Here is a 108,562-nt window from a genome sequence, read left to right as displayed (position 1 = left end):
TGACTATGGACTATGGAATAGCCGTTTGCTCTGTGTGTGTTGTGTTCTTTAGTGTTGTTTCTGACTTATGACCCTAAGGTGAACCTATCATGGGTTTTTCTTAGCAAGATTTGTTCAAAGGTTTGTCATTGCTGTCCTCTGAGGCTGAGAGTGTGTGACTTGCCAAAGGTCACCCAGTGGGTTTCATGGCCAAGCAGGGAATCAAACCCTAGTCTCCATAACACTCAAACCGCTATGCCATGCTGGCTCCTTTTAGCTAATTAGCAAAATATTACAATTTCAAGGATTCCAAATCTTGTTTTCACTTATTACCACACAAGGTGGTGTGGGCTGAAGAATGCCCTCAAGAATTGCAATGGGAAGTGATGGTAGCACTCCTACAGAGTGCTTCATTGGCAGCTGATGGATTTCATGAGGGGTTGGTAAATCTAGTCCAGGTTTTAATCTGAACATTCACCCTGGATTGCACCTTCAAAGTTAAGGTTAAGATCAAGAGGGCATACATTGCCCCACTGACACAGAAGCCACCAGCTGCCTCTTAAGTGTTTATTTATCCAGTCCCACAAGACAGAATTTCATTACCTGGTTTTGTGTTAGGGTTGTATACAAGTACTCCCAATCCAAAACCAGATGTCTTTTATTACTTATTTTACGTCATCTCAGCTAATAAGATTCCCAAACACATATTTTGTGAGATAATATGAAAGTGTTACTGGAGTGCCCATAGAAGAAAACAATGGAATGGGTGCTTAATTTCTCCAGCACTCATGATATAAAGCTGGTCTGAGGCCTCAAACTTCTATTCCTCATAATTTTATAAGTGAAACATATGCTTGGTAGGTCCATGTTTCCATTGTGATAGCTGGTTTGGCTCTAGGATGGCACTTAAAAAGTTTACTGTGAGTATGATCATTCTGCTCTTTTGCTTTGTCTCGCCCTCCTGAGTTCTTCGTGACAGAAAGAGAGAGATTAGAAAAAGTATATGTCATGTAAAATGTTGTGTAACCAACCTTAAGCAAGAGAGGCTTGGTGAAATCAGTCAGTCAGTATTTCTGCAGTGCATTAAATGGAGACTTCAATTTTTATGTGATTATGCAGTTAGTAATGAAAACTGCTAACAAAGATTAAACATTCCAGCTTCAAGTCCTTTTGTGCTTTAAGCTCAGTTTTTCCTAGCTTGCACTAGTTCTGTACATAAGTATGACATAGCTAAAAGTATGGATTATATTTCTATTTAAACCAGATAGGAAAAACTGGCTGCTTAAGTATATTATTTTTAACGTGCTCCATCATTTGATTGTCCAATTCTGAGTACACCATGTCCCCAGCAGGCTATTCAGATAGGTCAAGATGGACTGCATGTACATTTGATGAACAAAGAACAAATAATTGACTAATTAGAAAGGATACGTAAGCAGATATTTTCCTAAACCAAGAAAGAGCACTACCCACCAAAATTTGGTCTGTCTTTTTAAGTATATAAACCACACTGGTTCATCGGGTTTCTACAGGATTTTATTTCTTTTCCCATTTAAAATATAGCACTAAAGTTCTGAACACATATAAATATCCCTTTATTTTCTTAACACACTTTCAAGGCATTGTTATTTTAAAGTGCCTAATGGTAAAAACAATTTCCTCCTTTAAGAGTGTCTTTTAAAAAAAATACTATCCTGATGTGGGTAGGTAATACATTTTACATTAGTCACTATATTCGCCAATATTAACCCAATTATTTCCCCCCCACTGAGCTGGCTTCCATTTTTTTACAAGATATTCTTTGAACACATTCTCTGAGCAATATACACAATATAGGCTAAATGTATTTTTCTTATGCCTCCACACTTCCCTCACCTGAGTGTTTAGTGTTCCAAGCTGCTATGTTGATTAAAAACCAATTGGTGCAAAGCTCCTGAATTCATGCAAGTTAAAATTCACTTAACACACACTTTAACTTAAAGAGTCCAAGGACTTTTAATTTTTGCCTGTGGCTATGGTTGAGTTACACTTTCAGATGTGTTTGTTTCTTTAGAAAGACTGGTGACTAATCCTTCCTTAGATCCAGGTTGTTCCATTTCCACTTTGATTTGTTCCTTGTCATTTTTATTACTTGTATCCTTAGTAAGGTTTTCCACCTTAGAATCCACATCAATTTTTTCCTGTGATGATGAAGTATTCTTAGGCAAGGGTGACTGGGGACCATCCCCTTGACAAGGCTCTGGGACATCTTCTGCTTTCTGTTCAAGTCTTTCCAATATATTCTGGACTTTTCTTACACCATCTCTCCTGGCCTGTCGAACATCAGGACGACCCTCAGGGTCCACAGAGTCCAAGGCTAGGAGCTCTTTGGTCAAATACTCTTCTATCATTAGATATTTTTTGTCATTCTTCTTCCCTTGAAAAGAATCAACTGCCTGTTCCAGTGATTGTACTCTATTTAGAACAGCTTCAACTTTCAAAAGTCCTGGATGTTTTTGAGGCTCTTCTGCCTCTGAAGTTTTCTGTGGTTCATTTTCTTGGGGGAAAGATCTCTCTTCTACAGGAGCTGCTTTAGCAGGGCAAGGAATCTTTTTATCAACATTTTCTGTTGTGGGAGGTGGTTTTTGTGGGGATGGCTTAGTATCTGCATCTGTACGGATTACTTGAATGGGGATGGAAGAAGCAGGAATCTCTTTTCCCTGCAGGCCTGTCTTGTTTTCAAACTTGGCATCAGGTGGTAAAGTTGGTACTGATGCTTGGGTTGGCACTTGTTGCTGAGAAACCTGGAAAAAAGAAGAACAAAATTGTGATTAATGGTAAGGGTGGACCAAGAAAACAAGTGCAGGGATTGCACCTTTAAACAGTTATAAAACTAGGTTCAACCGACCAGATGCAGGACAAGAGGTTATGTGAATGTATATAATGGTCTAGAGCCCTCTTTGCATACATACATTGTTTCAATAATGGCTCATACAACCCAAGCAGGTCACAGCTTTACACAGTTGTTTCTAAGGATGTGAACAGAATAAAACAGTAGCAAAAGCCAACAAGAGACCATCAGCCATTTCCAACCCCCTTTTCACTGTGAAAATCAAATATATTCACTAGGTATCTTATAGTCAAGAAGGACTGCAAGAGTGAAGTGTTCAGAAAAGAACATAATTATTCTTGTTATGGCTGTGTCAGAATCCAGATGACCAGCAGTTTCAATTAAAAAACACACACAAAATACATTTTAATCTGTCATGAAGTTACTCCTAGTTATTTAGGTCAATTAACGGACTATGATTTTCAGGTCTTCTCTCTAAAATAATACATCAGTAATACAATCCAATGAATTAGCAGAATAATTCCTAATGAAAATCAAAGAGGATCACCACACTCACTTGAGGTTTGACTGATTGTACTCTGATAGGAGTTGGAGACTGGACTCTGCCTGGTGAACTTTCACGACTTCCTGAGCCTTTCTGTGATACCCTAAATGGGGACTGTGCCCTTTGGGGCTTCTGATCCACATTATCAACCTGGATTTGATGGTACACTGGTTGGTGGGCTTGGTAATCACTCTGCTGAGCTGGATAATATGTCTTCTGTGCTTGATGATATGCCTGTGATGGTTGTCTTGGAACATTTCCCTCATGGATGACAGGGATAGGAATATATCCACGAGGGAGTTGGTGGCTTCCTGAGCTAGGCCTCCCTGATGGCTGAGGGGACATGGTTGGTGATTCAGAAGGTGCAGTTGATGGAGGCTGCTGGAGGGGGGAGAAAGTGCTATTAACATGATATCATGTTGACATAAATTCAATTTCAAAAAAGAAGTCAAAGTATTCAGGCAGAGATTCCTGATGGTTCACAATCCTACCAAGTTGCAACACTGATACTGGAATGACAATAGCCACATGCTATGGTGACTGACTGAGCAGATCTGCATAACGTGACCTAGATGCTAGAAATAACCTGTCTCAATGCATTTTTTTTTACTAACAGATCCTACTTGAGGATTGAAGAGCTATCAAGGATCACAACAGGTTGAAGCAAGTATACTTAGCAACATGTTTTAATCCGAGCAAATCTCCCTTCAAAATTTCTCCCACCTTTTCCAAAACTTGGTAAAATTCTAAAACACATGGAGACTATCATTTTAACTTTGTTCTATGGGTGTCTTTCATTACTTTAAATTGTTTTTAAATAATTAATTATAAAAGAAAATTAACAAAAGTGATTCCAAACCCTTCAGGGAGTCATGCAGTTTCTGAGCTATAGTTAACACAAGAAACTTTGAAGTAGTTTAACAATAAACATTGTCAGGATTCTGATTTCACAGACTGCATTGCTTTTAGCAAATGCAAGGCATGACACAATTATAGTACTGCCGAAGCCTGCTACATACAGTCACTGAAAGCCTGACAAGAGCCAACATTTATACAAAGTCAAAGGATTTTTATGTGCTACACAAGATCCAGTGTTGCCTAATGTATGTTACATTCTTATGGCTAAGTTAATACAAATTCAGATAAAATGGTGTGTAGGACAGTAGTACACAATTTTCCTCCCTCAGACCCCCCCTTTACATATTCATACAGACATCATGTCCGCATGGCAATGCAGTAAATGAATAAAAATATTTAGTTTATTTAGCATGTGTATTTCCACTCGCAAATTCATGTATATTCATATTTTAACATTTTATAAGGGAATAATATTGTTCAAAGTAGAGCAATATTATTTAAGTAAATTTAGTATTTAACTCAACATGTGTAAATTTTACACATAAAAAAGTTTGGGAGGAGGAGGAAGATCAGAGTCTCATGCCCCCCACCATGAGTCCCACCCCACCATTTGAGAACCACTGGTGTAGAAACATGTACTAGTTAACTATTTAGGTTCCTACTTATGGAAAAAATGAATGCAGCATTCACTCCCCCCCATTTATTGTCAGCTGAACACACTTCCCATGCACTTTGAACTTGTTGTGCATACACTGCTCGGTACACCACTGCAGTCAATCAAATGCAATGTTGGCCTAACATCATACTATATCTTGTTACTCCAGTTTAAGCAGGCAGGATGTTGCACTACCAATTGTTTTTGTGTTTAGCATTGGGAAAATGACAGTTTAACAAGTGCCTTTTGATTTTAAAACTAATCAAATGTAACAAAAAAGAAGGGTACTGAGGAACTGTAGTCATAGCAGCTGTGCTGATGAATTTCAAAGATTATGTTACATTGTCAATGAGATAGTTATGACAACCTGGGAAAACTGAGATTTCTCTTTTCAAAGAAATTTCTGTGTTAGTCTGTTTCAGTGCAAAAAGAAAAGGAATCTGGGCTATCCTTTAAGAATTATTAACTTATTTTAGCATGAGCTTTTGTGAATTTCAGTCAGATGCACTGATGGATGCCCTGATGACATGCAATCTTCAAACCAAAAGTATTAAAATATGAGAAATAAACCTTTCTGTCGTTTTAACAAAATACTATGAAAACATCCATAGTTCAATAACCTTTGCAGCTGTATTTCAGGGTAAAATATTCTTCTTCTGAAAAGTAAGTGTTACACCTGATGCAGCATGCACAGTCTTCCTTTACTGGTATGGGTGTGTACTGCTTGATCTACTTCAGTAAAAAAAAAGTCTATAGCTTCATTTTATAGGTTTTAGGGTGGTTTGGGAGAACAGATGCAGAAGCAATTCAGTTGTACATGAAATTTAACTTGAAATTATCATGTTTTTCAGTATTAGCTAGCTGTCCCTAAAAACAGTAAATGTAAGGCACAAATACTACAATGCAAGTGCAGACTTGCTTTAGATACACAATAAGCTGGAATACTCTTTTTCAGATCTAATCAACACGCAGGAAAAAAACAATGTGCTGCGTGCTTATATATTTACTAAAAAACAATTTGTGTGCAATTGACTTTCCCCACAGAATGCTAGAGGGGGAGAACAGTCTGTTTACTGTCTTTGCAGAATATATGGAAATGCCTATACATAATTAATCATAATTTAGATAGGCAATTACATGGTCACTATAACTCAGTCCCACACTATCATCTAGATCTTAAGCCTTGTAAAGATTCCAATGCAAAACATACCATCGCAGTTCTGTCAACTTACCTCAGATCCATGTGAGGAGGGAACTTGTGTTGGTGCAGCTGTTGTTGTCTGTCCATATTGTTTATCTGCCTGGGCACCTTCTGCAGTTCCCCTAACTGGGGACTGTGAACGGACAAAATTTCCTCTTAGAGGTGATGGGGCTCGCATTGTGGAAGGAATGGTTTCTGCCTTTACTCGCTGCATTCCAGGCTGATAGCCAGAATAATATGAATGCTGCTGCCTGTTGTCTGAACCTTCATGTATTACTGGAATGGGGATGTAACCAGCACGAAGCTTTGGGTATCCCATGTTTCCGTCTCTTGCTTGGGACTGACTTGGACTATTTTGAGATGGACCATTTGCTGATTGGCCTTCCTAGACAAACAGACAACAGAGTGCACATTGAGAAGTTAGGACCATTAGAGTTCGGAAAAAGCAGTCAGCAACAATGCCACTCTATACATCAGGACATGTTCCTTGTTGTCTTATTGGGACTCCCTTTGTCAAAAGAACAAATCATATTCTAACCTGAAAAGGGTTATCTATAGATGCTGATAAAATACAGTCACATCATCTGAGGCAGAAGCTTTTATTAGGATATAATTATTTCACAGTGTCTATTAAATATTTCCTGATATTTCAGGGCAAGTATTTCCAAATATATTTTGAAGTATACACAAGTTACAGTGGGCCTGTCTATGATATTCTTTTAGTGCATGGTCTTGTTCAAATGATTATCAGATTATACAAACGGTAACAGCATTATTAGCATGGTTAAGGGTAAGGCAGGAAAATCTCATTCAGCTATTAATGGGAAGAGCCAAGAGAAGACAAAAGGTGCCATACTCTTATTTTGCAAATGGATCAAATTATTCTTTTGAAACTTGACAGTGCTGGAGAGACTGATTAAAGTTAAATGAGAGATTCCAAGAGAGATTCCAACAGTATGGTAAGTTTTGTTAAGAATTTTCCCATAGACTTTGCTGGGCTTGGACTTTGAGCTTATTTTGTGCATTTCTACTCTATACTTTGTAGACATCTTTTTTAGCATGTAGTTGGTAACAGCATTTGTCATGGCAACTCCTGGTCCAAATTCCTCATTGAGGGAAAGTGTCTCCTAGACTTAAAAGAACCCAGAGGTCTCCCAAAACAAGACAAAATTTCCCCATGATTTCAAGGGGAAGGCACAAACATGGACTTAGAAAGCTGCAGGTAACCCACACATCATGTTTTCCCCAGCCCTGATATAGAGAGAACATAAATTATTTTGTTACAAAAAATCACTGCTACATTTATCTTTTATTTAACATAACTCAAATGTTGGTTTATGGCAGGATGTGGTCTAAAATAATTCATTCATCCCATCCACTTGAGGAGGAGAGAAGCAGGCCAGCAACAAGAGGCCTCGGCCTGCTAAGAAGACAAGCCCTCCTCCCGACCACCATCTTGAGGGGGAGAGGGGCAGGCCAGCAACAACAGGCCTCGGCCTGCTAAGAAGACAAGCCCTCCTCCCGACCACCATCTTGAGGGGGAGAGGGGCAGGCCAGCAACAACAGGCCTCGGCCTGCTAAGAAGACAAGCCCTCCTCCCGACCACCATCTTGCTTGTCTTATTGCATGTTGTTTTTATGATGTGTTAATTTTTATTGATTCTGTGAACCGCTTTGATCACCTCGGAAAAGCGGTATAAAAATAAAACATTTTATTATTATTATCCAACAAAAGCATTAAGGGGCTCAACAGACTGGCGGCTCAACTCCACCCCTTTGAATCCCGGAAGCAGGCCATGCCAACCACATGCCATGGCCTGCGCACAGAGCAAAAAGAAGCCCCGAAAAGGGCTTCTTTTTGTGCCGTGGAAGGCGCTGCACTTGAGGGAGATCATCATGGCACACCCCGTGTAAATGGGTGCGCACCAATATGGCTCCCCGGTGGAGGAAGAAGGGCTTGGAGCATGTAAACGCTCAGCCCTTCTTCACCTCTAGTACACAGTCAGGCCAGCACAAAGGTCTGTACTGCCTCTTAGTCACATAAAAAAGTAAGCCTGTGGCCTGGGATTTGCTGACTGAGATTTGTCCCTATTTTTACACACCCAAGCTGCACTGCCAGCAAGAGCATCCCTGAGGATACAATTCATCCTCAAGGAGAAGAGAACCTATACTGCGCTTACGATTTTTATAGCATTTTTGTTTATCTGCTGGGTTCCTTTCCCCAGCATGTTTTCTGTGCATTCGCAGTACCCCCTTCTGAAGGGGCACCTAAAGAGTTCAGAAATATATTTATATTATCTCCAGCTGCCATTTTTGCATGTTTTTGAGATGGTGGTGTGGAGATGAACTTATGTCTGAGCTGTATTATTAAATTCTGTTAAAAGTTATAATTGCTTGCTTTCCCTTAAACATTACTGCTGCCCATTTCCTTCCTAATAGCTCTCTCCAACAACTGGGGAGAGAATTGTGAGTGCTGTCTGAATAGGTCTTGTTCTGTTGGCAAGTGAACAATTGAATAAGGTCTACACACAATCTTCTAGTTCCTTTGTACTTCCCAGGTAAACAGACAGAAGGGAAACAGTACATTAGATACCATGCGTGGGAGAGAGGAGGATGAAAAAATGTGTTTATACTGTAACTGTTGATAGTTCATATATTACCATCTGAATAGAAGGGAAAGGAGAAAGAAAATATGACTTGTGTGTGTGTGTGTCTATATTCGCAGGCTTGTCTGTGAATAGTTAATAGTTCAAACATTCTCATTTGCACTGACTACAATTTTGCCCAGATACTGTGAAATTCTTTTGACATCTTCATCAGATTTCTTGACTCATTATTATATGCTTAATAAATGAGTCACTTAATGGGGATATGTCCCTTTTTTATTTTTCCAAATAGTTCATGACTTCTAATCATATTTATTCCCTGCTTTTTCCACTTGCAGTTTCGAGTTTCCCTAATCAGAAAGTTCTACACATAACTTTCTCAAAACTGTAATCAAACTCTATTAGCAAAAATCTTTCAGTTTAATATGTTGTGTTAGATTTTCATGTTCCTTCCAGCTTAAGAAAACATACACAAATGACTCTGAACAACTGCATAATGTAAGTAAGCACTATTTTTTCCTTGATCCTGAAATCACTGCAATCATGAGCTTCATTACTGAATTACATATGAGGACAACGACATGGTGGAAGAAGATCTGGGGAAGAGGTTATAGACCTTAAAAAGGAACAAATCCCATGATACTACAGAAAACAAAGTATCAGAAGTAGAATTTGTACACTATTATATTCTGTTTTTTAATCAGCTCTTAAAACAAAATAACTACTGGATGGCTCATAACTCTACAAGGAAGGTACAGTGGGACCTCCATATCCATAGACTTGCCACCTGTGGATTTAAGCATCCGTGGAAGGCAAGCTGCTTGTTGTCCCCAATGGTGGCGCATACACATGACTTCAGTAGAGACAGCCCCATTGTCCCTAATGGCGGGGCAGCCATGTGCCATCATTGGGGGCAACAGGACTTGAGATCCCGCGGTGTGGTATCAGTGGGGGGCAGGGTTCTGGAACGGATCCCCCATGGATACTGTGGTCCCACAGTACATTCTCTGATGTGAAAACCAAATCCACAAAATGGCTTGATGCCTCATCTACAAAGAAATTTTACTCAGCACATTTTCAAAGGTGATGGCTTATACAGTGGGCCCTTGGTATCCACTGGGGTTTAGTTCCAGGACTTCCTGTGGATACCAAAATCCGTGGATGCTCCAACCCCATTAAATATAATGGGATAGTAAAATGGTGCCCTTTATATAAAAGGGCAAAATCAAGGTTTGCCTATGGGAATTTGTATATTTTAAAGTATTTTCAAGCCATGGATGCTTGAATCTGTGGATAAGGAGGGCTGACTGTACATCACAAAGTGAGAGCCTACCACAGCCAATTGGACCCCTTCCAATTCAATCATTGTACAACACAGATCAGAATCTATGTGAATGGTACTGGTTGCCAGCCAGACAACTGCCTTATGAAATGGTAGTTTCAGTTGCATGATAGTTTAAATTGCACAGATTCCATGTGTCTATCCCAACGAAAGATAAATATGGAACATAATACCCAGCATTCTGCTTACAGCGATGCAGCTCCAAGGGAGCAGTGAAGCTGAAACTAACCAGAGCACAGGATACCCTACTATACAGTTGGCCCTTGAACTTTGCGGCTTTGACTTTTGTGGATCTGATTATTTGCGGATTTGATTAATATGTTCTCTTTAGGAATCTCTAGGTCCTCCAACACAACTCTGCCATAGGCTGAGCATAGAGTTGTGCTGGAGAACCTAGAAGTTCCTAAAGAAAATACTTCTCTAGGCATTTGTAGGTCATCCAGCATGGTTCTGTGATCAACGTATGGCAGATGTTCACCACAGAGTTGCACTGGAGGACCTGGAGATTCCTAGAGATATTCTCCTAAGAAAAAAGAATATGGTTTTTCCCCTGGTTTTTCCACTTTCACAGAGGTCCTTCACCCCTAACCCTAGCATATGTGGAGGAACCACTGTATTCATAAAGCTTAAATAAAACACCTGTTAAGGGCAAGGCCTTAACAGCTGCAATTTCCTCATGTTTTGGAATCAACATGAAAAGCTCTTCACATAGCGTGTAAAATTAAATTGGTGGTTTTTGTTGTTAATGAAATTTTAATGCAGCTTTTGAGATGTTTCACAAGATATAGTCTAATGCTCTACCTTGAAGTAGACGATGCAGTGCTTTCAAAGAACTGTACTGGAGGAACTACCATAGCAAGCTGGGAAGCAAGCAGTGGAGAGCTGGACAAATTCACCTCACGGACCTTCCAGCTCGTGACAAGCAACACCAGTGTTAAAAACTGTATCTCTATACCAAAAGGATCCAGATTAATTGCTGTAATCTCCAGGTACAGCTGGGCAAAACTCCTTTGTAAAATACTGAAGAGCCACTATCAGTAAGTGTGAACAATACTGAGTTAGATGGACCAGTGGTCTAAACACTGAGCCTGCTGCCACACTGCAGAATTAATGCAGTTTGACACTGCTTTAACTGCCTTGGCTCCAATGGAATTCTGGCATTTGTAGCTAGATGTGGCACTAGAGATCTCTGACAGAGAAGGCTAAATATCTCACAAAACTACAAATCCCAGAATTCCATAGCACTGAGCCATGTCAAACTGCATTAATTCTGCTGTGTAGATGCACCCTGACAGACACTGTGATGAATCAGGACCCTGAAAGATCCAGGTTCTAATCATCACCCAGCCATTCATTTGTTTGTTCGCTTATTTCATTTATATGCTGCCTTTCTCACATCATGGGATTGAAGGCAGCATACAACCTAAAACAGTAAATTAAAAAGTTCTTAATACAAAAGTTAAAACACATTTAAACTAAATTTGAGATTTAAAAAACTAGTTTAAAACTATTACCATTAAAAAGCATTAAAACAGAATGATTTTTTTAAAAAAAGCCACTACACAACCCATAAAAAGCTATAGCTGTTGCCACATACTAAGAATTAAATGCCTCCTTAAATAAAAAGGTCTTTACCTGCTGGTGGAAAGACAGCAGAGAAGGGGCCAACCATACCTCCCAGGGAAGGAAATTCCATACCTTGGGAGCACAGACTGAAAAGGCTCTCTCTCGTATCCTCACCAAACATGCCTGGGATAGTGGTGGGACCAAGAAAAAGCTTTCCCCTGCAGATACTAGAGCATGAGCGGGATCATATAGGGAGATACAGTTTTTCAGATAGTTTGGACCCAACCTGTGTAGGGCTTTAAAGGTCACAGCCAGCACTTGATAGGCAGCCAATGGAGTTGTTTCATAAAGGCGGGGGGCGGGGCGGGTATATGTTCTCTATAAGGTTCCTGCCCTAGTCAGGAACCTGGCTGCAGCACTGTGACTTTAGCTGCAGTTCGCAAGCACAGAGTATGTTATAGTAATCCAAACAGGATGTAATCAAGGCATGGTTCATTGTAACCAGATCTGACTTCTCCAGCTATCACACTAGTTTTAGCTGTGCAAACACACTCCTGGCCATCCAGACTCAGCTCTTGAGTCCAGGAACATGCCCAAGCTGTGGATCTGTGTTTTCGGTGGGAGTGTAACCCCACCTAACACAGGCTGAATCCCTATTCCCTGAACTGTCTTACAGCTGACCAGGAGCACTTGTTTTGTCTGTATTAAGCTTCAATGTGTCTGTCCTCATCCAGTCCATTACTGACAGCAGACATTGGTTTAGCACAGGGTTAGGCAACCTGCGGCCCGCGGGCCAGATGCGGCCCGGCGAGGCCTTGGGACTGGCCCCAGCCCGGTCCTGGTGCCGATTGCCGCCGGGGCCTTTGGGGGGCAATTGTCTATAGAAGCCTCAGAAACATGCATTTATATTTTAAAAAATTTAAAAATCAGCAAATTTTTTCGCGTGTCCTCCAATTTTTTTTTTAAAAAGTGTCTTCCATTTGAAAATTTTGTCCTACATTTGTCCTGGTTTATTTATTTATTTATTTAAAAACATTATTTAATTATTTATTTTTTTGCTTCGGCTCCCCAGTTGTCTGAGGGACAGCAACCCGGCCCCCAGCTCAAAAAGATTGCCTACCCCTGGTTTAGCACATAGACAGCTTCCTTGGAATTGGATGTAAAAGGAGAGATAAGAGTTGGGTATAATCAGCATACGGGTGAAACCCAAATCCAAGACTCTGGATAAGCTCTCTTAGTGGGTTCATGCAGATGTTAAGTAACATGGGGGACAAAACTGAATTCTGAGGGACCTCGCAGGCCAATGGCCATGGAGTCAAGCAGGAATCCCTACAGCTTCTTTTAGAAAGATGGAATACTGCCTTCCTGCAATGAGGCATTCACTACTCCCATTACTTACTCAGCCAGTCCCCCTCTGGCTATTTTTATAAGCCCGGATGGGCAAGGGTCCAGTGCACATGTGTTAGCTCTCACTTCTCCAAGGATCCTGTCCACAAACTGAAATGTATCAATTAACAAGCAGAAACCAAGATTACATCTACTAGACCTGTATCAACTACAGCATCCAAGCTGAAGGAGATCCAAGAGATTTTATCTAGAAATTGTGCAAACTCTACACAGTGGCTGCCAAGTGGTCTACATAATGCTCCTGTGGATAGAACAAAACTACTGACTACTCAAAACCACTCTACTGGACAATGGTGGGCAGATGAAATGGTGGCAGAGAAGAATTACTTCTTCACTGCTTTCCAATTGGCTCTAGCCTGTGTTTGCTTGTATTCACTCTGAGTTCTCCACCCAGATTCTCTAGTCTCTATCCCACTCATTCCATTGCCACCAGCTCCTTAGTGAACCGGTATGGCATTCACTGGATGAACCTAGGCCTGTGAAACTCTCTCACTATGACTTGTCTCAAGGGTATTGTTATGAGGATAAAATGGGGAAGAGGAGAGCTCAGTGTGTTGCCTCACTGGAGAAAACTTAAATTCAGTCTGAAGCAGCTTCATAATAATAAATCTCAAAGTAATAGCTCCTTTCTTCTTGGCCCAGGGTGAGCAAAGGGCATGATGGAATGGACTTTTGTACTAGCTCCAGCATGTTTTGCTGATGCAGAAGGTGCAGGAGAACCCTAACTTTAGAACTGGGATGGGCAACTGCTAAGGGTTAGGAGGATGCACCTGCCTTCTATGGGAACTTGCAGGTTACACCCAACTCAAACTCACCCATATTTTTTAAAGGATTTCCCGCTAAAATTATTTCACTAATAGGCCACCTCGGTCCTCTTGGGGCCATGGGAAGCAATTTTGTGATGTTTTGGGGCCTCCCAAAGAAGCTTTTCTTCCACACAAAAGTCAACCAGAAGTAGTAACCGTTTGGTTTATATCCTGGTCAAAAAAAAGCCTCACCTGTTCTTAAGGGATGAAGAAAAAACTTGGGGAAATTGCCCCCATTCCCCTGTCCCACAAAGTCTATGGGAACTTTTAAGTTAGAAAATTGTAAAGAAAAAATTGGGGGGGGGGGGTCTTGAGGAGTTTAGAAACAGCCTGGGGGGAAATGTATGCTAGACTTTTCCCATTCATGCTTTAGAAGGACAGGAAAGGTCAGGGTCCACAGTTCTATTTTCCATGCTAAATAGAAACGATGGACAGTTCTCAAAATGGAGAACTCAGCTTTTGGGGTTGCAGGAGAACCACAGTAGTAGTCGTCATATTTAATTTTATTTATATCCTGTCTCTTCCCCCAGATTGTGAGTCAAAGAAGCCCTCCTCCCGACCACCATCTTGCTTGTCTTTATTGCATGTTGTTCAATTTTTATTGGTTTTTGTGAGGTTGTTTTTATGATGTGTAAGTTTTAAATTGATTCTGTGAACCGCTTTGATCACCTCGGAAAAGCGGTATAAAAATAAAGCATATTATTATTATTATTATAAATTAAAATTACTGCAACATAGAGTTAAAAGTATACAAAAAGTCAATATTAAAATAGAATTACAAACAATATAAACTATATACTTAAGAGAATGAGAACTACTTAAAACAGTATTATATATGTATTTATTTTATAAGCCTCTTTTACTCCTAACATGGGTCCCAGGGTATCATACAAAGGCTGAAAATAAGATTAGCTAATAACCTGACAATAGAAAAGTTAAAACAACATTAAAAATTATAAAAGTATAAATTCATTTTTTAAATATAACAATAAAGAAAAACACAGCACAATCCCCATAAATTGCTCCCTGCCATGCACTAATTATTAAAATCTTGTTTAAATAGGCCTTTACCATAAAAAGGAGAACAGAGACAGAGCCAACCTAGCCTCTTCTGGGAATTCAACAGATTGGGAGCAGCCAGAGATGTCTCTTTCCTGTGTCCACACCAGAAGAAACTGTGATGGTAGCAGGGCAAAAGGTCCTCTCCTGTGGATCTTAAGACTGTGGCAGATTTGTACACAGAGATACATTTCAGATAATCTGGACCTAAGCCATATAGAGCTTTATAGGTCATAACCAGCACTTTGACTTACAACACAATGTTGAGGACAATACCCTGGCAACTACTATTTCTGGCTTGGCCATCAAGACCAGCGAAAAATCATGGACCATGAGAAGAGGAATCTTCGTATGTCCATGCTGGGATACCGGATTACACTCACATAATTTACTTATTGGAGTGACTTCTTGTCTTCATCAATACAATATTCAGTGATGTAAATGTTCCTCAGCAGAATTTTATGGATAATCCTAGATAAGCAGACCATTCAATATGTATGAGACTGCTTAGATGTTTGCTGATTTTCTGGGATTTGGCAAATGCTCATAAATATTCTGATGGCTGACACCCCCTTACGGAAATGCATATAGACAGTGCAAAGCCCATACCAGCGCAGAAGTGAACACTCCTTGGTGAATGGAAACAGCTGAAGGACATTGTTCTACATTGGGAAAGACAGGAGAAATGGGACAGAAGGAATAATACAGTTGGCCCTCGCTTTACGCAGGGGATCCGTTCCGGACCCCCCCCCCCCCATGTAAAGCAAAAAGCGTGTTGATAGAATGGGGCTTGAGTTTGCTATGCGGCCATGTGCGCACACACCACTGTTCATATTGCTGGGCGGCTTCAGTGTAAGCTGAAAGTCGCCTATAATGAGCCCATCTATGGCACAGGCTCACTGTACTAAGAAAACTGAAGCCTGTGAAGTAATGAGGAGACTTTAAAAAACCTGCAAATCAGCTTGCAACAACAAATACTCTTACTGCTGTTTCCAAAACTGGCTTAAGCTGAGGACTTTTGCCTTCATCAAGGCTTATTTCAGTATGTGGAAGCCACAGCTATGACAATCATTTACACTTAAGAATGAACTTTTAAATGTTTGTGAACTGAGGGGTATGTTTTCAGCCTATGCACAGCCGCAGATCTGCAGATTCATTTAAACCCTAAGCCAAATTTGTATACTCGGATAAAAGTCCACATCATGTCCTCATACAGCTTAGATATCTGAAGGTCAGAATATTCAGGCCCACTGTTCTCTCCCAGGCGTTCACATCTCTACACATCTGGAATGCAAATCTGGAAACACTATATAGATTGGTTCAATTTCTCCACAATAAAAGTGTCAACACAAGAATACTAACAGGATTCTATCAGAGTGCAATGCTGGAAGTGTCTGTCTTGCTGCTATTTAAAGGATGCTGTGGTGTATGATGGTGTATTCAGATGGGTGTACCTAATATCAAACAGATTTACCAGCTGCAATAATGTGAGAATGAAACTGTGGGAGAAGGGAAGGATGAGTAGGAAGATAAAAGAAAGAAAAAAGACTGAGAGAGAATGGAAGATAAAGGCTCTCAAGCTTAAGTATGCTTGTAACATGATACTAAGACTCTACATAGGTTGGAAATGGAATTTGTACAAGAGATTCCCCCCTTTAAGTCCTCTAATGAAGCTCTTCCTGCAGTGGCCTTTCTATTTTGGGACTACATTCTAGATGAATCTCCAAGTAAGATCAGGTAACAAATGCTTCTGTTGCTCACAGGATAAATATCATTCAGTAAGGGCCAAACTACATGTGACAGTAGGAGACACACATTTTTAAAGGCAGATCTGCTCCAGACACATTTAATGTGATAATAGTAATTAAATGGTACCAAACCATTCTTGGATCTCCTCCCCACTTTCCTGATCTGATTCTTACACTGCGAGTAAGAGGGGCAGGGAGAAAACCACTGGATGAAGTGTGTCTCACTCATACATTACTGTTGTGCTTTATACTGCACTTAAACTCAACATTACATATAACTGAGTCAGATCTACATTTAAACAGACAAATGTATCACCATGTCTGCCATACAGACCTTTTGGCCTATCTGTTTTGAGCCTATATTGCATAGTTTCATTCTACGTGAAGGTTCTAAGAGAGCTATACAGGCATACCTAAGTAACAATGCCTCTGGTATGAAGCTCCTTTTTACAAAGCCCTTTAATGCTCATTTAGACTCCATCTTTCTTCTTTACCATCTGTGTAGGTAGAATTTTTAAAGCAGATTGGTGCTGGGAGGATGGTGAAGGAGGGCTGGAAAAATACAGACATTTGTGTTGGGCTGCAGCAGCATCGCTGCAGCAAACCATGCAATAAAAGTGGAGTTGGGAAAGAAGGGGATTCTACTCCAGCTGATCCTACAGTAGCTGTTTGTGCCTGGCCTACAATAGGAAAAGTAAACAGAAACTGCCTCAGGAATCCCTTAATAAGTGAAAAGAGGGACAAAGATAGAGCTGCCTCAACACCTACTCTCAGTATGTTAAAAATGCTGTGTTTTGATCTGTGTTGCATTGCTCTTCTTTTGAGTGGTGTAGGAACCTATCCCTATTCTTTCCCATTGTGGGAGAAAAGCGGGATATAAATCCTGGAAATTAATAAAGAAAGAAATTTCCATGTCATTTCTGCCTCTGGTACCAAAGTTTCTGTTAAAGAAGTTATGCCCAGGAACACATCTACTCTGTTAACTCAAATATACCTATATCCATCAAGTACTGATGCAAGGAAATGAGAAATAAATTCATAACAGAACCATATGAATTGCTAGTACAAACTTGCCTTTGTCCACAGAAGGTATTACGAAATTTCCTGTTGACACTGTGTTTATTACAGTATTTGAAGCCCACTTGAAAAGTAAAAGGATCAGCAGACAAACATTTCCCTGCTGGGTCACAGCTTAAAAGCAATTCTTCCTTGCTATTGCCGACCAGGCAAGGGCTATTCACAATCCTGACCTAATTGAACATTCATTCCATTACATAGGAAGAGAGTGACCTGTAATGATGTAGGTTTTCTGGAAAAACTGAATTTAAAAAATTTCAGATGCCCTCAGGAAAGCATAATCTGATTTAACATGTTTGCCTCAAACCCAATAAAGAAAAATGAAAGTACCGCATATTAATTTCATGTCCTAAAAGCTATCCTTGAACTGAAAAACACTGATAACATGTGATCTAAGTGTTACATTCAAACTAGTTCAAAGTTTTATGTGTAAATTATAGGTTTTTTTGTCTGAACATGTTCAAGGTAATGACCCAGTAAACACATAAATCAGGACTGTGTCCATGTTAAATGCTAGACTCATGAACTTTCCTCATCCTATATGGGCAGGAAGAGTAATAAACTGTAAATTAGATGCACTTCAGCAGAAGCCAGGCTTGCTGGCTGCACAAACCAGGGACTGTGGCTTAAAAGTAACTCTAGATATGCATTATATTCTCAAGTAGGCATGTGCTGCTACAAAACACTAGACAATGGCCTGGTACAGACCACCCCAAAAGGGCGGGCTGGCGGCAGCCTGTTTGCCTGCGGTGGGACGCCGCATCAGCCATACTGCCCAGCATCCTTCTGGCCCAAAAAGAATCCAGAAAAACTGGGTTCTTTTTAGGACAGCATGCACACATCACAAGTGTGCCACTGGTGCACTTGTGATGTAACATGCAGCAACATGCAGCGACATCTATACACTGTGCGTCACTTACGTCAAGATGGTGGTCCCTGTGTGGACGGGAGGCTGCCATTAGGCTGCTGCCCGCACGTCCTAGGGTTCTGGAGCATGCAGTTGTCACGCACTCTGGAACCCTAGAATTGGCGGCAGCATGGCGCTTTTGGCCCATCTGTCTCGGGCCTTACTTATCTCCCCCACCCGTCCTCCTCCTAGATGATCACTTTAGGAGGAACACTCTTATGTTTACAGAAAGCAGGAATCTTTCATAGCAGTTGTTCTATACCTTCAAGGTGTTTCCAATTTATGGTGATGCTAAGGCAACCCCATCATAGGGTTTTCTTGGCAAGATTTTTTCAGAAGGAGTTTGCCTATGCCATCCTCTGAGGCTGAGGGTATGTGACTTGCCCAGAGTCACCCAGTGGGTTACTATGGCAGAACGGAGATTTGAACCCTGATCTCCGGAGTCACATCCACCACTCAAACCACTGCACCATGCTGGATTTCTAGAGGAAGCCCTTCGTAGCAGCACCATGTTGGCACCACATTGGTTTTCCATGCAAGGATGAGTGCCCTTCCATTTGTTGCTGAACTGCAACTTCCACAATACTTCATGACTGGCTGTACTGGCAGGAAATGAATGGAGAGACATACATTCCACCATATGTGGACCCTAGATTCTGGTCTTTTCCTCCTCCAAGGCATTTAAGAGGAAGAGAAGATACCATGCAAGATGGCTATATTCCTGCTGATGTATTAATGCTAAATTGTGCAATATTAGGAATTTGTCTTGCAGTATTCATTTACGTTTAAGGAAAAAGTAACTAAGGTACTGAATTTACAATTTACATACTAATTATTTGTTGTTGTGTGCCTTCAAGTCATTCTGACTTATGGTGACCCTGAAGCAAACTTATCATGGGTTTTCTTGGCAACATTTGTTCAGAGAAGTTTGCCACTGCCTTCCTCTGATGCTGAAAACATGTGATTTGTCCAAGGTCACCCAGTCGGTTTACATTATAACACAACCAAAGAACTGTACATGACACATCAAAGTTGGTCACCAGTGAATTTTATGCAAAAGGTAATTTTTATAAATGGAAAAAAATCCATAGAAAAATAAAGGAATATTGTCCAACCCATACCAATGGCTAATTCTTTTCCCATCAAACTGTGTTTGCAATTTTAGAAAGCTCAGATAATATTGAAACATTTCACAGTGTTTATTTTCATGACATACAAAAAAGGAGACATTCATTCTGTCGCTTCTACATGGAGAATGAGATTGAGAAGTTTCTTTTCCTATCTCATTCAACAAGTTTGAGGAGATTCAAAAATTGTCCTCAAAAGACTAACATTTTTTCCTTTGAATATATTAACCATCAAATTTCTAAAAATTAATGTCCAAAGGTAGATATTTCTTCTGTCAGATAAAGTTAAAATAAAGCCTCTGAGTCAATATTTGACAGAGGCTTAGAAATACTGCAGTGTAGGCCTGAATGCAGCACACTTTTATTAAATTAAAATCTGATTTTACAAGTAAATATTATTTAAAATGCAGTACAGTTGTTGTTCTATATATGACATTTGTTTTGGACAAAAATGGTAGAGTTCAATCTGCAATATTGGGCCTAACAATTAAGGCTGGAGGACAGAAAGGGAGAGAGGGAAACACAGATTTCTTTTTTGTTTTAAAATATCTTTTTTTTTTAATAGAATTGGGCATACAGGAAGTGAGAACCAGAACAACCACATTCAGAAAAACATGAGTAAAGTCATGAATATTTTAACAAAAATTAAAACCCATCAGTATAAAGCGCTATATAAATAAAGGTTAATAATAATAATAATAATAATAATAATAATAATAAATGGGTTCACAATGTACCTATAAAATGCATAACATGACCTTAGCCTCTTAGAATTTGTCACTAAAAACTGTCCCAGTGACTTCATGTTTCTAAAATGCAGCATGGAAGGTTACACCTGTTATTTTCCCCAATATTATGAGGCAACCACTTTCATACCTTTGGTTATAGGTACCAGGTACTGGTAAAGACTACAATATTTTGAATGACTTTAATTTAAATCTTGTGTAAGATACTATTTTTGTGAATCATCTTTAAAATATGCAGTGGCAAAAGCAAAAGCATGTTTAACTAGCTTGGCAATAATAACGTATAGGAAGATGTCAGTCCTTCAACATGTATAGAACATTTATGTCCACCAGTTTGAGGAGGACCTCAGGAGACAGAAACCTATCATACCTGTCCACTTCTATCCCCACCCCAAGAATGATCATTTCACAGGAAGATATGATCTCTAGGTTTCTGTTTTTATGTCTATAGACACAGATTGTTCTCCAAGGCCTGACCCTCATTCCAACATGGGGTTCACCTAGATGGATCAGATTCCCCGAGGGACATTCTAGGGGCACATAAAACTTGCAGACTATACTTTGGGTTTGAGTTGATCAGCCCTGTCACAGCAGGATCCAGGTGCTGCTATTAATCTTCAGGGTATAAACTGTGTTGGTCTTCAAGGTATAAACTCTCTCTCTCTCTCTCTCTCTCTCTCTCTCTCTGTGTGTGTGTGTGTGTGTGTGTGTGTGTGTTATCTTCTGGTACTGGAGTGGGCAACATAGAACCCTAAATCTGCTTTTACTCCTCCAGTCCCCTAAATCACCCTTTTTTCTAGGGGGGGGACACAAATATGTTTTCTACAAGCCTGCAGGAGCTGGAAAACACCCTTTAATCAGACCTAACTCCCTCTCATGTACATAACATAATCCCCTTTCTCCCAAAAACAAATTTACTTTCAATCCATAAATATGACTTTCAGCTCTTTTTGTTTTTCTGGAATTTCTGCAGTCCATAAATCAAGATATCAACCACACTTAAAACTGTGCAAACTGCTATAACAATAGAGGTACAATATGGTTTAGAAGAAAATGTGCCCTGTGGATTCAGTGCAGCCATTATTTCATGCTTTAAAATGAGGAATGGAAACAGAGGTGTGTTTCAAGGCATTTTGTTATTTACATGCTCATCTGACTATTCATCCTCTTAATTTTTAGAGACTTATAAGCTTCCTTGTCTTACACTTGCTTTTCTGAAGGAGTTGGCAAAAGCAAAAGGAGAGAAAAGTATAGACGGCATAACTAAGTAGTCTCTTTCGCTCATGCCCTGTTGCTATTTGACTCCCTGTATTCACATATCTTTTCAATTTTTCAGTGGAGAGGGAAACCAATTCAAGATCATAAGACAGAATTCACTAGAAAGAAGCTTTTTACTACCTTTCCCTTCTTGCACATGTATGTGTGCCTGGGAGATTTCATCAGTCCTCCGTCCATTACACATGTGCAAATGAAGGAATAGACAGCTAACCTTTTCAAGTAAGAGACCTGCAAACCAGGGATACTTGCTGAAGAAACAAAGCATGCCAAAAGACCTGCTACAGAGATAGTGCAAGAATAGTCTTGTTAAAAAGGGTAGGGTTGCTAGTGTGAGGTCACCAGCAGGATAAACAAAGGTGCAGTTAGCATGAATTATGCAAGAATAATGTTCCATCACTGTATCCTTCAGATGACTTAGAAGGCATAGTCAAATATGAAAGAAAATCTGAGACTTATCTGCTACATCAAGCCAGCTTCTTTAAGAATTAAATGAAATTACAAGGAGGCAAACAGTGTGTCACTGGGATGTGCAGGGGATTCACACCATACCAGGTGACACCCCGGAAGAGGGGTGACACCTGGTTGGGCAAGCCTGCACAACATATGGCCCATGGGCCGCAAATAGCCTGCCAAAAGATTTGAAGCGGCCTGAAAGGATTTGGAGGACGTTGGTGGCCATAGTCAAGGTTGCATGTTGTGCAGACTTGATCTAACCCCAACACCTTTGCAAAACAGACTCTGGTAGCCATTTTCTTCCCTCCCTCCCTTTGTCCCATGCTCCTCCTCCTCTGGCACCCCCCACCCTTCAGAATGCGGCTCCTGCCCCATGGGTCTCTGAGGGGTCCCCTCTCCCCCCCCTCCAGCCTTCAGAGTCCGGTGGGGTTTCTGCCCCACTGGACTCTGAAGGCTCCACCACCCCAGCAGCTGTAGCTAATGTGGGTAGTGGCATTGCAGCCCTTTGAGTGGTAATGGGGCTTTGGTGTGTGCCTTCAAATCATTTCCAACTTGTAGTGACCCTATCACAGAGTTTTCTTGGCAAGAGTTGTTCAGAAAGGGGTTGCTTTTTCTTTCCTCTGAGGCTGAGAGAGTGTGACTTACCAAAGGTCACCCAGTGGGCCAAAATGGGGTTCAACCCCTGGTCTCCAATTTTTAAACTTGTACATCACTCTGGCTTTCTTGTTCTTGTTGTTGTTGTGTGCCTTCAAGTTGTTTCTGATTTATGGCAACACACAGGGGTTTCCTGGCAAGATTTGTTCAGAAGTGGTTTTGCCAGTGCCTCCCTCCGAAGCTAAGAGAATGTCACTCAGTGGGTTTCTGTGCCCAAACAGGGATTCAAGCCCTGGTCTCCAGGGTCATACTCCAATGCTCAAACCATTACACCACACTGGCTTTCTTGAAGCATTGTTGTTGTTATTGTGTGCCTTCAAGTCATTTCTGATTTATGGCAACCCAAAGGCAAACCTATCACGAGTTTTTTTGGCCAGATTTGTTCAGAGGAGATCTGTCATTGCCTTCTCCTGAGGCTGAGAGCACATAACTTGCCCAAGGTGACCCAGTGGGTTTCATGGTGGAACAGGGAATCAAACCCTATTAGAGTCATAGTCCAATGCTCAAATCACTATGATATGCTGGCTTACCCACAAGAAAGTAGCATAAAGTTGGAGTGGGGTAACCCCTCTCTATTCATTTTTCCCTCTCCCTCACTTTGAAGGCCTAGAGGTGGGGAGCAGCAGTGCCTTTGGAGTCGCACCAGACAGCATCTACATGGGGCTTTGAAAGCCAGCTGGGGAGTGGGGGCTGCCGAAGGCACCTCTACCCATGTAACACCTTTCAAAATAACTGAAAGTTCATGAATCTGAGGAAGTAGACTCAAATCTACAAAAGCACATGCTACCAGCTTCTTTCTTTCAGTCTGCATCTACACTGTCGATCTCAATGCTTGCCCCTCAAGGCTCCTTTACCACCCAGCTTTCTCCTGGAAAAGAGCTGGGCGGCTATGGCAGAGGAAGGGTAAACGCTCACCCCTCAAGTGAAAAGTTGGAAAGTGAGCCACTAAAAACATATCTACAGCTAGAAGAAGTTTAGCCTTTTTAAATTTTGGCCCTTACCTACTGCCAAATTGTGCAGGCCTGTGGTTCCTCCCCTTTGGGGCAGGAGAAGCAAATGCTCACCCTTCCCAGCTGTTCTGTCACCAGGATTTCTCCCTGGGGAGAAAGCCCAGTGACATAAGAGGATAAGGGATGAACTCACACCCTTCCAGAAATTCCATCACCAGGCTTTTCCCCTGTGGAGGAAGCCCAGCGATGGAGGAGCAGGAGGGGTAAATGTGCCTTTTCTGCTCTCTCACTTGCAGCGTTGCCAGTTTCCGGGGAATTCCCTGGAATTCAGGGAATATGATTAATTTCTTTCCGGGGATTTTGACTGAATATTCCGGTAAATACTGGGGAATTCTGGGGATTTGGGTAAAACATTCTGGGGGATATCTTCAAGGTTTGTTGGCAACACTGCTCACTTGACTGGGCAGAGCACACAATGGCGGGGGGGGGGGGGGCGCACAAAAGCAAGTTAGTTCTGGTGCCAACACTCCACACTGTATGTCACTATAGATAGTGACACCACTGGAGGCAAAGATGATAAATTTGTTGATTTTGATTTGCAACAAGTTCAATGGCATGTCAGTGTTGTGATTTCTAATAGAAAAATATGGTTTAAAGGAAGGAGGGCTGTGCTACTCCAAGTCTTCACATTTCATTTTAATTTGCAAAAGGCTGCATCTACACTGCAAAATTAATGCAATTTGACACCCGTTTTAACTACCATTGCTCAATGCTATGGAATTCTGGGATTTATAGTTTTGTGAGATATTTAGCCTTCTCCGTCAGAGAGCTCTGGTGCCATAACAAACTACAAATTCCAGGATTCCATAAGATGGAGTCATGACAGTTAAAGCAGTGTCAAACTGCATTAATTCTGCAGCATGGCAGCAGCCCAAGTTGTTCTTATAACAGTGGGCTCTCCATATCCATGGATTCTTTATCCACGGAGTCAACCATCAGTGGTTTGAAAATATTAAAAAAAGAAAATCCTAAAGAAAATCTTGATTTTGCCATTTCATATAAGAGACACTATTTTACTACACCGCCCTATTTAATGGGATGTGAGCATCCACAGATTTTGGCAGCCACAAGGGATCCTGGAACCAAACTGCAGACAATACCAAAAGCCCACTGTACATTCTTTATACATCCATCCTTCTGTCTCTTAGAACTATGGGCAATTTAAAGCAATATAATCTCTACATCTTTAGTTGCCATTGTTCCCTCTATCTTCACAGTCAAATTAATAATGGAGAAAGATCAGTGAGGCAGCAACTAAAATGGAGAGAGTTACAAGAAGGATACTGCCTGTTTTAAACTTCATGATGAAAGTGGAGCACAGGTTGAAGGCAAAGAGTGCAAGGTATCAAGAGGCAATTTTTTTTACAAAAAAAAAAAAAAGCTAGGGAACATATTCTTCAAAAACCAGTTAGCTTCTGCAATATCGCTTCCCAACAACCCACCTGCCTCTATAGCTGGACCCATTTTTGTCTCACCCTAATGCCTCATGTCCTAAATGGTGTGTAATTTTCCTGGCTAGGACTGTGTTTGTATAAACAAACAGATCAGATAAACAGAGCAGGACGAGGAAGGGGGAAAAGTCAAACTGCTACTTTAAAGATGTAACTGCAATCTACTTTCTTCTCCTTGTGGCAAATCACTGTCTTTCTTAAATTTTGGTCCAGAGTTTTGGGGTTTCTTTCCTGTTTGGTGCCATTTCGCTATGATTTTTTCATTCATCACACTTCTATTGTGCCCTTCTAACTCACTTAATATGACCAAGACACTGACCCCAATGACATTTTGTTGTTGTTGTGTGCTTTCAAGTCATTTCCAACTTATGGTGACAGTAAGGCAAACCTATCATGAGATTTTCTTGGCAAGTTTCTTTAAGGATGGCCACATAATGTGCTTGTAGAGATGCTTTACATTTATATTATCTCATTCATTACAATTCAGTGTATCTGGAAATAGTGAAAGCAGGATTCTTAAATATTTGCCAAGAATACTTTTTTAAAAAGTTTATCCATTCATCATTTCCATTTGTGCTATCTGTTATCATTGCAAGTTCCTCATGTGAAGAAACAATCTATGTTTTATATTTTAATCAATCAATTCTATCTCACATGCCATTTATACAATACATACACATGCTAATTTTTTGTGATTGTTTCCTGAACCAGTACCACTGCCAACATGCTGGCAAGGAAGGAACAGAACTTAAGGCAATTTAGAATATATGTATGTCTCACTGCATACCCTTCTCTTCCACTGAACTCTACTTTAATAGTCAAAACAAAATGATTTGCTCTGCACTGAGATGTGCCCTCACTGACAACAATGCCCTAGATTTCCTAAAGCATATGAAGCCATTCACCCTACATGCCTATAAATGGAAACTGGACTCAAAGACTCCATCAAAAGGTGATGAAATAAATGTTGCATGAAGAGAACTTGCATCATTTATGCACTCCAGACCTTAAAACAAAGATTAAAATAAGGACCGTTAAAAAGAGCTCTTCAAAGAGCAATCCTTGCTGAAGAGGAGGAAGGCATACATGTACTAGCAAGCTATTTATTATGCATGTGCCTTAGAGGTAGAACAGTGGACCTATAATTTTCATGCTCACTGAGGCACACAGTAAGGCATGTGCAACGACACAACAGAAAACCAATAATAAGAAATAACTCTTTTCCAGAAAGTATGGAAATGTAGTCATGTAGATTTCAAAGTCTTAACCAGGGCCTACTAGGACATAAAAAAAAAAGATTCCTGATTCAGGCTAGCAACACAACTGCATAGAGAAAGCCAGTGTAAAGGGGGATTACACAGAGGTAGGGTTACTTTAGAAACTGTCTGGTGTAAGTGGCACAATTTTATACGTCGGAAGAAGACTGAGATATGGAAGTCATTTGCTATAATGAAGAAGATACTTATTTCATATAAATAAGGTATCTTCCTAAACTCCAGAAAAAAATGAAGAAGAGACTCCTCCCTCCCTAACTGTCATCTTCCGGCCTATGAGGGAGTTGACCAGGCAGGCCCAGCTCCACCAGGGCTAGCCTGAAGAAGAAGGGCCCTCCCTCCAGTCCATCTGCCTTGGTCCAGGCCTCAGAGGGAGAGAAGAATGCTGGACCTGATCTCCTTCCCCCTCACCATTCCCTTCTCCTTTTGTGTCTTTTAGATTGTAAGCCTGAGGGCAGGGAACTGTCTATTATCCCCTCTGTTGTAAGCCGCCCTGAATTCCCAGTGATAGGGCGGCATATAAATAAATCATTATTATTATTATTATTATTATTATTATTATTATTATTATTATTATTATTACATTCTGCAAGGATGACATAAAATAAAAATGCTGCTATCTCAGTCCTCTTGAATTAAGCAGAATGCACATATAATTTTTTTAAAAATCACTTCTTTGCCAAGTATACAGATACATTTATACATATGCACACTTACCTCAAAGTGGGCAACTATATATTTGAAGATTTTCAACTTTCAGTTCTCATCAGCCCTGGTCAATAAAACCAATGATGGAGGATTATGGAAGATGCAGTTAAAATAAAGGGGCAGGTTGCTTAAGACTATCACTCCAACAAGGTTATGTTCTTACATTTAAAAAGAGAGAGTGATGCATATCTTGTCAGTCCTGCTGAGTCAGGCTTCCTCTCTTTTATTGACCTAATCATTTCCTATAACTGCTATACATTCATGCCCCCTTTAACCATGGGAGATACTTTCCAAGATTCCCAGTGAATGCCTGAAACCATGGCTAGTACAGAATCCTACACCAGTCATGTTTTCAGACTACAACTGAACACAGGTAACTGAAACTGCATAGAGCAAAACCACAAATAAGGGGGAGACTATGTAATATTTTCAGACTGTGGCTGACTGTAGGTAACTGAAACCATGGAAAGCAAAAACATGGATAATTGTGGGCTACTGTATTTAAGCTCTTTCCTCTTTGAATCGCCCTGAATCACATTTTGGGAGAAAGGTGGGTTTTAAATCTAATGATAAATAAATAAATAAATGTACCTAGTAAATTTCTACAATTAATCTAATCTGACAGACTGAACAGCAGAGAATGTCCTTCAGCTTTCCCGCCTCAATTGTACATCAAATCTTTCTGACAGTGCAACAAATGTAAGCATACAAGATGGTTATCATTATATGGCATATTTTAACTTTTAAAACAGTGAATTAATTTAATTTATATAAATATTTGCTTCAATAAGCTATAGTCAATGCTCTCAAAAGGATTTACTACCCCATGCTATTATTAACATTAAATTCATTAAAATATTTATATGCCACCCTATAATGAAGGTCTTCAAGGCAGCATATGATAAAAAAAATTAAACAGATTGAAACAATTTAAAACAGTAAGAATAATTGAAAAGACTAAAAGCATACTGAAACTATTCACATGTGCAAACTTGGATGAAATCAGTTAGGCCCCAAAATTTTATCCATCTGCCCATCTTGTAGTTTCTTTTTGAATGGTATATATGGTGTAGTAAGTTCCAAGTCCATTTTACAGGTATATGAAATTACATGTACTCCTAGCTCTGCTAAAGTTACCAGTAGCAAACAACATAATTAGGATTGTGTGACATATTGGAAATAACTGTTAATCCACAATCATATCTAGTGTATTGACCAGTAACACAACTTCATATCAACACATTATATATTATCTCTTAAGAATCTGAAACAGTTATTTGGCTATTTCACTTCCACTTTAAAACCTTAAATTCAGTTATTTCTGGCAAAAGAGATATCACTCATTTACCTAACATTAGATCAATCAAATGCTCTACAAGCAAATTTCATTAAAATCAATGGGATAAATTTTCAAGTATGCATGACTATGCACAATACAGTCAGCCTTCCATATCCATGGATTCTGCATCCACTAATTCTACCATTCATGGCTTGAAAATATTCGCCCCCCTCCCCAAAAATTCCAGAAATCAAACCTTGATTTTGCCATTTTATATAAGGGATACCACTGTACTACACCACTGTATAAAACAGGACTGGAGTATCCATGGATATTGGTATCCACGGGTGTCCTGGAACCAAACCAAGGGCCCACTGCTCTGTATTATTATAACTATTATAGCTCACAGTACATGCTGTTCTTATTTATAGCTTATATGCAACAGCAGCATTTCCCATTATTGCAAACAGGGGGAAAGCAACCTACAGCTGCTGAAGTATTATTCTTTAAAACTGCCATCCCATTTTTCTATCCAACAAATACAAACAGTTCTATACTTGTAACATAACAATGTGTTTGGAGAAATTCTGAAATTACTTTTACAAACTATTTTTGTGCATAATGGTTTTCATTTCACCCAGTATACTGTCAGACTAATGGGAATATTGTATCCTGTACTAGAGTCAATGCTCTAGCTTCTTAAACCACATTACAGAAAGTAAAGAGTTCACCTTTCCTACCTTCCAAGAGCATACCCTGGAAAAGTGCGATGTTAAGAACATCAGTGCACAAAGGATCTACTCAAACTGTAGAAAAGGCACTGCAGTTATTCCATTTCGCAGTGACTGCAGACAGCTTCTGCACTGAGTGGTAGAAGTTTGGAAGATATATCAGTGCCATTGTAGAAAAGTCTGCATACAGCACTAATCATTGCCAGAATGTGCAGTGCTTACCATAGAATGAGAGTCTCCACATGTTAGGGTCAATCCAGGTATTGAGGTGTTTCTTCCCACACATTACAGAAGCCACATGGGGCTATTACTATATGCAGAAGCACTCTGACTAGTTTTCATGTGGAAACAATAAGTGAATCTTTATTAGGTGGTAAAGAACGCACATCTCCACTTATCACAGACATTCTATGTGGAACTCAGCTGATATAAATTCTATTTCAATCAGACACTTACGTAACATAAACTCCAACTGAAGATGGAATTTTCAACTTATACCAACTTATATCAGTATCCACAGATTCTTCATCCATGGATTCAACCATGTTTTAAAAAATAATTCCAAAACACAAACCTTGATTATTTTCCCCATTTTATATAATGGACACCATTTTACTAATAGGACTTGAGCATCCATGGATTTTGGTATCCACTGTAGATCCTGGAACCAAACCTCAGTGGATACTAAAGGCCCAATGAAATATATTTTGAATTCTCAATTATAACATGGCATTCCTTACCTAAAATTCACAAACACACACATACAAAGACATGCCCTAGATATCACATCTAGAGCATGGCCATCTAGGTTGATCCCCCCCCCCCCTTTTCTTCATGCTGCTATTTGAATCTATTGATTCAGCCAATTCTTGGCCTGCCACATGGCAGCTACACAGATCCACAGAGCAAACAGACAAATGTTAAAATCATATGAACTGCACAAAGCCCTACACTGTATTTTTTTTAAGAGGAATTGCTTTAACAAGTAGCAAACTACCAAACCAAGTGCATAGTTCTTGTCTGGACATGGTCTTATTCTTTCCATCTTCAATATTTACATGTTCAAAATGGTCAAGATAATGCATAGGAAAACATCATTTTTTAAAAAAAAAGAAGTTTGAACTGGAAAATTTTTCAGTGCTCTTAAGTCTGCCTAAGAGAAAAATGATTTATCATGTCTGAATTATATGTTCCTTTCAATTATATTCCTATCAAGAACAGAGAATTTCCTGAAGGAATTATCAAGGCAGTATTTTACAACTCACATGTAGCACACTGGGGAGTTTCCTTGAGCAAATTGACCATGTAAGGTGATGAATATAGCAACAAATATCTTGAGTATTAATTTCTAAAAGCATTCCCACAAACAATTCAGCATATATTCTATCTATTATCTGTAGAACTCAGCTCATTCATTTACTCAGACAGAAGTCAATATTTAACTTATGAAGGTATACTCTACCCTGGGTGTCATTTGGTTTTGTGTACAAAGCCCCATGGCATCAATAAAGTGAGAGTTATCTGGACTAGTTTTTAAAGTACTGTAGTATCATAATGGTTTCTTTGTTTTAGCTACAGCTTTTAGTTTTATAACTCTCAGACCGCTAGCACTGTCCCATTTGATAAAGTAAAGATAGAATCTGGGTTCCAGAACATCAGAAATATTCTCCAGTAATTGAAAATATGAGACTTTTGAGTCTCATTGAAAAGACATTTTTGTCTTTTGGAATACATTTTTTTTCCAAATAAGAACACTTGCATCTTTTAAAATCACACCTTGGAGATTTCTGATAGTCCCAATATCCCAGCAACAACAACAACAAATCTGCCAATCTATGCAAGTCACACTTCCAACCATTATGAACATGATGTCCCCAAAAGGAAGGCCTTTTTATACTCAAAGACTACTGAGCTCCAAACCAAACAAGACAAAAAGCAAAATTAAAAAATTAAAAATCCTGCCAGGGAATAGGAGGAAATCCCAACCATTAATTTCCACTATGCTTTCAGCCTCACTATCATCCTGTCTTTACATAACCAGACTGCTGGAAACAAGGGAAAACACTTTTTTTTTCTGCATAATCTACACATCTGGGAAGTAATAAGACTGAACTTCAAAGACTGTTTAAAAAAGTAGATCCAGTGCAGCAATCCAAAGTATTATTTTCCACTGGCATATCAGAAGTCTAAAACACAAAGAGTACTTTGGACTGCTGCACGGGATCTACTTTTTAAAACACTCTTTGAAGTTCAAAGATATCGCCTTGTTAGCCTGTAAAATCAGTATTTAAAGGGATCTTGTAGCACCTCCATTCGCCTCAAATGTACTACAATAGCTCTTTGAAGTTCAGTCCTATATATCCTTATATGTGTGTTTTACTGTTTTTATGTTCTTTTTTATATTCAACATAATAAGTTTATTTAAAAGAGAGAGAGAGAGAGGTCTGCCCTTTCCCATCTTTTCTCCCCCTCCTTTTCCTCTCAACTAAAAGAGTAAATAAGAAACCTGGTATATAAGGGGGAATTTATAAGCAATGCTGTCCTCTGCTTGAGATGCCCACTGGGCCAAAAGCCCCAGGAGTTTGCCTCATCGTCTTTTACAGGCGGGGAGTTGAACTTCGCCAACTTTAAATAAACACGGCGAGGACTGAGGTATCAAATGATTTAACGCACAAAAAAGGACTGCAGTGCGTCAGAGACAAAAGCCAGCTCCTCGCCTCACTGCATTGCCATGTACTGAGGGAGGGCGAAGTAAGGAGGAGGGCAGGCTTTTCCTGGCACTTTTCCTGGCACTGTCCTGAGCCATCGTCCTGGCAGAGCACTTTGCGTGTACTTCAAGCTGTGCCATCCTGAAGTTGCAAGAGCAGTAGAGCAAATTGTGTCCCTTTCCTTTATATCTCCCCTTGCCAAGAACTGAGGAGGGCCTGGCAGGGTGACCAGATGTGTCCTCACCACCAAGGAGGATACGGCAATACAAAATGGAGGGCCTTCAAGAGAAATGGAGACCATGACCAAATCAAAGCTGGAAACACTCCTATACATATGAATTCATTTCCTATGGTTCATCTACAGCTACATTACATACAGTATACTATATTTTATTATGTTTGCTGTTGATGTTGTTGTGTGCCTTCAAGTCCTAAGGAGAAACCTATCAAGAGGTTTTCTTGGCAAGGTTTCTTCAGAGGGGGGCTTTGTCATGGCCATCCTCCGAGACTGAGAGTGTATGTGATATATGCTCTTGTAATGCACCTCTCTTATACTAAATGAGTTGGAGAAAAAGAGAACACTTTGAGTAGAAGGCATAAAGTGTCAAAAATGTGTGCAAGAAATGTTGGATTCAATGAGTTAAATAAACACCATGTCTGTTGCTGTGTGCCTTCAAGCTGTTTCTGACTTATGGCTACCCTAAGATGAAAGCTATCATGGGGTTTTCTTGGCAAAGTTTCTTTAGAGAGAGGCTTTGCCACGGCCATCCTCTGTGGCTGAGAGTGTGTGACTTGCCCAGGGTCATCCAGTGGGTTTACATGGCAGAGCCAGGATTCGAACCCCAGTCTCCAGAGTCCTAGTCCAACACTCAAACCACTACACCACACTGACTTTATTATGCACTCAACCATATATACACACACATACACACGCACACCATAATATGGTTGAGTATATATATAATTCAACTATTTATATATGTGTGTGTGCATGTATATATATGTACTCAACCATATATATATATATATATATATAATATATATATATAAAACCACACACACTCACACATCATAATAAAGCCAGTGTGGTGTAGCAGTTTGAGCATTGGACTAGGACTCTGGTCTTATTAGGTACTCAACCATAACATTATTATGACCTCAATCCTATTTTTCTGAGGAACTTATCCAGGTTGTAGTGCCCTATTGGCTTTCAATATACTTATAGAACTCTTAGTCATGCTCAAAATGGAGGACAAAATGGAAGGTAGAAGGTTGAAATGGCAGTCATGTCCTAGAAAAGGAGGACATGCTTAGTCACCCCGGGGCCATTACTCCTGAGTCACCACAGCAAGGCCAAGGACTACTAAGGGGAAAAGTCTCCCATACAAGGTGGACATTTTCCCCTCAGGTGCCTGAAGAGTCCACTGCTCCAATCTCTGAGGAGAAAACATGGTCGCTCACAACCATCAACACTCCCGCAACATGAAATGTAGGACCTTCAAGATAAAATGTAGGGACCTGACCCAAGAAAGAGCTCCAAACACATTCATATATATAAAATCTAAAAGTCATGTTTCTCAGTTGTACTCAGAATGGGGGACATTTTGGGAATCCCTCCTGGTCACCCTTGAAGACATCACAAAATGTGGGGACCTTCAGGACAAAATGTAGGACCTTCAAAGCAAAATGTAGGACCTTCAAGACAAAATGTAGGAACTTTTAAGACAAAAATGTAGGACCTTCAAGCCAAAATGTAGGATCTTTTAAGACAAAAATGTAGGACCTTCAAACCAAAATGTAGGATCTTTTAAGACAAAAATGTAGGACCTTCAAGCCAAAATGTAGGATCTTTTAAGACAAAAATGTAGGACCTTCAAGCCAAAATGTAGGGGCCACCTGACCCACAAGAAAAAGTTCCAGACAAAATGTAAAGGCCATGCTTCTCAGCCGAAGTCAGAAAGGAAAGACTGATTGAAAAGAGTGGATTGCAGAAAGAAAGATGTTTAGCATGGAGTTTAGCAGGAGTTAGGTGTAAACCAATGTACAGCAATTATGCCTTGCTTTCAGGTTGTTGCGCTGGTCCCTTTGTGCCAAATCTTATGTTTATTAAAGTGGTGGTGGTGGGGGGGGAATAGGTTGTTGTTGTGTTCCTCCAAGTCACATTTATTTATTTATTTATTTATAGTATTTTCCCCATTCTTCAGTTTCACACAGTGTGTGTGTGTGTGTGTGACTTGGAGGAACCCAACAACACTACAGTTCCTCCACCACCACTTTAATAAACTTTTATTGGCCACCCCATACATACATACCTAAAATTTGCCAGGAAGGGACCACACAACAACCTGAAAGCAAGGCATAATTGTGTCCACATTCGTTTACACACCAAACTCCATGCTAAACACCTTTCTTGCAATCCACTTGGTCCCTCCAAGTCATACACACACACACACACACATGTATATATACACAGACACGTGTGTGTGTGTGACATGTAGGAACCCAACCACCACAACCAAGAAGGAAACAGTAACCCAAATGCCTCTCTCTCACACTATTCCGAGAAGCCCCTGAGCGCCAAAGTCGGAGCAGGCAAAGGAAGGGCGGGAGCGGGGTCTACCTGGAGGCGGTCTCCCTGCTGCTGGTGCTGGTGCAGGAGCAGCATCCTGGGGTCGTTCCAGGTGGTGGTGCGGCTGTTATGATCCACAAAGAAGGGCCACCCGGTCTGGGGGTCGATCTTGACCTCCCACCCGGGGGGCAGGGGCTCCCTCTCGCCTGAGGCTTCGGCTCCAGGAGGAGGAGGAGGAGGCGATGGCTGCTGCTGCTGCTGCTGCAGCGGGGACTGGGCGCTCATCATCCTGGGGAAGCTGCTGGCTCTATCCCGGGCCGGCGGAGGAGGCTGCTGCTGCTGCTGCTAGTGCCGCTGGGCCATGCAGGGGAGGAGGAGGAGAAGCCAAACTAGGCGGCCCAGGCGTCTGTCCAGGCGCCTTTATGGCTGGGCGGGGAAGGAGGGACGCAGAAGAGGGTGGAAGGGTCTGGAAATGGCCGCCGCCCCGAGTCTCGGAGGGAGGAGGAGGGAGGCTGGAAACTTCTGGGCTCCTCCTCGGAGTCCCTGGACCCTATGATTCACCGCTGGCGCCCAGCAGCAGCAGCCTCCATTGTGACGCCTCCCTCTTGGAGCCCAGCGCTGAGAGAGTGGCTTTCCCGCTCAGAAGGAGGGCCTAGTCGTCGTCTGCCCTCAGATGGAGCCATGCTCTGGAGGGCTGGGTTCAAGTCCTACTAGTACTACCTCTGGTACCATGGACCTGGATGGGGCCCATCTGAGGAAGTAGACTTTCGTCTATGGAGAGAGAGAGAGAGAGTCCCAAAACACACTGCAGAAATAATCATGGCAGTTACAGTCATCTCAAAATAATACTGTAGATACTCATGTATAAGTCTGGAAATTTAGGTTAAAAAATGGACCCCAAAAACCTGTCAACTTATCCATGGGTCAATGTAAGTACTGTATTTTAACGCATACATATATATACACACACACACACATTCATCCCTCCGTATTTGCGGCTTTGATATTTGTGGACTTGATTATTCACAGACTTGATTAATACGTTCCCTCTAGGAATCTCTAGGTCCTCCGCTGCAACTCTGTGGTCAACTTTAACTAAAGGTTGCACCGAAAGACCTGGAGATTCCTAGGGAGAACACTCCTCTAGGCATTTGTAGCTTCTCCAGCCCAATTCTTTGGCCAATGTCTGGCAGATGTTGACCACAGACTTGCACTGGAGGACCTAGAGATTCCTAGAGAAGTGTCCTCTCAGGTAAAAACATGGTGTTTTTATTATTTGCGGTTTTTCCATAGTCACAGGGGTCTTGTGCCCCTAAGCCTAGCAAATATGGAGGGACGAGTGTGTGTGTGTGTGTGATGAAAGGCAAGAGTTTAATCTGCTCTGGAAGCCCTGACCCCCTTCTGCTCTCTCATCCATCCAGCCTTCAGTACAACTACTTATGCCTGCTGTAATTTTGTAAGTTTTTTGGCATTGTTTTCTCTTTGTTTAAGCTTTACATCCTTCATTTACATGTCCCTAAGTTTTACCCTCGACTTACCCACAGGTCATATCCTCAAAGTGTAAGAGGCGGCATATAAATATTTATTATTATTATTATTATATCAAAATCCATCATTTTGGCCCCAAAACCCGCCCTCGACTTATACATGAGGTCGATTTATAGTCGAGCATATATGGCAATAATAAAATTTATTTTTATCCCGCCCCTCTGCGCAACGCAATCGGGGCAGCATACAGCATTAAAATACACAATCCACATCCCCCAATCCTACCCCCCTTAAAATGCCATTAAACAATTTGCAATATAAAACATAAGTTAAAATAATAAACAATAAAATAACAGTAGATACAGGGACAGATCAGGTCCAACAATTAGATATTCTTTTTGGTGGCTGGATATCTATTCAGGAAAGGCCTGCCGGAAGAGATCTTAAAAAGCACTTTAAGGTGGTTATATGACTGGATCTCATTCAGCAGGCCGTTCAATAATCTGGGAGCGGTTGCCAAAAAGGTCCTCTGGGAGGTAGGTTGCAATAAATTCCTCCCAGAGGACCTGGGTATGTGGGGTAGATTGTACAGAAGGAGGCGATCCGAGAGACAGGTTGGACCCATGCCATTTAGGGCTTTAAAAATGATAACCAACACCTTGTAGTGAGCCCAGAAACTAATAGGCAGCCAGTGGAGTGATCTTAAGATCGGTGTTATATAGTCTCGTCTAGTCCCAGAGACCAATCTGGCTGTCATATTCTGTACTAATTGGAGTTTCCAGACCAAGCACGAGGGTATCCCCATGTAGAGTGTATTACAGAAATCAAGACGGGAGGTTACCAGCGCATGCACCACAGTTTCAAGGTCTCTAATTTAAACTGGGTTATTACTTGCCAAGAAAACCCCATGACAGGTTTGCCTTAAGTCTGGGACGATTTGAAGCCACACAACGACCATAACAGAACCAGGGTGTTGTAGTGGTTTGAGCATTGGACTATGACTCTGGAGACCTGGGTTCGAATCCCAGCTCTGGCATGAAACCCAGTGGGTGACCATGGATAAGTCACACTCTCTCAGCCTCACATGAAGGCCATGGCAATTGCTTCTTAATCATGCTCAAAATGGAGGAAATTTTGGAATCCCTCTGAACAGAAGGTTGAAATGGTTGAAATGTCCTGGGAAAGAAAGAGACCTCTGGTCATGCTGAAGATACCACAGAAAGTAGGACCTTCAAGAAAAATGTAGGACCACATTAAAGAAATGCTCAAAACATTCTTATAAATGTAAATTCATGCTCAGAATGGAGGACATTTTAGAATCCCTCTTGGAAAGAAGGTGGAAATGTAGGACAGGTCCTGGAAAAGGAGAACGTATGGTCACAAAAGGTCACTACCCTCCTTTTGTTCTTATCGTGTGCCTTCAAGTCCTTTCTAAATTATGGCGACCCTAAGGTGAACTTATCATGGGGTTTACAGCAAGATTTGTTCAGAGGAAGTTTGCCATTGCCTTCCACCGAGGCTGAGAGCATGCGACTTGCCCAGGGTCACCCAGTGGGCTGCATGGCTGAGCAGGAAATGAACCCTGGTCTGCAGAGTTGTAGTCTAACATTCAAACCACTATGCCATGCTGGCTCTCTGCTTAGTTCCTGTAACTTCATCCTCATGACCTCTTTAATGGAGTCATCCATCTGTCATGCCATCTTCCCCTCTTTCTGCATCCCTCCACAAATCCCAGATTTATTGTCTTTTCAAGTGAGTCATACCTTCTCATGATGTGGACAAAATATGACTGCCTCATTTTGAACATCTTGGCTTCTAGGGAGAGTTAAGGTTTGATTTATTCAAGGACCCATTTATTTGTGGGGTTTTTTTTGCTGTTCATGGTATCCTCAGCACTCTTTTCCAACACCACATCTCAATTCTGTTGATTTTCTTATCTGCTTTCTTAATTGTCCAGCTGTTGCATCCATACACAATAATAGGGAATACAGTGGGTTTTATGATTCTAACTTCAGCGCTTAGTTGTATCATCTTCATTGAATGCTTTCATTCAGTTAGCATTGGATTGGGCTCCAGACTGCTTCCTAATCGGGAATAAGAGGATTCCCTGCCACACACACTTTTGTTTCTTAACAAGGAGGGGGAAATCTGCCCCCTTTATCTATTTTGCTTTTTGCAAAACAAAAACTCTCCGCAGGAGCCACAGTATAACTAAAGTAATGGCAAACTCCCTCTGAAGAAACTCACTGCGTTGCCATAAGTTGGAAACTACTGTAATTGAAGGTACGCAACAACAACAGCAACAACAAGGAGATCATGGACAGCCAGAAAGACAAACAAATGAGTCTGAACAGATTGAGCCTGAAATCTCCCTGGAAGCCAATAAGATCAAATTTAGGCTGTCCTACTTTGGCACATCATGAGAAGGCATGACTCATTAGAAAGGACAATAATGCTAAGAAAGGTGAAGGGCAATACAAACAGAGGTAGACGGCATGGTAGATGGATGTGCTCCATTAAGGAGCTCACGGGCATTAATTTACAAGACTTGAGCAGAGCAGGGGAGGATAGGGGGACTTGGAGTTGGGGTCAGCTACAGGACAGTTAACAATAAAAGGGGGAGGTACTTGTTCAACTTGTACACAGAAAGCATAATACAAAGAGCAGGTTTAGAAGAAAGAGGAGTGCAGACAGCAACAATATAATATATGCAGATGATACCATACTGCTAGTGGAGAACATCATAGACTTGGAACAATTTCTAAGGAAAGTCAAAAAGAAGAAAGCGCAAAAGCAGGCTTACTGCTGAACATAAAGAAAACAAAAATAATGACCACAAAGGATCTACACATAATTAACCTAGACAATGAGGAAATAGAAATAGTTAAAGATTTCCCATACCTTGGATCAAACATTGATCAGAAATGGGTGCAATCAAAAAATCAGAAGAAGATTAGGAATGGGAAGGGCAGCTGTGAAAGAACTACACAAGATCCTAAAGTGTAAAGATACACAACTGAGCACTGGAGTTAGAATAGTCTAAAAGCCATAATATTCCCCATCAACATGTATGGGATGTGAGAGCTGGATAATGGAGAAAGTCATCAGAAAGAAAACTATTTGAGACATGGTGCGGGAGAAGAGTTCTGAGGATACTCTGGATGGCCAAGAAAACAAACAAATGGGCCCTAGATCAGATCAAACCTGAACTCTCCCTGGAAGCCAGGATGACTAAACAGAGGCTGTCATATTTTGGCTATCTCACGAGAAGGCATAAATCATTAGAAAAGAAAATAATGTTAGAAAAGTTAGAGTGCAGCAGAAAGAGAGGAAGACCACATACTAGATAGTAGATTCAATCAGATTCCATGGCCATGAGTCTGGAGGATCAGAGCACAGCAATGGAGGACAGGGGGTCTTGGAGATGTCTCCTCCACAGGGTTGCCATGAATTGAGGTTGACTTGAGGGCAGTTAACAACAACAACACTGCATGCATTCCGTCAGCATCAGATTGGACTCCAGGCTGTTTACTAATCTGGAGTAAGATGATTTCCACGAGCTTGTTCTTTATCATTATAACCCATAGGGAAAGATGAGGGGAAAATTTGCCCCGTTTACTCATATTGCTTTTTCAAAAACAGCCACACTCTGCAAGAGCTACCACACAGCTAAAGGATGTAACGGGGAAGCTAGTCTGCAACAAGTGGTCTTGCGTGCTTCTAGGTTTGTGATTATAGGCTGAAATCCTAAAATCATTTGGGGAAAAGAAATTGGAACAGTTCCTATTTCAAGTACCCACCTTTAGTCTTATCCTGCTGCATGTTTATGGTACACAGTGTTGTTTGTAGTCCCTAATGCAACCATCCTCATAACAGCCTGTAGGTGTCAAAATCACTTTGGTTTTATTCAGCAGGGTAGGTTTTTCTATTAGGCAGGCTGAGACAGATGGCAAATGCTGTGGCAAAAGTGGCACTTGGACATCCATCTCTCTTGGAGTAGAGTACTGTACTTGCCTTTCCTATACACCCTAATCTAGCCTAAGGTGTGGCAGAGTCCACAATTCCATTCTTATTGTGTTAATATAAGATTAAGCTGCCAGTCCATTTGGTTTCTATACATGGGGGGTGGGGTGGGGTGGGATCTTTCCTGGCCTCAGGTAGCGAATTACCTTGGGTTGGCCCTGTTTCCCAGCAAGGCAACATTTATATTCTTACTGTGCAAACACTCATAAATTCATGTCACAGTCTCAGCTGCCTAGCCCAGATTTTGGGCACTGAGCCATGATGGCGCTGACTCAGGAAAACAGCTGCAGCATCTTAGTGAAGACTATGCCTTAGCAGGACGGTACATTTGACTTCAAATTCAGCTTTCTCCGCTTCCTTTCCCTGCCAAGAACAGAGGGCCTGGAAGCATGATCCCTGAGTCATCACAGCAGTGTGTACAGATACCAGTCCATCTCCCACATCTCAAAACTAGCTAGCAATCTGTGAATGCTAAAATAATGATTTGGGGAACCATTACAGTGGTTCTCTGTTAGAACCATGGGATTTTTCATTTCCAGATGACCTTCTTCCTATGTAGTTCTGGGAAACAGAACAGTTGGTTTCCTAATGTGTATTAATATCAAGTGTCTAGAGTAGAAGCCAGACAACGACTGGCTATTTGCAAGGCACCTTCATACAACCTGCTAAGTGCTGATTGCTTATCTAATCAGATGTAAAATCCTTTTATCTTTGGATGTAGAAAGATAACAGATGAGAGGGAGGAATCTGCCTGAAACTACAGTTGAAAATGTGTTTCGTAACTTAGCACTGCCAGTTACAAATCAGAGAACAAAAGAAAGTTGGATGCCTGTAGAATGATGGATCAGCCTACATGTTTGCAAGAACAAGTTGTTGTTGTGTGTCATCATGTCTTCCACTTATGGTGGAAGGTAAGGTTATGCCTTGATTACATCCCATTTGGATTACTGTAACACACTGTACATGGGGTTCCCTTTGGAAACTGTTTGTCCTTTTAAGTCGGCCCAAAATTCTGCAGCCAGACTGATGAACAGGACTGGTTACAGGGAACATGTCCCCCACAGAAACAGCCTCCTGTTGTGCTAGAAAACACTTAAGGTTCCAAATAATATAATTACAAAACGTATTTTTTAAAATAAAGAAAACAATAGCAAAATGTTAACAGTATCATAGAATTATAGAGTTGGAAGAGACCCCATGGGCCATCCAGTCCAACCTCCTGCCATGCAGGAAATCCAAATCAAAGCATCCCCAGCAGATAACCATCTAGTCTCTGCTTAAAGACCTCCAAGGAAGGAGACTCCACTACACTCCGAGAGAGTGTGTTCCACTGTCGAACAGCCCTTACTGTCAGGAAGTTCCTCCTAATGTTGAGGTGGAATCTCTTTTCCTGTAGCTTGCATCCATTGTTCTGGGTCCTGTTCTCTGGAGCAGCAGAAAACAAGCTTGCTCCCTCCTCAATATGACATCCTTTCAAATATTTAAACAGGGCTATCATATCACCTCTTAACCTTCTCTTCTCCAGGCTAAACATCCCCAGTTCCCTGAGTCGTTCCTCATAGGGCAAGGTTTCCAGACCCTTCACCATTTTAGTCGCCCTCCTTTGGACACGCTCCAGTTTCTCAATGTCCTTTTTGAATTGTGGTGCCCAGAACTGGACACAATATTCTAGGTGGGGCCTGACCAAAGCAGAATACAGTGGCACTACTACTTCTCTTGATCTAGACACTATACTTTTATTGATGCAGCCTAAAATTGCATTGGCCTTTTTAGCTGCCGCATCGTACTGTTGACTCATGTTCAACTTGTGGTCTACTTGGACTCCCAGATCCCTTTCACATGTAGTTTCATTCAGCCAGGTGTCCCCCATCCTATATCTGTGCATTTCATTTTTCCGCCCTAAGTGCAATACCTTACATTTCTCTGTATTGAATTTCATTTTGTTAGCTTTGGCCCAGCTTTCTAGTCTATTCAGGTCATTTTGAATGTTGATCCTGTCCTCTGGGGTATTAGCTATTCCTCCTAATTTGGTGTCATCTGCAAATTTGATAAGTATGCTCCCAATTCTGTCTTCCAGGTCATTGATAAAGATGTTGAATAACACTGGGCCCAGGACAGAGCCCTGTGGGACCCCACTGGTCACTTCTCTCCAGGCTGAAAAAGAGCCATTGTTGAGCGCCCTTTGGGTTCGGCCGGTCAACCAATTACAAATCCATGTAACAGTTACTTTGTCTAGCCCACATTTTACAAGCTTGTTTGCAAGAATATCATGGGAAACCTTGTCAAAGGCCTTACTGAAATCAAGATATACTATATCCTATCAAGATATACTATATCCATCTACCCAAAAGAATAAATCAAAGTGGCCAAAATAACTTATTTAGGCCTTTTCAGTGGTATCTCCATTCACACTAGCAATGAAAAGGCCCTGCTGTCACCCATCTCCAGTCATCTCTGCCCTATCATTCTTCTCAAGACCAGCAAGTCAGGGATAGAGGTCAATAGTAAGCAGCATCTTCATTGTGAAACGGAATATCCAGCTTTTATGAAAGCAGGCTTAAACTTTTAATTCTGCCTTCCCCAATCCAATATCCTTAAGATGTTTTGGACAGAACTCTCATTATCCTAAGGTGGTGCCCAAGTGGTACAAAATGTACTTTAGAAATGTGTTTTACTTCAAATTTCTTTACAGAACAGGATGATAAAATGCAGTAATGGCTTATGGAAAAAAAATCAGTTTTTTTAAAAATATATAATGTTATGACAAAATGCAGCAACAGAACATTATCACTCCTTCTAATAACAAATTTCACTTCTGAGTCTGACTGGGACTAAGTGGCCAAAATGGAGCCACTGAGAAACAAGATAAACAGGTTGGTCAGCATGCTCAGAGGAAACATCCAAGGAATGGAGAAGTAAATGGTGTGTGTGTGTGGAGTCCTAAGCAGGATAGACAACTTGGAGAGGTCTAAATGGTTTCTGTCAACAACCAGGACCACAGAGGTACCAATTTCCCCCTTTGATTGTAGTGAACTATCAGACATCTTCAAAGTTTTTGTCTAAAAGACCTCTTGGAAGTGTAATTGGTTGCTTTACTACATCCATCCATCCCTTCCTGCCTCATACTGTATAAACAGTGGGGCTGGTAGCAGTCAAGTCAGTGGATCTAGCAATGGGCTTTAGATTTTAGTCCAAACTAAAGGAGCTATCTAAGAGCTTGTCTGCACAATTAATATACTCCTCATTCCAGTCAAATAGAATGTAATCTGCCATACGTGATCTGTAGAAATTCAGGATTTTGCCAGGGACGGGGAGAAGGGGGGGGGGACTTCTTAAACTTTGCTGGAAAAAGTGTCACAGTTTTTACTGGAATATCCATGGAAATCTGAAGAAATTGCATTATTGCACATGTGGCTGTTGATCTGTTTTGCATGTATTCAGATGGCTGCACATTTTTGGCACAGGGAGTGCGATCGATGCAGATTTGTGAAGGAAAGTGAAAACAACTGTCAATGTGAATGTGTGAAAATACACAACAATTTGCATAACACACTTGCATGTAGACTAGCCCTAAGATCCTGAACATATTTTGACAATGAGGTTGAGCACCTTGGCTAGCTCATTTAAAGCTAGGAGTAAAACCCAGAATGGATTTACCATCCCAATGGTCTGGATGTCACCAGCTGTCACTGGCTCTTAAGGCCATAAAGACCTTTTTCTTCAAATCAGAACTGGTCACTTCTGATTTTGGGGGGAAAAGCCTCCCCCCTTATCCTAAGCCAAAAAAAAGAGGAAGGGGGGTTACATGAAATAGACAATTGCATCCAGAGGACACATTTGGCTCTTTAAAGGAAAACAACAACAAAAATACTAGAATTGGGGTAGACGGCATGGAAGTAGAATGGGGCCCTTGAGCCAAATGTGGCCCTTAGGTTGTATTACATATGTCCAATGAAGACTAAGTATGCTTAGTGGTCATAGGACATAGAATATCTGCAGACATAGAGGGATGTATGACTGAGCCCCTTCCCAGACTAGGCAAGAGGTCTGAGCCCACCCCCAAAATGATTTGGCAAAATTGGATCACCAAGAACCCTGTAGTTGAGTCTCTTCAGGAATTATCAATCAGAAGTCGTTACCTAAGAAAAGGTGGATGGTCCCCACCAACCATCAACTTCACCTTATATGTTGAGGGAATTAGCTTAAGCTTTTAAAGAGGATGGGGAACTTTAGGATTGTTGGCACCTGTGTATACCATCACTCACTGAGAAGGACTCCAAGTTTGGGTGAATTAAGAAAGCTTTATTTAGAAATATGCAAGAGTGCAAAAAACCACATGATAGTAATTCAAACAGACACACAGCATTCAGTACTAACAGAAATTAGAATATGAAAACCGGATAGCAGAGTTTGAAGAGTACAAAGAGGGGTGATAATTACTGAGCTAAAGAGTAGACCATGGAACATAGGTGTGGCTGAGACTGGGGTCTGAGGGTGACACAGTGAGTGGAAGAATCTGTGCGTAATGGGGGCCCACTCTGTGCAAGGAGGCTAGGTTTTGGGGCCAATATATATACCTGATAACTAACCTGTGAGGTGTGCGTTATGGTCTCTAGAAATGTAACAAACAGTTTGGTGGTTTCCTGGGAATCGACAATGGGATTCTGGGTTGGTTGATGGCTTTAACTTTAGGGTAACAAAAACAGTGATTGGATGAACAGGGAAGTAGGCTGGAAACATGGCAGGGGAAAGGTACATATTGCTGGCTTACAGCTTCGGTGTCCTCCTTTGTCTCTTGGTGCAAGAGGAAATGCAAAAGGGTGAGGGGTGAGAATGTAGTCAGCACACCCATTTAGCATGGATTGTAGCATTACCTGGATCATACCCATGTCCTTGGGTCTTTGCTCCTTTCTCATGGGAAATCCACCTTTTGGCTCCACGTATGAAATATGGAGACCCCCAAATACAGTGTGGGGTATGCAAGGTGTACTAAAAGTGTACTAAACAATCACACTCAGAAATACTAAGACAGCTATTGTTGAGTCCTTCCAGGAACAACAGGCCACCTGTAAACTCCCCTGTGCATACTTGGGAATAAACTCCACTGAACACATGAAGGGCACTTCTAAATATCCATTTTGCTTATAAGAGTCTTCATATTTAAGGATGTTTCTGAGGATATACAGACCAGCCATTAAGACCAGCCCGAAGGCGGAGTAGGGGCATGGCGTCCATAAAACATATGCCCCAACTCCATCCCCAGGCCAGCACACCACCATGCACTGCACCACAAGGTGCGCAGCATCACAATGCTCCTCTGGCACTGTGTCTAGGTGATGCAGCGCCAAAGGCATGCCGAAAAGCCACTGCACCAGTGGCTACAGCACTCTTTCCGCAGCACAGAAAGGAGCCACTTTTTGCAGCTCCTATTTGTGCCATGGAAAGGCGAGATCGGGGCCATGGCATGCAGTTGGCACGGCTCCAATCTGCCACTAAAAGGGGCGATCTGTATAGCCCCTCAGTGATCATGGATGGGGAAAGTAATTTGCTCTACCCCTGCAAGTACCTGCAAGCAGGTAAAATTAATATCAACCTACCTGCTAGGGTTGAATCCAACCTCATCTTAAAAGCATTTTACAGGGTTGTGTCTGTTAGTGGAGGATGGGAAATTCAGCATCCTGGAAGAGAAGATAGCTGGCTTGAAGCCTGAAGAGAAGCATTCCACACTGCATCCACACTCTGCAACACATCATTGCAAACCCCCAAACTATAAATAGCAGAGAATGTTAGTGAGGCGGTTGGGTTCACTCAGCTCCTGTCCACTTTTCACCTCCCCATCCCACTCACTTTTCCTCAAAGTGTGTGTTATCTATCAATGTTGGTAGCACAGGGAAACGATCCCAGAGAAATGTGGGCTGGCTTGAGTGTTTAAAGAACTACATAATATATGAAATAGCTTAATTATAGAAGTAATCTATGACAACATCAATGCATAAGAGAAACAATGGCTGATAAATTATTAAAATGCTGCAATGCTGCCTATACAAACTCACATTAAGCTCAGTACTTTGTGCATTATATACAATGCGTAGTTGCAATTTAAAGTCTATTTTGAATCAGGTGTTGCTTGCAATACTTGACTTAGAATTTATGAAAGCATCATAAAATAGAGAACAAGCTTAAAAGTTCTATGTCTCTCTATATCACACACTCTCTTTGTGCATTATGTTTCAAAACAGTGCTTAAGATTTGAACTTCTGCATTTAAAGATCATGGCATCGACTTGCTTACTATATAACGGAGGCAGAAAGATTGGAGGCAACGCAGTATTGTTTTTTATGTTGTGATGCCATATTATATGAGCATGTCCCTATCATTATGAATTAAATGGATTACTTCTTATATAGGCAGCAGCATGTTAGTCCTTACTTGCTTTACATTGACAGAGTTTCCAAAATATTTTGAGTGTGTCTGCCATTTTACATCATAATTGTATTTTCACATTCTTTGGGGGGTTTTCTCCTTCAAGACTAAGTACACATAATAGATAGTGACTATTTCACCAATGAACAGATGCCATCTCCTCCCACGCCCCTGGCATAATCTGAATACAGGATTGCTTTGTAAATCTATACTCTTCTCAACAGTGTTCAGTCTTTGCAGAGATGCATTACCAATAGAGGTCCAGAAGTAAAGGGACATACTGTATAAAGGATTACAGATCAATGATATGACAATGCATACAAATGACACTGTTCCTTAGACATTTTCTTAGTAATTCTAAAATCTCCATTATTAATCAGATGGAAAAAATAAGTTTATCAGGATATAACATCTATTAAATCTAATCAAATGTTTCAGGAACTTAAAAAATAAATATGAAGATGTGATATGCAGAGTCTACAAGACAAAACAGTAAGAAAAATAAAGTGTTTCAGAGCACAGTTTTCCAGTGATGGTAGCAGTTTCAGCAGAAAAAACAGTCCTTCTTAAGCAAACAAAACAAGCAACAACCCAGAAAGAAGAATGATGGGCAATTCATGTCTCATAGGCTTCTAAAAATGCAGTTCTGCATTCCATATTCTGCATTTTTAAAGGTTCATACATTATTGTAAACAAGCTGTTGCATTAATTAGGCTGGGAAATAATTATTAACCATAGGTACAATATACAGATGACCACTCTATAGTTTACTATACCAGGAGACTATAACATTTATTACCTAATACCTTTTATATTGTTACTTTTCTTCATTCATGGAGCTCAAGGTAGCATACTTGAAATTCCCGGATAGCTTCCAATACAGGTACTTGCTGCCTTACCTTAAGCTACATTTTTACATGGTATGCTCAGCCCATTGCTTCAGGCACTTTTCTCCATTCCTAGTTCACTTCTAGTACTGCATCCAGAAACTGAGGGAAAACCTTCACGCCTAGCGACCCATTCACTTTTAGCAGCAAGCTTCCCACATAACTTGATGCATGAATAACACAGAAAAGTGAATGACAATAGAAACATGTGTTTTGACTCTTCTATATATATTTTTTCTGAGTAAACAAGCATCGGAAAGGGTAAATTATCTAATTCTGAAGTAGATATATAATTCAACTAAGTTTCAGCACTAGCTTGAAATTACACAGAACAATAAAATAACTTGATGTAGCCTACTTTTTGAACAATTCTTTTAAATATTTATTCATATTAATTGTTTTCCTGCAAATAATGATCAAAGTAAATTCCTTTGCAAAATGTGTTGTGACAGAATGTTCCTGGGTAATTTCTTAATTCAAATCTATTTATTTTTATTATGTGGGGACAAGAGAGAGAGAGAGAGAGAAGGAAGCAGTACAAAAAGTGTTATTTCTAGTTATGAGGGAGTATGATATATATTTGGCATTTAAACATTCAACTTGATAGGATTTTTAAAGATGAGGTGAAATGATATAATTTCTACTGTGGTTTTCTAATTATGTAGCAGAATCTAGCGAGTTCTTCCAATCAGTATTTAAATCTGCAAAGAATAGGGCTGTAAGTGAGCTAAAAATTAACTTTCACCTCCCTTATCCGCTACCCAAAGCTACAAGGATGAGTTGCAGCGAAATAACTGAATGTCCATTGCATATGTGTCAATAATAAAATGTTGAAAAAGAGGTTTCTGGAAGGGAAATAGACAAAGATCAGGGCGAGGGGACAGAAAACTGAGAAGACTTGAAATAATATGTGCACCAATAGTAAGACATGAGTAGGAAGTAAAAAATGTGAGAAACTAGAATGAAAAAATAAGGAACAATCTCTCTAAAGAAGAGAGAGGTTGCTGGTGAGATAATTGAAGAAAAGAAAAATATGCCCAGTTGGTTGAAAAACAAGGCCCTAATAATATGACTGAACAAAAGCCCTATTTTGGCATTAGGAATGTGAGCAAAATAAACGTGCAAGGATGAAGAGCTTTCTAGTCTAGGCCTCTGCCTCTCCCACCTTGTTATGTGGCTAGTCTTTTTCAACAGGAGCATCTTTCCCTGCCACAATAATTGGAGGAATTCTCCCTCTTCTTGCATTCATATTTTACTTACCCTTCAAACATCTGAACATCTAAGCACTCAGTAAAAGAAGGGCAAAAAAAGCCAGAGGAAATGAAGGGAAATGGTTAAAGGTCTGGAGAAATACCTTACTCGAGGCATGAATAGATGAACAGCTGTGTATTTTTGGCAGTAGCGGGTGGAAAGAGGCAAGATACTCAGAAGTAGAACTCAGAAAAAAAAAACTTTTCTAATTCTCTTCAATGGACACTGTGGGCAAGAGATAGGGTGACATGAGATTGCACAGACAAAAAGTATAAAACTGGGGATTGTAGAACAGAATAGTTTAAAGAGAAGGGGGAAGCTTAACGGGAAAAGAACTGGAAGAGACATTGGGTCAAGAAGTTGAAGTGTCAAGCAGAAGGGAGACTGAGTGGAATGGTCAAAGGAGACTGAGGGAAAAATTCACAAAGGATTTAAACACAAATGTTTTTAAATACAAGGATTAAAGGATTTAAGACAAGGGGAGCAGTGTGGAAGGAAGGGAATAGCCAGAAAATTGCGTTTTCAAGTCCTGGTGGGCTGCCAAAGAGGCAGAGGAGATGAATTTCATATATTGCTTTGAATAAACCATATACAATTTTAGTTGCAGCAACTGAGTACAGTATGTCTTGTAATTACATAAGAACCAAGCGCTAACATATTTGGAAATGGCTGGCTGGAAATCAAATACGAAGAATAAATTGTAGTGCCTTTGTGCCTTTCTTTTCTTTTCTTTTCTTTCTTTTTTCCTTTTTTTGCAGACTTTCTGGAGGCATCTGGCTGACTGTGTGGGAAACAGAAAGCTGGATTAGATGGGTGGTTGGTCTGATCCAGCAGTGTTCTCCTTGCATTCTTGATACGTGGAGACTCAGATCAAAGGAGCTTTTTATAAATCATCTCTTAGAACAGTGAATCCCAAACTCAGATCTTCCAGATGTTTTGGACTTCAGTTCCAGAAGCCTCAGCCATCTTGGCCGATGGGTTAGGATTCTGGGAACTGAAGTCCAAATCATCTGGAAGGCCAGAGTGTGGGAATCAAACAATAAAATCCATATGTAGTGAGACCTTGATATCTGGATTTAAACATCCACAGTCATCAAGCTCCCATTGTCCCCAATGGCAGCGCAGCACGTCTGTGCTGCCATTAGGGACAGCCTCCATTGCCCACAGTGACAGTTAGTCTGCTTTATCACACAAACAGGATTTAAACAAGAGTTAAATGAGAGTTAAGTAGGAAATGCCTGATGTTTATCGCACAACATTTCCTGTTTAACTCTCGATTAAATCCCGTTTTCCCCCTAGTGTGATAAAGCAGAAAGTGTATGGCTGTGGCTACACTGCCATTAGGAGCAACAGCACTTCAGGTGAAGTCCCGTTGTCCCTAATGGCAGCATGGTCACATACACACACCACCATTGGGAACAACAGGGCTTGAGGTCCCATGGATTTTGGTATCCGTGCGGGGGGAATAACTTTGTTATTCTTCACATGCATGGAGTGACTGTTACCTGAGAAGGACCTTTATAATCAGACTGCGTGAATAGTCATAGAATGCAAAATTTGTGGGCATGGCAATTAATTTGGCAACCCTGTCCTATTGGCTGAGCAGATGTCCCTGAATTTTACCCACATAGATTTCAACTTTATTATGGAGTTTGACGATTTGTTTCTTAGTCGGTCTTATTCATGTGGACAAACCTCTGTGCTAACCTTACTTATGACGCTCATCCGAGAGACACAGGCAAAATTGTAGGACAAATAAACTGTTCTGCCTCAGATGGAATCCATCTGTCTGGCAAAAAGTATGCAAAATGTAAATAGAGCTGCAAATGATTTTGTACTGCATCTAAGCCAACTCATAATTTGATTGCAAAGCCTCATAGTTATTGGTCTACTCTCAAAATGACAGTATAGCTGTAGTATCTCTAAGACAGAAATTATTTTAATTAGTATACAATGGCCTGCTAATGTAACCCTTATGAATTGCTGGTTTGGGCCAGCGAGTGGGAAAACCCTAAGGAAGAGGCTATCTATACTGACCTCAGTTCAATTTGGAGAGACAATTGGAGGGAAGAGCAGTAGTGTTTGCCAGGAATAACAAATGGGGCCCTGCCATCTTGAATTTGGAAATACGATTTTAATACATAGATTCAGGAGAATTTTTTAAATTTTAATACATAGATAATTTTAATACATAGATTCAGGAAAGAATAGAAGGGTAAATTTCCTCTAGTGGATTTTGTTATATTTGTTTGTATTTTCTTTTACTGTATATACTCATGTATAATTCTAGAAATTTTAGTCAAAAAATTGACCCAAAAATGTCAGTCGACTTATCCATGGGTCAATTTTACTTTAACTCTTATTTTTAAAAAAGGAACCATTTTCTAAAAAGGCAAGAATGTATTCTGTCCTGAAAGCACTGATCCTCTCTAATCTCTCATCCATGTAGCCTTTAGGGTGAGCACAAACAGTCTGCTGGGATTTTGTAATTTCTTTGGCATTGTTTTCTATTGCTTCATCCTTTAGATCCTTCGTTACATGGCCCTACGTTTTACTGTCAACTTATCCATAGGGCACCTTTAAAGCCCTACATGGCTTGGGTCCGGGTTATTTACGGGATCGCATTTCCCTATACAATCCACCCCACACTCTTAGAACAAGTGGGAAGAACTTGCTGGAGATACCACCATCCAAGCATGTGTCCACTTCCCTAAAGGCATTCAGTATAGCTGCCCCTAGACTTTGGAATGGACTCCCAGAGAAGATCCGCCTTGTTACGTTCCTATAAACCTTCAAGAAGGCGGTAAGGACAGAGCTCTTCTACCGCGCTTATCCTCCTGACCTACTATGAAGACCACTAGTATGGAACGAGACCAGCTGCCCCCGTGATTGATCGTTGTTTATGTTTTTATGCTTTTATTTTAACTGTGGTTTTAATGCTGTAATTGTAATTTTAACCTTGTTGTGATCCCAATGGGAGAGGCAGGAGATAGAAATAAAAATTATTATTATTATTATTATTATTATTATACCAAAATCTATAATTTTGGCCCCAAAACTTGCCCTCAACTTATACGTGAGATCAACTTATAGTTGAGTATATATAGCAGGTCTTTGAAATTGCTTACAATAACTGCAGAGCAGCAAGTTATGCTTTGTGGATTGCATGCAAATTTGAGAGACTACATTTTTGCTGGATTCAGTAGAAAATATACAATATTGTTGGTTTTTATGGTTTTAAATTTTTTATATAAAGCAGTGAAATGTTTAAATACTACTACTTTGTAAATACCCAAAGGGAGTGGTGCACTAGAATGATGCGGTTCAGAATTTCAGTGGTTTTGAGGCAAATAGGTCTTCAGGTTGAAAAAAGAGAAAACATTGCCATCTAGAGCACCAAAATTACACTGGAGAGAAGAGGAATGAGTACAGTACAGTAATTGCATCACTCTGCCAAGATTTTAGCAAAACAAACTTCTGTGTTCCAGCCAATAAAATGCAAATAGGCAGTTTCTTTGTACCTGAACATAATTTGCTCTGACAAAACTGAATCTCTTAATTTTATTGATTTTTTTTCACAGATCTACTTTTAAAGAGCCCTCCTTCCGACCACCATCTTGACGAGAGAGAGGCCTGTTATGTTTTATTTTGACTTTGGATATTGTATTGTACTTCCTGTTGTACACCGCTTTGATCTAATTTGGAAAAGCGGTATATAAATAAACATTATTATTATTATTATTATTATTATTCTGCTAAACCTAACAACTGTTATAGTCAATGATAACAATTTGAATTGCAACATCAATCCAACATATTTCAGATGAATTTCAGTAGTTCCCCCAAAATATGGAGTATTGTTGGGCATGCTGTGTTTTGTAACTTTACAAGGCATTTTAGGATAAGCTGCCATTTTTATGTCAGTTACCAAGAACTAGTTACAAAGCTCAGTGAATGTCATCACACCATCAGCTTTTCAGATCAATAGAGGAACAACTCTGATATGAGAAAGAAACATTATGTAAATTTAATCTTTAAAATGAGAATTGTAAGATGACAAAATAAATGTCATATGGAAACATTTCAATTTTACATATTTTACAATTTTGTAAAAGAAAGGCTTGAAGGCACACAACGAGAAGTAGAAAGACAAACTTTTGGGTGCATGTTATTATTGTGTGTCTTCAAGTCATTTTTGACTTACAGCAACCCTAAGGTTGGAAGTGGGGGTTTCTTGGCACTTTTTTCCGAGGGGGGGATGGCATCGCCATCCTCTGAGGCTGAGAGAGTATGACTTGCCTAAGATCACCCAGTGGGTTTCTGTGGCCCAGTGGGATTCAGACTCTGGTTTTCAGAGTCATAGTCCAATACTCAAACCACTACTCCATACTGGTTCACATACGACATATCTGTGGTCAAATGAATGCAGATTTCTTGAGGCTTGTAGGCTAACACACGCCCTCCTTTCCAGGCGATGTCCTACATTTCAGTCTTCTGTCCAGAAGGAATTCCAAAACAGCCTTAATTTTGAGCTTGATTAAGTAGCCCATTGAATAATTCCACTTTTGCTGTTCCCCTTGGAAAAATGCATCTCTTTGGCACCCTGTCCTCATAGCAAATTAACAGGGGGTTGGGATGGATCCTGCTAAAGTTCTTTTTTCTTAGGAAAAGCAGCAGCAGACAAGACTTGCCCAAGAGCTCAGGGCACATTTGTTTCTTGGAGGGGGAAAGGACAGCAAAGGTGTTAGGCAATGGGCTGCCTGAGGAAATAATGCAAAGGCTGAAACTATTTTCCCCTTAATGTCAGTGCAGTAGACAAATGGAAGGAATAATTGAAATGTTGATACAGATACAGTCAAGGGTTTGTTGCTACTAAAGTACAATTTTAAGCTTTCATCTTGTTCAGAGTTCTGTAAGTGTATTGCAAGCCAACAAGGTGTTTTAACAAAGAAAAGATTATCAGAAAAATATGGCCAAGTCCATAAAAATACAGTTAATAATCATAATAATAATAAAATTAATATCTTTCCCTCCTTTCCTCAAGGCTTAAAGTGGGGTAGAACATGTTAAAATACAAAACACAATTAAAAAAGAAAACACATAAAACCATCAGGTAAAATACAGTACTTTGGCTCGTTACAGACGGGCGCAAGAGGCGCCGTCATCACGCCGCGATTACACGCAAGGGGCGGCGCTTCTGGACGCACCTTGCCCCTCGTGCGTAATCGATACATCAAAATGGTGGTGCCCTATACAGATGGGCGCCACCATCTTGACGTAGCGGATGCTCTGCGTCCGCACGTCCCAACGCAGAAGAGATGTCACGAGTGCGCGCTTTGGCATGTGTGACGTCTCTTCCGGGTTGCCAGAAGGAGCGCGATTTCCACGCTCCTTTTTTGCAGCGCAGAGGAGTCGCGCGGTTTGGCTGCTGTGGCTCCTCCACGCTGCAACCGGCAGCGGCCCAAGACCGCCCCTTTTGGGCAGTCTGTAACGGGCCTATAAAACCATTAAAATATACTCATATAAGTACAGTTGCCCCTCCTTTTTCAGGGGGGATCCATTCCGGACCCCCTCATGAAAACAGAGTTTCCCCTATATTCAAGCCCCATTGGCTTGAATATAGATGCGGGTGTGCAGGCATGCACCCCATTCCTTCTCCCTCCGTTCATCCCTCATACATAAGGTGGTATGCAGATCCAAAGACTGTGAGAATAGATGAAAGACTGTACATTCTTAAAAAGTAATGATTTTAAATGGATTGGGTAGGCCTGCTGGAACAGATGTGTCTTTAATGCAGTTTTAAAAGCACTTAGTGTTTTGAGCTGTCTTATCTCTTCTGACAGGTCATTCCACAGTTGGGGGGCAGCGGATGAAAAGGTTATCTGGGAAACCATTGCCAGTCTAATCCTGGCTGACTGGAGGAAACTTCCATCAGAGGACCTGAGTGTGTGGAGTGGATTATATGGGAGGAGGCAACCTTGTAGGTCACCTGGACCCAAACCATGTTGGGCTTTAAAAGTAATAATCAACATCTTGTACAGTCATCCCATCCCTTATGTGAGGAATCCGTTCTGGACCACCACCACCCCCTGCGTAAGGGAAAAAACATGGATGCTCAAAGCCCATTCAAATGAATGGAGCTTGTGCCTGCAGAGGCGGGTGGCGCGCGGAACGCACGCCACAGGAGCAAGCACCATTGTTTTCTTCCAGCGAGCGGCTCTCTTCCTTCCAGTATGGCTGGAGGCCGTGTAAAACACACCCGCATATGATGAGGGCACATTGTACCTTGCCTGGAAACTGACTGGCAGCCACCGATGTGATTTGTTAAGATTGGGGTGATGTGATCACTCCTGAGCATTGGCATCACTAGGGGTGTGTGGAGTGCACCAGGTGACACCCGAAGTGGAGTGACACCACTGCTCCTCAAACACCTATCTTTTACCAGAAATGGGCTGTGGCATTCATCTACTGCTTTTTAAAATGCTTTAAAAGATAGTGGGAGTGGGGTGAAGCTCAGTTGAAAGAGAAAGGAGAGGCCCCAGAATGTTTTTAAAATTAAAATTTCACATTTCAAATTTTTAATTTTTTTTTAATTTTAAAAATTGAAATTTTATTTTTTTTATTCTTTTGAATTTAAAAACATCACATTTTAACCAAGTTTTAACCAAATGTATATGTAAATACATTTAGGTTGTGAGTATGATATTGTAATTTGAAGGCATAATTTTAATTTTGCTAGTTGTTTATGTGACAACTATTAGCATGTGGCCTGTCAAAGGATTTCAGGCAGCCCACGGCATTGTGGAATGATTCCACAGCTCCTCTACCACTCAGCCTTCTCCTGAGGAGAGCGCCATGCAGAAGAGGAAGATGAAGGGCAAATGCTCGCCCTGCAAGGTTCTTCCTTTGCCCGGCTTTCTCCTCCTCCGTCGTTCAGCCCTCTCCCAAGGAGAAGTCCGGGAAGAGGAGGAGAAGGACAGTCAAGTCTCATCTGCTGCTCGGCTTTCTGCTGAGGAGAGGGCTGGGCAGAGGAGGATGAGGATGGAATTAATATTACTTAATTAATTAATATTAATTTAAAGCCTATCTGCAGCCCAAAGAAGTTTATCCTGTTTTAATTTTGGACTCCTGCATACTGCCAAGTTGTGCAGGTCTGGCTTAGGGAGTGCTTAAGTGCACTAATAAGCAGTATAGAAATGTACTTGCTGTTGCTATTGCTATTGTTATTATATGCAGGTCCCAAGATGTACATTTTCTGCATGTGGCTTCTTTTTGCTCCAGTTTTTAGCCCTGGAGTGTGGCTTCGTTCCCCTTTCCAGCCACTTTTGTCTCATGCATAGTCTAAACGCCACACTTTCAAACCTGCTGGAAGCCACTTTAAGAAAGCTGTCAAGATGGATCTCTTCCGGCAAGCCTTCCTTGAGTGATATTGATATAGCTTGCCCTGTCTGCTCCATGATGCCTTGTTTTAATTATGTCTATTTTATTAAATTTAATTGTATTTTATAATGCTGTCACTAAGCTCATAATGGGGGGGAGGATAAGGGATCATGTAAATTTTTACCTATGTATGTTTTATATTTATTATGATGTATTTTATGGTTGTATTTTATGTATGTTATGGTTGCCTCTATCCTTCTGGGAGAGACAGGCTATAAATAAATTTATTATTATTATTATTATTATTATTATTATTATTATTATTTGGCCCGTGTGTTTCACCCCTTGGCAGTGGCATTAATAGAGGGGTGCAGTGGGTGCGGATCACACCAGGTGACATCCTAAAAGGGGTGTGTGTGTGTGTCTGTGTGACATCGCTGCTCCTCAGACATTTGTATTTTGACAGAAACGGGTTGGGGCTTTTTGTATGTTTTGTAAATTGTTATGACAAATGGGATGACGAACCGGCGTCTTTATTTTATTTTCATTTCTGGTTTATTGTTAAATATAGGATATAAATAAAAATAAATAAAAAATAGAGAATTAAAAGATATAGCCGTGTTAGTCTGTAGAATCAGTGCGTAGAGAGGTCTTGTGGCACCTTTGAGACTAAATGAAATGAATTTTATTCTGTGCATATTATAATGATGATCAGTGGGCCCCCAAACTGTGCCCTTTTAAGAGCATTTTGGACTTCATCTCCCAGAAGCCTCAGCCATATTGGGCAATACTGAAGGATTCTGGGAGCTGAAGTCCAAAATCCCTTAAAGAGCACAGTTTGGGGACCAGTGTTTTTATTTTGCCAGTTGTTCATGCCACAACCATTCTCATTAGATACACGGGGTTTACAATTCATGAGTAAATTAGTACAAAGAGCATCGCTAAGGACTCTGTATGGGTGTAGTATGGGAGGAAGTCAATGAGGGAAATGACGTCATGGCTTGTAGTTTTGTGTGAGGCGCCGTCAAAGGCCCTCCCGCCCCCAATCTAAAATGGAGGCGCCGCCCTCATCACACCGGAAGCCGCAGGGCTCCTGGGTTACTCTAGGCCAGTGAATTTTGGACTTCATCTCCCAGAAGCCTCCGCCACGTTGGCCCATAGGCTAGGGTTCTGGGAGCTGAAGTCCAAAAAGCCCTTAAAGAGCACAGAATGCTGGGGATTACTTCTCTAGGCATTCCCTCTCTATGGTCCTGACGGGAAAAAGCGTAGGGGAGGCGTTCTGCGCCTGCGCGCTGGGTGGCTTCCTGAGTGGTTGGCGGCAGCGGCCATTTTGTGGAGCTTCCGATTGCAGCCCAGCCCCCTCCCCCTCCGCTCCCCGCTCTCTCCTCCTCCTTCGGCCCCGGTCTCTTCGGGCCTCTGGCGTCCCTTGTGCTGCTGCAGCAGAGCCCCTGGGGCCCTGACGGACGGCAGCCTCCCTGCGGTGCCCGGGGCCCGCTCTGCGAGCCGCCCTCCTTCCCCCCCGACATGGAAGACGACGGGCAGCCCAAGACCCTGTGAGTCCCCTGGGGACCCGGGAGGGAAGGGAAGGGAGGGAGGCCCGCCGCTGAGGAGAGGCGCTGGGCAGGGAAAGGGAATGGAGGGGAGGCGGGAGACCAGGACCGGAACGAGGCTATTAATGGGAGTTTGGGCCAGTCACACTCTCTCAGCCTCAGAAGATGATGATGATTATTAAAGGATTGGGGGAGTCACATTCTCTCGGCCTCAAGGGAAGGCATTGGCTTCAGAGGGGTTTTTGCCAATCCCTTCCCTTGAGGCTTTCATCATCATCATCCTGAGGTTGAGAGAGTGTGACTCCCTAATCCTCCAATAATCATCATCATAATAATAACTGAGGCTGAGAGAGTGTGACTCCACCATCCTATAATAATAATCCTTTGAGGCAGAGAGAGAGTGACCCTCTAATCCTTTAATAATAATAATCACCACCACCCTGAGGCTGAGAGTGTGAGACACTCCTAATCCTTTAGTAATAATAGTAATAAGAATCTGAGGCTGAGAGAGTGTGACCCCCCTTTCTTAAACCTTTGTGGCGACCCTAAGGCAGTGACCATAAAAGAGTCGCCGTGAGTCGGGAACAACTTGAAGGCACACGACGCATAACAACAATGTGAAGTAATAGGACACGGCTTTGGTTGCTTGTTGTTGTTGTTGTTGTGTGCCTTCCGGTGGAGGGAAGCCACACTTTCTCAGCCTCAGAGGATGGCCATGGCATGAAGAAATCTTGCCTAAACAACAACAACAACAACTCATGATAAGTTGGCCATAATAAGTCAGGAAGGACTTGAAGGCACACAACGCACAAGAAGCTGAAGTTGAAGGACAAGGTTTTTGGATGCTGGTTGTTGTTGTTTTCGTGCGGCTTCAGGTGGAGGGAGGTGCATCTCTGAAGATGGTGAGGGTCTCCTCCCCCTCCGCCTCCTTGGTGTAGTGAATAATATACACGCGAAGGGTGTGTGTTGTGGGGGGGGGTGTAAGGAATTGGGGAGGAGACGTCATTGACGACGTCACAAACGCCTTCTGTCCCAGGGTGACTTCCCTGCTGCCCTCGAGGCCCTTGCATCTCTGCCCAGGGCTGGAGCTCTCTTCAGGTGTCTTGTGAGCCTAGAAGAGAGGGCCTTCGGGGAGGAAGTCAGCCAGCTTCACAGTGTGAGGAAAATGCTGGGGAATGTAACAGTACTGGAGAGTAAGGCAGAGAAGAGAGGGAGGGAGGGATGGAAAGAGACATCCATTGGTACTGTGTTAGATAAAAGATGGAAGATTGTAGAGAGGGCAGAATGGGAATGATATGCCAAGTGCTCTCTCAGAAGGCAGAAATGAGCCAGTTTGAGACCATTTTAACTGCCCTTGGCTCACTGCTGGGGAATCATGGGAATTGTAGTTTATGATGGCACCAGAGTTCTAGGACAGAGAATTATTATTATTATTATTAAGCTTTATTTATATAGCACTGTAAATTTACACAGCACTGTACATATAATCAATTAAAACAGATAAAATAGACCTGCCTATGGAATACATTCTGAAAAAATACTTAAATATTTTGTTTTGTTTGATTATTTTGTATTGTATTGACCTCTGTTGTTACCCACCTCGATCCCCAAAAGTGATTAGGCGGGATATAAATAAATACCTTATTATTATTATTATTATTATTATATACGTATTAGTATACATTAACATTCAATAAAATAAGGCAGACAAGAAATTAAAATAACATTAAAGAAGGATAACTGTCTCACAGAACTAGAGTTCCCAGGATTCCCTGGCACTTAGCCAAGGCAGTTAAAGCAGTTTCAAAGTGGATTATTTCTGCAATGTTATTTTGACTGCAAAGACAAATCTCTTCTGAATAAATCTTGCCAAAAAAACCCCACTCATGGTAGGAAACAACTTGGTGGCACGCAACAACAACAACAACAAAGTGGCATGCAAAGTAGTATGAGACAGTGTGGCAATGTAATGTGAAAGGTGTTTGTTTGGAAGGCATGGCCACACAAGAGACCTCCCAGATATAAATGAGGTATTAAATGTTTTGTTCTGAGGAAAGGTAAGATGGCAAGGGCTTTTTTGGTTTGGGAAACTGGATGTTGACAACATATGGATCATCTGCTTACTCTATGAATCAATATGAAACCTCTTCCTTGTTCCTGAAGAACAAATACATTTCAAAGCGATGGCGCTATTTCAGATGTCATGGGCCAGTCAGTGGATCCTAAACTTTGGTCCTTCGGATGTTTTGGACTTGAGCTACCAGAATTCCTCACTGCTAGCCAAGCTTTTTAGGGATCCTGGGAGTTGAAGTCCTAAACACCTGGAAGACCAAAGTTTGCGAATCACTGAGCTAAATGATCAATTTTATTTTAAGATCTCATGTTCCATTTCTTCTTTTTATTTCTTCCTTTTGGGGGGGGGGGAGAAATGAAGAATTGAATGTTTAGGAACATTCTCATTTACATCTGGTAGTGAGCATCTCTTGAATTATCAATGTGTAATAGTAATAATAACTTTTATCTCATCCCTCTGCGCATCACAGCTGTGGTGGCTTACAGCATTAAAATATACATTCCATAACATAACCCCCCAATTGAATTCACTGTGCTTTTGCTTAATAATAATACAAGTACAACTTGAGCATCCTAAGACTGATGAAGCAGTTGCTTCTTGACTCTTTCTTACATCTTGAGGTAGCAAACTCAAGGCTTTGCTAATCAGCTCAATTCTTTTAGCCACGTTGGGAAGAAATGAAGAGCCTGAAGAAAATAATTAAAGCATATAAAGTAATAATATTATACAAACAACTTTGTTGGACATACAGATGTGAAAATAATGTTACATTTTTCTATGGTACTTATAAAAAGATCTTCCAATGTGAAAAGCATAGTTGCTTTGAAAATGTTTAGTCTTAAAATCATACTGAATGGGCAACCTAATTTGGGGTCTTTGCTTGGTGATAACATTTTTGCTATCAAATTTTCAAACATTCTACCTTGATGACTGGAAACAATAAAAAGAGAAAGTTTGGGACTTTCAGGGTGGTGATTAAAACTTACAGTTGAACAAAGATTGTGTTGGCCATTTTTGTTGTGTGTGGCTATTTCGGCCTGCATTTCGGGAGGCCGGATTCAAATGTGCTCTGTAATTAAATATTCCACAGTTCTAGTTTCTGTCTGAATGAGCTGGGAGTGTAATCTCTCTGTTTTAAAATGGTGACTCAGCTTCTGTGGTTCATTCAGAATGTTTTGGATGCCTTCCATTCCCTTTTCCAGCCCACAAAAGTGAATAAATAATTGAAATACAATTTCTTCTTATTTATTCACTTTTGTCTCTGCTTCATTTGCATGCTTGGAAACAATTTACCCTAGTTATTTTGTCTCTGCTTTATTTGCATGCTTGGAAACAATTTACCCTAGTTATTTTGAATTTTTAGAGACTGATCTTATGGTAATTGGCTCAATAGCCTGAATTAGGATGGGGGGGGGGGCTGAAAAACAGATGACAGGGCCCAAGGAAAGGAGTGAAATACAGCTTGGATGCAGCAAGAATCCAAGTGATTAATGTCTGTCATACAATCAAGTTTAAGCATAAAGCATAACCAGATATTTCACAATTTTTACTTATTCAAGTATGTTTATAAATGACAATCTGGGGAGTTTGAGCAAAACTAAATTTATTCAAAATACTACTTTTTGCTTTGTGGCACTCCAGTGGTGCCCTTACTTTCTGCCTTGTAGCTGGGTGATTTCTGATGCATTGTTGAAAGAATAATACCTAGTGCCTGGTTGTCATCTCTTCAAGCGACAAGTCAATGTGTGCTTACCGAGCATCATTGAACTTTTGAATAAATAAAGCTGCACACGGTTAGAGACTAGGGTTACATGCTTGGCCTTCCACTGGCAGCTGACATACTGCTGTGTTGCGTGTATGTATGTTGGATGCACATGCCACTACGGTCAGCCCTCCTTATCCACTGACTTTTTAACCACAGAGTCAAGCATCCACGCCTTGGAAATATTTTCTAAAAATATAAATTCTAAGGAGCAAACCTTGATTTTGCCATTTGATATAAAGGACATCATTTTACTATGCCACTGTATTTAATGAGACTTGAGCATCCACAGATTTTGGTATACACAGGATCCTGGAACCAAACCCCAGCGGATACCAAGGGCCCACTATACTAGAATTTTGCAAGTCTGCTGGGTTTGTTTGCCGGAACAGTCCGTGCGCACTTGCTTGTAATTTTGCATTCTTTGTTTTATTAAGAAGCAGTAATATTTGTCTGCTTTTTATAATATTGTGCTAGTTCATATTTTCAAGAAATGGAAGGAGAACAGTGTTTTATTTTATTTTATTTGTTAAAATACAACATTCATATAATTTTCAAAGTTTTCCTCTTTTTTTGTCCCTGAATACTCAAATATCATACAAAGGCTTCAGCAGAGAAGAGTAAAAAACAAAATTAATGCTACATTCAAAAACAAAACTTGAATAACTATGTCAGGGGAGATTGATTCTGCCTTCCCCCATATTCTCCCCACCTTTGGAGAACAGCCTAGAAGGATGGGGCCCATTGTGGTGTAGTGGTTGGAGTGTTGGACTAGGATACTGGGAGACCAGGGTTTGAATCCTGGTTCAGTCATGGAAAGCCGCTGGATGACCTTGGGTGAGTCACACACTCTCAGCTTGAGATGATGGCAGTGGCAACCCCCCTCTGAAGAAACTTGCCAAGAAAACCCTAGGATAGTTTTGCCTTAAGATTGACATACGTTGGCACACAACAGCAGCAAATGATATAGCTGATGTATATGTCATGTTCAAATTCTTTTGCATCATATTCTAAATGGATAAACATTTCTGTGTGTGATTGTAAGTGTTAAAAACCTCCCACTCTGAATGAATTCTTTTTCATATCTTAAAATTGAATTAATCGTATCGTAGTTAAATTGTGAGCTGACTCAAACTCATTATAAAGTTTACACAAGGCAAACTATACATATTGGAGAGGTTATAACCATTTTACATGTGGGTTTTTTGCATGATTCTCACCACTGCATGGTGTTACATTAAGGTCATATTGTGGACCACCTTACACTGTAAAGTGTGGCCAGCCTTCTTTCTAAATCTGTTTATTTGGTTGATGGGCATTTCTACTGTGGCAGGCTTTTGCTTATTAACTTGATTTGCTGTGCACTTAATGGGAACATTATTTTTTGTCTGCAGACAAAATGTGGATCTATTGGATCCACATTTTCAAGAATCAAGGTTGAAAAACTACCAAGCATCTGGTTGCATGGGTATCTATAATGTATCAGTACATCTGGGTTTGAAATTCCTTGCCAGTCGTTACATAACTGCTTTATAGCATAGTATTGTCAACTCTAACTAGCAGCACCTGTCACAGGTTTCAGATGAGATTAATTCTTAACCTTAACTGGAAAGTCTTGGCATTCTCTTCCATCTGCTACTGACTAGGTGTGACATTGTTTAGCTTCTGAAATGAGGCTAGGCCTGGTCTGTTCAGTTAAAGTTGATAATGACAGAAAACTGAGAGACAAGCTGGTGCTTAGGCTATTTCTGCATAAACTTATAACAACTAAAAGATCCGTGGTGATGTAGTTGACTCCTAATGATATCAGTCCCTTCATTGTCAAGCACTTTAAAAATATTATTAGGCCATGTAGGGTGACACTGAGCAAGTCACAGGGTCTCAGCCTCAGGGAAAGGGAAATCTTGCCAAGAAAACCCCATGATCAGTTCACCTTAGGGTTGATATAAGTTGGAAATGGCTTGAAGGCATACAACACACACACTTGGTTGCCTGCCACAACAGGTGTTGGAAAAATTTCAAGGACAACATTCCCTGGAAAATAAGAAACAATGCAACTAAGCACTGAACTGAGAGCTTTGCTTAAAAGTGTTCAGTTTAACATCTCTTCACTACTTGGCACAAAAGGGTATGCAGGTGGTATTCGAAGCTCTGGATGTGCTTGGGAGGGTGATGGGATAGGAGGAACTGATGAAATTATTTTTGTGGTTTCCTAACCAAGTGTCTCAATTTTCAATAATGCAGTTTTCCACTGAGAAAAGATTCAGTAAACTCTCAGTTATAAAGCTTATAAGCAGTTAACTGTTCAAAACTAAACTTTAATCATTGTTAAGAATTCAGATTGTAATCAACACATTAAAGTACCTAGGTTTCACTTTGTTGGTCATAAGGTATAAACCAGAATGTGAATATAATATGATGAATGCAGATAATTCATCATGTCAGGTAGGCAGAATTATTTCTGAGTTTGTCTGCATAAATTGCCAGTGTGATCTTAGCAATGGTTTACCTGTGAATTTCATCAGATTCATTAGGTTTTATTCACAGGTGAGGTAAGTGTGCACAGGATTGCTACCTTAATTAATTTTATAGGTTGAGTAATTTTTCCTTCTGTTTTATGGAAATTATATAAATGTTTTTTCACATGCAGAGCAGTACCTAGTATTGGAACCTATATATGTCAGAATATAAACTACTTCTGTTATCTATCTAGGTTTCTATACTATGCCTGTCAATACAGCATAAGTGATGTCTCATGAATTAGGGAGACAGCCTATAGAGGTATAGTATATGCCTTTATTTCATTATTTATGGTTTTACAAAATGTGTTCTTAGGAAATAGCTGAAAGAAAATATGGTATTTTATACAAATACATAGTTTACTTCAAATACTGTATAGTCTTTCCACAAGTTTAAGGTAATCCATTCAGACTAAACGTTTATGAAGTTGCAATATATGCTTTTTTAAAAAAGAAGGGAAAAATAAATCTTGTGCTTATGTAGCCTGGCTTCATATTCTAAATTATTTTCTTAGTTGAAATTAATTAATACAAAAGTTTAGTTTTCTATGTGATTTCATCTTGGCTTTGCTTTTATTTTTTCAGATATCTTCCACTTCTTGTGTGTGAGATCATTTTAAAGATTCTTTAATATCACAAAGCCTAAATCCATTTGTTCATCCAAACCAGAGTAGACCCATTGAATCAGTTACCTAAAAGTTGACTCACCATTCAGCAATTGAGTCAGGGGGTGTATTCTGGTTCAAACTAGCAAGTGGATTTAAATGCATGTATATGTAGCATGTTTTCCTAAATTAGTAAAACACTATAGAGTTTTCATAATTTTAGAACTATTTAAAGTGAAGAAATACTCATGTCTTATTACAAATAGCAGCTTAATAAGGTTATCAGAGCTGATTGTATCTTGTTTAAGACTATTCTGTGAGCTCATGGCTGAAGTACACAAATGAAGCATTTACCTGTTATTGTTTTTTTTTAATATAGAGTCTAAAGAGGAGTTTTGTATAAGTTAAAAGTTTGCATAATTCATTGTAGGTATTTGTAGTTCTCATTACAAAGTGATATTTCACTATCCTTAGGAATTCATGGCCTGTGTTAGGAGTTAGTACATAACTGAGGCAGAGCCCCTGCTGCCTCCTTTAGAAGATGAGTAACCCCCCCCCCCCCAAGTGTCTTACCAGGACTAGAAGGTTTCCTCCTAAAGACTGCACCTCATGAGATCTATTGTTAGTATGGATGAATATCCAAGAACAGGGAATTGTGTTGACCCTGTCACTAGTCTCATTCTCTCTCCCATGTTCTAGTTTAGGAGTCCAAAATAATTCTGTCTCTATAACCAGTTCTAGAAGAAGAAGAAAAGACATGGTTGGCTTCTAGGATTTATTGACCACAGTAGTATCATTAAGGCAGGCTGTGCTAATGGCAACGCTGTAACGCATACTGAGTAACAGTACTGTTTCATAAAGGCAGCAGTTGCCACATGAAATTCTGTGTTGATTCCACTTACTGGCTTGCAGCCCAATTCCTAATTTCCATACTGATCGTACAGCCTTATCCAGAGAATATATTAACCCCTTGATTGTCATTGCAGACTGTCTTTCTCAGACTAACTTGTTTTTATCTGAGTTCCATTGCTGACTCTTACTTGATGCCTGACTGCCTGTGAGTTTCATAATTGCTCTGTGGCACCTTCAGCTGAGCAGATAACAGGGTAGCTCTGTAAATCTTAGGTTTGTAAAAGGATCCTGTGCTTTATGAATAGTGCCGCCTTGTTAGACCAATCAAAACAAATGGCCAATTGACTTATGAAACATAGGCCCCATACAGACAGGCCAAAATAAAGCTGCTTCAGCTCACTTTGGAGGTATGTTGTTTAAATGATGCATGCGCACTAAGAGTCCGGAAGCCACACCAAAGTCATGATTCAGTCCTAAGGACTGGATCGCAGCTTTGGTGCAACTTCTGGACTCTTTGTACACATGTATCATTTAAACAGCATACCTCCAAAGTGACTCGAAGCAGCTTTATTTTGACCTTTCTGTATGGGGCCATAGTTTGACATTTTATGCCGTTATTACAGCAGCAAAAACTTTGTGATCTAGCTCATTTATTAGTTTAATTACCATAATAAACGTTATTCTGCTTTGCACTGAAACAACATTAAAAGTACCATGAATCCAAATGAGAATTTTGAAGAGGGTTTATTTACAAAGAAATTGCAGTTGTCAGCCTGAAATACTTACCAATTTAAGAAGGTAGGTCATCTTTGCATATCATATGCTTGCTGTTCTATATATTCCAAGAAAGTAAAAATTGAGCAGTTGCAAAATCTTAAGAGATAAAGACATTTTCTAGTTGTTAACTGCAGAACAATATGAGATAGAGTGATTGGATACCTGAGATTGTTGTCAGTTCTGAATGGTCACATAGGACCTAAACATAGGAACAAAGCAATATGTTTGTGTGAGTAGGCTTAAGAACATCGAGGGAAGAGAGCCTTAGACAGAGAGATTACATACACAAACATTGATTGTTCATGAACCTGGGCTGAGCTAGATGACTACCTGATTTCAGAAATGGCTGGAGGGATAACTGTATTAATTTGTTACAGCAAAGTCTTATTAACACTTTAAAGTAAAAGATATTTATTATGGCATGAGGTTTCATCATGAAAGTAGGATGCAGATGTGAAGGGCTGGGGGGAAAAACAGAAAAATTAGGGAATTACCTCCCATTTTTTCAAAGCCCCTCGCCCAGCAGAAAATTTGAATAAGTGGATTATGGAGTATTTTCTTTTAGAATGATTAATAAAATGTTTAAAACAAGGTGTTGTCATATTTACTGCTCCCAAAGGTATTTCTTAAAAATATGCAAGAAGAGTATTTTTATCTAAGATTATATAGTCAGATCACTATAATTCTTGGTTGTTGTTTCCTTTTCTCAGTTCATCTTATGGAAATGAGTACATTCAGGTATACATTACAGGTATAATGAAGTGACTGTGTTCCAGGACGTTATTTCTTTAACAGAAGATTTGTCACCAGAGGCAAAAATAACAGGAAGAATTGGGAAAATGAGCAGTTGAGCATGCTTCAGCAAACTTTTTATTGAAAATTAATAGCATGCACACATGAAATGAAACCAGCAAATCAGATAATCCTTGCATAAATAAGCAAAAAACTTCTGGCTCAACTTCTAGTGGCCACCTGAAAGTTTCTTCCAAAATGCATCCAGAGCTGACTTTCTGTTTCACCGGTTCTCCACTCATGATTTCCACTTAGGTGACCAAACATAATAGATCTGTGCTTTTTTAATTTGGTGGAGGAAGCTGGTGAGAGAGGCATATCTGCTCTCCTTTTCTCGGTTTTGTTGTTCACACAGGCTCAGTAAAGGATTCTGGAGGCAGCTGCTGTTTACTTTGCCTGTTGTAGGCACATACTCATTTAGAGTAGGATAAGCTAAAGCAGAATCCTTCATTTCCCAGCTTCTCTTATTTAATTGCTTTCTGCAAGCACATTGCTGCAAACTGACACTGAAAATTTTTCTTCAGCCATCCTCCACCATCCTCCCAGTGCCAATGCTGCTAAAAACTTCAAGCTAGACAGAGAATGAGGAAGATTGGGGGTTGTGGGGCATAAAAAGGCAGGTCAGAGGCATTATTAACTGAGGTATGTCTGTGCACGAGTGAGTTATTGATGCAAGTGACCAGTTATGGCATCCCTCTAACTCAGTGGTTCTCAATCTTTGGCTCTCAGAAGTCCCAGCCAGCTTGCCCAAATTATCGGGGATTCTTGGGGCTGAAGTCTAAAATGCCTCAAGGACCCAAGGTTGAGAACCATTACTGTACTTGTTACAGCTTGACAATATAGAGAACTAGTAGAGACAAAATAATTTGTTTTGTTTTACTGTTGATGTTTTGTTCTGGGTTTTATGGGAGGGGTGTTTCTTGATCCTCAGTGTGTGTGTGTGGTGGGGGGGGGGGCAAAGCCATAGAGATTTCCATAGTTTAGGCATCCCTATAGTTCAAGAGTTTGTAGTGCCATTTGAAACAAAAAATAAAAAGTAAAAGTAAATTTAATTTACAACTTACATTCTGAATATACCAGTCATGATAATTTTATGGCAAACAGAATTAAATATAAAGAATTATGTGTTCCTAAAATATCAAAATGACTTTCAGTCTGTAAGGAACGGGGTAATAATTGCATTTTTCAATTATACAAGTGGGTTTTTTTCCCAGTAAAAAGGTTTATGAAATGAAATAAATATTTCACCATGACTTCAGAATTTCCAGAAATTTGTGATTGGCTAAAAGGAAGTATGTGACCTGCAGATACTAACCAGCCATATTTCATCATAATGCTTTTGAAATGTATTCATGTACTCTTTGCAGTACTTCCTAGATATAGAATTCTTGATTTTTCAATGCAGTTTTATACACATTTATTCAGAAGTAAGCTGTACTGGGTTCAGTAGGGCTTACTCCCATATAAGTATATACGATTGTTGTCAAATTCACCAGATATCTAAGAATACTGACTTTTTTCCCCTGTACTATACATTTTATGGAGTGATACAATCTTAAACAGACTGGAATTTAGGTACATTGTTAAAGCATGCATGTAGATCTTTTTTGGCTCATTTTCCTTTGGAAGATTGTCTCACAAAACCAGTAAATGTCTCTTGTTACCACCTTGATTGATGCTTACAAATGTCTAAAGGACATCAGTGTGCATATATTGTACTATTTTCACTCTAGTTTAAAAGTTTATGTTTCAAATATTTAAGCTTTTAAAATTTTGAACTTCAAGGGGCAGTATTTTGAATTCTTTAGAAGAAATTTCTGGGGGAAAAATTCAAGAAAATATCAGGTGTTGTCTGCATAGGGGATATGTCTACATTCTTGAATTGTTGCCTATTTTTTGTGCTCTTCAAGGTCGAGGGTTTATGAAACAATATAAAAGCAGCATTTATTTGATGAGCATAAGTACATCCATACTTCCTGTAAACTTTGAATGCCTAATCACTTATGACAGTTTTACTGGCATGACATCCTTTAAACTTAAAATACATTGACCTACTTGATATTGTGTGTAAAGTAGTGTGGTATAGCATCTGTTACAAATGGTATATCAATCTGCATATAAAATTTGTAGCCTCTATTTCCAAAAATTGTATGAAATATCATTGGCAAGAAACAAATTTTTGGACTAATACTGTCCTGTCTTTTTGTCTTTTTTTTTTTTTTGTCTGTCTAGTTATGTAGGAAATCTTTCCAGAGACGTTACTGAGGTGCTTATACTTCAGTTGTTCAGTCAAATTGGACCCTGCAAAAGCTGTAAAATGATAACAGAGGTAAGATAATTAAGCTAATTATTGATTCTTCTACTTAGAACATTATGTGAGCACTCCAGTCTCTACAGTGTTTGTCTGTTGAGATAAAAGCCCTGTGAAGTTCAGTGGGACTTTTCTGAGGTATATTTATAGGATAATATTCTAAAGCTGCATTTGCAGTGCAGAATAAATGCAGTTTGAAACCACTTTAACTGTCATGGATCAGTGCTGTGGAATTCTGGGATTTGTAGTTTGGTAAAGCATCAATTCTCTGCTGAGAAGGCTAAATATCTCACAAAATTACAAATCTCAGAATTCCATAGCATTGAGCCATACTATTTAAAGTGGTGTCAAACTGCTTTATTTCTGCAGTGCTGACAAGACCTAAATGAGATAACTAATCAGTCCTAAAGTCTTTTGACCAGCTTAAAAAGGTGTCACTTAAAACAGTTCATAATCTTTAGAACATAACTTTAAAAACCTTTTTTTAAAAAACTGCTGGCAGAGATCATTTCCCCTTCTTCATAGGACAGAAGACATATTATTGTTATGACATGCACAGACATAAAACACTGTATACAGTGGGCCCTTGCTTTACGCGAGGCATGTGTTCCCCCCAGCGTAAAGCAAAAAATGCGTAAGCTTGAGCCCAATTATATCCAATGGGGCTCATGCTCGCTGTGCGTGCGCCCCACAACCACACGCAGCATTCGTGAGCCCCATTGTATATAATGGGGCTCGTGCTCGCTGTGCGGCAATGCATGCGCACAGGGCGCACGCCCATTTCCCAGGCAGCTTCAGCGTATGCTGAAAGCTGCCTATAAGGAGCCCGCATATGGCGTGGGCTCACTGTATATGCTGTTTCCTGCAAAATAAATGTTCTCTATATGAAAATAAATTCATCTGTAATTACTTGAAAGATTAATAAAAAGGATTCGTTTAGTTGAAGCAAAGGACATAATTAGCTCCTGGTAAAATAATCTTAATTATTTAAACAAATAGTCACTAATTCTGTCATTGTAATTGCATTGTAGATTTGGAACTGAGCATTCTTATTTGAGACACTCAGCTCTAATAATAATAGAGAAGAGGCTGTCCATGAACACCAAGTTAACTACCCCATTTCATCTGACACAACTATGAGGAATGGTTTGAAATTTTCATTATGTTTTTGATCATCTATAGATTTTCTTCTAAATCTGACAAACTGATTAATCAGAACTGCAGTTTGTTTAAAGAAGTCAGCTCCCAACTGTGCATAATTAAGCTGTCTTTTAAAAACAAATCATAAGTTCTAACTGCAGTTTACAGTTCAGGTGGCAAACTAAACTATCCTTAATCTGCTAACAGAATCTTTTGATCATTGCATTCAGCAGGAAGATGAAGGCCGGTTCCTCTCATGATACTCAATAATTTATTGTGATGTCCAAATGCAGCCAGTGTATATTTTCAACATTCATAAGTATCTTAGCTTTCATCAGGATAACTTCAGTGACAGTCATAACTTCATAAACTGAGGGTTAGCATTAATTGTTAGACAGAATATTAACCCTGGGATTCATTGAGCAAGTTGTGCATCTTTAGGCAAGAATTCATACTGTATCATTAAAATGTTTTGTCTTACACATATAAACGATGTAACCCAATTTTTGTATTGCTGGTTGTTCTCCCCATTTTTCCCCATTATTGAATGATTATCTTGTGATATCATAAGACCTCTTGAAAAGAATAAGGCTCCAAGTCAGGCTCTTTTGAAATATCATGGGAGTAGGACTTAACATCTTGCAGCTGAATGCTCCATTCTTGTTTTAGTCTGTCCTTTTGGGCACTGCTAAGTATGAAATATGGTAACACTGATGAGCCATTAAGGCACCTTTTTCTGGATTGCATATTAATAAAGGGAATAATCCAACAAAAGTTAATTAGAAGCTAGTTATGACAGGTTCTACTCTATTGTTCTGTATAGAACTTGATTAGCTTTTCCTGACTTTTATACATTACAAGTCTGAAAATTTGGTATCAGTGAACTTTATCATGAATGACTTCAGGCTTCTTCTTTAATTTACTGTGTTCCTGGAACAGAAAATACTTTATTGCAGTTATATTTGTTGATTACATCCCAGAATGGATTTGCTTTCAGGTGTCTGTGATATTGTTGCTAGTGGCAGAGACTGAGATGTGCCACATTTCCTGTTGCTTGTCTTCCCTCCAGCTAACAGTTTTTATGAACTTTATCCTTAGTTCTGTAACCAGCATCCAATGACATACTTCCTCTGAATCTCACTTTTTCTGGCAGAATTAATAATCCTGTCCATTCTGCAACTAACTGTGCATCCTGAAAACCTACTGTACTAGGCAGATCTATCTGGAGCAGGTTTTAGATGTCACAAAAGGCAGTAGTAGGATGGAATAAAATCTTGGTTCTCGTGGTGTTGGATAAAACACTGGAACTTTGCCTATGATTACAATACTAGGTACTAATCACCATTCAGTGATGCAGTTAAACATGATGACAGTTTATATAATGATTACACTTTTGGTGACTTTTTTATTACATTTGTACTCATTGTCATTTCCTGGTGATACAAATGTACTCATGTATAAACTTACAAGTGTCATCTCAAGTCTTAAATCTAAATGTTCCCAGAATTTTTGTCAGGGGCATTATTGTCACAAATATATCACATCTGTTTATTTTGCTATAACATACTGATAGAAGCAAGGATATTCTTGATTTATTCAGAATTTCTTCAGAAATGAAGAATATTTTTCAGATTCATGTTCCTCTTTTCTTGAATGAGAGGTGGAAAGGTTTTCTGTCTGAGATTTTTATTCTGTACTTGACATTCTATACCTATTTAGGAGGAACAGCAGAAGAACATTCAAAATTCATTAGATATTTGGATCAGGACCCTATTGTATGTAGAGGAGTGTTGGCTGGCGACTAGCAAAGCCCATCTTACACATGCAGAACTTTCTTTGTGTTTCCATAGTTTTCAACCTCCCTCTACTGAGATCTTAGAGTAGGGTTGGGCAGCTTGCAGCTTTCCACATGTATTGGACTGCATCTCCTATCTATCTGATCTGTTGTTGGGGAATTGCATTCCAACATTTGAAGGGCTACAAGCTACCCAACTCTGCCTTAAAGATGAGAGTAATTCATGGTAATGGGGCGTGTAAGTCTGAATATTGCATGTCAGGGATTTTACTACTTCTTTTCTAGTACCATGTACTGCAGGTTAGGTTCCTTTAGCATTTAAGACACAAGAATATTTAGTTTTGTATAAAGACTGAAAACTCTACCCCGTGGTTTACACTGTTGTTTTGTCAAAATCTGAAGACATAGTTCAATCAGCTTTAAGAATGATAGCTACCTAGGACTAAATATACATCAAGGAGCTGAGTGAGTTTTACAAAGGAACAAGAAAACCATGAAGTCTGTGCATACATAATCCAGTATAATGAAGATACTGTAATCCTCACCTAAAAATCTTTCTGCACCAGCCTCTCTTGAATCTAGTCCAGTGTATACAAAAAGCGAGGGGAACAATATCCAACATTCTGTACTATATCCTCAGTGCTCTTTTGTTGGTTTGGTGTCACTTTGTATTAATTGAATAGAACCAGATGATCAGTGGTGTCTACTAACACTGCTTCTGTTTAGAAGAGATAACCTTGTTTGCAGCACTGTTGCCTCATGCTGATCTCCAGAGTAGGGACACAAGTGCAATTTTAAGCATTCATTGTGATGGAGTGGACAGCAGTTCTTAAGGTTATTTTATAAGCATTTATAGTAATATTTTATTTTCTAGCTTTAAGTAATATATTTTCCTGGATTTTCTTCTCAGCAACCCGATAGCAGAAGGGTCAACTCTTCTGTTGGATTTTCTGTTTTGCAGCATACAAGCAATGACCCTTATTGCTTTGTGGAATTTTATGAACACAGGGATGCAGCTGCTGCATTAGCTGCAATGAATGGGAGAAAAATTTTGGGAAAGGTACGTTGCATTAAAAAAAAGATGTAGCAAATGAAGTGAATAGGTTAATTGTGATTTGTGGCAAACATTTTTGATGCTGGTTAGATTGAAAGTTAATGTTTTTATAAAGAGTAAATTACCTTTTTGTTGACATTGAACCTACACTGTCTTGGTTGATGTTTGCTTTCTAGAATTATATTGGTATTGATTTGTTCCTTATTTTCAGGAAGTAAAAGTTAATTGGGCAACAACACCAAGTAGCCAGAAAAAAGATACATCAAGTAAGTAACACTTAAAGATCCAAAGCAGTTATACCAGAATAACTATAATAGTATAGTTGAACTCACAGTTACTTGTTTTACCATTTTTGTCTTGCATTTTCTTTTCATCTGCTAGCTGAATCATTTTGGTTATATTGTGTACCTCATTCTCAAAACAGCCTACCTGGCTAGAGAAGATGAATTATTCATTAAATTATGTTTAAACACAAGATGATTTGCGTTCCATTCGCATCTATACACTAAAAGTACAAACAAGAGCTACATTACTGGATAACAGTTGATTATGTATCTTTTAATATTATTATTATCTTTATTTATATCCCGCCCTTCTCCCAAAATTGGGACTCAGGGTGGCTATATTGTTATACCCTGCCCTTCATTAATAGTCCTGATTACATTCTGCTTTCCTTCAGATCACTTCCATGTGTTTGTGGGAGACTTAAGTCCAGAAATAACAACAGAAGATATCAAGTCAGCATTTGCTCCTTTTGGTAAAATATCGTAAGTACCATAGTTTTTACTTTAAAACATTAATACAGAACAAGTCATGATACAAGATTGTTCTTCTCTTACAGCTAATGTCCTTCATTTTGCTCAGATTGTTTCTTGCTCAGAATGATCTTTTGGTGGGAGCGGGGGTTATATCATATTGTCCCCTATAAACATGAACAAGGTTTCTGCATCAACTCTTTTGAAGGCTAGGTGCTTTAAATATTTGCTATGTGTTTGGGGGTTTGCATTGGCAAATGAACAAGAAAACTGGTTTGGGTTCATGTAAAGACATGTTAGAAGCATCAAAGTATTTTACACATCTGTTAATTATGTAGGTAATATTGAATTGCAGGCAAATTATATTATTTAGTGTAGCAAGCTATCAAAGTCAGTTATGCACATGTATTCTTTTGAAAGTGGCATTTTATTAAGGGCTTTAGAATTTGGAGATTAAAACTCACATCTTTCTGGTAAGTTTTTAACTACAACAGTGTTTGCCAATCCAAAAATATATTTTCTGTAAATAGTATAAATTGCGATTAGATTGCCAAACAGCTACAGCTTTTTAACTGCACATTTTAAACATTGCAATCTTTCCTGTAAGTGTTATAGTGTATTTGTCTCTTTTGTTGCATAATTTAGCTTCTACAACAAAATCTGAAAAATTTGTGTTAACTTTAACGGAATATATTTCTGCTGCAAAATAAAGAATAAATCTTTCCTCTCTATATACTGTGCATATTTTCAAATGAAACATAAATCTTATTTTGTCTGTTTTGTTTACTTTGCTTTTTATCTCAATGTGGTAAGTAGTACTGTTTGCAAGCCAATATAAAAAGATTTAATACAGGTTGCTATTTTCTCAATCTTTATTTATACCTGAGACCTGCAGTTTTTCTAAAGTCCGAGTCACAATTAAAAGTAATAGCATTCTGATTATTTTGCAGAATTGCTCATAAGAATGGACAGGATCTTGAAGCTAACTGCAAGGAACTGTGCACACTGGAACTCAGTTGTAGATTTTTTTCTCATTTCTATTTATTCTTATTATACATTATTTATATATACATATCTTAGTATTTACATTTTAACATTCTATATTCAGTGCAGTTCTATATTTCCAATCATTTTAACTTACTCACTAAAATTTATGTGTAAAATTTGTTGTTTTCGTACTGGTGTGCTTAGCATTGTTGTTAGTTTTATTCTCCTTTCTTAAATTTCTGAAAATGTCAATTTTTCAAAATTTACAGCTGCCCAAACTCCAAAATGATGGTAGAGAATTGACCAAGAAAAATAAAGAAATCTGTTAACAGGCCATGTATGCCTTTTAATTCCTATTTTTTTCCTCTTTTTCAATTTTTTAATATTTCATATTTTATATCACTAGGCAGAGGGCATTTATTTAGAAAATGCATGGTAAAAATAGTTAGAAATGTTGCATTAATTTATAGAACAGTGAACCTTAGTGAACCCTAGCCAATAGAGTATTAGAAAAGGAAACATAGTTCCTTTTAAAAATTTCAGATCTGAACAGTTTAGTTATAGAAAGTGTAGGTTGTATTGATAGGTTGCATGTTTATTACATGTTATTTTTTGTCCTACTGCTTTTTTCTAACAGGTAAAGAAGCATTAGGGAGAGTTTAGGAATGGCTATAGTTATACGAGTTACTGAGATTATACTAGGGAAAATTATGCTCACAGTACAGTGTGTGTGGTTCCTTTTAGTTTTTGTTTTGAAAATCGTTAATATTTCCCTCATATAATTGTGCTTCTCTTCCCAGGGATGCACGGGTAGTTAAAGATATGGCAACAGGAAAATCAAAAGGATATGGCTTTGTATCATTTTACAATAAACTAGTGAGTAATCAACATTGTGGTCTGCAAGACAAATTAAAAATACTGTGGGTCTTTGATATCTGCTGGGGTTTAATTCCAGAATCTCCCCCCTCCCATGAATACCAAAATTTGTGGATGCTCAAGTCCCATTATGACCAGTTGAACAGTAAACTATAACATTTTCTTTTTTCCCTTATATAAAATGGCAAAACCAAGGTTTGCTTTCTGGCTTTTGGGAAGTGGGTGAGGGGTGGGATATTTTCAAGCTATGGATGGTTCAAAACATGGATGCAGAATCCATGGATATGGGTTCTATTAAGCAGATGCTTAATAGATGCTACTGTAAATTCTCTTTTTATATAAACCATTGGTTCTTAAAGCATGTTTTCATATTATTGAGTTGTGTACAGAGACAACATTGTGGCTTTTGGTTGTAAGATGAAAAATACTTTATTTCATACATTGTTGACTTCCCTGTTATTCATTGACCCACTTCCAGCATCATTTTTCCATGCTATATCTTATTCCTCTGTAGAGGGTTCCCCTCCCAACCCTCAGTAGTGACTCCTCAGTGATGGCTGTGCTTCAGACTGCAAGGAGGTCTTGAGTGGAATGCCCCAGGTTTCTATCCTAGAGCCATAACTCTTTAACATTTTTATCAGTCACTTAGGTGATGAGGTGAAGGGAATCATTATCAGGTTTACAGATGTCACAAAACTAGGAGGGGTAGCTAACACATTGGAAAATAGAAACAGAATTCAGGAGGATTGAGATAAATTAGAAGATGGAGCAGAAATTAATGCAGTGGAATTCAATAGAGAAAAATGTAAAATTATACATTTAGGCTACAAAAACCAAGTGATACATTGCTCAGCAGTACTACATGCAAAAGGACCTTGGAATTACTGTTAATGATAAGTTGAACATGAACCAGCAGTGTGATGCTGCAGCAAAGAAGGCAAATGCTATTTTACCCAGCATTAATAGAAATATAGGCGCTATCCAGACCGGTGCTTTGTGCCAGCCTGGATTCGTGCTAGGATTGCCTGAGGGCGGTACCACCACACGCCCCGCAACCCTAGCACGTCACGGCGGTTTCAAAATGGCGGCGTCCTGTCTACATGGGCACTGCAATTACGACACGACGGACGCATAGCGTCCGCACATTGCGTCGCGCTTGCAACTTCACGAGTGCACCATTTGCGCACTTGGGTGTCGCAAGCGCAATGAAAAAAGAACCCGCTTTTTGCAGGTTCTTTTTCTGCTGCAGCTTCCCACTGGCGGAAAAGGAGGCGGCAGCAGACCGCCCTTTTTGGGCAGTCTGTGTCCCGCCTTAGTTTCTAAGTTGAGGGAATCAGTAGCCCTACTATATTCTGTGCTAGTCAAGCCTCATCTGGAGTGTCACATTCAGTTCTGGGAGCCTCATTTTGAGAAGGATATAGACAAGTTGGAGGAGTTTCAGAGAAAGAGCAACAAGAATGATAAGGGGTATGGAGCATAAAATGTGAGGAGAGGTTAAAGGAGCTGGGCATATTCAGCTTATGATAAGGTGGGAAAAATTCAGGAAGGCGAAACTGTGGATAAACTGAGCATGTGTTTTAGATTTTTTAACTTTGACATTTATTGCTTAAAGTGCCTTTCTGTTCCATTTGTGCTGAAATCTAAACCTGCATTTTTTTTAATCAGGATGCAGAAAATGCAATTGTGCACATGGGAGGCCAGTGGCTAGGTGGTCGTCAAATCAGAACTAACTGGGCAACACGAAAGCCGCCTGCCCCCAAAAGTACACAAGAAAGTAAGTGAACTGATAGTAGACAGGGATGCAACTTCACTCCTATATTTTTTATAGGTACCTGAAGTAAATTTAATTATTTAAAACTTACAGTTCTGAGTTCCAGTAACATCACAGTCCTATTTCATAATTCTGTAATATTGGTAAAATTTCAGAAGTAATGGAGGAAAATTATCCTCCACCTACCTCATTGACAGTTTTGGTTCCAACTAGTTGTTGGGAATCAGAACAATTGATTGGCTCAGAAAATCTGGTTTCTACATAATAGTGTCTGAATGAAGAAATTATTTGAAGGGACTAAGGTTCCTTTTTGTTTTGCTCTTTTAGCCGACAGAATCTGTGATGTGGTGGGAAAAGTTACTGCTCATCTGTGACGAGATGAGCATTAACATTTACCACATGGTTATGCATATTAGATTGTAATAATCTCAGAAGCGACTGAATGATGAAAAACTGATCTTTTACAAAATTAAATAATAGTGGTAGATACTGCACTTACAGCATCATTGCACAGATCTTATCATATATAATCGACTATAAGTTGTCCTTATATAAGTTGAGAGCAGGTTTTGGGGCCAAAGTCAGGGATTTTGATGTGACCTATGGATAAATCAGGTAAAATTTAGGGGCATAAGGGGATTAATGAAAGAGACTCACCAGAGGCAAGTTGATCAGGCAGAGCCCTCCCCTCAAAGTCTTCCTTTCAGGCTCCACATGTAAGCCCTGCCCCAATTGCTCCCAACAGTCACCCAGAGTGCCTCGCCATCGCAGCTTTTTCCTTTCCTGGGCAGTGCTTCCCTTTGGGAGCCCAGGCGTGGCTGCTTGACCTCCAGGGCTGCTTTAAACCTGGATTGGAAGTGATGATAGAGCTCCCAGATCAAGTTTAAAGCAGCCCCTTCTTCCTCTTTTCCTTGATGGAGCCTCCCCACTCCCTCTTCCACCTTGGCTGTCTCCCAGGAGGCAGCCAAGGTGGGTAGGATGGTCAAGGAGCCAGCAGTAGCCCTCCACACTCCTGCCCACCTTGGTTGTATCCCAAGAGGCACTTAACCATCTAATTAAAAAATAATAATTGGAAGCCGCTCTGATAGCCTTTAGGGCTGAAGGGTGGGGTATACATACCACAAATAAATAAATAAAATAAGGTGGGGAGGATGGTCAGGGAGACAGCATTCACCCTCCACTATCCCTCCCAACTTGGGTGTATCCTGAGAGGCAGCCAAGGTGGGGGGGGCGCTAAGGAGAAGAGGAAGAAGGGGATGCTTTAAACTGGATCCTGGCGCCCTGTCATCACCTCCCATCCAGATTAAAACAGCCCTGGAGGCCAAGTGGCCACCTCCCCCAGCTCTCAAAGGGAAGCCTGCCCAGGAGAGGAAGAAGCAGTGGCGGCTGGACATTCTGAGCGACTGTTGGAACAATTAGGGCAGAGTTCATGTGGAACCTGCAAGGAAGGTTTTGAGAGGAGGACTCTGCTTGATCAACTTTCCTCCAGTGACTCTCCTTTACTCCCAGTTGCTTAGTCTCTTTTCCATACTGACCCATGTATGAATCAGCTCAGGGTTTTTTTGGGTCAAATTTTTAGAAGAAAATTTTTGACCTGTACACGAGTATATATGTTAGTAAGATTTCTTTCTTTCTTTAAAAAAAATTGTTTCATTTTTTTTTGGGGGGGGGGGTAAATAAACGTGTAGAATTGGACCATTAAGGTTGCAAAATCTGAGCAAACAAGATAAGAGAACTTCTTAATCTTAATTTATTAAATTTCAGGAGAACTAAGATGACAGATGGGTTTAGACTGTTATTTTACCATTTTACTCACTGTATCTAAATTCACTATAGAAAACAAAGTGACTATATACCACTATTATGGTTTTAGACATAACAATAAACTTGACATCATTCATTCTTATGGAAAATTATGCATTTTTAAGGTCATACTACATCAAATGAGGTGGGACACATGATGAATTTTTGTCTTCAGAAATACAGTTCTCCCTCCATATTCATGGGGGTTAGGGGAATGAGACCCTGTGAATATGGAAAAATTGTGAATAACTCCGCCTTCCACTCAGAAGCCAGCTAAAGGGAAGGGTGAGCGGGGAAAGAGAAGCAGGGTGCACACTTGTTTTTTCCCACCCTCCTGTCCCTTTAATTGGCTCCATGCCCCTTCTCCTCCCTGATCTTCTCCCTGAGCGGCCCAAGGAAAGGATTGGGGAAGAGAAGGCAAGAGGTGCCTTGGCCCCTCCGAGACTCTTCACCTCCCCAATCCTTTCCCCAAGCAGCCCAGGGAAAGGATCGGGAGGAGAAGGGTATTTGGGGGGGCCAAGTCACCTCTTGCCTTCTCCTTCCTGATCTCTTCCTGGACTGCCAAAGGAAAGATTGGGCAGGGAAAGGGAGGAGGAATGCTCTCATTAGTGGCCTTGACCTCACAAATAATCGAAATGGCAAGTCTCAAGGCCACAAATATGGAAGAGCTTCCCACCTTAGCACTAGACTGTTAAGTACAGTACGACCCCTGTATCCACAGGGAATATGTTCCTGGACTTGGAAGCAGCCCTTTTTTTTTTGGGGGGGGGCTTCTTCTGCCTTCCTTCCCTCCTGGCAGTGCTTGGTGAGCTCCCCATGCGCCTTTCTCCATCCTTATCAGTCGTGGCATGTGGAGGACAGGTGGGCTATTCACTCTTCACCATTTACTTTGTGCATCATCTAGCAGGCCAGTTTGCTGTTGCCTTCCATTCATCCTTCTTAGCTGAGAGAGGCACAGGGGCCCCAGCTTCACAGTGATGGACACTGCACTTTCATGTTTAAGAAGAAAAGGAAGGGAGACTGGCAGGCTCTTCTAATACAAAGGAAGCAGCGACCAAGCAGCCATTAAGAGAGGTGCATGGCTTTATGCAGCTCCCCCCTCCCACCTCTTGGCCAAGGATGGAGTATTTGACTCCTTAATGGAGAAGCAGAAACTGGAGGCAGCAGTGAGAAGGGTGAGGCTGAGACAGATGCTGCTAAGTGGCTGGTTGCTGCACAAAGAAAAGGGCATGATGGTGACAAGAGGGCAGCCCCCCACCCTTTTCTTGCAACAGGCAAGGGTGGAGGGACACATGGGAAGAAAGAAGGAAGGATGAGCCGAGGTTGTGCTGCTTCCCTCCCTTGCCACCTCACACAAGGAAAAGGCAGGGAAGGGTCCGGCCCAGTGGCAGCAACAGCCATGGATTGGGTAGATGAAACCATGGGTACCGCTCCCATGGATAAAGGGGTCATACTGTATTGTTCTCAATAGAAGCAAATGTAGTATTCCTAAAAGAACTGATCCCCATATTGGCCCTGGCACTCCTGTGTGTTAGAATACTGAGTTTCTGCAAATAACTAAATAGCAACCATTTACAAAGTGTTTTTCTTCCAGACAATACAAAACAATTGAGATTTGAAGATGTAGTAAATCAGTCAAGTCCTAAAAACTGTACAGTCTATTGTGGAGGAATTGCTTCCGGCTTAACAGGTAAGAATAATAGTTGTATTTCAAACACAGTAACTGAAACCATTGAGCACACATATAACTAACATTTTTTTTTACTACTTTTAGATCAGTTGATGAGACAGACATTTTCACCTTTTGGACAAATTTTGGAAACAAGAGCTTTTCCAGGAAAAGGCTATTCATTTGTAAGGTAGGATGAGTACTACTTGTTTGGATTCATAACATAGTAAAATATTTACATAATAATACATAGATAACACTATCTGCTATGGTTAAAGAATTTGCAGATGAGGGGGTCAAGCTATTTGAATCAGGGATATGGGGGTGTATTTAGAAGTAGCCAAAATAAATGCTATAAGATTGAAAGTTGTGTATATAACTTTTCCTGTGTGTCCTGTTGTTTAACACAGCTTTTTTTGTATTAGAAATTGTTGAGTAGATGAATTGCTAAGTTATGCCACTGAAGCTGAAGAGTTTGGTATGGCCTAGTGTCACTATATTATTAATTCCAGTCTCCTAGAATTGTAAACTTGGGGTTATTAGTCTAAATCCCATAGGATGGGTTTTCTGACAGAACTCATTACATCAGTGGAATCAGGAAAGAGTAATCTTTCCTTGCTTCATCCCTTTGGTGCACCCCAAAACCTGCTCCAAAGATCTGGAGAACTTTCTAGAGCCATTTTTTGGTTGGTACCAAGGTCTAAAGGCAGAAAGGGGGATAAGCAAAACAGTACCAATGTGACTTTGGATTTATGCCATTTTCTCTTCCTCTAGTGGAATAATATTTGTAAACTTTTTGGGACAGGGACAAGTCTATCTTATTTATGTTGATTTCCAAAGTGCCAGGTACACAAATGCTATATTACTGCTATGTTTGGAGGAGACAGAAAGAATTCTTGTACTTTTCATGTCTATTTATGTAGAAAGTTATAGAAATTGATAAATATTAATTGCACTTTTACATGTGGGTGTAGTGCTAGAGGGCTTTTCCCTATACATATAAAAACGCTCTTCATGTCTTGCTAGGTTTTCAACTCATGAAAGTGCAGCACATGCCATTGTTTCAGTCAATGGTACTACAATTGAAGGACATGTTGTTAAATGCTATTGGGGTAAAGAATCACCTGATATGACAAAAAGCTTCCAACAGGTAATTGAAGTGTTAGTAGTAAAACATAATGTTTTTCTTGAATATTTACATAGATTTCAACAAGTGAGTGAAATCAGCATGTGGAATCTACGTATGAGTGCACTACTTCTGATTTCTACATTTCTGTTCCCTTTTTTGATAAACAGTAATTAATTCTCAGTGTTTAGTGCTTGAATTTTTTTTTTTTTTTTTTTTGGAAATTTAATCTGTTTTTTAAACAACAGGTAGATTACAGTCAGTGGGGGCAGTGGAGTCAAGTGTATGGGAATCCACAACAGTATGGACAATATGTAGCCAACGGATGGCAAGTACCATCGTATGGAATGTATGGACAAGCATGGAATCAGCAAGGATTTGGTGTAGAGTAAGTAATTCTATTTGATATTTGTGTCTGCACACACTGTTTCCCAGGGATGTAAATTCTGATCTTTACAAGGACAGCCTAAATAATCCAGAGACACTAGATCCCATTTGATATTGGAATCTAAGCAGAGTAAACCCTGATAGGACTTGGATGGGAGATTGCTAATCAATACCAGGTGGTGTAAACTACTTTTCAGAGAATGGGACTGACAAAACCACCTCTGAGTATTCCTTGCCTGAGAAAGTCCTATGAAATTCATTGAGTCATAATACGTTGGCAGGCAACTTGAAGGAACATATGCATGCACAGCTTCTGAGCACTTAGCCTTGCAGCACAGGGTACAAACCAACATGTAACAGTTGAATGAATGAAAACCCTAGTAAATTCATGGGGTTACCATAAAGCAACAAATCAAAGGCAACTTGATGGTGTGCACACATCTAGTCTCTACCAGTGCTGTATTTGACATCACTCTTGTTCCTAATTAAGATGAACACTTATGTTTTTGTCTCTAAACTAGTCTCAGTCATGAGTATTACTTTTTATTCTTGGGGCATTGGTGTACAGGTTTTCAATATCAATTGTCATTCTCTGCCCATGAGCAGAACCTTGGGCTTACATGCTCCTTCCCCAGTGATCTCCCATTCTAATGGAAATTTGTTTGCTCAGATTTTACATGCAAACAAGAGGGGGAGAGCAAAAAACTGAGACTCACCGCTGTTTGTGTGGAATGGAAACAAACATTAGGTGTGAATACAGGCATAAAATAAGATGTATGAATGATGTCTTATGCTTAAATCCACAAAGTATTTAGGATTTTCTAAATATGGATTTCTATAGACTGAAAGCTGAAATTTATAAAAATAAAGGAGAACAGCGTCAGCTCTTTAAAAGCTAATACTGGCGGGTTACACACTGCCATTTAGTACGTATTCTATACGTACTAGGGTTAGGAAGGGGCGGTGCTTCTGCACCCCCCTAACCCTAGTACGTATAGAATACGTACAAGATGGCAGCGCCCTGTTCATACGGGCGCCGCCATCTTTACGTATCGGACGCTGTGCGTCTGGACGTCGCGCGGCGTCTATGACGTCGCGAGTCCGCCCCAGGCGCCTCGCGACATCATAGAGGTGCCGCAAAAAGAAGCTCCAAAATGGAGCTTCTTTTTTGCTGCGCGCGGGAGCCGCACGGTGTGGCTGCTGCAGCTCCCTCATGGAGCAAATGGCGCCGGCGGGAGACCGCCGCAAAGCGGCGGTCTGTAACCCACCACTGTATAATTGTTCAGGAATTTTATTGTCATAAATGTAGAAAGGTTACCTGAAGCAACCTTCTGACTTGTATGTTTATTGCATACTGTCCTGTAAGATCAGAGCAATATACATTGGAATGATCACATTTTAAAATTCTTCTCAGTGTCGACATATGTGGCAAGAAAGTATATGAGGGAGAGAAAGTGATGGATAAGATTTGAATCAAAGTCAACATCTTGTCCGCTATAGCTCACCATTTTTTTATTACTATGCCCTACAAAAAATAAAGAAATTACAAGTGGATAATTTCCACCACTTAATGGTGAACGTTTAAGTTTCTGTAATGCTTTATACTAAAACAAACGTAAGTAGAATTCAGATGTTTATAGTCTTTAATAGCTATAAACAAAATATACACATCTCAGATTTTTTTTAAAAAATTGAAACATGCTAACAGTTTTACATTTTTCTGATGATTTGTTACTGGCTTTCTCTATTCTTAACTAAATATGTAGTCTGTTATACATGTTTTTGTATTTAGAAGAAAAATCTCAAAAGAATTATGTTAATTTGTTCCAATATCATTGGCGAGTCTTTTAACTTTTTGTCATTGAATTAATGAAATGGATTCAGACTGATTAAATATGCAGCAGGTATAAGTATATGCAGGTATATACACTTACAATTTATTTCAGTGTGTTGAATGTTATGCTGAAGATATTTAATAGAAAATAATTTAAGATAATCCATTTTGGATAATATTATTTAGATCCATTTCAGTCAAGCTCTCTGTAAATTGGGGGATGGTATTGCCTTAATAGGAGTCAGAGAATGGAGTGGAAAGTGTGACCTTGTTCTACTGGACTTCTCCATTTGCCATTGTATCCTTCTGCATCTCCTCTAAGGGGCAAGATGGAGACACAGAGCTGTTGTTCTGGTCTTGTTTGGAAGAGATATTGCTGGGGATTTTCTGTTCCATATTTTATTATTTTGTTTGAAACTTTCCCCAGAAAAGATAGTTACATCAGTTGAAAAATATATTTACCTTGATGGAGATGTGAAACTGCTTCTAGATGGGCCTGAAGGCAAGGTTCAGTTTTGGTAACATCTAGCTCACTTACTGCTTTCTATTCCACATAGGGCTGCCTTAAAGTCTAGAAACTTCAACTGATAAAAATGTGGTAGGATACTTCCAGGAGTTAGATACTGATATTAAATTATACCTATTCTGCATCACTGAGACAATAAATTAAAAGGAACGTCTTGATAGTGGAGTGGTTTGGCAGGGAAACCAGTTGGGTACTTGAAAAGCACAGTTGATGCAAACCAATTCTCTGGAGAGATTGTGGGTTTCTTTGTATGGGCATCCTCCAAAAAAGACTGGACAATTATCTGCTGGGGATGCTTTAGTTGGACATCCTACACTGAGCAGGATCTAGATGAACTAGATGGTCCTTGAGGCTCCTTCCAGTTCTATGATTCTGAGTTGTTAGATAGGTCCTGGGGATACTCTTTTCTTCATTGACATAACTGGAATACCTTTCTTTCGTTCTTTCTTTCTTTCTTTCTTTCTTTCTTTCTTTCTTTTTATTCATATGTCTCCATTCTCATGGAGTAGAACCCAAGGTAGCTCACAAAAAGAATCAGCTAAAAACAGCATAAAATAATTAAACACAGAAAAGTTAAAAATAAAGTACATCCCATCTAAGAATACTCCCTGCCAGTAATTACACATTTAAAGCCTTCTTGAACAAAAAAATCTTTACCTGCTGGTGAAAGGAGAGCAAAAAGGGTGCTTGCCTATCCTTCCATAGAAGGGCATTTCAGATGGCGGGATCAGCCACTCAGAAGGCTTTCTCCTGTGTACTCATCAAATGAGCCTGTGATGTTAGTGGGGCTGAGAGAAAGCCCTTCTCCATGGATCGTAAGACTGATAGGTTCAAATAGGGAGATATGATGATCTTCCAGATAGTCTGGACCTAAGCTGAATAGGGCTTTATAGATGTTAACCAGAAATTTAAATTGTGCTCAGAAATGAACTGGTAGCCAACAAAGGTGTTTAACAACAACAACAAAAAACCAAACAAGGGAATTGCATGCTCTCTAACTGGCCTAAGACAGCGTCCTGGGTGCAGCAGTTTTGGACCGCAGAAGATTCTGAACAGTTTCAAAATAAAGTCCCATGTTACAGAGTGTTACAATAGTTCATACCTCACCTTTTCCCCAAGATTGTGACTCAAGGCAGGTTACAAATTAAAATGATCACAGTATAGTTAAAATGTACAGAAGGTCAACTTTAAAGTAGAGTTTAACTATTAACATTAAGATAATTAAAAAATACACTTACACATGAAACCCCTTAAAAGCAGTACAATTTAAAATGGTACAGTACCCTCTCAAAAGTCCTTTCCTTAGAAACTTGATGTTGGAATTTTTAAAAAGCCTTTGTCTGCTAACAGGAAGACAGTAAGGAAGGAGCCATTCTGACCTTTTTACAGAGGGTGTTCAAGGGCCTAGACTAGAGGCACAGAAGGGCTTCTCTCATGTGACCATGACTGTAAACCATTTTTTAGATAAATTTCCTGAGAACTTGTTCCAACATTTATTATTTTTTATTAATTATTATTTAATTAAATGATGTAAAGTACATCTTTATGTTTATCTTGTTTACTTTTTGATGCTATTGTAGTTGAATTGTGGATGGAAATAGCATGCAGAGTAAATGTGTACCTTCTACAGCAGTGGTCCCCAAACTGCTCTTTCAAGAATGTTGGACTTAAGCTCCCAGAATCCCAGACGTTGCCCAACATGGCTGAGACTTCTGAGAGCAGAAGTCCAAAATCTCTTAAAAGGGAACAGTTTGGGGACCACTGTTTTACAGCATTTTCTTGTTGTGGATAGCTGTGAGAATAGGACTACTGAACTTATTCAAGACGTTGCAAGTTGCATGAAGGCTCCCAAATTTTTATGAACTTAATTTTTTAGCTTTTATATTTGGGATAGATAGAGACTAGTATTTAAAAATTGTCACAGAAAAGTGACCTTATTCATTTTGTTGGTTTTCTTGATGAATCATTTGTTTCTTTTCTTTCTTTTAAATTAAAGTCAAACACCATCTGCAGCCTGGATGAGTGGATTTGGTGCTCAGCCTGCCCAGGGACAAGCTGCTCCTGTAATACCTAATCAGGCTGGATATGGTATGGCAAGTTACCAAACACAGTGAGCTGGGACTCTGTTTAAAAGTGTGATTTCAAGATAGGTTTCAATTTCCAGTGATTATTCTGAAGACTGGAATATAGACATTGGCGGGGGGTGGGGAGAGAGAATATTTATTTTGAAAATTGAAACTGTTTGGAACCTTTAGCACAGCATTTTGCTTTGGTGAAGGACACAAATGTCTTCTAGTTACTCCTTTTTAAGTTTTGTGTTCATGATGGATATGAACATGTTTTCTTTATGTACAAAATCTAAAATAAAGTCAATAAAGACAATTCTGACTTCAAAATTTGGTATATTAGGAGGAAATGTTTAACAATCTGATTCTTAGATTACCATTCCATCTTTTTTTTTTTTGTCTTCAGTGTTTTACATCACAGATTTTAAGAAAAATGACATTAAAGATGCTTTTAGTTGAACATTAAAACCTGACGTTTTGGCTGTGGACCAAACATTGCATCAACGAAGACAGTGTTTTCTTCAGTAACCACAAAGCCATCAGAAGATATACTCGTGGAAATAGCTTTTTAGTTTTTTTCTATATGTTTTGAAGAAACTGAAGCCTAGTATAAATGTTTCAGTCTTTGCTGGAAAACATTACTGTCTAGCTGTCTACAATACTTGAGCAAATATTTGCTATATACATTCAGGAGCATATTTCAGAAAAGCTGAAATCTAGTTTGCTTGAAGTGCTAAAATGCATTTGATTTGGTATTTTGAAAAGTATGCTGCTTAGGCAGTCATACTGATTGTTTTACATAGAAGTTTGTACCAAACTACAGTGTTACAAAAGCATGCTCAAACATAAAAGTACCAATGTAATTATTCAACATAATGCTTCTTTACATAATACTGAACATAATTCTACTGCTCTGTTTGCAGTAGATTGACAAGAATGTGCAGGTCTGACACTTCCAAAGTTAACTATTATTTAAAGTGAAAAATTACTCTACAAAGAGCCTTAATTTTAAATTCATAAATTTTTAATTCAATTCTTTTTTTCACTAGAATCTGGTTTATTCTGTTTTATGTTACTTCTTATGTAAATACCTTGGTTGACAACCTTGTATACCTACCTGAAGTTCCTAAAAGTTGTATAGTATCTGAATGTTTAAAAAAGAACTTGGATTTTTTTAAAGTCTAGAAGTATTTAGCCCAATGATTTTTTTAACCAGATTGTTAAAAACGTTATTTTAGACATTCTTCAGTATGCCGTTTGGTTAACAGATATGCAGTTGGAACAAGTATTCTGAGTTGTGGCTTATACTTAGTTTAATTATTTTATTATTTTTTTTTGTATTTTTGAATGGCTTGCATGTGACAAACCTGTACAGAGGCTGGGTTGTTTGTGCACTGAGTAGTTTCAGGATAAAATCATGAAGTTGCTCAAATGGTATACCCGGAGTTATTTCTCACTTTATGCTTAGATTGATACAACTGCCTCAATAAATTTTAAGTTGAAAATGAATGTAAGATAAGATAGAAAAATGTGTGTTAAACATATGACAGCTAGGTGGTGCAGATGCTTCATCTCTGAATTTGAACATACTGAAGCCATCACTGAGCTGAACAGTCTGTTCCATCAACAATAATAAAAAGAGGCCTCTGTTTTGGTGGACTCCATTCCCAGAAAAATATGGAGAAGCCTTGCATTTTTGATTTATTTCCTAAAATATTAATTTTAGGCTTCTGTGACATAGACTTGCATATAGTACAATTAAAAGAAAAAAATGTATGTTCATTGCTTGCATTTTGTTTTTGTTCAGAGGTGGTCTCTGAACTGATAGTGCTGTTTGCACTACTCTAAACTTTGTGCTTTTTTAGAATATTCTTTAGTAGTCAGAAACTATTTTTTAAGACTGGAAAATTAGGGAAACAACCAAAATTAAATAGAAAAGTCTTTATTAGTACTGAATATTCCTGTTCCTATTCAAGAACATTTTATTCACCGCTGAGCCTGTGAAACCGCAGCTGCTTCCAAAAGGTTTTATATCATTTAGGATGTATAACAATACATTTTTCCCTCCACATTTGCTGGGGTTAGGGGCACAGGACCCCTGTAAATGTGGGAAAACCACAAATAGCAAAAACACCATGTTTTACCTGAAATAATACCTCTCTAAGAATCTCTAGGTTCTCCAGTACAACTCTATGGTCAACCTCTGCCAGACTTGACCATAGAACTGCACTGGAGGGGCCAGAAATGCCTAATAGAGAGTTCTTTCTAGGAATGTCTACGTCCTTGAGTGTGACTTTTGGTTAAAGTTGGCCATAAAGTTGCACTGGGAGACCTAGATATTCCTAGAGAGAACATGTTAATAAATCAGAGATTACTCAAATAAGCAAAAATCAAAGCAGCAAACATGGAGAGACATTGAAAAGTAACAAATACTAACTTCTTCCAGGGATGTTACAACAGATGGGTCTTAGCCTGGTGACTTGCAGATTTTGAAAAATCACAGCTCCTATTATCTTTGATCATTTGCGATTCCGCATGTAGCTTGCAAGACTTCTAGTGTACGAGAAGCACCAGGTTGATGAAGGCTATATATATATTGTTGGTATCTGACCATTACATGAAGCTCAGCTGAACTCCTAGTCCTAAAATTCTTAATATACATAAATTTAAGTTTGAAGGAAATAGAAGCCTTTCAATATATTGATCTTCTTAATACTGAACTATGGGCCGAACAGACAGGCCAAAATAAAGCTGCTTCAGATCACTTTGGAGGTATGCTGTTTAAATGACACAGGTATCTTAGACCAGAAACTGCGCTCCGGTCCTTAGGACTGGAGCACGGCTTTAGTACAGCTTCTGGCCTCTTAAGATGCCTGTGTCATTTAAACAGCATACCTCCAAAGTGACCCGAAGTAGCTTTATTTTGGCCTGTCTCTTTGGGCACTTTGTTTTTTACCATTTCTTACAGTCTCTTTATGTTTCGGTATACATAGGGTTGGATCCAAATATTCACCTGCAAAAAGGATGGGTGGAAATTGATTGTCCCTTTTCTTCCTATCTCTGTCAGTTGTCTTGGAAATGCTCCCTCAAGGGGTTTGAGGGCCTTGCTGAATGGAGTGGGCTGTACCATGGGGAAATCAGATGGAGGCCTCTTCTGCTCTGCTTTCAAAGATTACTTCACTCTGATTTTCCCTAGGCTCCTTCTTCCTTCAAGAAAACATTTTCAGGGGTGTGGTAGGGAGAAAAGGTGCAGGGTATTACCTTCTGCATGCCCTCTTCTGTGGGTTTGTGTCAGGATCCAGCCCTTTGTGTAAGAAAAGCAGTGTTGTCATATACTCTGATCAGAAACTGATATTTCATTGCAGCCTATTGAGACTTGGTTGACAATGAAATGCTTTGAGCACTAAATGTTGGTTTCTTAAATATTGCACCGAAAAAGTTGGAGGTTTTTTTTATAGCAAAGTGTTTTGGATGCCATACTTTGGATGGGAAAGCTGGACAGTGAAGAAAGCAGATAGGAAGAGTATCAAGTTGTTTGAGATGTGGTGCTGGAGAAGACTGCTGAGGATATCTTCAACAGCCAAAAGGTTGAACAAATGGGTCCTTGAACAAGATCAAGCCTGAAATCTCCTTGGAAGCCAAGATGATCAAATTGAGACTGTCATACTTTGGCCACATCATGAGAAGGCATGGCTCATTAGAGAAGGCAATAATGCTAGGAAAGGTGGGGTGAAGTAGAATTCTGAACACTGCAATTCAACAATATACGGAGAATCAGACAAATCCCATCCCTGTTATACAACATGACAACATCTAGGGATACATGTAAACACACAGGTGAGAAATAAAGGGATATAATGTAGGATGTGATGAACCTATTGAAAAGAAACAAGCTCTCTTCCCTGTTTGAAAGCTGAAGGAAAGGGCTGGAAGAACAGCTGCTGTACATCTTTCTTTGCACTTGCATTATGGGTAAGGAATGCTCAAAGTGTATTCATTACCAGAACACTCAGAAAAGGAGATAAAGATGTCTTATTTATGTTAGGTAAGATCTCTTGCATTCTCTGTATGCTGGTGATTTAAAGGAGGTGATTTAAAGGATAGCATAGTGGAAAACTGGAACAGTACTGTATACACAAAAACAAATGACATACATCCATTCTGTATTTAAAAATAAGCAGCATCATTTTTATCATCCTAGTTGGTTTTGCTAAAAAGATTGTTTAAAAAAAGATTAGCAAGATTTTCCTTAAGAATTAATGGATGCAAAGTGGTTCTTTAGCATCTTTGAGACAGACTGTCTCATATGCATAGAGTAAACTGATGTCCAGGAAGGACATTTATAATAAGAGTGTATGGATAGTCATAGCAATGCAAATTTTTTGGGTGTGATGAGGTGACAAGCTCAGTTTTAACTTGGTGTTGAGAGACAAAAGCAGGAGGAAAGATGTTGCCTAAGGCCAGGGTGAGTGGACAACCATATGAATAGTGGAGAGAGTTTTGGAATGTGGTGTGTGCCAGGAAATGTATGCTAAATTGTCTAAGAGCTTCCTTAGACTGGGGTGTTAATCAGTGTTATAATATCTGGAGTGTGCCAGGGAGTGTATGCTACAACTTCTTTTGCACAGTTAGCCTCAAAGGTGCTACAGACATGTTATTAATCCATATAGGCCTCAGCACTGAGAATTATATGCTTTCATATTTTATCATTATGGAGACAGGAGGAGAGGGAAGCAGTGAGCAGTTGAATGTAACAGGGCTTCGTAGCATCAAGACAATATCATTTACTGAATGCTTTGTTCAAGTATTCTAAGTAAAGCATTTTGAAGAGGTTTACATCTTTGCAGAGTGATTAAAATACTACTGAAATCTATAACAGGTAAGTGTCACTTCAACTAAAGTTTGGTCCCCAGTATTCAGTATAGCTTCTTATGCATGGAATAGTACTGATGGAAAAGTCATCCAAAATATCAGCCCATAAACAGTTGTGCAGGAATGAATATATAAACACACATGGAAAATTTAAGTGGTGTTTAATGAGAGTGCCATGGAATAGAAAAGCATTGTTTATTTTTGAAAATAGCAACAGTGACCAGACTTGCTTATCCTATACTGGATGCTTTATTCTCATGGAATGGGCTCTTGCTCAAATTAAAATGAGGGCTCTCTCATCCCATGCACTAATAGTAAAATAGTGACAAGATATTTTGCTGAGTTAACTGTTAATGTTATAATACTGTAATCTGGTGTAGGGGTGTCACTTGGGGTGTGCAGGCTACACCAGGTAACACTCTAAGCAGAGTGACACCATTGCTCCCCAAACATCTTTCTTTTGGCAGAAATGGGCTGTGGTGTTTGCCTGCATCCCTTTAAACACTGAAAAGATGGTATGAGTGGGGCATGGCTTAGTGGGAGGAGAAAGAGGCCCCCAGTCTTTCAAAACATAAAATTCAAATTTAAAATTTTTAATTTTTTCCCATTAGGCAAAATTATGTGTTTTAAATTTTCTTTAAAAATATCACATCTTACCAAAGTTTCACTGTAGCCACATGAAACAATGTACATGTAAAACTGTATGATAGTGTAACGTAAATGCATAATTTTAATTTTGCTAGCTGTTCATGTCACAATTATTGCCATTACTTTCAGTTGTATACAGGAATTACAATTTATGAGTACCAGTACAAAAAACATAACTAAACATTCAGTATAATGTGGTATGGGAGAAGGGGATGATGCCATCTCCAGTTACGCCACTGAACCAGTAGTTCTCAAATACTGGGGTGGCACCCCTGGGGGGGCATGAGAGTTGCTCAAGAGGGGGATGTGAGATTTGTAAGCTCTGATCGCTCCTCTTCCCAGACACTTCAACTTGTAAAATTTACAACTGTGTTGAGTTCAATATTGAATTTACTTACACTGTTCTAATTTGAGGGATGTTATTTCCTTATAAAATGTTAAAATGTGAATATACAAGATGTGCAAATGAAACTATGCACACTAAATAAAATATTTTTATTCATATACTGCATCAAGTGGGGGAAGGTGTAATGTCCGCATGTAGATGTAAGTAGGGTTCCCAAGGGTAAAAAGTTTGAGTAATGTTGCTGTACTCTGAAATAGATACTTTTATTCCTTGATTTCAAATCTATGGAAAGTACAGGAAAGATTGTAACTGGAGAAAGTGTTGCTTCCTATCTCAAGACACAGAATCCAATCAGTTGCAAGAAAATAAGTATTTCTCCAGAATCACTGAATTGAAATTCCAGATGTTGCAGGGCAGAGATTCCATCATTATGTGTTTGTCCCAAGGTTTTTGTTTCTCCCTCTGTCCCATCTTCATTATGATGATACAAATAACATGACCATAACATTATTAACTCCTTTTCTCTACTGTCGAAAACCTTTTCTTTCACCATTTTCTTGCCTAGTCACGGTATGTAGAGAATTCAAATGTTTCCCTCGCCATTTTGTGTATGTTTGCTTGGTTTTAACAACCCCCAGAATCCTCCACCAGCATGGAATCTTGGATTCTGGGGGCTGTAGCCTAAAAAGTAACTTTCCAGTCTCTATGTTGGTAATCAATACAATAGTAGGTTTTCTGCTGTCAAATTTAAATATGTAGCACCATTTGCTGTAAAGTGTGTGCTGCAAATGAAAAATAGCCAAGTTCAAATCAAGTGTTTGACTTAAAAAAACAATGAATGGTGCTGAATTACTTTTGGCAGCTTTTCTGAGAGCAGCAAACAATTAAACTGCCAAGACAAGGGCTGAGTGTAGATATTCCAGGTGTAACTGTGTATATATGTTTTTGTTTTACTTCGCCCTCCTCTGCCCATTCCTATCATGCTTGAGTACTGACAGGAAGTTGTAAACTGTAGAGCAGACTCCTGGTCAGATGCTTTATAGGGGCAGTATCTCAGATGAAAAAGACTGTCTATTTTGTACAATGGTCCAAGCAATGGTCACACAATGGATAGGATTTTCCTTTGCTATACTTGGACTCTCAAGTGTATGGTGCTTTAAAATAGTAAATACAGCTATTGCAAACTTAACTGGGAGGCCTGTTTATATTACTGATGGCCAACTCCTGGCTCCTGTGGGAAAGCTTACTCTAATGCATGCCTTTTATATGTGTTCAGTGTCTGTGTAGTTTACCAGTTGGCTTCAACTTTTATAGTACAAGTGTTTAAGAGGGTCTCTTAAACTGCCATATTAAGATGACTGGAATGGCTCAGGAGAGGTGACCTATAACTGTTCGCAGAGCAGGACCAGCCCTACCATTAAGCAGATTCCTGACAATACATTTTTAGGATGAGATGAAGGGGCAGCACATTGTTATTTGATCTGCTACTGTTACTGCATTTTACATGTAGTTATTTTCACAGTGAGCCTCAAGTATGATTTTATGTGTCAACTTGTGGAACTCTTAATTGACATCAAAAACATGTGAAATTAGTTTTAAGGGTAGACCTTTTTAGTAGTGGATGCTTTCAATGAGATTTGATAATTGGTATTAAACAAGAGCCAGCATGGTGTACTGAAAGCCAGCATTTGAGTGCTGGACTAGGACACTGGGAGACCAGGGTTCAAGTCCCAGCTCAGCCATCTAAACCCACTGGGTTGACCTTGGGCAAGTCACACTTTCTCAGCCTCAGAGGATGACAATGGCAAACCTCTGAAAAAACTTGACAAGAAAATCCCATGATAGGCTTGCCTTATGGTCACCGTAAGTCGGAAATGACTTGAAGGCGCACAATAACAACTACATTAAAGTATTGGTCCAGAAGTGTTTTGTCCTCTGTGTTTTGGGTAAGGAAAAAATAGCATAGCTAATTTCTCTAAGGGATGCCTTTTCTTGCTATTCATTACTGATACCCCCCCCCCCCCACCTCAGGAACTGTTATCCAAAACAGATGTTTTCTATATTTAGACACAGAACTGGAGCAACAAAGGCATGATTTATCACGGCCTAGCAGTCTATGACAAACATGTCCTTTGGAAGACCAGCATCTCAGGGCCATATTAAAAGACAGTGGATTGAATCCCAGCCTAATTGTGCTTACAAGTGACCACTGAAATCACTGGGAATTAAATTAATAACAACTAAAGTCTCAGGTCTGCTCTAAATGTAAATAAACTTGGATCCATCTCAGTGAATTTACAAGCCAGTCAATTTTACCTAGCTAGCAGGCTGTGCATAATCCTTGCTATTTCTCTAGTCATAAAATGTTTTCACAAGGCTAGTGCTACTTGAGTAGAGACGGAATCCTTTGGAAACAACTGAACAGACCCTACACAATATGATTTGAAAGAGAAGAGAAAGGAGCAGGTGGGGAATGAAAGGAAAGGGCAGTGTAAAACATAAATGAATTCTGGAGACATAAAGGGAACACAAGGCTTGATTATATATTCAGAAGGAATAAGAAGCCCAAATCTGATGGCTCAGTCTACAGGGAGAAAAGAGCTCAATGTAACTGGGAAGTATTTACTGAGATAACCTGTGGAGGGGGGAGGCTAATATATAATATTTTAGAGAAGAGAAGGAAGCATTATTAGAGAAGAAAAGGAATCGGGTTCTATCTTTTCACAAGGAAGTCAAAATAGGAATCAGCTTTATAAAGCAAAAAAGTATAGACTGCCCCAATCATATCCGTAAGCATTCCATTTTAGTAGTACAGTACAGATAAATTAAACCTACCATGTGACTATTAGATTTGTGAAAGTACACAGAGAAGTTATTTGTTCAGGCTTTGTTCTTCTGTGCCTTCGTGTCGTTTCCGACTTAGGGTGACCAGGGGCGATGCTGTCAGGAGATTTTCTTGGCAATATTTGTTCAGAGGAGGTTTGCCATCACCTTCCCCTGAGGCTGAGAGACTGTGACTTGCCCAACATTACCCATTGGGTTTCATGGCTGAGCTCGGAATTGGACCCTTACTTCCAGAGTCCTAGGCCAACACTCATTATGCCACACTGGCTCTCTCAGACTGATACATTAAATGGGAAAATAAAAATTAGGCTAACTGAATGGTAGTCAGCTTGCCCAGTCTTGTTTTGCAATCAAAACACATAGTGTACAATCTGGTCTCAAGTAAAACCTTTTGTTTTCCCTTTCCCTCTCAACCCTCTCCTATGCTATTACAGTATCCCCCCCCCCCCCCCCGCTGTACTTGGTTGCTACTATACATGTGGGGCTCCAGAGCCAAAGTTTAAATGAGTTGGTGTGAGGACATGATGTGGTTTTTGTGTTCCAGTAGCTATGGAATTATTTACATTAATATTTTTATTTATAATATTTCTACCCTGCAATTTCCTCCTCAGAGACATTCAAAAAACTTAACAAAAACAGATCAAATGACACTGGAATCAATTATTATACAAACAGTGATTATGATTTTGTGCTTGATACCAGAGTTCTTTGCCAACATGTAATCTTATATGCAAAGGGATCTTGTGGCACGTTGGAGACTAACTGAAAAGAAAGAAGCTGGTAGCATGAGCTTTCATAGACTTCAGACTAATATCTCAGATGCATCACAGGTTGCATCTACACTGCGAAAATGATCCAGTTTGACACCACTTTAATTGCCATGGTCCAATGCTATGGATTTTTGGGATTTATGCTGTTGTGGCACGAGAGCTCTCCGACAGAGAAGGCTAAATGTCTCACAAAACTACAATTCCCCAAATTCCGCAGCATTGAGCCATGGCAGTTAAAGTGGTGTCAAACTGGATTATTTCTGCAGTGCTGATGTAGCTGTAGACTCATGTCTGTGAAAACTCATGTTACCAGCTTCTTTCTTTTAGTCTCAAAGCTGCTTTAAGATCCCTTTGCATACTAATTTCCCAGACTAGCATGGGTATGTCTTTCAATTATGCAGCCTTGTAGTCATTGTTTTTTGTACTAAGGTTACTCATAGATCGTAATTCCCATATATTGCTGAATGTAATGGCAATTTGTTGTTGTGTGTCTTCAAGTCATTTCTGACTTATGGCCAACCTAAGGCAAACATATCATTGGGTTTTCTTAGCAAGATTTGTTCAGAGGGGGTTTGCCATTGCCATCCTCCAAGGCTGAGAGAGTATGACTTGCCCAAGGTCACCCAGTGGTTGTACATGGCTGAGCTGGGATTTGAACCTTGGTCTCAAGAGTCAGACCCAGATGTGGTGGCTTAGAATCATAGAATCAAAGAGCTGGAAGAGACCACAAGTGCCATCCAGTCCAACCCACTGCCTTGCAGGAAATCTAAATCAAAGCATCCCCGACGGATGACCATCCAGCCTCTGTTTAAAGACTTCCAGGGAAGGAGACTCCACTACACTCCGAGGGAGTTTGTTCCACTGTCGAACAGCCCTCACTCAGGAAGTTCCTCCTAATGTTGAGGTGGAATCTCTTTTCCTGGAGCTTGCATCCTAGTCTCTGCAGCAGCAGAAAACATGCTGGCTCCCTCCTCAGTGTGACATCCCTTCAAGTATTTAAACAGGGCTATCATACCACCTCTTAACCATCTCTTCTGCATGCTAAACATCCACAGTTCCCTCAGTCATTCTTCATAGGGCCTGGTTTCCAGACCTTTCACCATTGTAGTGGCCCTCCTTTGGACACGCTCTAGTTTCTCAACATCTTTTTTAAATTTGTGGTGCCCAGAACTGGACACAATATTCTAGGTGGGGCCTGACCAGAGCAGAATAGAGTGGCACTGTTACTTCACTTGATCTAGACCAGGGGTAGGCAACCCTTTTGAGCCGGGGGCCGGGTTGCTGTCCCTCAGACAACTGGGGGGCCGAAGCCAAAAAAAAATTAAATATTTTTTTAAAAATTAAATAAATAAACAGACAAATGTAGGACAAAATTTTCAAATGGAGGGCACTTTAATAAAAAATGGAGGACATGCAAAAATGCTGATTTTTTAAAAAATGTTAAGATAAATGCATGTTTCTGAGGCTTCTATAAACAATTGCCCCACCATGCCCCTCGTGTGAGACGCCAAAGACCCCAGTGGCAATCGGCGGCAGGACCGGGCTGGGGCCGGTGCGGGCCGCAGGTTGCCTACCCCTGATCTAGACACTATACTTCTATTGATGCAGCCTAAAATCACATTAGCCTTGTTAGCTGCCTCATTACACTGTTGACTCATGTTCAATTTGTAGTCTACTTGGACTCCCTGATCCCTTTCACATGTAGTCTCCTTAAGCCAGGTGTCCCCCCATCCTATATCTGTGCGTTTCATTTTTCTGCCCTAAGTGCAGTACCTTATATTTCTCCATGTTGAAATTAATTTTGTTAGCTTTGGCCCAGCTTTCTAATCCATTAAGGTCATTTTGAATTTTGATCATTGATAAAGATGTTGAATAGTACTGGGCCCAGGACAGAACCCTGTGGGACCCCACTGATCACTTCTCTCCTGGATGAAAAGAAGCCATTGTTGAGCAACCTTTGGGTTTGGTCAGTCAACCATTTACAAATCCATGTAACAGTTACTTTGTCAAGCCCATATTTCACTAACTTGTTTGCAAGAATGTCATGAGGAACCCTGTCAAAGGTCTTACTAAAAGCAAGATATACTATATCCACAGCATTCCCTTCATCTAAGAAGCTGGTAATTTTATCAAAGAGATTAGATTTGTCTGGCATGATGTCTTTCTCTGAAACCAGTGTTGACTTTTTGTGATTATGACATTGCTTTCTAGATAGTCACAGACTCTGTTTAATGACTGCTCCAGAATCTTTCCTGGTATTGATGTCAGAGTAACTGGACGATAATCGTTGGGATCCCCCTTTTTGAAGATGGGGACAACATTTGCCCTCCTCCAGTCTGCTGGCACTTCTCCTGTTCTCCAGGAGTTCTCAAAGATTATTGCTAATGGCTCCGATATAACATTTGCCAGTTCTTTTAATACCCTTGGATGTAATTCATCTGGCCCTGGAGATTCATATTCGTTTAGATTAACCAGATATTCCTGTACTATCTTTTTACTTATTCTGTGCTGAAATTCCCCTATTCTGTCCTCTGCTCCTTTATCGTCAGGTTGAGCACCATTTAGTTGTTAAGATGCTGATGATCGGAAGGTTGGCAGTTTGAGGCCTGAGTACTGCATGATGGGGGGTGAGGCCCTGTCATTAGTCCCAGCTTCTGGCAACCTAGCAGTTTGAAAGCATGCAAATGCAAGTCCACTTTGGTGGGAAAGTAATAGCATTCGGTGCAGTCATGCTGGCCACATGACCACCAGAGTAGTCTTTGGACAATGCTGGCTCTTTGGCTTAGTAACATGGATGAGCAGTACCCCCTACAGTTGGTCATGACTAAACATTCATGTCAAGGGACAACCTTTACCTTTTCCTTATCTCCAGAGTCATAGTGCTATGCTTAAACTTCACCACACTGGGTCTTGTTGTGACATAACTAGCAAAAAAAAAAACTTGTAAATTACAATATCATATGCACACCCTAAATGCATTTACGTGTACATTGTTTCATGTGGTTAAGGAGAAAATTTGGTAAGATGTGATGTTTCTAAAGGAAAATTAAAAAAATATTTTTTAAAAAAAATAATTTTAATTAAAAAAAAGTTGGGTATCTCATTTCTCGTCTCACTGAACCTCTCCCCACTCATACCATCTCTTCAGCATTTTAAAGGGACACGTGCAAACACCACAGCCCATTTCTGACAAAAGGCAGATGTTTGGGAAGCAGTGGTGTCACTCCCCGCTTTAGGGTGTCACTGGTGCAGCCAGAATCCCCTGCACCCCCTTCCAGAATACTCTTGCTCTTGCAATTTGACAACTCCAAATGAAAAGGCAAAGATTTTAGAAGAAGACATATTTTCTCAAGAGATTATAGAACATTTTATGTGTGAAAAAGAACTGAAGTATCCTCTTTTTTCTAATTTAATGCTTTGACAACATTTGGCTTTGGTAGATGCAAGTCTTGGAGAAAAAATGCTCTGGGCTTGAATTCCAAACATTATATTTTACTACAGTACAGTACAGCAATAAAAGTATCTTTGTATTCATTATGGTTTGGGCAAACATAAGCTTTCCAGGAAGATTCATGCTGACTTGTATGAGACCATGAATTAAAAAAAAAACTTTTAAAAATATTTAGAATAAGAGTCTATTCTCAGTTTTTACAAAGCAAACAGTGATGGATCACTGCTGGCATGCTGCCCTTCAGGCAATATATACTGTGGGTTCACAGTGCCTGTTCTTCAAGGGAGTGGTTTACAGTCCTGTGTACACGTAAAGGGAATAAGTCCAACTTAACTCTGTGAGACTAGGGTCTGACTAATCATACTTAGTACAGAGGTGTATGCAAATTAAACACATATCTCATGGTTGGGCAATTGTGGTCTTCCAGATCCTGGGCTGCAACTCATGACATTTCTCACCAATAGTTAATGATGGCTAGGATTGATTGGTGTTGCAATCCTTCTGATGCATCATAGTTGCCCATCTCTGACCTAAATTATTTGGGTCTTTGAAAAGTGAGCTACCTCATAAATAGAGTCAGGTTACTCAAAGGCTTGCTGAATTAGGTCAGCAGGATCCACCATCCTACAAATGATTTGGATTACAACTTCCATTGTCCCAAGTCAGCTGGGATGATGGATATTACACAATATATCTGTTGGATATCCATATTATGATGGATATTAACCAACATATCTGTGGACATCGTGGCAGGTTGCGGAAGATGGAATTAGAATTTTTTTGTAGGTAAGTTCTCATCCATCGCATGTTATGGAGCCAAATGGACAAATTCAGGTACCAACTTAATAAGTATATAACATATCAAGATTAATTTTAAACTCTTGGTATTGAGTTCTCACAACTAATTCATTGTAGGTGAATACCCTTTCCAGGAACATAACAACTTGAATTGTTTTCAAAACTAGTGCAGCATCTGCACATAATTCCTGTGTCACAAAAAGTTTACTGCTGTTGATATTTTTGGCATTTAATATTTTTTGTTTCCTTAATAATGGCTGACACTTTAGGAAATTTGAATTATCCTATAACATCTGTGGTAATACAGTGGTCCCTTCCCTTAAGCGAGGGATCTGTTTCAGACCCCCCTCCCACGTAAGGGAAATCCCACGTATGGTGGAGCCCCATTAAAAATAATAGGACTCGTGCCTGCGCTGTGGTGTAGCGCACACATGCCATGGGTACACGCCCCATTATTTCTTCTGGGGCACACCATGGCTTCTTGTGCAGCTTTCAGTGTATTCTGAAAGCCGCATATATCACGATCATGTATGATGCGGGTGCAGTGTAATGGGCCTGTCTGATGTAGACATGGTGTAGTGATTTAATAATAATAATAATTTGTTTTATTTATATACCGCTATTCCAAAGATCATAGCGGTGAACAGCAAGTAAGCTAATTAGCAAGTAAGCTAATTTGCCCCCAACAGTCTGGGTACCCATTTTAGCGACCTCGGAAGGATGCAAGTCTTTTGCTGGTCTTTAACTCGCAACCTTGTGGTTTTGAATGAATGGCTGCAGTACAGGCATTTAACCACTGTGCCACCAGGGTTGGACTGTGACACTGGGGAGCAGGGTGTGAATCTTGGCTCAGCCATGTAAACCCACTGGGTGACCTTGGGCAAGTCACACTCCCTCAGCCTTCAGAGGATGCCCCTCTGAAGAAATCTCCCATGAAAACCACATACTTTTGCCTTATTGCCATAAGTCAGAAATGACTTGAAGTCATGCAACAACTATGGCATAGATGCCTATATTCTTTTACTTGTGCCTCTGCAATTCTTTACTTGCTCATTTTTAGATGACTGCTGTGATTATCCTATTCCAGGTTGATCTTGTGCCTCAGGGATATGGAACTGTGGAAGACAAGAGGAGAATTCCCACAGTTCCTGACCCAGATAATATCAAGGAACGAGACAGCAAAACATTTTGTCTCCCTTTTCGGTTTCAGCCCTCATATATGCTTATTGCATTTTCTCCTTTTTTTTCAGTCACAGCTACCGGGAGGAATGTTTATCCTTTAGCTGACACCTCAGATAAGGCAGATTCACACCTTTTCCATACTAGACAGTTAAGGTACAGTTGAAGGGGGTTCAACCAGCACTTTTGAAGATTTGTCTGAGTCCAGACCATAAGGCACAAGCACTGCCATGAGCCTCTGGGTCTGTTCCCATAGCTGACTTCGCTGCACTTTAACCTTCCCCACTACAGTATCACTTCAGTTATTTTCTTTCTTTAATAGGGAGTAGTTGATTGGTTAACATTTGATCCTCTTGAATGTTGCAGATTTCACATACATTTGCTGTCCCGGTGCGTTGTAGGAATATAGATGGAAATTATATGAATTGCTCTGAAATGGAAAGAAAGCAAAGGTTGCTCATTCAGTATAGTTTCAGGATTCTGAAAGAGAAAGAAGGCCGTTAACAATCAAACTCTTATTTCTGGTTTCTTCCCCAGGCTGTGAACCTGGCAGTGACTGCTCTTTTACCCATCTTCCTTCTGCTGAATTAGCTTGGCCAATTTTCAGGTGTGAGTCACAGGAATCCTCCCCTTCTCCCCTGATCTCTTAGCAAATTTGCCTAGATGTCTGCTTCAACAAAATGCATCATGTCAGGGCACCTAGAAAATAATACATACATATGGGGTACATATTCTCCTTGGTGAATTACAAGTCATTCTTGCTAAAGCTGTTACATTGGTTAATTTTATAAAGTCAAAGTCCACAAAATAGAGGATTTTCAAAGCACTGTGTGAAGAGACGATGAGTCTTCATTCAACCCTTCATACAGGTTGCTTTTCTATAAAATCCTGATTATTGAATTTAGATACGAAGTTTTGTTTTATTTTTTAAAGATCATCCTTTCCAACTTGCTTCCAAGTTACACGACTTTGGCTTCAGTCTCTTGCATATGTATCAGATATTCTTTTAAAAATAAACAACTCAAATTTGACACTTCAGAATAGTTCAGTAATGATCTTCAAAGTTTCAGACAATATTGAATCTATTAATAAGAAATAGATTTTTGGAGGTCATGGACTGAAAAAGGCCAACCTGAAGTATTTGAAATGTTACACAATTTCCTATCTGAGAGCTAGCTACAGCTCTTCCAAGAAATGAGTGAGAAAAGAAATGGATACTTACAAGGGCTAAAATCATATTTTGGGAAGAACTTCTCAAAGCCTTGGGAAGAGAACAACTGGATTACAAATCCCTTTGAAGAAAAATACTTCCAAACTGCAAGATTATCAATCAAGGAAGAAAAGAAGTTGACCAAATTTTCAACTGATATTACTTTAAAAGCTGGATTCAAAGAAAAATCTCTTGTTAACTTTTGAGCAGACATCAGCAGTGAATATGAACAGCTTTCTGACAAGGTCACTTAAGTTTCTGTTGCTATTTACAAATGAGTTAGTAGAGAGGGGGTTCTCTTCTTACACCTTTATAAAAGAATAAATGCTGTAGTAAGCTGAATGCAGTTTCAAATTTAAGAGCGTATATTACATCAGTTGAACCTGATTTCAAAAAATTATGTGCCTCAAAACAAGCTAAACGATAGCACTTAACTTTTCTTGGTATAAAATATTTGTTGTGTGTTTTTTATTCATTATCTGTTCACCTTATTATTCCATTGCTTTGTAATCTCATTATTAGGCTCTTTATGGTTACAATGTATACATTTGAAATGACAGCAACTATATTAATTACAAACATTTTGCTAATATGAAGGATACAATTTATGGAAATAGGCTGCTAAGAGGTCCTATGCTCTGGGAGAACAAAGCTGCATCCTTCACCCCTTCCAGCTCCATGATTCTGATTCTGGCTCTATGACAGCTCTTGAAGTATTTAATGAATATAATCATGTCACCATTCAGTGTTCTCTTCACCAAGCTGAACATGCTATATTTTGTTCTCCATAGCTTTTGCAATGCTACATTATATATTATATTACAATTTTATTATGTTATGTTACATAATATTCATTATGTAATGATACAATTTTATTACTGTATTATAAATGTTGCTATCTTAGGAATCTCGGTGATAGAGATGTAGGGGACAACAATAAAATACAAATCCATGGTGGAGTTGGCAAGGAGCGGCATTACTATTGACTTCATTCCAGTTAAAACATGGCTTTTAAAATCCTTTGGGGGATTAATTATTTCATCAATTAACCTGTTGCTTTGTGCCATGAACTATGATGGGGGAAAACAGCCAGTGTTTTGTGAAAGCTTGTCATCTTTGCTGACTACCTTCTAGATTTTTCCAGGGTAACATATTACTCGGTCACAAAATATCACGGTTGGGCTAAAGTTAGCCAAAGTGGAAAGTCTGGCTCAGCAGCTTCAAAGTTTGCCGAAGGAAGGGAGAAGTGAAGAAAGGAGAGAAGTGAAAAAAGGACTCTGCAACTTAGAAAGCTGCTACACAAAATGTGTGGCTCTGGCTGGAATGGAGAAGTACAGGATGATGATGTGTGTTTCCCTAGTATTTGATAAATAGAATACTATGCCTGGAGGGGATGGGGGAGTGAGCGGGGTTGGGCACAAGACAACATACTTTTGATAACAGAGAGCTAAATAAAAAAATAGCTTTAATTTCTAAATTTAATTAATACTCTCTCTCCCCCCGTCTCTCTCTCTATTGTGCAGTCACAAAACAGAAATGTTAACTCACCTGTTCATACCAGCATTTTATGGAGACAGTATAAGAAATTTAAGAACAATTTTAATTGGGAGACTTCTGCAAAATATAAATATTTCTGAGCACACTGAATACTGAATTAAGATTTAAGCCTCAATAGAAAAATACATTACCAACTATTGGATTTTAAGCTGCTCACCGCGGAATGCCTTGTGGTTTATTTGGAAATACAAATCTGAGGGAAGAAACCATTGTATGCTATGAACAAATTATTCAGCAGCTGGGTCAAAATATTGAATGGCTTTATTTTAGCTAGGGATGCCATGGCTTAGTGCTACAGATGCCAATTCTGACAATTGGAAGGTTGGCAGTTTCAGGCCCAAGTGTTGCATGATAGGGTGACCTTGTGTCACTAGTCCCAGCTTCTACCAACCTAGCAGTTTGAAAGCATGCAAATGCCAGTAGATAGATATGGTAGGTACCACTTCGGTGGGAAGGTAACAGCATTTGGTGCAGTCATGCTGGCCACATTACCACCAAAGCAGTCCTTGGACAACACTGACTCTTCGGCTTAGGAACGGAGATGAGCACCATCCCCTACAATCAGTTTTGACTAGACATTCATGTTAAAGGACTGCCTTTACCTATTTTAAAACCTTTTTATCTTAGCTGCTCTTTGGGCTTGTTCTGTGGCTGCCTCTCTGGGCAGATTATTGTTTCAGTATTGCAAATTAATGTGGTAAGGGTACTAGGATTCTTGCTCAAACATACCATAATCATTTTTGGTTTAACAGAAGGGGAAAGAAGAACTAATGTTTGCTGAGCTTTTCTGCCCATCCACTTGGCTGTTGTTGCTATTGTTGGAGTTTTGCAAAGTTTTGTATGCTAGCATATTCCACTAAGAGTAAATTGGTCAAATCTCATGACCCTAATGAATGCTATCTGGTATTGATTTAGAGGCTGGTTGCTGAACTGCCACTTACATATAAAGAAATTCTTGAGAGCTGTTTTTACCACTATATTTTGCTTTTGTCCTTTTATGACTGATTTATAATTATAATAAAGTTGATTGGTTGTTGTTATATTTATTTACAACCTGCATTTCCCCCAAAATTGAGATGCAAGACATCAATGATTTGTACCCCAATAGGCTAATCGTGGAAAGGAATGTGCACAAACCCAAGATAGGCTGCATTCCCACTATGATTTACTTCAACTTGCAGATCAGGTTAAATGTCTGTCATCCCCGCTTGTCACTGGTTTTGATCTGATTCTGTTCCATTAGAGTCCCGTGAAAGTGGAGTAAATGCAGAAAACCCACTTTTGACAGTACTTTTCAAGAGGTTCTTTTGAGAAGAACCGAATCACAAACATGCTCAACAAGTGGGAATGACCTTCAGATCAGAATCGCATCTCACTGGAGGTGAGAGACTATGGCAGAGCGGTTGGCAGGGGGTGTCACCCATCCAGCCTTGGCTGCTTGAAATCTGCCATTTTTAAAGCACTGCCCTTTGTCTGCCTGTGCCTGTGGTGGCTTTTTAACTTCCTGTCTTTACACTGATCGATTCCTTCTGAATCTGGCCATGATACTTCTCCACTGTAAGAGGTTAAATGTATTTTGTTGTATTTGAAGGAATTAATAAAAAAAAATTTTTTTAAATGTATTTTTGCTTGTGTTTTGGAGGGGAATGTGTTTTGTGTGTGTGTGTGTTTAATAATTTTTAGACTTGGAAATGCGATTTCTCATTATCCCATAGAAGCACCAAAGTGAGCAAGGGCTTTCTTATCATCACCATGTGGCTATGAGACTGAAAAGTGAAGAGAAAGAAAGTTGATGCGGGGGAGCACCACAAAGTATCCTCATGTAGCCTAAATTACGGTTGGCTGTGTTGCTGACATTATGCCTGGCCATGTCACCAATGATGCAACAATGTGATCAGTTTGATTGGCATTTTTTTAAAAAGGCCAGGGGGGGATGTTGCAGCGCAAATACAAGTGGGGATGACAGTGGGGTCCAGCCCCCCCGGATCCAAAAGATCCTGTTTCATAGTGGGAACAACAACACGGTGGAATCGAATCAACGATCGGGATCAGAACCTCATTGTGAACCAGTTTAAATGGTAAGTGGGAATGAGCCCGTAGAATGTTAGTAACTCAGGCTACAGTTTTTGTACAATTTAAGTATCACTGAGGTCAGTCTGACAAATTCCTTAGGTTGCTCCATCAAAGGCATTATTTGGCGTGTATTTAACTTTTTCCTTTGGAACAGACGTGTGTGTGTGTGTGTGTGTGAAAAGAATAAAAATATAAAAAGGATAAGAAAACATGAAAGAATTACAAGGAAGATAATGTAATCTAGACCCTCTACAGAGTTCCGTGAATGAAGCAGTGCAGTTTCATGATTTAAAAATCCCCATATGGAAACACCCGTAATAAACAGACATAGGGGTGCATTGTCAAGGAGAGAGAAGGGCATCTTCTAATATAGCAACAAAAATAATTTCTTTTAAAACAAACAGTATACAAATCATATAGCAAATGCATACTGGGCATTATGTCTACAAAAGCTACTTGTTGCATTTCTGAAGCAGGCAGATTAGAAGCAGAATGGTTTGGCTCAAAATCTACCCATGCTTGTCACCTCTGTTGATCTCACACAACAGATAGACACAGGTAGGTAAACAGCACAGAAGAGTACAGATCTATGACTGCAAGCCAAATAGAGGGTAAGTAGGATGAAATAGAATAGCAAAGGATAGCAATTGGGCCACAGAAAAACTTGTGGATAAACGAAGAAGGAAAAGTGGTTGGAAGAGTCAGCAAGATTAATTTAGGAAACAGTAGATCAGATTGCAGTCAAGAAATCAGAAGACTGGGACTGGGAAGGGCAGCTATTAAAGAACTATACAAGTTCATACAAAACAAAGATATAAGACTGAACACCAAAGAGAGGATTGTACAAACCATCATATTCCTCATCCCCCATGAAAGATGTGAGAGTTCGACAGCGAAGAAAGCTGACAACAAGAAAATCAACTCATTTGAAATGTGGTGCTGGAGAAGAGTGCAAAGGATACTGTGGATGGACAGGAAGACAAACAAATGGATCCTGGAACAGATCAAACCTGAGCCTTCCCTGGAAGCCAAGATGACTAAACCGAGGCTGTCGTACTTCACCCACATCATGAGAATACATGACTCACTGGAAAAGAAAAGAATGCTGGGAATAGCTTGGATCCATCATTGACCAGAATGGAGACTGTAGTCAAGATATCAGAAGGTTAGGGCTGGGAAGGGCAGCTATGAAAGAAATAGACAAATTCATAAAAAGCAAAAATTTACCACTGAGGGTCGTCCAAGCAATTGTATTCCCCAATTGAGATTTAAAGCAAAGAAAACCTGGAAATGCCCAAAGTTTATCATTCAGTCTCACAGTGAACGTGAAATAAAGGAAAGCAGAGAAAACCAGCAGCTTTTTACTTTCAGAATAACCCAAAAGTAAAAAAAGCTGCTGGTTTTCTCTGCTTTGCATTTGAATTAACTTTGCATTATTTCACTTGGGCAGTCCCCTACTGCTTTATCACACTAGGGGCAAGCATGGTTTAAATGAGAGTTAAACTAGAGAAAACCAGGAAATGCCTGATGTTTATCACACATTAGTGTGATAAACTAACCAAATATGCAAGTTTGGTTTAAATTCAAATGTACTTTAAATCGTGTTTAACCCCTGGTTTCCTTTGGGAGCTCTCCTAATGTGATAAACTCCCAGAACAGGAGGTTGGTGTGTAAGACAAGTCCTGGAAAAGATGGCTTCCCCGCAAAATGGAGGACCTTCAAGAAGAAAAAAATTGGGGATCTGACCTGAGGAAAGCTC

The 108,562-nt window shown here is 39.8% G+C and overlaps 2 protein-coding genes across 8 annotated transcripts; one reads left to right on the top strand and one right to left on the bottom strand.

Annotated features, from left to right (window-relative positions):
• Positions 1-1,557: 1,557 nt before the first annotated feature.
• On the bottom strand, positions 1,558-34,986 carry BAG3 (BAG cochaperone 3). Of its 3 annotated transcripts, none has more exons than XM_089510039.1 (4): positions 34,624-34,974; positions 6,099-6,452; positions 3,366-3,731; positions 1,558-2,762 (listed from the first exon to the last, which is right to left on the bottom strand). In XM_089510039.1, exons 1-4 carry the CDS (start codon positions 34,858-34,860, stop codon positions 1,992-1,994), a joined length of 1,728 nt encoding a protein of 575 aa, XP_089366165.1. In that variant the 5' UTR covers positions 34,861-34,974; the 3' UTR covers positions 1,558-1,991. The 3 variants fall into 3 exon arrangements, with proteins under 3 accessions (XP_089366165.1, XP_089366163.1, XP_089366166.1); XM_089510037.1 differs by having other exon boundaries at positions 3,366-3,734; positions 34,624-34,969; XM_089510040.1 differs by lacking the exon at positions 3,366-3,731 and having other exon boundaries at positions 34,624-34,986.
• Positions 34,987-57,382: 22,396 nt separating this feature from the next.
• On the top strand, positions 57,383-88,492 carry TIAL1 (TIA1 cytotoxic granule associated RNA binding protein like 1). 5 transcript variants are annotated; one of them, XM_089510035.1, is made up of 14 exons: positions 57,383-57,577; positions 64,124-64,191; positions 69,188-69,284; positions 73,112-73,261; positions 73,467-73,521; positions 73,935-74,022; positions 75,798-75,873; positions 77,539-77,647; positions 81,042-81,137; positions 81,222-81,306; positions 82,143-82,266; positions 82,491-82,630; positions 86,986-87,077; positions 87,462-88,492. In XM_089510035.1, exons 3-14 carry the CDS (start codon positions 69,273-69,275, stop codon positions 87,512-87,514), a joined length of 1,080 nt encoding a protein of 359 aa, XP_089366161.1. In that variant the 5' UTR covers positions 57,383-57,577; positions 64,124-64,191; positions 69,188-69,272; the 3' UTR covers positions 87,515-88,492. The 5 variants fall into 5 exon arrangements, with proteins under 5 accessions (XP_089366161.1, XP_089366159.1, XP_089366158.1 ...); XM_089510033.1 differs by lacking the exon at positions 64,124-64,191 and having other exon boundaries at positions 73,163-73,261; XM_089510032.1 differs by lacking the exon at positions 64,124-64,191.
• Positions 88,493-108,562: the final 20,070 nt, after the last annotated feature.

Source organism: Sceloporus occidentalis, unplaced genomic scaffold (genome assembly GCF_023333645.1).
Source record: "Sceloporus occidentalis isolate IW3139 unplaced genomic scaffold, rSceOcc1.0.p SCAF_2, whole genome shotgun sequence".
Taxonomy (NCBI): Eukaryota; Metazoa; Chordata; class Lepidosauria; order Squamata; family Phrynosomatidae; genus Sceloporus; species Sceloporus occidentalis.
The sequence above is the reverse complement of the archived record's forward strand: the minus strand, read 5'-3'. Positions and strand labels throughout refer to the sequence as shown.

Bases quoted from the DNA above. Each gene is read 5' to 3' on its own strand.
- TIAL1 (XM_089510032.1), top strand. From the start codon at position 57,549: ATGGAAGACGACGGGCAGCCCAAGACCCT. The intron at 73,262-73,466 runs GTACGTTGCATT...CCTTATTTTCAG, and splicing joins GGAGAAAAATTTTGGGAAAG to GAAGTAAAAGTTAATTGGGC. The intron at 82,267-82,490 runs GTAATTGAAGTG...TTTAAACAACAG, and splicing joins TGACAAAAAGCTTCCAACAG to GTAGATTACAGTCAGTGGGG.
- BAG3 (XM_089510037.1), bottom strand. From the start codon at position 34,860: ATGATGAGCGCCCAGTCCCCGCTGCAGCAGCAGCAGCAGCAGCCATCG. The intron at 3,735-6,098 runs GTAAGTTGACAG...TCCCCCCTCCAG, and splicing joins CCTCCTCACATGGATCTGAG to CAGCCTCCATCAACTGCACC. The intron at 2,763-3,365 runs GTGAGTGTGGTG...TCTTTTTTCCAG, and splicing joins TACAATCAGTCAAACCTCAA to GTTTCTCAGCAACAAGTGCC.